Genomic DNA, 118,566 nt, shown 5'->3' on the forward strand with positions numbered 1-118,566 from the left:
AAGAAAACAGTCTAAAAGTTTGTTGGTGCCTATATAGGCTACCATTGCTGGGGGTTAAATTTGGGAGTGGCATTTTTGGAATATGATAGGCCTATGTTTGGCTTGACAATGACAATGGAGTAGGCAAAAGCACAAACAGATCTGGGACCAGGCTAGCATCTTAGGTCGATCTAATCAAAGTGATACAATTACTGAGAGCAGAACATAGGTTTTTAAGCAAAACATGCATGTGGAGTTATGTCATGTTGTGATGGATCACCATCATCAGGTGAGCCTCTGTCCAGTACCATAATGACAGCCTATTATCTCTCACATGTGAGCAATAAATCACATCTCACAGATTTTTTGTTGTTGTTCATAACAAATCTAAAACTATTTTATTTTTGTGAAAACTTAGACGTGGTATTCTTGAAATATGTCACTTAAATAGTCTATACAACAGACTAAAACAAAATCACTGTAAACCTACAAAAATCCTTTAAAATCGTTGCGGCTGCTGTTTCACTTGCATGACCATGGGCTCGAGAGGCGGGCTCTCTTAGACCGGAGTTCTCTATCCACCCATCCATACTGTTATATTTCTCATATCCAACATTGAAGTGCTGGAGCACAACAAAATGTGCATGCAGCAGACGCTTGAAGTCAATAATTTTTGCTCACTGACTGATACCCGTCAATTTCGTTGAAAGCTGGATAATAATTTTGCATCAAACAAATGGGGTCATGCAAACTTCTGGAGAATATGAACATGACATTTGGGAAGTGATTTGCAGACATAATATCAAGTTTGTACGGAATGGGTTCCTTTGCATAACCTCGTTTCAGTTTATGCATCAGACAAAATAACATACAAAAGCTCAAATGGAGACATTTACATTGCATGATATGCTCAAAAACTCCACTAATCTTTATAAGATATTATGTGACTTTGGAATCAAGAATGTGTCGGAGTGCGACGATGAAAGCCAGACGCTGCCGGAACCGAAAGGTAACCAATCCAAATGATAATCATACATGTGGGGGAAGTTAAATTGACAAAAAGTCATTGTCTAATTGTATATATATTTTAAATAAAAAATAAACATGTTTTTAGTGGAGATATTGATGCAAAGTGTTAAAAATGTAGCATGTTTTATTTTTAAAGTCATGAAACCGTTTTATTTTAAAGTCATAACACCCTGTTTACACAAACCTGCGAAAATGCATTTTGTCCCAAATCATCCATATTTCAAAATGTTGGGTAATCTTTTTATTGTTATTATTATGCGAACCTGCGCATTGAGAGCGACCCTTTGGACACCCCAAACGATGCATTTACGCGCGGTTGAAATAGGATGCGTTCTTTCGACTCCTCTGCTTGGATGGAGTGAATATCATTATTTAATTTTTTTACATTAATTAATTAACACACGATTACAATTTAGTATCAGGTCAACACGTAGTTGTCTGATAGGCTACAGTAGGTCTTAGTGTTACATTGACTGAAATGATCTCTGAATTCTCATTGAAATTAGGCGGAGCTGATAGGCTATACTATGAATCCAATATTTTGCTAATGCAAACCCCACATTTGCACACATTCTTCCCCTGAGTAATCCAGCCAACCACAACGGACTCCAACTGAATTACAGATTAATTGCCTTTAGCCTACTAACCGTAGTTCTAAAATAATCCTGGATGAGTAAGGAACAAGCATTTATATTTAAAGTTTTTCTCAATTGTGTAAAAGCTATTTTGGGATCTGTGTTGAAACGTAACCTATCTATATATTGGCCTGTAGTACAGCAATGACCAAATGCTAATAGCCTATATTTACAGAACTTCTGGTAATTTTCTTTCCTTTGTACCTGACGTGCATATCTTAGACCACATTCTGCAGAACTTTAAATACAAATGTCATCAGTGGATTTAAAAAAAAAAAAAAAAAAAAACACTTTTAAGCCTGTGTTTAGTTCACAGAATATTAACACATTGTTTTCATCACAAGATAATGTGTTCAATTGTGTTCATCAGTAAATGCTACTGCACAATATGCTAAAATCACCTCATCAGTGTCATACCATGTACAATATAGGGAAAGATCTAGGCAGTGGGGCTGTCTAATCATTTTATTTCACAATATTGCACATATGCAGAGAATGAAGTTGGGTTACTTCTAAGAAACGTTGCTATACTCCGAAGTCATCATCTCCGACATTGTGCCCTTCCATCGTAGAGCTTTGCTTTAGTGTGTATTGAGGCCTATATATTCATAGCAGTTGTGTTTTTCACCTTGCCTTATTTCTACTGTGTATTGTGTTTCTGTGTGCCAATGGAAAGTCAACAAAAACTATGAGCAAACGAGCCTACGTGTTGAATACATGCAATTGTGATTGGACCGATTAATGAATCATGCACACAATGTGCTTATTTTTCATGTAATTTCTTTTATCAGTAATATTTGATTTGATGTGTATGAAATTGTTTGGTGAAATGTGCATTAAAGGAGAGTAATTGCCCATAACTCTGTACCTTTGGATAGTTGTACTTCCAATTTTGATCATCATGATTTATTGACAGCAAAGAAAATGTATTGATCTACTGGGATTTTTGAAAGACAGACTAACTTCTTGTTTTGTCTGCTTGGATTCAAGAGATAAGTATGATTGCATTAATCTATTTGCAGGCACTTGTGTTCTTTTGATGAATGTATTTGCAATTTTGACAGTAAACTATAGTCTTGATGATTGTATTTATGTTTTGAGAAGCCATTTACTTTGTTGCAAAAGGCCACAGAGTTCTGTGTCTTGTGGACTCTGTTTTGAAAATCAGCAACATTATTCCAAAAAATGATTGTACATGATTGAGAAAAAAATGTACAGTTGAAGTCGGAAGTTTACATACACTTAGGTTGTAGTCAGTAAAACTCGTTTTTCAACCACTCCACAAATTTCTTGTTAACAAACTATAGTTTTGGCAAATCGGTTAGGACATCTACTGTGTGCATGACACAAGTCATTTTTCCAACAACTGTTTAAAGAAAATTATTTCACTTAGAATTCACTGTATCACAATTCCAGTGGGTCAGAGGTTTACATACACTAAGTTGACTGTGCCTTTAAACAGCTTGGAAAATTCCAGAAAAGTATCTAATGGCTTTAGAAGCTTCTGATAGGCTAATTGACATCATTTGAGTCAATTGGAGGTGCACCTGTGGATGTATTTCAAGGCCGACCTTCAAACTCAGTGACTCTTTGCTTGACATCATGGGAAAATCAAAATAAATCAGCTAAGACTTCAGAAATCAATTGTAGACCTCCACAAGTCTGGTTCATCCTTGGGAGCAATTTCCAAACTCCTGAAGGCACCACGTTCATCTGTACAAGCAATAGTACGCAAGTATAAACACCATGGGACCACGCAGCCATCATGCCGCTCAGGAAGGAGACGCGTTCTGTCTCCTAGAGATTAACGTACTTTGGAGCGAAAAGTGCAAATCAATCCCAGAACAACAGCAAAGGACCTTGTGAAGATGCCGGAGGAAGCAGGTACAAAAGTATCTATATCCACAGTAAAACGAGTCGTATATCGACATAGCCTGAAAGGCCGCTCAGCAAGGAAGAAGCCACTGATCCAAAATCGCAATTTAAAAAAAGCCAGTCTAGGGTTTGCAACTGCACATGGGGACAAAGATTGCACTTTTTGGAGAAATGTCCTCTGGTCGGATGAAACAAAAATAGAACTGTTTGGCCATAATGACCATCGTTATGTTTGTAGGAAAAAGGGCGAGGACTGCAAGCTGAAGAACACCATCCCAACTGTGAAGCACGGGGGTGGCAGCATCATGTTTTGGGGGTGCTTTGCTGCGGGAGGAACTGGTGCACTTCACAAAATAGATGGCTTCATAAGGAAGGAAAATGATGTGGATATATTGAAGCAACATCTCAAGACATCAGTCAGGAAGTTAAAGCTTGGTTGCAAATGGGTCTTCCAAATGGACAATGACCCCAAGCATGCTTCCAAAGTTGTGGCAAAATGGCTTAAGGACAACAAAGTCAAGGTATTGGAGTGGCCATCGCAAAGCCCTGACCTCAATCATATAGGACATTTGTGGAGAGAACTAAAAACCATGTGCAAGCAAGGAGGCCTTACAAACCTGACTCAGTCAGGAGGAATGGGTCAAAATTCACCCAACTTATTGTGGGAAGCGTGTGGAAGGCTACCCAAAATGTTTGACCCAAGTTAAACTATTTTAAAGGCAATGCTACCAAATACTAATTGAGTGTATGTGAACTTCTGACCCACTGGGAATGTGATGAAAGAAATAAAAGCTGAAATAAATCATAATCCTTACAACTATTCTGATATTTCACATTCTTAAAATAAAGTGGTGATCCTAACTGACTTGAGACATGGAATTTTTACTAGGATTAAATGTCAGGAATTGTGAAAAACTGAGTTTAAATGTATTTGGCTAAGGTGTATGTAAACTTCTGACTTCAACTGTATAATAGAATATTTTACAATCGAATTAGGATAAATTAATTTCACCCTCTTTACACAACTAGGGCCATGTCATTGAAAACAAATAGACCTAACAAATTGATTATTTGAAGGTAATGATAATATGGATAATGATGGTGATGCTGATCTTAATAATAATGATGATGATAATGTTTATGATAATAATTGTCTGATAATATTGATGATAATGATTAAGAAGATGATGTTGATAATAACGATAACATTGACGATGACAATGAAAACAATGATGAAGATGATGGTCTTGGTGATGATGACGTCTGATGATAATGGCAATTATAAGACCAATGATGCTGACTGTCTTTCTCTCCTCCCTATAGATTTGAACCAGACGGTGCGCATCTTCCTCTACTGCCTCATCTTCCTGGTCAGCGTGCTGGGTAACAGCCTGATCATCGCTGTGCTGGTGAGGAACCGCCACATGCGCACAGTCACCAACCTGTTCCTGCTCTCCCTGGCCGCCAGCGACCTGATGCTCTGCCTCTTCTGCATGCCCTTCACCCTCATCCCCAACCTCATGAGGGACTTTGTGTTCGGCTCGGGCATCTGCAAGGTGGCCATGTACTTCATGGGTGAGTCCTGACCTGGGCCCGTATTCACAAAGCGTCTCAGAGTAGGAGTACTGACCTAGGAACAGTTTTACCTTATAGATCATAAAGAATAAGATTATATGGATAGATCCTAGATCAGCACTCCTACTCTGAGATGCTTTGTGGATACGGGCCCAGGTTTCCATGACCATGTAGTGTGTTTAGGTCTCCATGACCAGGTAGTGTGTTTGTCTCTTAGGGATTTCTGTGTTATTGCAATAAGATGTGTTTACATACTCTTGTCATCTTCTGTGCTGCATAGTTAATCGTGGTCTTATCTTGTTATTGTCTACTACACTGCTGTCACTCATTTCAAAGGGTCAAGTAAGGGGAGTGAGTAGAGTAGGTTCTGTCCACATAGCCACATAGGAAGATTCCTTTCAGCTTCAGCCACTCACTCACTGACCTACCATGAACACATTGGAGTGGGCTGTAGGCTAATCATGGAGAATCAACAACGAAGCAGATGCCAGAATCCATTGAGCCAATACCACCTCCATTTAGGCTCTGACCTGGTGCCTGGTGTGAAGAGACACCCAATAAAGTAATTTGATGGCTATAGCCGTGGCTGCGTTCCCGCCGCCCGGGCTGTGAACGTACTGGCCCTGCCTCCTGATTTAAGGAGCCATTTATTCTGAGCAGAAAAGGTCCAGGCCACAAGGCAATAAGAGGAAGAAAAATAACATGGTAGAAGAGTGATGTTTGAGACACTTGTCAAAAAAACAATAACTTTAGACTCTCAGGCATAGAAATATCAATAAAGCTGTATAGTTGAGGATCCATTCTCGAGAGGCATTTGAAGTCAAGGCTGTACTGTTCTCATGGTTCATATCTAGTTGAAAACATTCCATTGAACTTTATGTCTGGATGTTGTATGGATATATAGGTTCAAGATACAGTAGCTCGATGCATAGCTGTATCTTCAAGTGCTCTTGTAGTTCCAATGTTTATCAACAATATTTCCTGCCTAGATATTGTATGGATAAATCCTAGGTATATGCATTTGTATTAGCTGGATTAATTTTTTCGTTATTGCCTTCGGGAACATTTTCTATCGTGGTATTTGTTAGTAGTTAGATAGTTCACACTGTTTGTTCGGCGATCCGTGTGCGGTGAGATCACGGCCATGTCAGTAGAGATGAATAACTCATCTGTCACAGAGTTTAACGTGAAATACAGCGGTACATCCACGGTAATGTGCATTTATTTAGATGTGCCGTTGTTACTATTACTCTGTAAGTTTGTTAACTTCCACTGGTTAATCCTGAAGAGTCTATTGATGCACTCGTGCGTCAATCTAAGTAACAATACATTTTTTTAAATCCCCATGAAAATCCATAAATGTATGATTTTTGCATGGGCTGCGTCTCAAACCATCAAATCCGCCTATGTCGGCCTTCCACGTCTGCAGTGGAAGGTGGCCGAGCTACACCGGTAATCGTTTCTCATGAAAACGTCTGAACGGTTTTGCCTAAAAAACTATTTTGACCACTCTATGGAAAGGGGACACTCACGGACATGATGGTGTTCTCGATTTTGCAAGTGCCACAGGACTCGTCTGAAGGTAACCCATACAAACTAAATGAAGTATGGAGTTATTTTTGTTGCCACAAAACTAAGGGGTTAAATATGTGCCATCAAATATTTCCTGAGCTTTCTTATATATTCTAGATATTGGACAGACACTTCAAAACCTTATTCCTTATGATACATTTTTTTAACTGTATTTGTTTTGCCATTTGTGTGTTATCCAATGCGTTTCTATGGGCTTTAGTAGTAAAGGCCAAATTCAATATTTTATCAAATATTTGTTTTGTATATATTATTTTTACCTAAAGGGGTCCTAAAATTCTAAATCAAATGACTAAATTATCCATGGCATGACCGTCTTAAAACAATTCCATATGTTAGCCTAGTGCTCTGTCTCTACACGCTCGTAAAGTCATTATTCACAATTCATTCAGGATTATCTATAGTCTAGGCAGCATCCACATTAATGTAGAAATGCTTAGAAACATATTCTAATCTTATTTACAATAAAAGTGACTCCAAAATGACACAGTACATTGCTTTTCCATTCAATTCTATTGGGCACAAAATAGTCTGAAACACAACCAAAACAAAGAGCTAATACATCGAACAAATTAGTAGTCACAAACTTGATGTAGTCATTGCGTGCTATGAATATGGGACCAAATACTTAACTTTTTACTACTTTAATACACATAAGTGAATTTGTCCCAATACCTTTCCTCCCCTAAAATAGGGGGACTATGTCCAAAAAGTGCTGTCATTTCTAAATGGTTCATCCGATATGGATGAAAATACCCTCAAATTAAAGCTGGCAGTTTGCACTTAACCTCATAGTCATTGTTTGATTTAAAATCCAAACTTTTGGAGTATAGAGACAAAATAAGAAAAACAACTTGCCCATCCCAATAATTATGGAGGGTACTGTTTCTACCCTGATACTTGAAGAATATAATTTATAAATTCCTCATTAGCTTAGTTCTGTCGGATTCCAACATAACCCAAAATATAAACTTCTTTAATTCCATTGTTTGTAAACAATGTGATTGTAAACAAACACTGTATAGCCTTAAAACACAGTTTACATTATTATGTGGCTATCATGGATGGTCATCCATAACTCTGTCTATGAATTTGAGATTGGTTACATTTCTCCAGCCCTATTCCTCAGCTGCTTACCGAAACAGTGGCAGGGTGACTGCCTTGCTGTTTGAACTACAGATTATCCCTTGAATTGTCACCTTAACCTGGTCTGGCAAGCCTCCAAATCACAATCACACGAGGCTACATTGAGATTCTACATAGCTACGACACTGTTACATATTTCTATATTAATAACTAACATTTTACATACATATTTACTACACTGTACACTGTAAAATATTTAGCCATACAAAATCATTGCAGTACAACATGCTAATGTAGGCTACATGCTTGTTTGTAATCGATCTATTAATCAGAATCTATACTCGCGTGGTATCAAGGACCGTTATTTGTTGTCATCCCTCCAGGTATCTCGGTGAGTGTCTCTACCTTCAACCTGGTGGCCATTTCTCTGGAGCGCTACAGTGCAATCTGCAACCCCTTGACCTCCCGTACCTGGCAAACCAAGTCCCACGCTGCCAAGGTCATCTCTGCCACCTGGGTGGTGAGCTTCCTGCTCATGCTGCCCTACCCCATCTCCAGCACTCTGGTGCCCTTCACCCGGGTCAACAACAGCACAGGCAACATGTGCCGCCTGGTCTGGCCCAGTGATGTCATCCAGCAGTCCTGGTGAGAGGAGAGATACTTTAGAGATGAGATACGTTTTTCGTCTGTCCACCATCACAAAGAGAGGTTTCAGCCGTTAGATGATTTTCTCTGTAAATAATGGAGAAGTCTGCTCAAAAGATTAAATTAAATTGATGTCTATTACTTTTTGGGGGTTAAAGTATCTAATTCAGTGATGTTGTTGATCTGTTAGATATATACTTAGCAATGAGGAGGTAGGTCATTGTTGGGCTCAGAAAGCTGTTCTGTCAGGTCGGAACACTTTGATATACTGAACGCACACTTACCTGCTTTTGACCAATCTGGTAACCCCATTGACCTGTTGTTCCTCCCAGGTACGTGTCCCTGCTGCTGCTCCTCTTCCTGGTCCCTGGGGTCGTGATGATGACAGCCTACGGGCTCATCTCCCTTGAGCTCTACAGGGGAATTAAGTTTGAGATGACCAACAGGAAGTCCAGCAGAGGTACGTTTACCTCAACTGGCCTCTTGAAAACGTGCAGCTCTGGCCATCATGTCATCTACATTTTGTGGCAACCTTATTGGCAATCATGTACAATTGGCTAATCTTTGGTAAATCCAATTTGTACAGGGACATTATTCATGTCTATGTTTGGTCCTTCTGTGGCTCAGTTGGTAGAGCATGGCGCTTGTAACGCCAGGGTAGTGGGTTCAATTCCCGGGACCACCCATACGTAGAATGTATGCACACATGACTGTAAGTCGCTTTGGATAAAAGCGTCAGCTAAATGGCATATATTATTATTATATTATTATTATAATGTCTCTCGCAGAGATAATTTCCTTATCATTATTATATCCAGCTTTATCATTTGTAATTGTTATTTAGGGAAATGCCATTTTCGTTCATGTTCATTTGTATTCATATCTGCTGTTATGATCCATCACAGACAGACAGTGCAGCACGGGCAGCATCAAACCCGGCGACAACGACGGCTGCTACCTCCAGCCTGCCAAGAAGGGCGAGTTTGCCCACCTCCAGAGCCCTCTGTCGACCCACAGCCCTAACGTGACCATCAAAATCAGAGGCAGCACGGGCAGCGCTAAGTCCACGCTGAGCCGTGTGTGCAGCAACAGCTCCACCTCTAACCTGATGGCTAAGAAGCGCGTGATCCGCATGCTCCTGGTCATCGTCTGTCTCTTCTTGCTTTGCTGGACACCCGTGTTTGCAGCTAATGCCTGGAGGGCCTTCGACCGCCGCTCTGCCGACAAGCTCCTCTCGGGGGCGCCGATATCCTTCATCCACCTGTTGTCGTACACCTCGGCTTGTGTCAATCCCATTATATACTGCTTCATGAATAACCGTTTCCGCCAAGGGATTCTGTCCACCTTCACCTGCTGTAGCTGCCCCAAGGGCGGTGGGGTCAGGAGGGGGGCTGGGAGTAGGATCGGGACGGGGACGAGGAGAGGGGGAGGAAGAGGAGGGATGAGGAGCGGGGAGAACGGGCACACGCCATCCAGTGGTAATAGCACGCGCTTCACATACAGTAGTATCCGTGGCTCCGTTCAGGCTTAGCTTCCTTTGCCATCATCGACCAGTCAGAAGTAGGTAGTGGTCATGAAGGCGGGGTGGCCTGTCCAAAGTGTGCCCCCCACCCCCACCCACTGTACCATGAGATTTTGGTCTCTGTTAAGGTCATGCCTTCTTTCCACTTCAAAGTCCCCGTGCCTGTAAGAGTGGACATGTACGCTGAGTATACAAACCATTAGGAACACCTGCCTTTTCCATAACCCAGGTGAAAGCTATGATCCCTTATTCAATGTCACCTGTTAAATCTACTCCAATCAGTGTAGATGAAGTGGAAAAGGCAGGTTAAAGAATCATTTTTAAGCCTTGAGACATGGATTGTGGCTGTATCACATCCGGCCGTGATTCGGAGTCCATAGGGCGGCGCATAATTGGCTGAGCGTCCTCCGGGTTTGGAAGGGTTAGGCCGTCATTGTAAATAAGAATTTGTTCTTAACTGACTTGCCTAGTTAAATAAAAGGTTACAGTCCTTTGAATGGGGCATGGTAGTATGGTAGTTTCATGCTCAACAGTTTCCCTTGTGTATCAAGACTGGTCCACGACTAAAAGGACATCCAGCCAACTTCACACAACTGTGGAAAGAATCCCTTGGGAACGCTTTCGACACCTTGTAGAGTCCATGCCCAGACGAATTGACGAACTGTCCTGTGGGTGCATGGGTGCAACCCAATATTAGGAAGGTTATCCTCATGTTTTTTTACACCCCGTGTATGTATTGAGAGGATCCCAGTGAAAGAGTCGATGATAATATTGGCGCCATTGCGAAGACAGGATAATCTAACCATAGCATGTTGACTTCATGAAACTGAGAAAATCAGCCAGAGTTTTTAACAAGGAGATGATGATCTGATTTTAAAAGAACTAACGGTAAACAAACTATAAAAGACTGAGGAATGGTGGCACCTCATTAAAACTCTGACGTATACAGTACCACCCTATATGCTGCATTCACAGGGACCGTGAGAGAACATGGCTAGGTCATGTCTACGGCAAAGAGGTTTACATTCAGTACCCCCCCCCCCCATACCTCTGTGACCTCCCTTTACAGGCAGTGCAACAAATGTGTAAACACTTCCTGACTTAAATCACTGCCATTCCAGGCAGTTGCGCATTATTTTGTGCCCTAGCCTTGTAGCACAGTGCCACGCTCTAAAACAAGTCATTAGCGTACATTGGCGTGTTTTCTCTTTCTTGACCCAGTCAGCGTGCTTTTTCATCGTTGTGCCACATGTAGTACTGTGGGTGACATGACTCGTCGCCTTATCGAGGTGTGGGACTGTGCACCTGTCTGTTCCCCTACTTCAAAGAGATGTTTCCCGGCACTACCTGTCAATCACACCCCACCTGGTCTCTGTTGACTTGGGTGTTTGTTTATGCTTCTCATGAGCTTCGTCTCCAAGAACCACTCGCCCTTGCGAGTACTATACTGCAGCGCAAATGTAACATACTGTGTCGTTTTCTTTATTACCTTGTTTTCCTGCAGCATTAAGTCAATTTTAATTGTATAGTTTTCGCATTGCTCTCTAAAGTAAATTGCTATCAGACTTGCATTGGAATACATCACCCGAAAAAGGAAATTGAATATTCAAAGTATATACTGTCTGGTCGGGGGCCCTTTCAAGTCCCTGAGTAAGAAGGTGCAGATGGATTGCACTTGCTTACACTGCAAGGGCGAGTGGTTCTTGGAGACGAAGCTCATGAGAAGCATAAACAAACACTCACCTCTGAGCTGGTTCAGAGGCACAGGTTGTACAAACAAATGCAGAGTGGTGTTACTTCACAGACGGACTATTTGCTGTGCTTAAAAGGGGACAATCTGCAGTTGCTCCATCCAGTTTTAGACATTTAAATGAATGATACACCCATTGATTCTTGAAGAATATAACTTGTAGATGCCTCACGAGCTGAGTTCGACTGTCGTACGCCATCAGAACCCAAAATATAAACTTGTTTTGCTCCTTTGTTTGTAAACAATGCAACTGTAAAAAATATAATAAAAAAAACACTATGGCCTCAAAAGCATGGTTACATTTCCCCATCCCTGAGATGTTTACCAAATCAGTGGCGGGGTGTCTGCTTTGTTACTGTTCAAACTGCCTGTTTAAGTCAGCCCTTTATGAGGATATTACCATGTTTTTTTTTTTGCATAATTGAGGTCCTCGAACATAAAAATACATATAGTTAACGACACGTTTAATTTCACACATAATTCTGTCACTTTTTATTTCTTGATTTTTGTATGCCAATATTGCAAGTAATTTTTTTTTTAATGACATGGATTTGAGCATGAACTGGAACTGCAATATGTACAAAAAACTGAAACAAACAGTCCCCTTGTTTTCACGTTATTGCTAAAATGTTACAAACTGCACAGGTTTCTACCATCGGCAACCCTTTAAGCACTGAGTATACTACCACACTGACAGACTGACACTCTGCTTAACATTACAACATTACACACAGAGAGAGAGAGTGTGTGAGAAAGGAGAGAGAGAGACAGTGTGTGAGGGGGAAACGAAATGAAAGGTAAGAAAACAGACTGCAGCAAAGCCAAGCGTACAGAGCTAAGAGTGTAAAGGGATGAGAGGGAAAGTCAAAATGTACGTACACAGACAGAGGAGAGACGGAGAGAAGCGTAAAGCACTTCTTAGTGCAGCCAGCCAATAGTCTTGGGGAGAATGTCAGGCCGAGTGCAACAGAGGAAAGGCTGCTCCAACACGCCTTTTCATTTATTTACAGCTGCCTCTCGCTCTGTCCTGTTTCGTTTAGCAGTGCATGAGAAATCTACGTTATAAAAAGACATTTGGTATATTAGAGGATACATACATACATACATTGTTCAGAGCTCGTTACAACAACAAAAAACAACAGCTGCTTTTGGAAGAACAAAACAAACAATATGGACTGACCGAAAAATGAAAACCGGTGTGTATACAGTATTTTCAAAAAGCATCACACAAGTTGGAGAATATTTTGTATTTTGCTGGGTGAGCTTTAGTTACCATGTTGCTAAAGTTTGCTCAGATAATAAAAAGCCACGTAAAAACATTCCACCCCCTGTAGGGGGGGGGGGGAGCTGCCTTCCCCTTGTTGAGTGAAACCTGAGGAAGGGGAGCACTGATGCGCTTCTTGACCATAATAGTTGGTCCTCTGGACCCACCCTCTCCTCCTGCTCCAATCCGCCATGCCTCCACTGTTCTATAGAGAACATGTAAACCGTTCAACCAGTGTCATGTTCATTAGGGCACACCGTTGCAAACATTTCATTCCATTTCCCGCCTACTGAACATGACCCAGCAAAGAGGATCAAAGAGAGATATGAGAATACGCACGACCCTTCCACTGTTTAAGAGATGCAGCGCAATGCCACTTCCTTCCAAACTCACTCGGGCATCAGTGAGAAACGTAAGGAGCAGGCAGGGTGGAGCCCAGAGAGACAACAGAAAGTATCGAAACAGAAATATAATAACACAAGCAGAATGACAGGTCGACTGACTGGAGGACGCCTTAGGCATTAGAGAGGCGTTCCCAAACTCACTTTGATATCTAAGAGATAAGCTCGCCTCTACCAGCTGAAACGGGCACAATGAAAACACTGCGCAAAACCCAAACATATTTGGTGACCACCTTATTGACATATCACAATAGAGTAAAGGGTTAAGAAAGGCCAGTAGCATTTCTCTTTGTTGTGTAAAAAAAAGTCCATATTAAGGTGATTAGTGACAAAGCTCATGTTGGTTTGATGCTACAAAATGTTCAATTTAGGTTGATACACCCATGCTTTAATTCATTAGAAAAAGTACAACTGTTGCTGGACCGACCTTTTGTAAATTGACAACCCAGGCCAAACTAGGCAGCAAGGGCAATAATGCACTTATTTCTTTGACATAAAATAAGACAAGGGGGGGGGAAACTTTATACCAATAATTTAAAATAATATCAATATTATTACACTGTTTACATTAACATCAATGGCTGGAAAAATAGAAGGGGCGGGAAGAATCTAAATAGGGAGGGGGGAAAAAAGCATCCCTTAAGTTTGCATTTTTTTCGGGGGGGGTAAATAGAGCACTTTTTTGTTCCCTATTATTAAAGGGATATGACTGTTAAATGGGTACATGAATGACATTGGCCAGAAATACTTCTTAATTAATAAGCAGACATTCAAGTTAAAGCATCATAGTTCTTCCCGGAAGTATATACAGTTCCACTGTAATACTATGATCAAAGTATTGCCTTTTTCTTTTTTTTTTAAATTTTGTTGATCCACATATTATTTCCAACAATGAGAGAGGAACAATCACTTGTTTTATATTTGGATCAAGTCGGAAGACGGCGCGGGACCCAAACAATCTTCAAAGTCCATCTTTACAAGAGCATTGATTGTTTGGAACATAAAACGGTGTACGCATCCACGCACCCACCCAACCACATTTTGAAATGGAGTGAGTCTCACTCACTGATCCATTGTTAGACTACACAGAGGAGCCAACACACTCACTCTCACACACACACACACACACACAACCCCCCCACCACCACACACACACGCGCACAGGCTGGTGAACTAGTGGTCAGGCAGACAAACCCCAAGAGACACGACCTGTACAATATTGCTGTACGTTTTTCCAAATACACATATTCAATAACAGACACACATCTAGAAGGCCTTATTCATTCTAACAGGAGACTTGATCACCATAAATACAGCCGGTGAGTGTGGCTACTTTCAGAAAGCGAGTTTTACAATGTACATGTAATTGTTGTGTAAGGTCAAAAACCATAGGACGTTAGTTAAAAGGCTTTTAGGAGGCCAAACAGAGGAGCTCAATGCCCTCACAAGACAATGTATCCATGCCAAACTGGAGAAAGCAGGGCACTGTGATAATAAAGTACATCATTTATATAAGTGTTGTACTTGTACACTGAACAGAGTTAATATTATCCTTAAAAAGGCCCACAAATCTTCCAGAAGGCTGACAATGTGGTTTTGGAGCAGTGGCAGATGGATTGCATTATGGGTAATATAGTCCAATGAAACAACTTAACAAGTGGTGATAAGACAGACAGACTGTTTTTGCAACACACAGGTTCTTGGAAGTTACGTAAATGGAAAGGGCAGGTCGTTGGAAGGGTATCGGTTCTCTTTGACATTTAAGTTAGCGGTAAGGCCACATCAAATTGGAAGTGTCTGTCTTTTCTGTTTTCTCAAAACAATGGAAGTTTTAAATACCACGAGAACTATAATATAATATAATAATAACACAGGAAGACACCAAGGCCTGGTGAGACAGTATACAGACTGACAGATTTCAAAACGTCGACAGATACTTCTGTGGCGACCAATAGATCGGCATGATCTCAACATGGGATATATGACACGATTTCTTCTGACTGTGTGCACAGTAATAATCTACAGTTCTAAGGCTACCTTTTCAATTTGATGACTAGAATCATAAAATGTATGTGGAAATGAGAAACTATTTTGTAACTGGTAGTGGAAGTCGAGTTTTTTAAAGTTTGAAATACAATGGAAGAATTCTGCGGACTTCGCTATGGCTCCTTGTGTGATGTACAGACATGTAATTTCCGAAGGAAACATAGCTAGTAGCACACAGAGAGTATTTCAGACAAGGCAGAGGCATTGCTTAAAGCTTTTCTTTTTAAAGACTTCATAAAAACTAATGAGAATCCAAAATTAGGCCTGCTGAGGTCACTTCCTAACACAAACCGAACCTTCGGTTAGGTAAACAAAACAAAAAGAAATCCCCAGACTTTAGTCTTTTTTTTTTTAAGAGCAAAGTATCAAAAATTGAATGTTCCGTCCAAAAGAGCGGAGGGGGGAGCAGGCGTTTGACGGAGATAAGGGTAGCTATAATACACAAGCCAGGTCAGGATTTGGCCCCCCCAAAAAAAAGGCCAAAGCTAGGAGGGTGAGAATAGAAACTATTTGGTAACAAAAGTGTACTATATATTTCATACAAAAAAAGGTATGGAGAAAATGTACCTTTACTAAAGCTTATATGAGATCCTTGGTCCATAAAAACTATGTTATCGTCATCACGTTTTTATATGTGTCCCTCTATACCCAATCCTCACTCTCCCTCCAACAACGATACATCTCGCCCCCTTTACAGAAACATACAAACTAACGCAACATATAAAAACAAAGGAGGGGAAAAAATTATCGGAGGGAGGGGAGGGGAGCACAAAAACTATCCTTTTATGTTAACATTTTATACATGTGGCAGATGCATCGCTGTTGTGGTATCGATCTTCTTATGGCCGTCAAAGGCGCTGGTACTCTGAGCCAATAGGAACTTATTCCACAGCTCCAACACCAGAGACAAGATGGTAGCGGTGAAGAGTTCCGCACAGTTTCTCTTATTTCCGTTGGTTGACAACTTTTGACATCGTTCTTTCCTTCGAATTCCTCCTCTTCCTCCCTTTTGTCCGACCAATTTCCTATTTCAGCTTCTTTTCTTGTATCCAAAATCAATATGCAGCACTTTTAGAGAGTCCGTTTACTTTGTAGTCTTTTCTTACCATGTGGTACGTTTTGCTCTCAAGGCATATTGTGTGTATAAGTGTGTGTGTGTGTGTTAGGACACCACGGTGGCGGCCGTGGAAGAGGACGTGACTCCTGCGTTGGAGCCGTTGGGGCCGTAGGTGTTGTTAGCGTCGCTGTTGTTAGCGATGTTGCTGCTGGCCGTGAGCAGGCGGTCGCTGCCCGCCCGCAGGATGGCTCCGGCGGCGTTGCAGTGCGGCCGCGGCCCGGGCTCCGGCGTGTAGGTGAAGGTGAGTGTGGTGGAGTAGATGATCCCGTCGTTTCGCACCAGCGTGACGGGCACCTGCACCGGCTGCCGCACCCAGCGCCAGCCCTCACGGAAGGCAGAGATGTCGGGCACCACGCACAGCATGCTCTCCGCACACCTGCGGGCAGAGGTAGAGAGAGAAAGAGTCAGAGAGGGTTTCAGCTCTCTAGATTTAATTATATTTGGGTTGACTCCCTCACTCTGTGATACCCTCAGTGTAGACCAAAGGCATTGCGTAATGACCACATGTCAGTTGACAATTAACATGTCGGTTGAGTATTATCTTTCATGGTCCTTCGGGACGGATTAGAACAAAACGACTTAAGTATACCAATGGTTAACATGCTTCCATCAAGCACTATGGGAGGCCCATATATATCCCTCATACCTTACACAGTGTCTGTGCTGTGCCTTGTACAAAAACAGCCCTGTAAAACCTCCCATGATACACACATCACACACAAATGGGTCAAATGGGGACCGTGGCGTTCTCAGTGTACATTGGGACCACTTACACACCGCCCTGCAGCCGACAGCCACCTCAACATTTCACTCACAGCATCTCCCAGTAGCGTTTTACAACCAGGATGAATGGCACACTGAGTCATACGGGACCCCTATTGTTTATCACAGGGTAACCATAGAGCTCTTTCATCTGTTCTAAAGACTCTTCCTTTATGGGAGCAGCCATAAACACTGGGTCGCCAATTCATCTATAAAATTCTACATGAAAAGGAAAAAAGTACCTTCGGGGATGTTTGGCATCGCGGGAAGGGTGTACTTTGAAACTGCCAATATCTGAGCCTAAATTAAATTCCATTTTGTTCAGATAGTACAAATTGGCTCAGAACATTGCTTTGACTTGGATCAAAGCACACCAATGTAAGATGCCATTATTGTATAAACTAGCCAATTACTATGTAAGCTGTCCCCTGGTTTGTCAAAGCGGTAGTCTTTTACAGTTTATAATGGCTAATGAGGTCAGACTGAATCAGGACATCCTCGTTCCCTTTTCAGAAACATATATCTCATGGATAAGGCTCATTAAATGTTTGTAGCAGTTTCAGTTCAAATTGTATTGGTCACATGGTTAGCAGATGTTAATGCAAGATTAGCGAAATGCTTGTGCTTCTGGTTCCGACAGTGCAGTAATATCTAACAATTCCCCAACAACTACCTAATGCACACAAATCTAAAAGGGTGAATGAGAATATGAAGATATAAATATATGGATGATCGATTGCAAAGTGGCATAGGCAAGGTGAATAAGATGGTATAAAATACAGTATATACATATGATATGAGTAATGTCAGACAAGTAAACATTATTCAAGTGGTATTATATAAAGTGGCATTGTTTAGTGACTCGTGATCCATTTGTTAAAGTTGCCAGTGATTGTATCTCCATGTAGGCAGCAGCCTCTCTGAGTTTGTGATTGCTGTTTAGCAGTCTGATGGCCTTGAGATAGAAGCTGTTCTTCAGTCTTTCGGTCCCAGCTTTGATGCACTTGTTCTGACCTCGCCTTCTGGATGGTAGCGGTGTGAACAGGCAGTGGCTCGGGTGGTTGTTGTCTTTGGTTACCTTTTTTTCCTTCCTGTGACATTTTTTTATTTTTTATTTATTTCACCTTTATTTAACCAGGTAGGCAAGTTGAGAACAAGTTTTCATTTACAATTGCGACCTGGCCAAGATAAAGCAAAGCAGTTCGACACATACAACGACACAGAGTTAGTTACACATGGAGTAAAACAAACATACAGTCAATAATACAGTATAAACAAGTCTATATACGATGTGAGCAAATGAGGTGAGATAAGGGAGGTAAAGGCAAAAAAAGGCCATGGTGGCAAAGTAAATACAATATAGCAAGTAAAACACTGGAATGGTAGATTTGCAATGGAAGAATGTGCAAAGTAGAAATAAAAATAATGGGATGCAAAGGATCAAAATAAATAAATAAATTAAATACAGTAGGGAAAGAGGTAGTTGTTTGGGCTAAATTATAGGTGGGCTATGTGCAGGTGCAGTAATCTGTGAGCTGCTCTGACAGTTGGTGCTTAAAGCTAGTGAGGGAGATAAGTGTTTCCAGTTTCAGAGATTTTTGTAGTTCGTTCCAGTCATTGGCAGCAGAGAACTGGAAGGAGAGGCGGCCAAAGAAAGAATTGGTTTTGGGGGTGACTAGAGAGATATACCTGCTGGAGCGTGTGCTACAGGTGGGAGATGCTATGGTGACCAGCGAGCTGAGATAAGGGGGGACTTTACCTAGCAGGGTCTTGTAGATGACATGGAGCCAGTGGGTTTGGCGACGAGTATGAAGCGAGGGCCAGCCAACGAGAGCGTACAGGTCGCAATGGTGGGTAGTATATGGGGCTTTGGTGACAAAACTGATGGCACTGTGATAGACTACATCCAATTTGTTGAGTAGGGTATTGGAGGCTATTTTGTAAATGACATCGCCAAAGTCGAGGATTGATAGGATGGTCAGTTTTACAAGGGTATGTTTGGCAGCATGAGTGAAGGATGCTTTGTTGCGAAATAGGAAGCCAATTCTAGATTTAACTTTGGATTGGAGATGTTTGATATGGGTCTGGAAGGAGAGTTTACAGTCTAACCAGACACCTAAGTATTTGTAGTTGTCCATGGCATTGAAACTTGCCTGGAGGGTTGTTAACACAGTGTCCAAAGAAGGGCCAGAAGTATACAGAATGGTGTCATCTGCGTAGAGGTGGATCAGAGACTCACCAGCAGCAAGAGCGACCTCATTGATGTATAGAGAAGAGAGTCGGTCCAAGAATTGAACCCTGTGGCACCCCCATAGAGACTGCCAGAGGTCCGGACAGCAGACCCTCCGATTTGACACACTGAACTCTATCAGAGAAGTAGTTGGTGAACCAGGCGAGGCAATCATTTGAGAAACCAAGGCTGTCGAGTCTGCCGATGAGGATGTGGTGATTGACAGAGTCGAAAGCCTTGGCCAGATCAATGAATACGGCTGCACAGTAATGTTTCTTATCGATGGCGGTTAAGATATCGTTAAGACATCGAGTGCTATAGCTGTCATGGAGGGCAGGTAATTTGCCCCCGGTGATGCGCTGTGCAGACCGCACCACCCTCTGGAGAGCCTTGCGGTTGAGGGCGGAGCAGTTGCCGTACCAGGTGGTGATACAGCCTATTTCCATTTTCTCCACTGCTGTCCCTTTGATGTGAACAGGGAGGTGCGATAGTCCAAGATCATCTCCTTTGTTTTGTTGACGTTGAGTGAGAGGTTGTTTTCCTGAAACCACACTCCGAGTGCCCTCACCTCCTCCTTGCAGCCTGTCTCGTCGTTGTTGGTAATCAAGCCAACGACTGTTGTCATCTGAAAACTTGATGATTGAGTTGGAGGCGTGCATGGCCACTCAGTCATGGGTGAAAAGGGAGTTCAGGAGGGGGCTGAGCACGCACCCTTGTGGGGCCCCAGTGTTGGGGGTCAGAGGTGGAGATGTTGTTTCCTACCTTCACCACCTGGGGGCAGCCCGTCAGAAAGTCCAGGACCAAATTGCACAGGCAATTTTAAGTCAGACAGTCATCAAGCTGTTCCTTTGTGGTTGACCACAGAATCTGCTGGATTCTCTGTGCTTGAATTAAGTTCCTTGATGCTGAGTCTTTTCTCTGTGACAGACTTGGTTGACTTCACAGCATCAACTAATAAGTAGTTGTAAGTGACAAACTACAGGTAGAAAGTGCCTTTTTGTCTCACCAGTGGTAAGCTCTGAGAACAGAGTTGCAAGAAAGATAGCATTGTCAATTCCATCCCCAAGAATAAGGGTTTCTCCAGCAAGTCCGCTTCGGACAACCCTTCTGATCCTTTTTGACTGCCAACAGATAGGTGAGAATCTTCCTCCTTCACCCATTAACACGATTAGATGTCCACCTTGTGTGCCTCCATCTAAGGTTCCCTAGCGAAGCATCACTGAAGACAACTAGTTTCAAAGAGTCATCTTATCCAACATGCTGAAACTTTAAAGTCACTTGTTGTCATTTCAGTTTACGAACAACTTTGTTCGCCTCATGGATGTTTTTTACAGTGGCGTGTTTTGTGTTAGATGCCAAGTTCCAACCATCAAACATTACATCAGGTCTACTCTGTCTATCAACCCATAAAATGTGTCCCATCTTTGACCTCAATTGATCAGCTTCAATTCCACAGAGAGGGGAATTCCTTTGTACGGCTCTTGAAGAATCCATGTGGATGGGTTGAAGAGTCTTGATATAGCTCTCCTGTTGCATCAGTACTGTTCCAGCAACTGTAATTAACTCTATGCCAACATAACAAAAATGATCATGCTCCTCAAGGCCAACCTAGAAAACAGTTTTGAGGTGTGGAATCACAGTTGTAGCAAATGTCTGTGAGCCACCCCAGATAGTCAGTAACATGACAGGCAAGTGCTCCAGTCACATTGCAGTCTTGATCAAGCCAATAGAAGACTGCAGGATCCACTTGTGACATTTTTCCACCTGTATTCAGCATTGTAACCTTGGCTTTGTCGTACCAGTAGAGTGATGCATCTGCCAGTCGATACAAACACTTTTTTAGTTTCCACAGTGTTCCTTCGCTCTCAGCTTCAGGCGGAGGTCGGATGTGAATGTCCCTTGACAACTCTGTTCCCTGCAAAAATGCAGATTTGATGTCTATGGAATTAAGTTTTCATTTTTTCTGGCAGATCACTGACATCAGCAATCTGAGTGACTCAAAGGCGCATGTCGGTGAGTCTTTTGGGAGTTGTTTAGCAGCCAGCTCCTCTAAACCTCTAGCCACTAGACGTGCTTTAGGCACTATTCCAGTTAAGGATTCTTTAAGGGTACACACCAACCTTGTTGAGACACATTTTTGACCAATGTCTTTGACTTCCTCAAACACTCCCTTTTTCTCCAATTACTGAGCTCATCTAGTTGACCCGAGTCAAATTTATTTGATTTATTTTACCTTTATTTAACTAGGCAAGTCAGTTAAGAACAAATTCTTATTTTCAATGACAGCCTAGGAACAGTGGGTTAACTGCCTGTTCAGGGGCAGAACGACAGATTTGTACCTTGTCAGCTCGGGGATTTGAACTTGCAACCTCCCGGTTACTAGTCCAATGCTCTAACCACTAGGCTACAAGTACATCATCATTTTGAATGGCATTCTGTTTTTCTCGATTTTCCATTAGTTCAATTCTGAGATTATCTAGTGACAGGTCAGCTGACCCGGTTGTACCAGAAAGTGTAGCTGGTTCAGAGTACTGCAAGTTGGACCAGTTCTGGTGTTTTCCTTTGGCTTTTCCTGCTCGTCACATGACTGTTGCTGTATGTGGAATACCACTTTCTCTGTCCACGTATTTAACAGTTTGTCCAGTTTTCAGATTGGAACAACCATGTTGTCTTAACATGTGGCTGTTGATGAATGTTTTCCTCATTTGAACACTCAACAGTATGATCTGTGGTATGGTTGAAGGTCTCTGCTCCATTTCCTGAGTCAGTTTCAGTGTCATATCATTATATCATTGGATGCGACATCTGGTAGGTTTGTGTCTGTTACTGTGTCCTTTTTGTCATTTTCATTAGGAGATTTCATTCTCAGCAACAGCCCCTCTATCTTGTTGATCATTTACTTTCCGCAATCTTGAGTGATGCACCCTGACAATGATGCCTCCGTGCCTCACAAATATCACCACACCATCTTGACCAATGGCTACTCCCGGTCCTTTCCACTCTTGATAGTCAACTCGTTCGTAGTACACATCGCTTCCAGTTTCGTACTTATCATCATTATTCCCTGAACTGCTGAGTAACTTCTGAAATCTGTCAACTGTAGCATGTCCAAACTGTTTGTGAAGCTTTAACAATACTTTGTGTTTTTCTTGTGTGTTCATGTTCTCTGTGACTGTCAGAATCTCCGTGCTCCCTGTCAGTCAGAATCTAATTTTTGCATGGACTCTGATGTCTTTGTCCAAAATGTTTACACAATAGTGGCCCTGAGGTAGTAAGTTCAAGAGTCACTGGTTGTTTAAACATCACTGCCTTGTCATTTTGTTATGTCTATGTCAAGCCCCTGCCTTCTTGAGGGAAGCTTTGCTTAATAGTAAGGGGATATCTGTAGGGACCACCTCTGTTTCAATGTGACAGTCTGACCAATGTTTGCTGGTATCTTAACTCTTGGTAGAATGGACAATTCTCCCATCTCCAAATTTGAAAGCTCTGTTGCTTAGTGTGTCAATCATATTTTGTACTTCTTTCATATTTAGTTCACTGACATAGCTATCAAGCCATTTTGCACCACACACTGTCCGTGTACATGCAGTATCAATCACAGCAAATCCTAAGGATTCAACTATAAAAATCTCAGTATCAGAAGCAGATTAATTTTAAAACAGTGTAATGTTACACTGCTTTATCTCTGTGTTTGCATTTTCCTCTGTTAGTTTAACTTGTTCATTTTTATGAGGACAGTCTTTAACCCAATGGTAGGTGCTTTGACAAATAGCACATTTTGATCTCCTTCCATATTTGTCCAGTGGATTTGTGTTGGGAAATGGCGCCCTCTTCTGGTTGTCTTGAGAACGTGACTTGGCGCCTTATCCCTGCTGCTCGGTGTAATATGCTGCGTCACTCACTTGCATTCCATCTGTTATTGGCGGGACAGACGTCTTTTCACCAAATATTATTTTTAGTGCCGACTTCATAGATGCAAAAGTCAGCACAGTACAAGCAGTCAAAGCCAACTGTTTCTCCCTACCATCGAGACACGCAGTATCTAGCAACTTGAAGGCTAACACTGCATCCGGGAGAACCATGTCGTACTTGCGCATCCTATTGTACCTCTGTTCGAAATCAATGATGTAGTCCGCCATTGCAAACAAAATATTTCTCGTAACACTGTCAAAGTTTGAATATGCCTCGTAGGCATGGCCTTTCTCTTCTTTAAGAAACACAGAATCCAGTGCTCTGATCAAAGTTCCCATTCCATCATCCTTGTTCAAATCCTCAACGGCTATATCCAGTGCTGTATCTCTCGCTCTTCACTTCAGCGATAATACCACCGCAAGTGCTTGCTTTTTCGCGTCCAGATTAGTAACGCGTGTCCAGATTCCAAGTTCATTTTTCCAACTTTTGTACGACCTCTTCTCATCGAAGTGAGGTGGCACATTGTAGTTATTATCCATCCTCTGCTACCAATGTTAACTCGAAATGACACAACGACAAGGTTCCAGTTGAACAAAGTTTACTATACCGTATGAACACCCACAAAGGTAGCCATTACACTCAAAGCCAGGTCCATCAACGACTAGACTTCCTGCGCATGCGCACTCTTGACTGAGTGATAGCCCCGTACTAACAGAAATATAGGGATACATAAAACAAGAACTTAACAGTGGGGACAGCAAACTGGCATAGGGAGCGATTGAATATGTCCGTATGCACACCAACCAGCTGTTATGCGCAATCTTTGAGGACGTGGCAAGGGATGCCGTCTGGGCCAGCAGCCTTGCGAGGGTTAACACGTTTAAATGTTTTACTCACGTCGGTGTCCGTGATGTGGCTGGTTTTCTTTTTGTAGTCTCTGTGATTGCCTGTAGACCCTGCCACATATGTCTCGTGTCTGAGCCGTTGAATTGCGACTCCACTTTGTCCCTGTACCGGCATTTTGCTTGTTTGATTGCATTGCGGAGGGAATAACTACACTGTTCATATTCAGCCGCGTTCCCAGACATCTTTCCATGGCGAAATGCAGTGGTTTGCGCTTTCAGTTCAGAATGCCGCCATCCAGCCATGGTTTCTGGTTAGGGTAGGTTTTAATAGTCACAGTGGGTACATCTCCAATGCACTTCCTTATAAATTCACTCGCCAAGTCAGCGTATAGGTCGATGTTATTCTCTTAGGCTGCCTGGAACATTTCCCAGTCCATGTGATCAAAACAATCTTGAAGCGTGGATTCCAATTGGTCAGACCAGCGTTGAATGGTTCTAGTCACTGGTACATCCTGTTTGAATTTCTACCTAGAAGACGGTTTGTGCAAGATGGCGTCGTGGTCGGATTTGCCGAAGGGAGGGCGGGGGAGGGCTTTGTATGCAAGTTAGAGTAGCAGTGGTCGAGTGTATTACCCCCACACATAGTGCAATCGATATGCTGATATAATTTAGGTAGCCTTGTTCTCAAATTTATATACTGCATAGTTTCCTAAGGACTCGAAGCGAGGCGACCATCTTTGTCGGCGCCATCCTTAGCATCTTCAGTTGGACTTCATTTTAAGTGTTTCTGAAATCCCGGTTGGCTGGAAAAGCTGGACATTTGGAGAAAGTTACCGGAATTTTGCAACCCTAGTATTGAGATAGCCCAAACTTGAAAGGAGCAGGGAGGTGTGTCGGTACCTGTACATGGTCTCTGCCTCGACGTCTCCAAACCAGACCCTCAGGTTTGGAGTGAAGTTCTGTCCCGTCAGCTCCAGCATGGCCACGTCCCCACCACCGTTTAGCTTCACAAACACACAAATACAACAAGTCTAAATGTTTATGTCTTGATGGCAGAGGAAGAGATGGAGATGGAATGGCGTAAAGGGTCTAAAGGATGTGTGTGTACAAATATTTTTGGAGCACTGCGAGAGGAACGAATACTTGTTTATGATAGGAATGGAGTGTGTGTGCAACTGTGTGTGTGTCTGTCTTTCCATGTGTGTATGTGTGTGTGTGTGTGTGTGTGTGTGTGTGTGTCCCTTTCTAACCTGTAAACTCTCGACCACAGGCACGGGGGTGACAGGCGAGTGGACGGGGCCCATGCCCTCGTAGAAGGTGTACTCAGCCTTGTCCGTGCTGATGATTGTCCAGGACGCTCCGTCGTTGATCATCTCTTTGTTTGGTTCCTTTGGGCATGGAGTGGCCTGGGGGGGGGAGGCAGACACACACACACACACACACACACACGTCAAAGGGAGCCAGTAGCACTTGATCGTCAGATGTAGATAAGTAGATGAATATAGATGTGTTTGTTATGACTGTCGCTGTATCCTGGGTAAGTTGTTGTCTCTATGGTGATCTCTGATGTAGAGTTAGATTGAGAGAGAACACCTAAGCGAGGGACCTATTACGTGTCACCTTAACATTATATTAACTCAGTTAGAGGATGAGGTTCACTCTAAATCGGTCATCTCCCCGAGATGGAATCACAAGGCAATAAAAATTGTAGAAAAACAAAGGCTGTGACCTATTCAAGCAACGGGGACCAGCACAGAGCACCGACAAGCTTTGTCCTCCATTTTCAGGTGGGATCTGACTAACAAATGTTCAATTTGAAGATTGCAAATCTGTCATTATCATAGAAATGAACTAAATGGTCACTATCCAGGAAGACGTTTCCTAAAAAGGTCATTCTGATTGGTTAACAGCAAGTATGTGGTCAAAATGATGGCGAATGGTAGATATGTAGTTTGAGTAGAAGGTTGCGACTAAATTGAATTGGAAGTTGTATTGGGAGGAAGTGTCTCACTCACTTGAAACTGGATGATCCTCTCTTGGGAAAGGCACAGGTACATGCGCTCTGTGTCCTTCAGGTAGAAGGCACACTTGTGGAGCTGGGAGACGGGGTCGTCTGCATCCAGCAGGGCCGTCTGCTTGTCCACTTTACGGATGATCTGACCCACACAGAGAGGATGGTGTTTAGTTGTCGAGGCAGAAGCGTACAAATCACATCAATACATTAACTGGAATCTTTAGTTCATGTGCGGGTGTTTGTGTGTGTCAGTAATAATGACATGCATAAAGACAAAATATATAAAATACAACAACAAAAAATTGTTATGTGACATGAATTGAAAGAGGTGGGGGGGTGAGAAACCAAAGTAAAAGTGGTGGGTAGTACCAGTCGTGGCAGGGCCATCCCGGTGACAGAGCAGACCAGTTTGACCGTCTGTCCGTAGTGGATATAGCCATCTCTCACAGTGAACTCCTCTCCTTCAGACTCCTCGTCATCCACTGGGAAACACAACCCATGAGATACGGTCACACAACATTTCATTCAGGCTACAGTAAATGTATGTGTGGTTAGTGTGTATATGAGAGAGCGTATAGGATTGATTAAGAATTGAGTGTGTGTGTGTGTGTGTGTGTGTGTGTGTGTGTGTGTGTGTGTGTGTGTGTGTGTGTGTGTGTGTGTGTGTGTGTGTGTGTGTGTGTGTGTGTGTGTGTGTGTGTGTGTGTGTGTGTGTGTGTGTGTGTGTGTGTGTGTGAGACTCACACAGGTGGATGTAGAAGGCACCCCATTGCTGGGAGCTGGCATGAAAGTTTCCCCCCTCCACATGTAGGTAGCGCGTGCTGACCGTCTGGGACCGCAACCGGTTGAACAGGGCCACCTTGGTCCCCGATGCAATACACACTGCAGTAGGAGAGACACACAGAGAGAGAGATAAAGAGACCACACTAAAATGGAACAACCCCAGAACATGTCCCCATCACCGCAAGATGAAATGACTGGGCGATAAGAAGTGTGATTAGAGGGCAGAAAACGGCCGCAAAACAAACACTACAGGTATTTGACAATATTGAACATTGGGTCATTTTCATGCCTCGGTTGTCATCTGTTTTTTTTCCTTCTCCTTTTACTGTTGCGCCCTCTGAAGAGCAAAAACGGCATTGTGAAGGGTAGAGATCAGCATTGGTTAGAGTACTTCAAAAGATGCCTCCTTCCTTCCTCCCTTGATGTAATCACTAATGTACAATGATAAGATAGTAAACGATGTATATTGGAACCCTCAATTTCGCCTAACAGAGTCATGTTAGATTAATGGTAACCTCAATGAGGGGAGGAGCGAAGGATGCCTTTTCAAAGCATTTGAGCAGGGCATTATGAGTGATATTGACATGAAGATTGTGTTTGTATAGCAGACCTGCGTATTTGATTATTTGTTATTTAAATAAGTATTACCGGCATATGTGTATTTTCAAATAATGTTTCCCGAATTTTATATGAAATTATTTTCTAATAATTTCCTATATATAGCCTGCTATTTAAAACTACAGTCGTGGCCAAAAGTTTTAACAATGACAAATATTAATTTCCACAAAGTTTGCTGCTTCAGTGTCTTTAGATATTTTTGTCAAATGTTACTATGGAATACTGAAGTATAATTACAAGCATGTCATAAGTATCAAAGGCTTCAATTGACAATTACATGAAGTTGATGCAAAGAGTCAATATTTGCAGTGCTGACCCTTCTTTTTCAAGACCTCTGCAATCCGCCATGGCATACTGTCAATTAACTTCTGGCCCACATCCTGACTGATGGCAGCCCATTCTTGCATAATCTATGCTTGGAGTTTGTCAGAATTTGTGGGGTTTTGTTTGTCCACCCACCTCTTGAGGATTGACCACAAGTTCTCAATGAGATTAAGGTCTGGGGAGTTTCCTGGCCATGGACCAAAAATATCAATGTTTTGTTCCCCAAGCCACTTAGTTGTCACTTTTGCCTTATGACTTTTGCCTTATGACAAGGTGTTCCATCACGCTGGAAAAGGCATGATCATGATCATCACCAAACTGTTCCTGGATGGTTGGGAGAAGTTGCTCTCGGAGGATGTGTTGGTACCATTCTTTATTCATGGCTGTGTTCTTAGGTAAAATTGTGAGTGAGCCCACTCCCTTGGCTGAGAAGCAACCCCACACATGAATGGTCTCAGGATGCGTTACTGTTGGCATGACACAGGACTGATGGTAGTGCTCACCTTCTCTTCTCCGGACAAGCTTTTTTCCGGATGCCCCAAACAATCGGAAAGGGGATTCATCAGAGAAAATGACTTTACCCTTGTCCTCAGCAGTCCAATCGCTGTACCTTTTGCAGAATATCAGTCTGTCCCTGATGTTTTTCCTGGAGAGAAGTGGCTTCTTTGATGCCCTTCATGACACCAGGCCATCCTACAAAAGTCTTTGCCTCACTGTGCATGCAGATGCACTCACACCTGCCTGCTGCCATTCTTGAGCAAGCTCTGTACTGGTGGTGCCCCGATCCCGCAGCTGAATCAACTTTAGGAGACGGTCCTGGCGCTTGCTGGACTTTCTTGGGCGCCCTGAAGCCTTCTTCACAACAATTAAACTGCTCTCCTTGAAGTTCTTGATGATCCAATAAATGGTTGATTTAGGTGCAATCTTACTGGCAGCAATATCCTTGCCTGTGAAGCCCTTTTTTTGCAAAGCAATGATGACGGCACGTGTTTCCTTGCAGGTAACCATGGTTGACAGAGGAAGAACAATGATTCCAAGCACCACCCTCCTTTTGAAGCTTCCAGTCTGTTATTCAAACTCAATCAGCATAACAGAGTGATCTGTGTTAACGAGAGAATCACTGACATGATGTCAGCTGGTCCTTTTGTGGCAGGCCTGAAATGCAGTGGAAATGTTTTTGGGGATTCAGTTCATTTGCATGGCAAAGAGGGACTTAATTGCAATTCATCTGATCCCTCTTCATAACATTCTGGAGTATATGCAAATTGCCATCATACAAACTGAGGCAGCAGACTTAGTGAAAATGTATATTTGTGTCATTTTCAAAAGTTTTGGCCACGACTGTACAGTGAACAGACATATAAATGCTAAATGTAAAGTGTTGGTCCCATGTTTCATGAGCTAAATTTGACAAAAATCCAAGAAATGTTTCACACGCTTAAGAAGATTTCAAATTTGTTTATGTCCCTGTTCGTGAACATTTATCCTTTGCAAAGATAATCCATCCATCTGACAGGTATGGCATATCAATTAGCTGATTAAACAGCATGATCATTACACAACACAATGCCACAGATGTCTCAAGTTTTGAGGGAGTGTTGCAATTGGCAAGCTAACTGCAGGAATGTCCACCAGAGCTGATGCCAGAGAATTTAATGTTAATTTCTCTAACATAGGCTGTCTCCAACATCGTTTTAGAGAATTTGGCAGTACATCCAACCGGACTCACAACTGCAGACCACGTGTAACCACGCCAGCCCAGGACCTCCACATCCGGCTTCTTCACCTTTGGGATCATCTGAGTGGGGTGGGGGGTGCTGAGGAGCATTTCTGTCTGTAATAAAGCACTTTTGTGGGGAGAAAATAATTCTGATTGGCTGGGCCTGCCTCCCCAGTGGGTGGTTCTGGCTGCCAAGTGGGTGGGCCTATTCCCTCCCAGGCCCACCCATGGCTGTACCCCTGCCCAGTCATGTGAAATCCATAGATTAGGGCCTAATTTATTTATCTCAGTTGACTAAATTCCTTATATGAACTGTAACTCAGTAAAATCTTTGAAATTGTTGCATTTATATTTTTGTTCAGTATATTTTCAAATACTTATTTCTAAAACGCACTATTTCAAATTCCAAACCTGGGTTCAAATGCATGGGAGTATTTCAATATGTGTATTTGATAATACACTTGTCTGTGTTTTTGATTATTTTCAAATAAATGCCAATACTTTCCAAGTGTATTTCCAAATACGTTCTAATATACATGTTTCCAAAGAAATGTCTCTGAAAGTCATTTAAATACACTAAATAGTATTTGAACCCTGCCCTGGTTCGTAAAGTGTAGTGTGTGTGTGCGTCCGCCTGTGTGTTGTGTGTGACTCACGATCTGCATTCTTCAGGGACTGCTTCTTTTTGGAGGGCTTGGAGATTACTTTGATTCTCTTGCTGAGGAAGACGCCAATGTCTGTGCTGTTGCCGTAAAACATCTTGACGGACAGCATGAAGTGCTTTCTCTTGTCGGAGTCTGATATGTACAAGGTTTTGGCTGTGCAATAGTTCTGAGGGGGAGGGATGGAGAGGGAGTAGAAAGATGGGCTTATTTAGGAATGGCAGGCAACGGTTAGTATCTGCTTTGGTGTGTGTGTGTGTGTGTGTGTGTGTGTGTGTGTGTGTGTGTGTGTGTGTGTGTGTGTGTGTGTGTGTGTGTGTGTGACATAGATTACGGTTGTCAGATAGTGCGAGGCACTGTTTTTTGTTATTATTCTGAAATAATGAAATAATTATAGACAGAAGGTGAGAAACAGAGTAATAGTGTCGTGTGTGTGAGCATGTGAGCGAGAGGGGGGGGTTGGAAGGTTGAGAGGAAGGAAGTGAGAGTAAAAGTGAAGGAAAGAAGTGTGTGTGCTACACCCTACCTTTCCCTCTAGGTTGAGTTGCTGCATCTCTTGGTCAGAGTTGCCTATCCCTATGAAGGCACAGGGCTGAGACTCCTGCTCCGAGCAGCCGTCTCTCTCCATTTGCTCCTTCTTTTTCTTCCAGCCAGAGCCCATCAGGTACACACACGGGGGAGGACAGAAGAACCTGCACACACACACACGCGAACACAAAACCATCAGTATAATTGAACTACACACCACTGCCCAGGCTTCACACACACACACCAAATTATTAATATGATGACTTTACACAGACATAACGGAATATAACAGCCTAGACATTTTTTTCATGTTTCACTTTCTGCCACGAGATGGCGCTGTGGTATAAAAATACGGTGGCAGTCATTGCACTGGGAATAAAGTGTCAGTCGATTTCTTTGCGTGACAGACAACTTGGCAAAACATATACTTAAATCCTGTAAAACATTGTGTAATTGAAGGGGGGTGAAATGTTATTACAACAACCCATTTGGCGAGCTGTAATCTGACAAGAACTTGCATTTTAGCCAGTACCTCAGCCTATCAGCAAGACAGGTCAGGAGAAAAATAGAGATGCCAGAAACAACACTTTTACTAGTTTGCTATTGAATTAAATGTATTTTGGGTAACAGACATATACAACAAAATGTACAAGGTGGACCCAGAGGATATCACTTGAAAGTATTAATTACAACGCTCGTTTTCAAAGTGGTCCTCGACAGCATCTTATAAAGTCATGTCACTTCAGAAAAAAATTATAATAAATTCCCCTATTTTATTTTAAAGAAATCTCCCACACTTAGTTTAGATGACTCTTCAACCAAACCAAAGTGCTTTATTTGTAGGAGCTTGTGAGGAAAAGAGGAAAGTCGGCAGTCTATGTTGCTTTCGATATGACTTTGTCAAATGAGACTGTGTGTCTCGTCTGATGAGGTGAGTGACACATAACACGAGTCTGTGTGAGAGTGATGTCTACTTTCACCTCCTACAACAGAAGAGAAAAAAGGAGATGGAGCTTTCAGAGGAAAACCCCTGTGAATACAAGCACGCACGCAAATACACACACGCAACTCCTTCATGCTCAGAGCTCCTTTGTGTATCAACACACACACTGTGAACACACACAGCTATGCCATGTATTAGACAGGTCTTCCTTATACAGAAGGGGACACACACCCAGCGAGCTGACCCCAAAAATCGGTTTGGTCTGTTGGGAATCAAACCCTAACTCACAAGTGTGTGTGTGTGTGTGACTATATGATTGTGCAACAGTGATCATCCACGCAACACCAGCATACACTTCTCATGTTGGAAGTTGGACCTGTTCCAGTGAGTGAACCACAGGGACTAAACACAGACTAAACAGATGCATTACAGTCGAGTCAAACTGTAGACTCCAATAGTTCACGAATAAGTGGTAGATGAGGGGAATGGGGCCTGTATAAAATGTCCTGTATATTAGGCTTTGTGACCGATTATGAAAACTGTAATGACTGGAGGTCTGATGTATCCCTGGGTGCATTGCTACAACGGGTCAGACCCCAAAATGGGCCTCACTCACTTCTCGACCCCACGGCCCCAGTCAGTGCAACTTTAACCAGAGAGGAGCATGGAGAGTGGAGGAATTCCTCTATTTAATACACACACACACCTGCTCCTCCTCTCTCGTGCTCCAAACCTCAGAGGTGTCACAGTGTTGGCTGAGAGCTCCTGATTTACTAAGAGATAGTCCTGGTGTAATGGCAGCCAGAGCTCAAACCCTTTCAGTCTGTCTAACTCCCTATATCTATTTATTTACTTCACCCAGGATGACCATATTAGCTGAATTACTCTCTACACACACATTCCACCATTCTAACCCAACCTACAACGACTAGGCAACATCTTACCCACTTCTCTCAATTCATTACCCTTTACTTACCTCAGTGTGCTCCCCAACCCTTTAGCCCTACATGTCTGGGGGGCAAGAATGTGCCCTACCTGCCTAACCTTACCATCCCCTTGCCATCTACACTTTAACCTCTTATTCCCTATGCCCTACACCCCTAACCCCTGTGTCTCTATGGCCTTCACCTGAATGTGCCCTGCAGAGAACTTAAATGCTCACTTCCCCGTCTGACCCGCGGTGGGAAATGGAAAGCCGGAGAGGCCAAAACACCAACGTCACACACAGACACATTGGAATGTGGCTTTGCTTTTTTTCTCTACTACCTTTTAGTCCATACTATTAACCCACAAATTTAATTGAAACCGGGAACTCTTCAACATGCCTTTCTAGGTATGGAATGTGTGAGGTATGTGGGAGAGTATGGAAAGTGGTGTGTAGGCTAAGTGCTGGTTGGTTACCTTTTTTCATTGCCATAAGATTTCTGTGCAACTTTTGCATGCAGGATCAGGACAGTTTGGTCGCCTCGCTCCTTCAGGTAATTCCGCATCGCTTCCCTGAGAGGAGAAGCGAGAGAAAGAGAGGGGAGGAGAGAGAAAGAGAGGGACGGAAAGAAGGAGAGAGGAGCGAGAGAAAGAGGTTTGTTATTCATCCATTCAAATAAAAAGTTAGATGACAGACGCGACAAAGATTAAATAGATGAGACTAAAAAACTGGAACATATGAAAACTTGGGGTCACTAAAACTAACACCTGAAACATAGAGAGGTAGGAACATGAGATGAGGAAGAAAAGCGTACAAGTTCCACTTTGACTAGCCAATTCTCTGGTGTGCTGAAGGATATGTTGCTTACACACACACACACACACACACACACACACACACACACACACACACACACACACACACACACACACACACACACACACACACACACACACACTTTGGGCAACAAGCTATGTTCTCTCCAGCTGGGCTGAGTTGGGGGCGGGAGGGGGGAGGCACAGAGGGATAGTGCTTAATGAGGGGGAAGGAGAGGAGAGAGAGAGGAAAGAAAGAGAGGAGAGGGAAAAAACACTAAAGCCCTGAGCTCACCACCAAAGAATCCACATCTTGTGTCAAAATGTTGCAAGGTCCGTGCTCCAATTACTTTTGTCAACTAAGCAAAAACATTCTCATGCCAGCCCCCCACACACACACAAAAAAAAAAGTTCAATATTTTTGGAATGTTAAATCCTTACGTGAACCCCGCAATCGCAATAATCCACCCCCTGTGTGTGAGAGCTTGCTCAACATAGTGGCAACATTTTGTGACAAGAGTGGGTGTGTGTGTACTAGCTGAGAAGCACACAGCTAAAAAACGGCCCCATTTGCACAGATGTCAGTGACACCTGACATGCCCGGGTGCTTCGTGGGCCCAGAGAGGGACACACACACACACACACACACACACACACACACACACACACACACACACACACACACACACACACACACACACACACACACACACTTCTACATTCTGCTCCACACGCATGGGTTGGACAGGCCTTCACATTTACATTTTTTGGACATTTAGAAGACTCTTATCCAGAGCAACTTACAGTTAGTGCATTCATCTAAAGATAGCTAGTTGGAACAACCACATATCACAGTAAGTACATTCTTTCCCAATAAAGTCAGTGCTAGTAAGGAGGGAAGAAAGTCCATAGCAAGTATTAAATTGCCCTGCCCCTTAATCCCAGTTGATGTGTCAACAATCATCTGCAAGTTATGAGCAGTCAGCAGTTCACACACCAAGTAGGCTACTGGGAAAACAGGCAGCACTTAAAGTAGATGACCCTCGCAAACAAAAAGACAGTACTAGACCACAACAGATTAGGACAAAAAATATACTTATCACTACTGGAGATATCAGGAGTCCTCTAGCTACAGAATGAAGCCTTTGTTATGGAAAGCAAAGGGCCCCATTGAGAATTTGTCGAGGGAGGGAGGGAGCGAAGGAGGGAGGGAGGGAGAGCAAGGGGGTGGAACCACAGGTTACTGCACTTCACGAACCCATAGTGGAAAGGGCTAGGCCAGAGAGAGAGAGGGATAGAAAGGAGAGAAAGAGGTTCAGAGAGAGAACATAGTCCAAACCAAAGCCAAGTCTAAATCCAGCAGCATTTGATTTAAATTATTTTCCTTTCTTTTAATGAGTTCAAAATGGATACTACTCAGCAGCGCCTATAATCATCTGATGCTATGGTGATCCCCTTCACTGATATTTCTAGACTGGGCATTGGGCGTGCCCTCACATACACGCACATACACACACTTCCTGACCCCTGGCCCACCCTGGAGCCCACAGCCCTGACTGATTACAGAGGAACACGCTCGCTCAGTGCCCCACATGATGATGTCATGCTTACAGTAGGGATGGAACGATTCACCAATACACATCGGTCCCTGTTTAGGACGCGAATGCGTTGGTCCGTGGGACCCCAAACCAATCCAAACGTAGCATGCATGATCGGTTATTAAAAACGACTAAAACATTACGAATCACCGGTTCACTCAAATGTTTTGCACATATTACTTTCAATCTACTTTCCCGAAAATACTTATATATTTAGTGACAACTGCTGCGTCCTCTCCTTCAGTGTCGAACTAAGCATGTCACCATTTCACTAATCAACAAGTCATTTTGCATGCTTAACAACCCAGTCGATATCAGCAGCCTAGTCAAACACTGTGTGTTGCTTCGCACGCTGACCACCGAGACGCAGGCCGTGTTCAGCTTCAGCATTCAAATGTTTGTAAAATGGCTGGCCAATATTAGATTTGATTTGTTTATTACCGGAATAAAGTCGCCTAAGCAACTGCCTGAGACAGGACTCATCTGGCTATACCTACCAGCTGATCAGGGCTTAGGCTACATTAGATTTTATTTTGATTGTTCAGGTTCACAGTCAGCACTAGTTTTGCTCTAAACAATTAGTGTGTATGGCCATTGTAAGATATACAGGGAAAAGTTGATCATTTCATAATGAGAACAACAATCACTTTTTCTACCCACACTGCACTTCGAAGCAGAGGAAAATAAAACTTCCAAACGGTCTAAATTAGGGATGCACCGATATGATATTTTTCCTTGCCAAAAAAAACCCAGATACGAAACATTTTAGCAGCCTTTTAACCATTCTAGTAAAGTTTAAAAAAATGTATTTGTCACATTCACATGTTTAGCAGATGTTAGTGCGAGTATAGCGAAATGCTTGTGCTTCTAGTTCCGACAATGCAGTAATAACCAACAAGTAATCTAGCTAACAATTCCAAAACTATTACCTTATAGACACAAGTGTAAGGGGATAAAGAATATGTACATAAAGATATATAAATGAGTGATGGTACAGAGCGGAATAGGCAAGATACAGTAGATGGTAATGAGTGCAGTATATACATATGAGATGAGTATGTAAACCAAGTGGCATAGTTAAAGTGGCTAGTGATACATGTATTACATAAGGATGCAGTAGATGATATAGAGTACAGTATATACGTATACATATGAGATGAATAATGTAGGGTATGTAAACATTATATTAGGTAGCATTGTTTAAAGTGGCTAGTGATATATTTTACATAATATCCCATCAATTCCCATTATTAAAGTGGCTGGAGTTGAGTCAGTGTGTTGGCAGCAGCCACTCAAAGTTTGTGGTGGCTGTTTAGCAGTCTGATGGCCTTGAGATAGAAGCTGTTTTTCAGTCTCTCAGTCCCAGCTTTGATGCACCTGTACTGACCTCGCCTTCTGGATGATAGCGAGGTGAACAGGCAGTGGCTCGGGTGGTTGTTGTCCTTGATGATCTTTATGGCCTTCCTGTGACATCGGGTGGTGTAGGTGTCCTGGAGGGCAGGTAGTTTGCCCCCGGTGATGCGTTGTGCAGACCTCACTACCCTCTGGAGAGCCTTACGGTTGTGGGCGGAGTAGTTGCCGTACCAGGCGGTGATACAGCCGACAGGATGCTCTCGATTGTGCATCTGTAGAAGTTTGTGAGTGCTTTTGGTGACAAGCCAAATTTCTTCAGCCTCCTGAAGTTGAAGAGGCGCTGCTGCGCCTTCTTCACGATGCTGTCTGTGTGAGTGGACCAATTCAGTTTGTCTGTGATGTGTATGCCGAGGAACTTAAAACTTACTACCCTCTCCACTACTGTTCCATCGATGTGGATAGGGGGGGTGTTCCCTCTGCTGTTTCCTGAAGTCCACAATCATCTCCTTAGTTTTGTTGACGTTGAGTGTGAGGTTATTTTCCTGACACCACACTCCGAGGGCCCTCACCTCCTCCCTGTAGGCCGTATCGTTGTTGTTGGTAATCAAGCCTACCACTGTAGTGTCGTCCGCAAACTTGACGATTGAGTTGGAGACGTGCGTGGCCACGCAGTCGTGGGTGAACAGGGAGTACAGGAGAGGGCTCAGAACGCACCCTTGTGGGGCCCCAGTGTTGAGGATCAGCGGGGTGGAGATGTTGTTGCCTACCCTCACCACCTGGGGGCGGCCCGTCAGGAAGTCCAGTACCCAGTTGCACAGGGCGGGGTCGAGACCCAGGTTCTCGAGCTTGATGACGAGCTTGGAGGGCACTATGGTGTTAAATGCCGAGCTGTAGTCGATGAACAGCATTCTCACATAGGTATTCCTCTTGTCCAGATGGGTTAGGGCAGTGTGCAGTGTGGTTGAGATTGCATCGTCTATGGACCTATTTGGGCGGTAAGCAAATTGGAGTGGGTCTAGGGTGTCAGGTAGGGTGGAGGTGATATGGTCCTTGACTAGTCTCTCAAAGCACTTCATGATGACGGAAGTGAGTGCTACGGGGCGGTAGTCGTTTAGCTCAGTTACCTTAGCTTTCTTGGGAACAGGAACAATGGTGGCCCTCTTGAAGCATGTGGGAACAACAGACTGGGATAGGGATTGATTGAATATGTCCGTAAACACACCAGCCAGCTGGTCTGAGCATGCTCTGAGGGCGCGGCTGGGGATGCCGTCTGGGCCTGCAGCCCTGCGAGGGTTGACACGTTTAAATGTTTTCCTCACGTCGGCTGCAGTGAAGGAGAGTCCGCATGTTTTAGTTGCGGGCAGTGTCAGTGGCACTGTATTGTCCTCAAAGCGGGCAAAAAAGTTATTTAGTCTGCCTGGGAGCAAGACATCCTGGTCCATGACGGGGCTGGTTTTCCTTTTGTAATCCGTGATTGACTGTAGACCCTGCCACATACCTCTTGTGTCTGAGCCGTTGAATTGAGATTCTACTTTGTCTCTATACTGACGCTTAGCTTGTTTGATTGCCTTGCGGAGGGAATAGTTACACTGTTTGTATTCGGTCATGTTTCCAGTCACCTTGCCCTGATTAAAAGCAGTGGTTCGCGCTTTCAGTTTCACACAAATGCTGCCATCAATCCACGGTTTCTGGTTTGGGAATGTTTTAATCGTTGCTATGGGAACGACATCTTCAACGCACGTTCTAATGAACTCGCACACCGAATCAGCGTATTCGTCAATGTTGTTGTCTGACGCAATACGGAACATATCCCAGTCCACGTGATGGAAGCAGTCTTGGAGTGTGGAATCAGATTGGTCGGACCAGCGATGAACAGACCTTAGCGAGGGAGCTTCTTGTTTCAGTTTCTGTCTGTAGGCAGGGATCAACAAAATGGAGTCGTGGTCAGCTTTTCCGAAAGGAGGGCGGGGCAGGGCCTTATATGCGTCGCGGAAGTTGGAATAGCAATGATCCAAGGTTTTTCCAGCCCTGGTTGCGCAATCGATATGCTGATAAAATTTAGGGAGTCTTGTTTTCAGATTAGCCTTGTTAAAATCCCCAGCTACAATGAATGCAGCCTCAGGATATATGGATTCCAGTTTGCAAAGAGTCAAATAAAGTTTGTTCAGAGCAATCGATGTGTCTGCTTGGGGGGGAATATATACGGCTGTGATTATAATCAAAGAGAATTCCCTTGGTAGATAATGCGGTCTACATTTGATTGTGAGGAATTCTAAATCAGGTGAACAGAAGGACTTGAGTTCCTGTATGTTGTTGTGGCCACACCACGTCACGTTAACCATAAAGCATATGCCCCCACCCCTCTTCTTACCAGAAATATGTTTGTTTCTGTCGGCGCGATGCGTGGAGAAACCAGCTGGCTGCACCGTCTCCGATAGAGTCTCTCCAGTGAGCCATGTTTCTGTGAAGCAAAGAACGTTAGTCTCTGATGTCCCTCTGGAATGCTACCCTTGCTCGGATTTCATCAACCTTGTTGTCAAGAGACTGGACATTGGCGAGGAGAATGCTAGGGAGTGGTGCACGATGTGCCCGTCTCCGGAGTCTGACCAGAAGACAGCTTCATTTTCCCCTTTTTCAAAGTCGTTTTTTGGGGTCGCCGGCTGAGATCCATTCCGTTGTCCTGGGTGAAAGGCAGAACACAGGATCCGCTTCGCGAAAGTCATATTCTTGGTCGTACTGATGGTGAGTTGACGCTGCTCTTATGTTCAGTAGTTCTTCTCGACTGTATGTAATGAAACCTAAGATGACCTGGGGTACCAATGTAAGAAATAACACGTAAAAAAACAGCGGCCATATCGGTGAAGCCAGTTTTGCTTGTTGGTCGGATGTGTTTGTACCTAGTACCTTGACTTGCCGGGGCAAGGAGGAAATTAATGTTTCAGATTTCACTTTTGAGGAAGTGTGTGGGTTCAATTGGAATTTTCATGAGGTGTGTGGGTCATGGAGTATGTTGTTGCCACCTCACCAATATGGCTGCTGCCCTGTGAAACTCATGTGACATAGAGACAGAGACAGAGAGACAGCGAGAGAGAGACAGAGAGACAGAGAGACAGAGAGAAAGAGAGAGAGATAGAGGGAAGAAAAAGGAAAAGATAGAGAGATTGCTGCAGCATGTATGCTGACAGAAAACCACTAACACATCCCTGCATCAAAACGTTAAAAAACAGGCTATTTTCTAACACACACAGAGACAGAGAGACAGAGAGAGAGTTAAACTTAAAGCAAGAAAAGGCCCTGGGTCATTCCAAAAACAGATCTTCACAGAGAGATCCTTATTCATTTTGAAGACTCTTTGCTTGGGAGTAGCATTGGTCAAAAACCAATGAAGTGTTTGAATGCATTTCAATCCTGGTTACAAATGGCTGGCCCTATAGATAGAAAGCTGTCCCATGTTTAAAAATGTTCTTGGTTCAGAAGTGGTCCAAGTTCGCAGCAGCCGTCGTGGATGAGGGGTGATGGTTGAGATGTGGTTGCCGTCGTAGGGCGTTCAGTACTCTGTGTGTGGGGTAGGCACCATTCATCTCTCACACTCCTGAAGGGGGCCAGACGGCACAGGGCCAAGTTCACCCAGCATTTACACACACACACACACACACACAATCTTCACCCTCTCTCTCTCTTTCTCTCACACACACACTTTCAGTATATTTCCCTGCTCCCCTTTATTGGAGAACTGTTGAGTAGTTAATTACACATCAGCCTCTGTCTGTCTGGGCCATGTTTCCTGAAAAGAGCAGCTAACAGTTGTAAGGAGAAATGAGAGTATCCCGAATACAGAGCGGCCACACTGGCCAGGGTACAGCTCCAACTAAACTTCCTATACACACGCACAAGGTCACACACACAAACAAGCTATTTTAAAAAACTGTGTGATGGACACACACACACACACACAGAGGAAGAACGAGAGGGGTGGGGGGACTACATGACCTGAGTCATCTGATTTGAGAGAGGAAGTGACAGATATGTGCCCCAGTGAGACACAGTACACACAGGCTACTCACACAGGCTACAGGCTACTCTATAAAACAAACGCAAAAACACACACGCAACGAGAGATGACCAAGACACGCAGCACAACAACACACAAACAAAAGAGGCATGCAACAAGACATGAGGCACGCAACCACACTAGATAGCACGTCAAAAGGAGAACTGAATAGGAGAATACTGGACAGCAAAACTAGGCACGCAATGAAAACAGGGCATGGTGTTTAAACAATCCAACAGTCAGACTCATCGAGCAACAGTGAGGAGCTATATGACAGGAAAACCAACAAGCAATAGGGATATTACTTTGTGTACCACTGATGGAGAGAGAAAGGGAGCTATACAGATAACACAAAGGGCAAAGTGGGGGTCAGTAATTGTGTGTGTGTGTGTGTGTGTGTTAGGTTAAGCCGGGCTACAGCTGCAGCAGGGCAAAGTAGAGCAGACAGGCATCTGTCCAGTACATCTGTCACAGCGTCTCACCCAGACCCCCTGTGGACCTGCAGCTAGGGGAGAGGCACGCTTACACACACACACACACACACACACACGCACGCACGCACGCACGCACGCACGCACGCACAGCTCAATTTAGAGTATTAGACCCCCATTAGTGCGCACACTTTGGATCACAAAGGGGACATTACGCGCGTTCTCAACCCAGGAGCTTGGGTTAAATGAAAACATTGACAGTTTCTCACTTCAGTCTGCATATCCCCTTCTATTGATTTTAAGACACTGTGTGCTGAGAATAGGCTGTTACAGAATTTTAATCCCCCCCGATGTGAACTTCATTTGTGATGATGTCAATTAAAATCACAACAACAAATAAATGTTTAGAAATCCCCCGAGCAGGCTAGGTGAAAAATCTATTGATTTGCCCTTGATCAAGGCACTAAACCCTATTTGCCCCTGGATAAGAGTGTCTGCTAAATGACTAAAATGTCAAATATAATAAATTATCCCTACATTCATATAGCCTACTTGTAGTCTAAGATGGATTCATATCTTACAGCATTTATATCACAGCTTCTGATTTTCACAATGAGCACAACTGTCGAAGGCATTTCCCCCGAAACATAAGAGACAGAGTCTCTTCTCCAAAGCAACTAAACCAGGCAGCTTTTCCAGCTGTGTACTGCCTTGTATTTTCCATCTGAACAGCTGGACAGCCTGGCTGACAGTGGGGCCCTAAAGGACCCAAAACGTAGCTGTCCTTAGCAGCTCGTGGAGGACCCGGGCTTTTAGCTGTCCCCATCACTGCCAAACTAAAAATCAACAGGGCCACACTCGGGGTTAACTGCAACACAACCTCGGCTACACAAACACACACACACACTCTGAAATAACCAGCGTCTTTCTGCGTGTTCCCGATCGTCAGTAACATGTGTTTTGTGCATGTCATTTTTATCTGGGCACTCATAAAGCCTGGACAAATGGAGAGGCCAATGAAATCCAGGGGACTGGCAGCACATGAATGGAGAGGGAAAGAGATCAAAAAGGTAGAGTCCGGGGCCCTCTCCAATACGACACTTGTGTGTTCCAGTGAATGCACAACCCCTCATTTCCCCATTGGAGCGGCACGCGTAAACAAATAATTTAAAAAAAACACTCACGTGCTCTTCAGGGAGCTCCGAAGGCTCAGCAATAGAGACAGTGAGGAATGGGAAGGTGCACACACACACACACACACACACACACACACACACACACACACACACACACACACACACACACACACACACACACACACACACACACACACACACACACACACACACCTCCCTAAAACCATGAGCTGGAGAGGGCGGTCATGGTCAGGCAATCCTCCACTCTCTCTGCAGGCTGGCTGACCAACAGAGCAAAAGGACCATTGAACTGAACCCCTGCTGTGACCTCAGTATCCTGTCCTCAACCCTTTATTTTATTTTCATACACACTAACTAGCCTGACCGCTACAGACATCCAAGAGAGGGATGGAAAACAGCTCACTTTAACAACATCCCATCCCTAATCATTACCATGCATGACAACCCCTGTTGAACTGTGAGCAGTCTATGCAGTCAATAAAAACAATTACACTGAAATGTGTCTGATATCTTCCTTTAAACATCGAATCTTCGATTTCATTCAAGACTTGTTACTTTTATCTCAGTGAAGAAATGATAAGCTTAGATGGTTCTCATTACTATTATGATAGTTAGTATTATAGTGGCAATTCCACAGCAACGGCATTACGCTGAGACTCAGATTGCTTACTTTAAAATGTATGCCAAACAAATACCATTTGTTTTTCAAAGTTTAACAAGTCAACTTTAGACTGAAAATTTCACAAAAACACATCTACTGGAAGAACTGTGGAGATACAAAGTTTTGGAAACAGAATTAGAGTCAAATATATTTTTCAAAAATTATGCGACCACGTTTTCCAAAAAACGTTGGGTGTCAAATTCGGTGTCAGCTATCACGACACCTTGAGTTTGAAAAGAAAAATCTATTTTGGTTATTGTATTGAACCAACAAAATTACATAATGGGTACCTGATATGTCATTTTCTTCATGGTGATGCCACCTCAGAGCAAGTAGGACCGAAAGCTCAAGTCACTTGTCCCGTCCCCCCATAGAGAATCAGACCAACATGGCTATACTCTGCCTATTAGCTTCATTGCATATTCAAGCCTGTCTTGAAACACAAGTTCTCCTGGGGGATGGTTGGCCACCCTTCGTAGACTTTAAAATAGTGCAACACTACAATTACAACCAAAACCTTTTGTCTTTATAAAATAATTCCTTAATTCAATGAATCGGGGATCAAACGGATAAAGTCGGCTACTTCAAAGGAAGGTAACTAACAACATGTTTATCTATAACCTTGTAAGGCTAAAATATTCAAGTTTCAGGGGAGATTTATTGACGGCATGTGTGTTATTTATCAATTAGACTAAGAATATTTGTTTTACGTCGCAGTGCCTTACCCCACTGTGCCACCTGGGAGACCAAATAACACTATTTGAAGAGTCAAATAAGCTTGTTGAACAATCATGACTGGAATATGACTGCACGCCACATAATAATTTAACACGTTCATACATTTTTTACATAGTTATTACACAATCACTCGTATTTCATACGTCACAAAGATTCATCGATACGTAATGCTATAATGCCAGTAAAGTTGCCTCGCGCACCTACAGTGCTGGTCATTAAAAAAAGCTAGCTAGCTCATGGATGCAAACAATGTTCTTCCCCAAAAACATAGCAAAACGACAATCGGTTTCAGTAACTGTAGTTAGCTAGCAAACTATATAGCTAGGTGTCATCATATAAAATAACCCTAATTTATAAGACAGTTCTTATTTGATTAATGGTGGTCGGACCCATCTATGTGAAGCTTGCCAAAATAAGGATTAGCCACAATAGTGGACTTGGCGGTTAGCCTTCAAAATAAAAGTATGCCAGTGACAGTGATGCAAACCTATGCAAATAGTAGAATTATGCCATAATCATGCTAAACGAGATTGGAATGTTATATAAAAATCAACAAAAGACTATATGTTAATTTGACAAATCTTTTGAAATCACACTGGCTGTATTATACTTTAGAATTGCATTAGGGGCATACTTATTTCACTGTACAGCCTTACCTATGGATTGTGGATCAATGACGGAGTATCAGTCCACTCAGTGACACCCAGAGAACATTAGCATTGTAGCTCTTATTGCGGGACTCTGAAACAACTGTGAATTGAGCCACATTTAATGTCAACCGATGTGTATTGAACACTATTCCAGAGGAAAAACAATACTGCGTGGATGTTTGAGTCTGATAACACTGAGGAGGACGTTGCAAAAAAATATCAAGGGGGATTGAGTAGACTGTTACCCCATTTCATTGATCCCCAATCCTGGTAAAGCTGTACACTGCAATGTGAATGTCAATACACAACAGTCCCGCGATAAAGAGCTAGACAAATGTGTTCTGTGGGTGTCACAGAGTAGACTGATACCCCATTTCATTGCTTCAGATTCCTACCTTGTTTAACATTATCTTGTCTAAATATGGCATGATTTCATCAATTGTAACCTTCTGCATAACTGTCAAATAGGTCCTTTATTTTGAAGGAACACTGCAAATTCCACTATTGTGCCAAATCCTTTTTGTGGTTAGCTTCACAACACATAACCCGGTCCATAACCCAGCCTTACTAGCCAGCTGGCGGTTTATAACGTTAACTTTGGGCAACAGGGTTAACTTCGTAAGGTATAGGGGGCAGCATTTTCATTTTTGGATAAATAGCGTGCCCAATTTCAACTTCCTGCTACTCATGCCAAGAATATAAGATATGCATTTTATTAGTACATTTGGATAGAAAACACTCTGAAGTTTCTAAAACTGATTGAATCGTGTTTGTGAGTATAACAGAACTTATGTAGCAGGCAAAACCCTGAGGACGTACCGTTCAGATTTTTCTTTTTTGGGGGGGTCTCTGTTCTGTTCAGTGAGTGTCATTGGGAAAGGATATTTCTTAGGAACTTGTTTTCAGTTCCTACCGCTTCCACTGGATGTCACCAGTCGTTGGAATTTGTGCAATGAAGAAGTAAGGCCATCTAGGACCTGCGTAACACTGTTGAGAATTGCGCAAGACTTGAAAAGTAGCTTGGTTTGTTGTCTCCCTGTATTGAACACAGATAGACCAGTCTTCAATTTGATCGATTTTTAACGTTTAAAAATACCTAAAGTTGTATTACAAAGGTAGTTTGAAATGTTTTGGCAAAGTTACAGGCAACTTTTTAAATATTTTGTAGTGACGTTGCGCAATTTGGAAGCTGTTTTTTTTCTGGATCAAACGCGCCAAATAAATTGATATTTTGGATATAAATATATAGGGACGGAATTAATCGAACAAAAGGACCAATTGTGATGTTTATGGGACATATTGGACTGCCAACAAAAGGACCTTGTCAAAGGTAAGGCATGTTTTATATTTTATTTCTGCGTTTGTGTAGCGCCTGCAGGGTTGAAATATGCTACCCTCTTTGTTTACTGTTGTGCTATCATCAAATAATAGCTTCTTATGCTTTCGCCATAAAGCCTTTTTAAAATCTGACATGTTGGCTGGATTCACAACTAGTCTAGCTTTAATATAGTATATTACATGTGTGATTTAATGAAAGTTAGATTTTTATATCATTTTATTTGAATTTGCCGCGCTGCATTTTCCGTGGCTTTTGGCCAAGTGGGACGCAAGCGTCCCCTATACTATAAGAAGTTAAGTAACTGGCTAGCAATTTATTTTCATGAACTGAAGTTCAATTTCAATAGGTGGCTACCTAGCTAATACTTACTCACACCCCATAATGTCAAAGTGGAATGACATTTTTTCTCAATCTTTACAAATTAATTAAAAATCAAAAGCTGAAATGTATTGAGTCAATAAGTATTCAACTCCTTGGTTATGTATGGCAAGCTTAAATATGTTCAGGAGTAAACATTTGCACATAATAAGGTGCATGGAATCACTGTATGCGATAATAGTGTTCAACCTGATTTTTGAATGACAACCTCATCTCTGCACTGTACACATGCAACCTTCTGTAAGGTCATTCAGTCGAGAAGTGAATTTCAAACAGATTCAACCACAAAGACCACAGATGTTTTCTAATGCCTCGCAAAGGGCACCTATTCGTCAAATATCTCTTTGAGCATGGTGAAGTTATTAAGTACACTTTGGATGGTGTATCAATACACCCAGTTACTACAAAGATACATGCGTACTTCCTAACGCAGTTGCCAGAGTGGAAGGAAACCACTCAGGGATTTAACCATGTTGTCGATGGTTACCTTAAAACGGTTATAAAGTTGTTTGGCTGTGATAGGAGAAAACTGATGTTGGATCAACAACATTGTAGTTAATCCACAATACTAACCTAATTGACAGAGTGAAAAGAAGGCAGCCTATACGGAATAAAACAAAAATCTAAAACATGCATCCTGTTTGCAACAAGGCACTAAAGTAATACTGCAAAACATGTGGCAAAGCAGTTACATTTTTGTCCTGAATACATAGTGTTATGTTTGTGGCAAATTACTCTCTATATTTTTAAGCATAGTGGTGGCTGCATCATGTTATGGTTATGCTTGTAATTGTTAAGGACTGTTTTCAGGATAAAAAAAATAAACAGAATGGAGCTAAGCATAGGCAAAAACATCCCACTAGACACTGGGACATGAACGCGCCTTTCAGTAGGACAATAACCCAAAACACAAGGCAAATTGTTGGGCAATTGTTGTATAATCCAGGTGTGAAAGTTTTTAGAGACTTACCCAGAAAAACTCACAGGTGTAAAACGTGCTTCTACAAAGTACTGACTCAGGGGTGTGAATACCTATGTAAATTTGATATTTCTGTATTTTATTTTCAATGAATGTGCAAAAATGTCCAAAAACACATTTTGTCATTGTGTGTAGATGGGCTTTTTAAAATATTTTTTTTAATCCATTTTGAATTCAGGCTGTAGCAACAAAATGTGGAATACTGTAAGTCAAAGGGTATGAATACTTTCTGTACTGTACCAACCTCAATTACCTCGTACCCCTGCACATCGACTCAGTACTGGTCGCTCTTTGTATATAGCCAAGTTGTTCCTCAATGTGCATCTGTTATTAATTTTATGCATTTTACTTTCTTTCTCTCTGCATTGTTGGGAAGAGCCCGTAAGAAAACTTTCCACTGTTAGTCACACATGTTGTTTCTGAAGCACGTGACGAATAAAATGTGATTCTACAGCATTTGACACACATTTTAACTGACTTCACGGAGAGGCAGAACACCCCTTCCAGAACACCCCTTGCCTGGTTCCACTCTTACATATCTGACAGACTACAGTTTGTCTTCCTTGGCAAATGCAGGTCTGCCCCTGCATCACAAGCTGTCCCACAAGGCGCAGTGTTAGGACCATTATTAAGTATTTACATGCTACCTCTTGTTCAGATCACCCATTCATTTGGACTCAGATTTCACACAAATCTACATCCACACAAAACACAACTCCACCTCTGTTGACTATCTCCGTGAAGTGGAAACGTGGATGAGCAATAACTTTGTAAAACTAAACGACGACAAAACAGAGATAATGCTTATGGGTCCCAAATCCCTCATCAACTGGGTCAACTCAACATGACAATCGACTGCTGCACCATCCACTCCAACTGTGTTTTCCACTAGTGCCGGCTGTCAGCTATACAGCCGGTTACACACTCATGTTTAGGTAATTTTTTCACTTAAAATAACTACGCTACTTTTTTAATAATTCGCAAGTCAGAAAAAAGTCAGCCGAGCCCTGTCCCGTTAAAATGAACGATATGCATCTTCTAGTGATCTATTTATAGGACAGGCACGTCAGTCAAAGTGAAAACTGACAGGGAAACACTGCTGGTTTGACCTACTGCTGTCTGTCCCGCCTCCCGGTACCTGGGTGTGTGTGTTGTTTACATGGAGGGAGAAAGCATGATGCTACTTCATCGTTTATGTGAGTCAATTTGTACATCCCATATATATTTTATTTTGCATGTTTCATATGAAGCCACAAAGTGCTGGCGCATTGGATTACTGTGATTTGATTGATCAACAGCAAGCTGGACTAGTTTATAAATGGTGTCAAACTGACTGAATAAAGTCGATCTCATACATCCTTGCCATTCAAAAATCATAAAACATAGTTATATGTGGTATCGCATCGGGACAAGTAAACTAGAGATCTTGTTTGTATTTCCGATAAAAAAGTACTTCAGGTCTTGGCAGACAGCGACGTTAAAGCGACGTTAAAGTGAGTGTCTCATCAGTAGCCTACTGAATCAGATCAATATATTATATATTATATGTTATATTATATATTATATTATATAGTAAGAGACCTGTTCATTTGGCTAACTAATGTGGTAGGCTTATTGGCAATTACTGCAGAGAAAATATGAAAACATTCAACGAAGATGGTGAATCCTCCTCACTGCAGGAACAATATGTTGGCTAGTAGAGCGAGCCTCTCTCTGGTCCAAAATATGACAAAAGAAAACAGATTGAAAAGTTATAGAAGCTAATGATATTTACACTACATGAACACAAGTATGTGGACACATGCTCGTGGTACATCTCATTCCAAAATCATGGGCATTAAAAAGGAGTTGGTCCATCATTTGCTGCAACAACAAGCTCCATTCTTCTGGGAAGGCTTTCCACTAGATGATGGAACATTGCTGCCGGGACTTGTTTCCATTCAGCCACAAGAGAATTAGTGAGATCGGGCTCTGATGTTGGGCGAGTAGGCCTGGCTCGCAGTCGGTGTTCCAATTCATCCCAAAATGGTTCGATGGGGTTGAGGTCAGGCCTCTGTGCAGGACAGACAAGTTCTTCCACACTGATCTCGACAAACCGTTTCTGTATGGATCTTGCTTTGTAAAAGGCCTTCCCCAAACTGTAGCCACAATGTTGGATGCACAGAATCGTCGAGAATTTCATTGATGCTGTAGCGTTACGATCTACCTTCACTTCATCTAAGAGGCCTAGCCCGAACCATGAAAAACAGCCCCACACCATTATCCCTCCTCCACCAAACTTCACAGTTGGCACAATGCACTTGGGCAGGTAGCTTTCTCCTGGAATCCGCCAAACCCAACTTTGTCCGTCGGACTGCCAGATGGTGAAGCATGATTCATCACTCCAGAGAACGCATATCCACGGCTCCAGAGTCCAATGGCTGCGAACTTTACACCACTTCAGTCGACGCTTGGCATTGCGCATCTTAGACTTGTGTGTGGCTGCTCAGCCATGAAAACCCATTTCACAAAGCTCCAGACGAACAGTTAATGTGCTGACGTTGCTTCCAGAGGCAATTTGGAACTCGGTAGTGAGTTTTACAACGAAGGACAGATGATTTTTACGCGCTACGTGCTTCAGTCCTCAGCTATTTGCAGCTGAGCCGTTGTTGTTCCTAGGCGTTTCCACTTCACAATAACAGCACTTACAGTTGACCAGGGCAGTTCTAGCAGGACAGAAATTTGATGAACTGACTTGTTGGAAAAGTGGCATGCTATGACGATGTCATGTTGAAAGTCAATGATCTCTTTCAGTAAGGCCATTCTACTGCCAATGTGTCTACGGAGATTGCATGGCTGTGTGCTCAACTTTATACACCTGTCAGCAATGGCTGTAGCTGAAATAGCCAAATTCACTAACTTGAATAGGTGTCCACTACTTTTGCATATATAGTGTATGAGGTATTTTCAAAGATAAGGATACAGGTCTACTGATTTAATTCAAAACAATGGAGTAGTCAACTGCTGCTTTCTGTGTAGCAAAGCCCATGATTAACACCAGATTCACTCTTCAATCATACCTGTATTGCAGATAGTTGAGAAAACAACTATTAAAAAGGAATCTTGAAGCCTGTGCAAGTCAGCAGACTTACAAGATTATTTAAGAAGAAATCTGTGGGTCAGTTGATAAACATGTTTTTTATGTTTTTATTTTTTATGACATACTGCAATTCACAAAGCGAGTTGCCAACTGATGTAGTTTTCGCTCTTCTCTTAACATGTATGGACACAGAACTTAATTGAGCATCTGTTCTGTTCATTAAAAAAAATGTATATCCCAATTATCATAGAGTTTGGTACAAGAGTACAGTATAATACAGTAAAGTCTACTTTACAATGCAATTATTATTTTTTACTTTATTGTACTTTACTGTGTTTTAGGGAAGGGGGTTTGAAATACTTTCACTATTTGAATAGTATCATACATCTATCAAGATAATTTAAATACATGTTTATTTATTTTTGTACTTCTGTTTTTAACCTGAGCACTGCTGCGTGAGGGAGGGTCTGGCGCTCTATTGCTGCCGCTGCATAGGAGGCAGTGTTGGGAGCAAGCAGACCGAGTGAGAGACAGAGATGCCAAGGCAACTAGGCTACAGCCAAAAGTAGCTAACTTGTAGTAGCCCACAATGATTATGTTTATATGCACACTAATAATTAGATTTGATATATAACATTATGGCAGAAGGCTGAGTATAGCATTAGTCATGTAAACATCTTACTCTGCTTATCTTAATTGGGTTAAGGCCATTATTGAATTATGCATATGCCAATTAAAACACCTGCTTTTCGGAATAATCTTTCAAATTATTAGAACATGTAAACAGCTTAATCGGTTAGCATAAGCTTCCCTCATGTGCAAGTGAAGTGAGTTCCGAAAAACTAAAAGTATCCATCTTATAGTTTTCACATACAAACTTAATATACATCTCAACTCGGAATCAAATAGTCTTCGCAAAAATAATTTCGGATGTGTCCATGTCAACAGGATTATTAGGGATATTGTTCTTCTTGCATAGAGTGTAAACGTTTGAAACAAACTATTATATTAACTTCACTATCCAGAATAAATGGTGGTCCTTCTGTAGCTCAGTTGGTAGAGCATGGCGCTTGTAACGCCAAGGTAGTGGGTTCGATTCCCGGGACCACCCATACGTAGAATGTATGCACACATGATTGTAAGTCGCTTTGGATAAAAGCGTCCGCTAAATGGCATATATTATTATTATTATATTAAATCGCATTATTGTGTGCATGCAACATGTTCCTGTTTCTCACCCAACCCCAGTCAGATAAAACAACCGCCTACCTCTGTTGGTTGCTCGTTGTATCCTACTCATTCTCATTTTGCTAACTTTTAATTTTGTACATTTTATTCCATCTTGCGTTGCATTAGTGAACTCTCACTCGACTTACTACACATTGAGCCTCATTGGCTCTTTTATTGGCTAACATAAAGAACAAGCTACACACGTGATGGCTACTTTTTTATTTTGCTGATTACAGTAAATGGAAAGAGAGGGGGCTAAATGGGTAGCTGTCAGTAAGAGCCGGGAGAGGTCATAAGAGAGAGAGCGAGAGAGCGAGAGAGCGAGAGAGCGAGAGAGAGAGAGAGAGGATGTCCAGACTGTTTACACACTCTCACTTTGACCACTAGACATGAGAAATGAAATAATAAAACAGTATGCCAGTAGAAGGGAGGACAGTAGCAGGTGACCTAACTGTGGTGTGTGACTACTATGATTTCCCATTGTAACCAATTCAATTACAGTAATTCTGTTACTGATGTTTTGGTAATTCCACTACCGATTTGGTAACAGAATGACGAGATTGAATCACTTAATAATTCATAAACATAAATGTATATCAGTAGAAACACTATAACTAATTGGTAGGTCTACCTTTAGTTGTTACTTCTGTGAACTTTCATTATTCTGTCTCTTCATGAGGGAGAGAAATGAGAAAATATCTTACAAGACATGTTGGTTTTTGGTAACAGAATTACAAGGCAATGGGGTTTTTTAACTCACAGAAGCCAAATCCTTTCTCGAAAACGAAATATAAGTGTTGATATTGGCACGGGTCTTTACTTCAAAATGATTGTGTTTTGATGCATTTCTAATACCTTAAGACTTTTCTGGTAGATGTTTTCTAAGATCCCTTTCCCATCTGTTTGAACGGAAATCATGTCTAATTTCTAAGATGGGAAAATGGTTGAAAAATGTATATATGCCTTCATATAGACTTCATATTACCTTTCATTTGACACCCAATTCGATATGCTCCTATGAACTTCATGTTTGTGCTCAAGGGTCCTTTTACATGGAAATGATCCATAGCTCATAGGCCAAGCTCATAGTAATGAATTATCTGAAGACGGGAAATGGAGGTGGGGAGTGTGTGTGAAGTGTGTGTATGAGTAGGTGCACTCACTCACCTTGTTAAGCGCTGTGGTTGAGGGCGCTCCTCAAACTTCCTGCAAGCAGAGAAAAGAGAGAACTAAGTAAGCCACTTATCAACCGCTAAACACACACAGCATAAAACACACACAGTTTTAGTGTTGTCACAATACCAAAATGTTACTAACGATACAATACCAGGACAAGTACTGTCTCATGATATCGAGTAGTTTCACGATGCCACGGCGGGGAGGGGGGAAAAAAAATCAGTGGCCTGGTGTCCTGTTCGTCTGGTTCCCCTGGCGCTTGTTCCTGTTTTCTGTGCTACGCAAAACGCTCTCACTGAAATACACACTTCTACTCAATACAACACATTGAATTTTACTTCACACTGTTCAGTGTATACTGTCATAGAACACCAGAGAGGAGTATTTTGGTTGTCATTTTTGTTTATGTCTGATTGGGTTCCAGGGCCCACCCCTGGAAAGACGTTGTCTGTTATCAAACTAATAATTATCCAGGATTACTTTATAATGGCCCTCAACAATTGTTTGTGAAATTATATAAAAAGGCATCTCTGGTAATATGGGGTCATATTTTCTTAACTGTTTAGGCTAGAGACGAGATGCTTCCTTTGCTGTAAAGCATGCATGTCTATTTTCTCTTTCTGACACTCAGAGGCTGTATGACAGTGAACTTGAAAAAAAGTATTCTCAAACTGGCCTGTGCTCTTGGTTATAACAGGCTCCAATGGAACAAATGTATAAATCTAACAGAAGACTCATCAGGGTCTGCACCCCCCCCCTCGCCATCATTGCTAAATTCTATATATTTTTTTAACTGATGGAGGAATAGTTGCGCATGAAGAGCGGACGGAAAGAAGCAGGTGAGTGAGGCCTGGTAAGGGATGCGGCTGGCTGATTACAGCTGCCACACGTGATATGCATATGCGCATGAACATGAAGTGGATTTTAAAGGACCTGCACATACAGGATTGCTGTTGCTTAAATTCAACTGAAATTGTGAACCAAACTGGCCTTTATTTGGTATGAGCCAGCAGGATCTTTACATCAGTAGGACTGAAAATGTTGGTAGCATCATATGAAACGGTACTACGGTTTTCTAAAATGTTGGTATCATAAGTATCAAGTTTTGCTACCGGGATATTACAGGGGAAACCGGTATACCGTGCAACAATACAGTCTACACATAAACAAAGAGACACATGTCTCAGGTAGGAGACGAGAAAGAACACCTGGTTATACACACACACACACACACACACACACACACACACACACACACACACACACACACACACACACACAGAGAGAGAGAGAGAGGCTGAGTGTTTGAGGCAGCTGCTGTCCTAGTGGCCTTGGCAGTGTGAGACCATGTGATGTGTGAGACCATGTGACACAGTGTTCAAACACAGGCAGGTGGCGAGGAGGGACGCCTTATCACCAGAGAGAGAAAGACAGCGTCGCTAAATCAGGCGTTTCAACTCATTCACAGCTCACACCAAGGCCTATTCATTCAACTCCCCATCCGCCACGTAGCCTAGCTACAAACAAAACCTGTTATTTGTCATGAAAACAGTATCCTCGTGCCAGCACATGGGCCTAGTCATATCTGAAAACATGAGACGCAAAACATTTGACATGAGTCATCTCTGAAAACCACCTTTTATGAGTGACGGCACAGCTATAGTCATACCGGCAAAAGAGCCCTATTTCCTTCACAACAAATGACATCACGGAAAACACAACATCAAATTCCCACCAAGACCTCTTTTTTCTTGTCAGGCAACTGGGCGTCACAGGGGGGAAACTTGCAGTAAAAAGAAGTGTTAGTGGTGTGATGCCCTAACATGCACTCCAAGGACAACTTGTTCCCCAGAGCTAAACACACCCCACAGACAGACAGACAGACAGGCAACCTTGAAGCATGGAGAAGAGCGTGCACACACACACACAAACACACACACACACACACACACAGAGGCAGGCCCAGGGGGAGTTGGGATGGGAGCAGCGAGGAGGCTAAAATAGAAAAATCAATGCTTACAGAGCTCCCCCTTCCATCTCTCTCTCCTCCGCATACTGTAAGACCCTGCTCTGGGGCTGGTCTTAACACACTGGCTGCTTGAGAAACACACTCACGCTGTGTGAGTGTGTGTGTTGGGCTTCCTGAGGTGTGAGAGGATGTCACAGTCATGCTTTGGGTGGAGTATTTGATTTGACATATACACAGCTTTCACCTCAAACACAATATTTGGTCACTTGCTCTCTCAGACACACACAGTGAGAGGTGTCAATTTTGGTACTTGGTTGTTTGATATCATAGGCTCTGTGTTATGCAAGGCACAACCTTAGCACATCAGTGCACCAACGCCAGTTTCTGACTGCTACATGCATACAGAAAGAGTAAAACAACTTTTTCATTTTAAGAGAGGAGAGAAATAGGGAGTGAAGAGTGGAAACGAGACAAAAAGTAAAGAAAGCTGGAGGGAGGGAGGAAGGTAGAGGGGAAAGGGATCCAGTGAAAGTAGCTAAAGGAGGAGGCGGATAAAGGGAGGGAGTGACACGAGAAAGAGAGATGGAGCGAGAGAGGGGGGATTGTGTAAGTGGAATAATTATAGAGGAGGCAGATCAATAAGGTTCCCACAGTGAAACGCTGAGGCCTCACTGGGTAATGGATTCCAGGCAGGCAGCTCTCTCTTCCCCTCCTCAATCCTCTCCTTCTTTCCTTTCTCCTCCCCTCAGTCCTGGGATCACACTGTCTTACCATCCGAAAGAGAAGGGAGGTAAAAGAGGGAGGGGGTTGGGCAGTCTATACAGACTATATACACTGAGTGTACAAAACATGCTTTTTTCCATGACAGACTGACCAGGTGAAAACTATGATCCCTTATTGATGTCACCTGTTAAATCCACTTCATTCACTGTAGAAGGAAGGAGACAGGCGAAAGAAGGATTTTAAAACCTTGAGACAATGGAGACATTGATTGTGCATGTGTGTCATTCAGAGAGTGAATGGACAAGAGAAAAGAATGAAGTGCCTTTGAACGGTGTATGGTAGTAGGTGCCAGGCGCACCGGTTTGAGTGTGTCAAGAACTGCAACGCTGCTGGGTTTTTCACACGCAACAGTTTCCCTTGTGCATCAAGAATGGCCCACCACACAAAGAATATCCAGCCAACTTGACACAACTGTGGGAAGCATTGAAGTCAACATGTGCCAGCATCACTGTGGAACACTTTCAACACCTTGTAGAGTCCATGCCCCTACGAATTAAGGCTGTTCCGAGGGCAAAAGGTGGTGCAACTCAATATTTGAAAGTTGTTCCCAATGTTTTGTACACTCAGTGTATAAAAGGGAGGAGATATTTGCAAGAGAGTTATTTGAAAGAAGAGAGAATAAAGGAGTTAGAGAGACAGAAAACAAGCAGGAGAGGGATAGAAAAGGAGAAAGAACCTGGCAAAGACCCGCTGCTGGCTTGGTTAATAACATGGTCAAAACACTAAGGCCAGACTGTGCTACAATCATCAACACAAAAACACTACATATCACCATATACAATCATGCTCAGGCCAGCTACTGGTGTTAGCACTGTAGATATCACACACACACACTTTCCAACAAGGGTAAGTCAATATCAGGCAATGAGATTATATAACTTCATAATAAAGTGGTAGGATATTTTTGAGAGTATGAATCTATTATCAACTTCTGGAGTACAAAATTGATTTGAAAAACACAAGGGAAACACTTAATCAAAAAGGCACAGAAAAAGTGAATATCAAACGTGGAAGAGATTTCAGATTTGTTTTAGAGGCATCATTATAGACCCTGGTTCGATTCCGGGCTGTTTCACAACCGGCCATGATCGGGAGTCCCAAAGGGTGGCACACAATTGGCCCAGCATTGTCCAGGTTAGGGGAGGGTTTGGCCGGGGTTGGTCATCATTGTAAAATAAGAATTTGTTCTTAACTGACTTGCCTAGTTAAATAAAGGTTCAATAAAACATGAAAAGGTGTGTAAGGAGTGGAGTGGCAAAAGAGATATCTACTTTTCAATTCACATTTACATCCCTGCCCGTTGTAGCTGGCCACACAACATTATTGGTCTGCAGCTAAAATTGACTGTAAATATCACAGTAGCCACAAAGCAGTAAGTACAAACGATTTAACAATCCAAGCAACCTTTCTTCTAAAAACATGTTACACTCTTGAATAATGCAACAATCCACCAGCATTGCAGACAATTAAAGGATTAATTTTCTCTTCTGTACACATTAAATTAGCTGACAATACACAGCTAACACCTACTTGCTAACTAGCTAAGAACATGCTTCATGATCAAGTATTGTTAATAAACAGATCAATAATGAATGTTTACACCTCCCATAAAAGTACAGTAACATTACCATACAGTGTCATTCATATTATAAAATAGGCTACAGAGCTAACTAAACGTGCTGGCTGTAGCTGAATGCTGACGCTTAGCTGAACCACAGCAAGATAGGAGCTCATACGCTTACACTAGCTACCATATTAAAGTGACCTTCTAATAAACGTGGAAGTCATAATACGAGGTAAAAGCAAATTGTGACTGAAAACTTTGATAATTCCCTGGAAAGTTGCTTCTTGCCTGGACCTCGATGGTTCAGTGCTGTCAAGCAAAATATATATATATTTACTCTTGATTTTAAAGCTACGGTGACAATTTCATAATGTAACAGGCTGTTACTACAATTTTAGGCAACAATTTTAAAAAACAAGTGGGAAAAAAATAAGGAAAATATCTGTACATTACAAAAACATTGCTATGCTATTAAAACATTTACTGTAAGAGTGTTGGCTCAACGAGACAATTCTGTTTACACTGCCCTGCTTAGATGGGGACAACTGTCGGGCGAGTGTCATGTACGACCTAGCGGTCGAGACGTGACAAAGGTCCCCTTTTGGCGCCGGCAAAGACGGTCGTCTCGCTTAGAGTCCTTTGGAAATATGCAGTAATTAGTTTTTTTTATGTATTATTTCTCACAATGTTAGCCCATAAAATCTGAAGTGAAGAACTATTGGATATAAGAGCGACGTCAACTTGCCAACATAATGATGAGGAATATGACTTTCCCGAAGCGGATCATTTGTTCGGACCACCACCCAGGACATTGAATCTAATCCCAAAGGCAGACCCAGGAGAGTTAGACTGAGCGGTCTCCTGGTCAGACTTCGTAGGCGTGCACACCACCCACCTCTTCCGAGAACACTACTCGCCAATGTCCAGTCTCCAGACAACAAGGTGGGCAAAATTAGGCCACGAGTTGCCTTCCAGAGAGACATCAGAGATTGTAACATTCTCTGTTTCACGGAAACATGACTCTCTTGGGATATGTTGTCAGAGTTGGTACATCTCTCTTGTAAGAAGATGGGTGGGGGTGTATGCTTCATAATTAACGACTCATGGTGTAATCATACCAACATACAGGAACTCAAGTCCTTCTACTCACCCGACCTAGAACTCCTCACTATCAAATGCCGACTTCAAGATTGTTTCGTTCACACAGACTGGGATATGTTCCGGGAAGCCTCAAAGAATAACACGGGTGAGTGAGTTTATAAGGAAGTGCATTGGAGATGTTGTACCCACTGTGCCTATTAAAACCTACCTAACCAGAAACCGTGGATAGTTGGCGGCATTCGCGCAAAACTGAAAGTGCGAAGCACTGCATTCAACTACGGAAAGAAATACGGCCGAATATAAACAGTGTAGTTATTCCCTCCGCAAGGCAATCAAACAAGTGAAATGTCGGAATAGGGAGAAAGTGGAGTCGTAATTCAATGGCTCAGACACGAGGCGTATGTGGCAAGGTCTACAGGCAATTACGGACTACAAAAAAAAACAGCCATGTCACGGACACCGACGTCTTGCTTCCAGAGAAACTAAGCACCTTCTTTGCACCCTTTGAGGATAATACAGTGCCACTGACGTGGCCCGCTATCAAGGACTGCGCCCCCCTCTCCCTCTCCGTGGGCGACGTGAGTAGTCACTTTAAATAATGGCACTTTAATCATGTTTACATATCATACAGTATATGAGATGAGTAATGTATTTTATTCCATCTTGCCTATGCCGCTCGGCCATCGCTCATCCATATATTTATATGTACATATTCCTATTCTATCCCTTTACATTTGGGTATACAAGGTAGTTGTTGTGGAACTGTTAGATATTGCTGCACTGTCGGAACAAGAACCACAAGCATTTCGCTACACTGGCATTAACATCTGCTAACCATGTGTCCAATACAATTTGATTTGAAGATAACATTGCAGAATAAGTGTAGCAGAAGGTACTATTAGAGATGGTGTCTTTGGACGTCACACTTGAGTGCTAAGTGTGAAAACCGACTTCCACTGGCGTCGTGTCACACATCTATGTGCTGACTTCAAAGTGCAAACACACACAAGAATGCAGGTGCACACATTCACACACCAGAACTGGGCAGAAATAGCTGCATTTGGTTAAAAAGAAAATATTTTTAAAAAAGACCAACTTATTAATTCCTTGAGGTAATCAGATATAGTTTATATCGAGTTAACTAGAAGGCAACTATTTTCTTTTATATCTAAATACAGGTCTCAGAAATTATTTTGAATACCTCTCAGAAAACCAAAGACTATTTGAAGGCATTTGAATATATGCACGCAAAAATAACAAATAAATATTTATTTGATAGCTGCGAAATATTTGATGAACAACCAAAGACTACAAAAAAGTTAGTTGAAAAGATAGTTTATATAAGCTATATAAACACAAAAGTATGTGGACAACCCTGCTGCTGACAGGTGTATAAAATCAAGCACAGCAGCCATGCAATCTGCAAAGACAAACAATGGCAGAAGAATGGCCTTACTGAAGAGCTGTGACTTTCAATGTGGCTCTGTCATAGGATGCCACCTTTCCAACAAGTCAGTTTATCAAAATGTCTGCCCTGTTTGAGCTGCCCTGGACAACTGTAAGGGCTGTTATTGTGAAGTGGAAATGTTTAGGAGTAACAACGTCTCAGCTGCGAAGTGGTAGGCTACACAAGCTCACAGAACAGGACCATTGAGTGTTGAAAGACAGACGATCTCACAGAACGGGGTCGTTTGTCCTTGATTAGAATACTCACTATTAACTAGGGTTGTATATTTTGGGGAATACTCAGAGGTGGAAACTTTCCGTGGGAATTAATGGGAATATATGCAAATTAATATTAATAGCATTTAAATGTATTTGGATATATTTACCATATCACATGGAGACAGAAACATAAACCTTTTACCTTATCATAAGTAGACATAATTGTAAATTATTAAATCCTTCCAATTGAAACATAAAACATGAACATAATTTAGTTACGAATTGAAATTTAATTAAATTAGTTTACTCTTCACATGGGATGGATTCACTGAACAACAAAAGAAAGGGTATATTGAATGATACCCAATGATTCATCACATCTCCCAAAAACATTTTCAACATACAGTACATCTGTAAAATGATACGACTAGAAACTAAAACTGTGATTGTCTTCCTCTCATACTTCCATGTAATCTCCCTGGACCTCCTCAATGTACACCTCTTGAACATCAAACTCTGAGGCCTCATCTTCAATGTCACTTTCCAGCCTTGTTGAGAGGCTCAAAAAGCCCAACATTTTCCCAGATGGCATCAATTTTTCAACCCTTGTATTGGTCAGCCTGTTGTGTGTGTTCCCAAACAAGGACTAGTTGCGCTCTGAGGCGGCTGATATTGGTGGGATTTGGAGGATGATGGAGGCAACAGGGGAAAGAGCCTCAGATCCATAAAGTCCTTTCCAGCAGGTGGCTGATGAGATATGTTGGCATGACTGCCATATTGCATCTTCACCCCAAAGCCCTTGCTTGGAAGTGTACTTCTCTTACATCTGCAAGCAGAGTCTGAACATCAGACAGGATGGCATTGTCTCCCTCAATCCGTGCAATGGCTACTGCGATAGGTTTCAGCAGTTTCAGGCTGCTTACCACTCTCTCCCAAAATATATAATCCAGGAGGATCGTCTTGATTGGCTGTCCATATCGGCATACTGTGATATGGCCATTCCTTGGAGAGACTCGATGATGACAACACCACCCCAATGTGTGTTGCTGTGCAGCTTCAATGTGGTGCTCTTATTCTTCTCACTTAGATTGCTGCTATAACTTCATGATCCTTTGCATACCTAACACTTTCTTTGGCTATCTTGTAGAGTGTATCCATTGTTTTCAGTGCCATGATGTCGTTGATGAGCAGATTTAATGCATGAGCAGCACAGCCAAGGGGTGTGATGTGAGGGTAGGACTCCTCCACTTTAGACCAAGCAGCCTTCATGTTCGCAGCATTGTCTGTCGCCAGTGCAAATAACTTCTGTGGTCCAAGGTCATTGATGACAGCCTTCAGCTCATCTGCAATGTAGAGACCGGTGTGTCTGTTGTCCCTTGTGTCTGTAGAAAACTGGTTGGGGGTAGAGGTGTTGTTAATTATTCCTTGCCCACGAACATTCGACCACCCATCAGAGATGATAGCAATACAGTCTGCTTTCTTTATGATTTGTTTGACCACATTTTAACTCTGTTTCCAGCAAATGAGTAGATATAGCATGTCTGGTTGGAGGGGTGTATGCTGGGCAAAGAACATTCAGAAATCTCTTCCAATACACATTGCCTGTGAGCATCAGAGGTGAACCAGTTGCAAACACAGCTCGAGCAAGACATTCATCAGCATTGAGTCAACAAAACTTCTGATTCCAGTAGGACCATGAGCTGTTGCTTCGATAAGGCGTCTGATTCATAATTTTCACCTCGAATAGAAGTAGAGGGACTTTTGTGAGAGGTTGCTTGTTGTCAGCGCTGAGGGAACTTTTTGCACTTGGCCAGATGATTCTGTATCTTTGTTGCTTTCTTTACATATGATTTGGCACAGTAATTTGAAAATGTACACAGCTTTTCCTTCTACATTAGCTAAAGGGAAATGTCTCCACACATCAGATAGTGCCCGTGGCAATTTCCTGTAAAGATTAGAAGAAAAAAACATTAAAAAAGCAAATACAATTCCATATAAAGATAAATAGTTAAGCAGTTAGCTTAAACAACTCCTTTGTAAGATAAATGTTTTAAAATTAAACATGTATGGAAACAGGTGAATTAACACTCAGTTAGCAGGCTAAAGCCCACATGATAGCAAAACTAACTAGCAGAAATTGTTAACAAGTTAGAAATGATTTAAACACACTTTGCTGTAGGCTACTATTTATTACTTGACAAAAAAGCATGTGTCATAAAATATATTAACCCCACCCAGTGTTGTAAACAAAACTTACCAGAAACATGTAGTCCTTTGCTCAGACAGTGTAGTAGTGAGAACTCAATAGGATCTCATTAGTGGGCAAAATCTTGAGAATCAGCTGTACATGTGATGGAAGAGTGCACTGTACATACAGAGGGTTGCAATTCCATTGAATTGGGGACAGTTTAACAAAAATATGCCACAAGACCTAGAATTGCCTTGTGTATCCCACAAAACAGGTTCACTGTCTTCAGATAACTTTTTTGATTAATTTAAGCAAAATTCCCCAAATTCCGGGGCTTAACTTCCATGGAAAATTTCCAGAAAAATTATTGAAGTTTACTGGAAAGTTTTACAACCCTTTGCAATCCTAATCACTACAGAGTTCCAAACTGCCACTGTAAGCAACGTCAGCAAGAGAACTGTTGGTCGTGAGCTCTATGAAATGGGTTTTCATGGCCGAGCAGCCGCACGCACACAAGCCTAAAATCACCATGCACAATGTCAAGTGTCGGCTGGAGTGGTGTAAAGCTCGCCGCCACTGGACTCTGGAGCAGTGGAAATGCGTTCTCTGGAGTGATGAATCACGCCTCACCATATGGCAGTCCGATGGACAAAGCTGAGTTTGGCGGATGGAAGGAGAACGCTACCTGTACGAATGCATAGTGGCAACTGTAAAGTTTTGTGGAGTAGGAATAATGGTCTGTGGCTGTTTTTCATGGTTCGGGGGAGGCCCCTTAGTTCCACTGAAGGGAAATCGTAACGCGACAGCAAACAATGACATTCTGGACGACTCTGTGCTTCCAACTTTGTGGCAACAGTTTGGGGAAGGCCCTTTCCTGTTTCAGCATGACAATGCCCCCGTGCACAAAGTGAGGTCCATACAGATACGGTTTGTCGAGATTGGTGTGGAAGAACTTGACTGACCTGCACACAGCCCTGACTTCAACCCCATCAAACACCTTTGGGATCAATTGGAACGCCGACTGCAAGCCAGGCCTAATTGCCAAACATCAGTGCCAGACCTCACTAATGCTTGTGGCTAAATGGAAGCAAGTCCCTGCTGCAATGTTCCAACATCTAGTGGAAATCCTTTGCAAAAGAGTGGGGACCAACTCCATATTAACGGTCATGATTTTGGAATGAGATGTTTGACGAGCAGGTGTCCACAAACTTTTGGTCATGCAGTGTATATGATCACAAGCATATGGTCTGAGAGGTCTCTTAGATATTAATCTTAATATAGCCTACAGCAGGGTTATTCGACATTTACCCTACGAGGTCCAGAGTCTGCTGGTTTCCTGTTCTAGATGATCCTTAATTGCACCCACCTGGTGTCTCAGGTCAAAATCAGTCGGTGATTAGAGGGAACAATGAAGAAGAAAAAGCAGTGGAACTGGCTTCGAGGTCTTGAGTTGAGTTTGAGGGGCCTATAGCCTATAATGAAATACATGAGGGAAATAGAATCACCTCAACATTGGAGTAGAGCACTTTTATAGCTTCAAAATTACTAACAAATATATTTTCATAATGAGACAAGGTAATACAGTAACTGTAATTAAACAAATTACCTTTAGAGCAACATTTTATTATCACGTTGTTATATAATACTGAGCTGAGTTTATGTAACTACTGTACACGAGGAACAGTAACTGTTCCTTATTCCACGGATCTAATAACTCCATTGTTATGCAATTATAAAGCAATTTCCAAAGTCCTATGTTGCTACACAAGTATAAGAACTTGTTACCAAGTGTTAACGTGTTCAAAAAAGGCACTAGCACATCTGAGTTCTTTGTTGCAGGGGCATGGTAACAATGAAATAACATGAAAGAAAAAGCGAAACCTGCACACTGCTCTTGCTAGTATCACTATTCTTTACATATCTTCCTCAAGGCCTTCATCAGAGGTAGCTACGTAAAGCTTAATAAAGAACAGTGAATTAGCAAATGCAGCATGTGAGTTTCTATTTTCATTCATGTTATTTCATTGTTACCATGCACCTGTAACACAGATAGATCAGATGTGCATTCCTAATGAAGCTGGTTGAGGGAATGCCAAGAGCATGCAAAGATGCCAGCAAGGCAAAGGGTGGCTACTTTGAAGAATCTCAAATATAAAATATATTTTGATTTGTTTAACACTTTTTTGGTTACTACATGATTCCATATGTGTTATTTCATAGTTTTGATATCTTCACTATTATTCTACAAATTAGAAAATTGTCAAAATAAAGAAAACCCCTCAAATTAGTAGGTGTGTCCAAACTTTTGACTGGTTCTGTATATTTCTTATTCTTACAAGTGAATACAATAAAGTAGGATTTTTTTAAACATTTAAATTGAATTTGTTTATCTGGAAGCGTTCAGAAAATTTGGCCATACCCGAGTTGGCTTCATTAATTAGTGACTCAAAAAGTTTCTGTGATAAAATCAAATTGCTATCATCAGCAAAGACAATGGGAAGTACGGTAGCATACACAGCCGCAAGGTCATTGATAAAGTTTACGAATAACAAAGGTCCAATTATCAAACCCTGTGGCACACCACAAGATATCTTGGCCCTGGTAGATGCACAGCCGTTTGCATAAAGAAATTATTCTCTGTCATAAACATAACTATATATGAATGCACCAATGAATGCACCAATTTGTAAGTCGCTCTGGATAAGAGCGTCTGCTAAATGACTTAAATGTTAAATGTATATAACCAACTATATGTATGATTATGAAAACTGTGATGATGCAATTTAGAAAGTAATATTTAATGATAAACTGTGTCAAACGTTTTGGGTAAATCTAAAAAGACGCCAAGAGCGTATTCATTGTTGTTATGGGCTGTAAAGATTTTATCTACAAGATGCAAAAGAGCCATCTGAGAAGTAGGTTTTACAAAAACCATATTGGTCATCATATAGAATACTGTGTTGATTTAAAATGTTCCAACATTCTTTTATATACTTTTTTTCCTTCTAGGATTTTAGAAAAACATAGTAGTAGAGACATTGGGCAATAATTTGTGAAATATATTGGATCCACAGATTTACCAGTTGGCATAGATTTGGTTGGGATATACATCAGAGGCTCAGTAATCAAGGAAGACACAGATTTCACCAAAGAGGCAACTGAAGCAAAGAAGGGAAATGTCCCTTCATGTAATCCAAGGGATTTCCATCAGTTTTCTACATTTTCTTTGACAGAGGGGAACCCACATTCACAAAAAAGTTATTAAATTCACATGAAATAACATCAGGATCACTACATCAAATCAAATTTTATTTGTCACATACACATGGTTAGCAGATGTTAATGCGAGTGTAGCGAAATGCTTGTGCTTCTAGTTCTGACAATGCAGTAATAACCAACAAGTAATCTAACTAACAATTCCTAAACTACTGTCTTATACACAGTCTAAGGGGATAAAGAATATGTACATAAGGATATATGGATGAGTGATGGTACAGAGCAGCATAGGCAAGATACAGTAGATGGTATCGAGTACAGTATATACATATAAGATGAGTATGTAAACAAAGTGGCATAGTTAAAGTGGCTAGTGATACATGTATTACATAAGGATGCAGTCGATGATATAGAGTACAGTATATACGTATGCATATGAGATGAATAATGTAGGGTAAGTAACATTATATAAGGTAGCATTGTTTAAAGTGGCTAGTGATATATTTACATCATTCCCATCAATTCCCATTATTAAAGTGGCTGGAGTTGAGTCAGTGTCAGTGTGTTGGCAGCGGCCACTCAATGTTAGTGGTGGCTGTTTAACAGTCTGATGGCCTTGAGATAGAAGCTGTTTTTCAGTCTCTCGGTCCCAGCTTTGATGCACCTGTACTGACCTCGCCTTCTGGATGATAGCGGGGTGAACAGGCAGTGGCTCGGGTGGTTGATGTCCTTGATGATCTTTATGGCCTTCCTGTAACATCGGGTGGTGTAGGTGTCCTGGAGGGCAGGTAGTTTGCCCCCGGTGATGCGTTGTGCAGACCTCACTACCCTCTGGAGAGCCTTACGGTTGAAGGCGGAGCAGTTGCCGTACCAGGCGGTGATACAGCCCGCCAGGATGCTCTCGATTGTGCATCTGTAGAAGTTTGTGAGTGCTTTTGGTGACAAGCCAAATTTCTTCAGCCTCCTGAGGTTGAAGAGGCGCTGCTGCGCCTTCTTCACGATGCTGTCTGTGTGAGTGGACCAATTCAGTTTGTCTGTGATGTGTATGCCGAGGAACTTAAAACTTGCTACCCTCTCCACTACTGTTCCATCGATGTGGATAGGGGGGTGTTCCCTCTGCTGTTTCCTGAAGTCCACAATCATCTCCTTAGTTTTGTTGACGTTGAGTGTGAGGTTATTTTCCTGACACCACACTCCGAGGGCCCTCACCTCCTCCCTGTAGGCCGTCTCGTTGTTGTTGGTAATCAAGCCTACCACTGTTGTGTCGTCCGCAAACTTGATGATTGAGTTGGAGGCGTGCGTGGCCACGCAGTCGTGGGTGAACAGGGAGTACAGGAGAGGGCTCAGAACGCACCCTTCTGGGGCCCCAGTGTTGAGGATCAGAGGGGAGGAGATGTTGTTACCTACCCTCACCACCTGGGGGCGGCCCGTCAGGAAGTCCAGTACCCAGTTGCACAGGGCGGGGTCGAGACCCAGGGTCTCGAGCTTGATGACGAGCTTGGAGGGTACTATGGTGTTGAATGCCGAGCTGTAGTCGATGAACAGCATTCTCACATAGGTATTCCTCTTGTCCAGATGGGTTAGGGCAGTGTGCAGTGTGGTTGAGATTGCATCGTCTGTGGACCTATTTGGGCGGTAAGCAAATTGGAGTGGGTCTAGGGTGTCAGGTAGGGTGGAGGTGATATGGTCCTTGACTGGTCTCTCAAAGCACTTCATGATGACGGAAGTGAGTGCTACGGGGCGGTAGTCGTTTAGCTCAGTTACCTTAGCTTTCTTGGGAACAGGAACAATGGTGGCCCTCTTGAAGCATGTGGGAACAGCAGACTGGTATAGGGATTGATTGAATATGTCCGTAAACACACCGGCCAGCTGGTCTGCGCATGCTCTGAAGGCGCGGCTGGGGATGCCGTCTGGGCCTGCAGCCTTGCGAGGGTTAACACGTTTAAATGTCTTACTCAACTCGGCTGCAGTGAAGGAGAGACCGCATGTTTTCGTTGCAGGCCGTGTCAGTGGCACTGTATTGTCCTCAAAGCGGGCAAAAAAGTAATTTAGTCTGCCTGGGAGCAAGACATCCTGGTCCGTGACTGGGCTGGATTTCTTCCTGTAGTCCGTGATTGACTGTAGACCCTGCCACATGCCTCTTGTGTCTGAGCCGTTGAATTGAGATTCTACTTTGTCTCTGTACTGACGCTTAGCTTGTTTGATAGCCTTGCGGTGGGAATAGCTGCACTGTTTGTATTCGGTCATGTTACCAGACACCTTGCCCTGATTAAAAGCAGTGGTTCGCGCTTTCAGTTTCACGCGAATGCTGCCATCAATCCACGGTTTCTGGTTAGGGAATGTTTTAATCGTTGCTATGGGAACGACATATTCAACGCACATTCTAATGAACTCGCACACCGAATCAGCATATTCGTCAATGTTGTTATGTGACGCAATACGAAACATATCCCAGTCCACGTGATGGAAGCAGTCTTGGAGTGTGTAGTCAGCTTGGTCGGACCAGCGTTGGACAGACCTCAGCATGGGAGCCTCTAGTTTTAGTTTCTGTCTGTAGGCAGGGATCAGCAAAATGGAGTAGTGGTCAGCTTTTCCGAAAGGGGGGCGGGGCAGGGCCTTATATGCGTCGCGGAAGTTAGAGTAACAATGATCCAAGGTTTTTCCACCCCTGGTTGCGCAATCGATATGCTGATAAAACTTGTTGTTTTCAGATTAGCCTTGTTAAAATCCCCAGCTACAATGAATGCAGCCTCCGGATAAATTGTTTCCAGTTTGCAAAGAGTTAAATAAAGTTCGTTCAGAGCCATCGATGTGTCTGCTTGGGGGGGGATATATACGGCTGTGATTATAATCGAAGAGAATTCTCTTGGTAGATAATGCGGTCTACATTTCATTGTGAGGAATTCCAAATCAGGTGAGCAGAAGGATTTGATTTCCTGTATGTTTCTTTCATCACACCATGTCTCGTTAGCCATAAGGCATACGCCCCCGCCCCTCTTCTTACCAGAAAGGTGTTTGTTTCTGTCGGCGCGATGCGTGGAGAAACCCGTTGGCTGCACCGCTTTGGATAGCGTCTCTCCAGTGAGCCATGTTTCCGTGAAGCACAGAACGTTACAGTCTCTGATGTCCCTCTGGAATGCTACCCTTGCTCGGATTTCATCAACCTACATGTCTTATTTCCAACAAATTGCAATGGAATAGTTGTAGATATTTTTCTTATTCAACAGTTGATTGATCATTTTCCAAGTTGACTTTATATTATTTAAGGATTCTTGGAATTTGTTGGTAAAATATATTTGGTTGGATATGTGCTCTATTCATATCTATCTTCCACATCTAGTTCCAGATACAGCCATGCCATTAGTTGACGGTAGCCAATCCAATAGTTTTGGAAAAGTAGTCACTTCCAGAGATCTGTATGCAAATAGATTTGAAAAGTAGCCATTTTTGGGGATCTGTATTCAAATAGTTGAAGTCACCTCCAAAGTAACTATTTGTTCCCCTGGGGAAAAAAAGAGTTGCTTTCCACAAAACATAGTTAAAACTATAGTTATCCCAGGTCTGGCACACACATAGTCCGACAACATTTGTTGTTGTATTTTTTGTCTTAATCTTCACATATGCCGAGTGAATCTCAGCAAACACAAGCCAAGGAAGCAATAGAACAAGGAAGGGGACCACACCATCTGCAAATGAGGGGTCCAAACCCAATTTAGGCCAGTGGAGCAGAGGTATCATTCCCTCTCTCTTCTGACAGTCGTTTGGACCAGTGGTATTAATTCTCTTTCAGCGGGTACCCCATTTTTCCCACTATAATTTCTGGGAATTTCTAGTGAACCCCCACCCAAAATCTAATGGCACAACCTTTATTTTTTTTACATCAACAAATAACATTGAATTCATTGCATCATCATTTTGAAGAAAGATGAAAAGAAACCAAACTACATTTAATCAAGAAAATTTCATCAAGAAAATCTCTCAAAAAATGTTTGTATATTGTATAATACAATAACCCCACTGCAGTTCCCCGTGACCCTATTGGGGGTCCTGAACTAGACGTTGAATACCACTGCGTTAAGGGGACCACATGCTTCCCAGCCGAAACAGTTCGGAAGAGTTTGTGCATATATTATGACGACATTCTGTTGTTAGTTTGAGGGGTTTTTCAGCCATTCGGGCACATAACTTTTTTTCCGGAGGCAAGCCAAAGTCGGTAGCCGAAGTCAGTAGCGCCTTTGTTGGTGAAGGGTCAACAGTAGAGGATGCTGCTCTATGTATGTAGACATGCTATCACTGGTCACTTTCATAATGTTTACATACCATTTTACTCATTTCATATGTTCAGACTGTAGTCTAGGCAATGCCACTCTGACATTGCTCATCCTAATATGTCTATATTTCTTAATTCCATTCTTTTAGATGTATGTATTGTTGCGAATTGTTAGATACTACTGTTGGATCTAGGAACACAAGCATTCCGCTACACCCGCAATAACATCTGATAAATATGTATACGCACCAATAAAATTGTATTTTATTTGAGTAGGGATTCTTCAATAAAGTCTGTCATTCAACTCGTTATCATGGACATTTTTCCATTGAGAAATACTAAACCAAACATCTTACTTTAGATGTAAAATTGAGCGACTAAGACGTCCTCGTCAAAATTAATGCCAGATTTTTTGAGTTACTTAAATTAATTGTGACTATTTTGAGGAAGTTTATACTGGCTACAGTCTCAAAATGGACAAACAATACTACTGCCGCTTTTTTCTTGCTTTTCAAGCGAAGGTCTTTTAAGGTAGTAGGTAGTATGCGAGCATACTCGTTCAGTTCGCCAAGCTAGGCGCCAGCCAAACTGAAGCATGCTGATGCCTTTAGGCCTAATTCATATCTCATTCACAAAGAGAGCAATGTCTGTCTGTCTGTCTGTCCTTCCTTCAGTCAGCTGTTACCACAGCTACAAAGTCATAAACTCCACCTATTTCTACAATTTATTTTCATAAAATCTGATTTTAACCCTAACCACACTGATAACCTTATGCCCAACCCTAAACTTAAAATAAGACTCAAATAAAAGTTCTTATTCATTTTTACGATAGCCAATTTTGACTTTGTGGCTTTGATAACTAGTGGAAACCATTCACTAGCTACTACATGTCCAGACAGACATAAAATGTAATTAATTTTTTCTGTCTGGATGAGGTTATCAAAATGGGCTAATCCCAGATGCTGAATGGAGGGAGGAAGAGAGAGGGAAGACAGGAAGCGAGGGAGAATATATGTTTGGTCTGTTGGTGACATTTCCCCCTCTTCCTCTATTGGCCTCCTCTCTGAAGAGGAAGCTCTGTCAGAACTGGGGTTTAATCTGTTTCTCGCTCCAACTCTCACTTCCTTCCTCCCTCCTACTCTTCCTCCTCCTCTGCAGTATCACTACAACTGGTTCAGTCTGCAGTACATTCTGCTTTTGGGAGTTCATTTACACCGATAATGCACAGCTAGACAGTGTTGATGTTCTTTAGTCTAGACAACAACTAGAGTTAATTAAGACAGAGAAATACAACACTGAAGTGTTACAATATATACAGTTCCAGACAATGCATATATCCAGCCGTATAAAGTATATGGTCGTCGCTGGGGATGCAGCAATCAATGTAACTTCTCATAGAAGAACCAAAAGATTCTGACTGTGTGCGTGTATGTGTCAGCAAGGAGGAGAAATAAAAATAAAATATATATTTTTAAAGACAGTTACATATGGCAATATTATATCAATACTTTGACTCCAAGTATTGATAAAAAAATATTACAAAATAATATATTGTTCTGTCATCTTTTTAAATAGTGAGCCAACATGTTTTAATGACTGATAAAAACTAATTTTTTCATGCTCTTGCATTTTCTCGTGCATCTCTCTTACAGCAGACATAGTGAGCAATATGTTTGGAACATCAAATCGCAATAAATTTGCAGTATCGAATCGCAATATATATAGAATTGTGATAGCGTATCAGCACTTAAGTATCACGATACTATTGTATTGTGGGGTCCCTGGCAATTCAAAGCCCTAGTGAGTGTGTTAAAGCTCGGACACACTGGCATATAGGACTGGGCAGTATACCATATTTTACTATATACACCGGTATTGATGTACGGACCGGTTTGAGTTTTTACTTAACCGCTGTAACGGTATTTCAATGTTTGGTTTATTAAATGTGATACTCAACTCCGGCGTGTATAATGCCAGTTTTTAAAGTTTGCTCCTTGAGTCATCTTTGTCCCTTTCCTAAATGCTGCTAACCACTCCAAGCAATCTCCGTGTCACTCAAGGAGAGAGCAGTTACTCGTCCAGAGTCACAAGCACTTTCTTGACCTTCACTCCGCATGGTCAGATGGATGCAACAATGCTGGTAACATGCATTTTTCCACAAGTGTTATATAATTACTTATTTATTATTTACTTATTTATGTATCTCACGGTCTGCTAGTTTGTCTTTTCTTAGCAAGTTATTACTAAAACAATTTGTGTTTGCCGCTAATGCTAATGGTTAGTTAGCTTGCTAAATGTACTAAGAGGCTGAGCAAATGTAGCTAGTTAGCTAATTCCGCCTGTACCAGTGCTGGTGTAGGCCTAGGTAAACATGTTTGTGCAATGGTGTCTTATTAAAGAGGAATTGGCAAAGCATGAATATGTTGGATAGCTAGCTAGCTACATGAAATATGAAAAAATAATGCAATATCTAATTAGGGTCACCTGGAAACACTGAGTAAAACTGTGGTTCCTACACTGTCAATAACTCTTCACCGGCTTATGAATTTGTTGACAAGACAAACAATGTACTCAAGGTGCTATACACCATATTCTGACTATAAAATCATTTTTATTTCCATGATTCCAGCAGTTTAATTAACTAGGCCTAGATTTTTTTTGTCCAAATCATGTGGAAATTAGGGATGCACCGATATGACATTTATGGACGACACCGATATTTTCCTTGCCAAAAAACCCGATGCCGATAACTATATGAAACATTTTTGGGGGCCTTTTAAGCATTCTAGTACAGGTAAATAGTTGAAACACACAGTCACAGAACAAAAGTGTATTTTGTTGGCATTTACATATATCCCCATTACCAGTAAACCATAATCAAAACATATTTCTTTCACTTACTTACTATCCTGTTTCGCTGTTAATTTGTTCAATCATTTCATTCTCAACCAGGATTTCATCATACATAGCAAGCAGTGACGTTTCAGCTGTCTGTCCGTGGCCTCTTCTGTCGTGGGTCGTCTTCATCAGTGTGCACTGTCACAGTGTCCGTTTCCATCTTATCCACTTGTGTCAACATTTCACGTAAACCCTGTTTCTTGTCTGCATCGAAGTTGCGGTCCTTGTACCTAGCATCGAGCATGGTGGCAGCACAGTAAAAGAGGCTCAGAGAGAATGCCATCGAATCACTTGTTCACAGACTCGAGTAGAGTACTTTTGCAAGTTTTAACCCCATGCAATACGGCTTTCCTCAGTACGAAATCCTCGTCAACCCACTGTGCTGTCAGACTAAGTATGCTCATTCGGCTGACATCACTGATCCAAATGTCAGTCGTGAAGCCAATAGCAGTGATGCCCATAGCAAGTAGCTCATGGATGTGCGTTTCAACAATACTGTGCAACTCCGGTAGGGCCAGATCTGAAAAATAGCGCTTACTTGGTGTGTACCGGGTCTCGAGGTGCTCGACGAAAGCAAACATCATCCAAGATAGAGAATGGTTGATTGTCAAAGGCAATGAATTATATTATGTTGGAATTAATGGATTTCACCTTTGAGTTGTCTCGCTGAAATGTTCTTACTCTTTCAAATGACTGCTCGACTTGAACTTGTTGGAAGTGTGAGCTTAGTTTTTTTCTCTGCTTTTGTTCTAAGTAGTCGCTGAATGTCTAGAGGTGATGCACTTTCAAATGAGTCGTTAGTTTTGTGGTATTGAAAGATTTCACTTTCTCCCCTCCTCGGGAAATAATAGCAGCACAAACATTGCATATGGCCTTTCTGTTATCTTCCTATGAAACTCCACACAGCAGACAATGTGGGCTAGGTGAGGAATGCTGTGTTGCACGTGTAGCGTCATTATGTCATCTACCTACGTTATATAGGTATGCACATCAGCTTTGACATCAGTTTTGCACATCGACGTTAAACTAGACATCTGGCCGATGACGGAATTTTAGCCAATAATGTCCGATTCCCATGTGCTTACTGATATATTGTGCATTCCTAGTGGAAATTAAAATAAAAGTGCAGGAATAGATGAACACAATGAGTTTGGAGTTGGATTGAACCGTATTAATGGAAAAGGCCCATTGAAATCGCTTGTGATTTACAGTTGAAGTCTGAAGTTTACATACACCTTAGCCAAATACATTTAAACTCAGTTTTTCACAATTCCTGAAATGTAATCCTAGTAAAAAGATAGTGTCTTAGGTCAGTTTGGATCACCACTTTATTTTAACAATGTGAACTATCAGAATAATAGTAGAGAGAATGATTTATTTCAGCTTTTATTTAATTCATCACATTCCCAGGGGGTCAGAAGTTCACATACACTCAATTAGTATTTGGAAGCATTGCCTTAAATTGTTTAACTTGGGTCAAACATTCCGGGTAGCCTTCCACAAGCTTCACACAATAAGTTGGGTGAATTTTGGCCCATTTCTCCTGACAGAGCTGGTGTAACTGAGTCAGGTTTGTAAGGCCTCCTTGCTCGCGCGCGCTTTTTCAGTTCTACCCACACATTTCCTATAGGATTGAGGGCAGGGATTTGTGATGGCCACTCCAATACCTTGACTTCGTTGTCCTTAAGCCATTTTGCCATAACTTTGGAAGCACGCTTGGGGTCATTGTCAATTTGGAAGAACCATTTGCGACCAAGCATTAACTTCCTGACTGATGTCTTGAGATGTTTCTTCAGTATATCCACATAATTTTTCTCCCTCATGATACCATTTATTTTGTGAAGTGCACCAGTCCCTCCTGCAGCAAAGCACCTCCACATCATGATGCTGCCACCCCCGTGCTTCACGGTTGGGGTGGTGTTCTTCGGCTTGCAAGCCTCCCCCTTTTTCCTCCAAACATAACGATGGTCATTATGGCCAAACAGTTCTATTTTTGTTTCATCAGACCAGAGTACATTTCTCCAAAAAGTACAATCTTTGTCCCCATGTGCAGTTGCATACCGTAGTCTGGCTTTTTTTATGGAGTTTTTGGTGCAGTGGCTTCTTCCTTGCTGAGCGGCCTTTCAGGTTATGTCGATATAGGACACGTTTTACTAAGGATATAAATACTTTATACCTGTTTCCTCGAGCATCTTCACAAGGTCCTTTGCTGTTGTTCTGGGATTGATTTGCACTTTTCGCACCAAAGTACGTTCATTTTTAGGAGACAGAACGCATCTCCTTCCTGAGCGGTATGATGGCTGCGTGGTCCCATGGTGTTTATACTTGCGTATTATTGTTTGTACAGATGAACACGTTACCTTCAGGCATTTGGAAATTGCTCCCAAGGATGAACCAGACTTGCATAGGTCTACAATTTATTTTCTGAGGTCTTGGCTGATTTCTTTTGATTTTCCCATGATTTCAAGCAAACAGGCACCGAGTTTGAAGGTAGGCCTTGAAATGCATCCACAGGTACACCTCCAATAGGCTTATTGACATCATGTGAGTCAATCAGAAGCTTCTAAAGCCATGACATAATTTTCTGGAATTTTCCAAGCTGTTTAAAAAGGCACAGTCAACTTAGTGTATGTAAACATCTGATCCACTGGAATTGTGATACAGTGAAATAATATGTCGGTAAACAATTGTTGGAAATATTACTTGTCATGCACAAAGTAGATGTCCTAACCGATTAGCCAAAATTGTAGTTTGTTAACAAGAAATGTGTGGAGTGGTTGAAAAACGGGATTTAATGACACGAACCTAAGTGTATGTAAACTTCCAACTTCCACTGTACGTGTTGACACCCGAGGGTCATGAATACTCAGAAAGCATATTTAGAACCTTTATTATTCAAAAACATAAAATACTGTCAAATACCATCATTCCGCCAAAAATGTGAAACATTTATTTTGTCCATGCCGCCCAGCCCTACAAGTATGATTGTCAAGCATTTGCTTGGTCGACAGTACTTAGCGTAGCACCCTGTATTAAATCAGCATGTTCAACAGCGTTTAAGAAATATATTACCTTCAACAGTGTTATCTTGTGATCAAGCCATCAATGTTTTATGATTATTGGTGTTGTAAAAATGTTAGCTAAAGGGTTACCAATTAGTAGTATTTCCACTGAAATGTCAAACATGCTATCAGCTTTTTGATAAGCGGTTTAGCAAAAAAAATACGGCCAATATTATTGGCATACGGTCCCCAGTTATTGGCAACCTTTCTATTTTGTTCAAAAAAGAGACACCAACCTTATATCCTATGGGTCCTTCTGTAGCTCAGTTGGTAGAGCATGGCGCTTGTAACGCCAGGGTAGTGGGTTCGATTCCCGGGACCACCCATACGTAGAATGTATGCACACATGACTGTAAGTCGCTTTGGATAAAAGCGTCTGCTAAATAGCATATATTATTATTATTATTATATCCAAAGTATTTACTAGAAAGTTGGCTAGCCTTCCAGTAAAAAAACAAATTAATTGCCTGTTAACTTTTCATTGCGTAGCCCGGTGCACCCTCCTGTAGACTCTAAGAAATGATTCTTCTTCTTCAGTCTCGTAACCAAATAATGTCTCATTATTTAATTTAAAGATGATCTACTTTCTCAAAAACAAAAGAATAATGGTTTAATAATAACATATAAATTAGTATGAATAATTTAGGTAAAAATGTGATATTACATGACGTGGTTTGTCGCTCAGTCGAATTTTACAATATACAGCGTGTCCCACAAAATGTGTATATGTATAACTTTTTTGAAAACTCTCAAAACCTAACTTAGCTTAAATAAACCGCAATGAAAATCAGTGGTCAGCTAGCTAGAAGGGTGTCTTTAGTTGCAAAACGTACTGTTATTTTCCAGGTCATTTAAATGTTGAGCTCGAGGTGATTTAATCCTCCAAACGCTAGAGTGTCTGATCAAGACATCAATGCTTTATGATTATTGGTGTCGTAAAAATGTTAGCTAACGAGGGGGTGTCCAATGTTGGGGGGAAATTAGCTAGCACCTCTGAACAGGTTGTTGGCAGTCAATGTCTTTTGTTTTCACACAGCAAAGACCTTAAAGTCATCAGCCACTCAGCCTTGTTAAAATACTCCAAACTGGAAGGTGGCAGTAGCGTTGCTTGGCAATGCATGTCCATGTGTGTTGCTTAGCGTTAGTTTATGGTCTAGATTCCAATGTTAGCTAGCTAGCTGTGCTAATTTTGCTATTTTGTAGAAAGACATTGTTTACACTAGCCAGATGGCCACAGCTAGATAACTACCTAGCCAGATGGAAAAAAACTAGTGAATCCACTCTCCATAATCCCATACTGCCAGTGCCAGCCAATAGTCAAATGTTTGCTAGCTAATTTTAGCATATCCGCTAGCTAGCTAGCTCAAATCCCAGAGCTGACAAGGTAAAAAATCTGTCATTCTGCCCCTGAGCAAGGCAGTTAGCCTAGTTAGACAGAGTCCTTGAGATACCAGTTTACAGTTGCTCTGTAAACTGGTATCTGATGTGTTATACAATACAATACCACCAGCAGTATGTAATACATTTGGCTTGTACATGTGCTGAGGCTGTCATTGAAAATAAGAATTTGTGCTTTACTGATTAGCCTAGTTAAATAAAGGTAAAAGGTTCAAACAAAATTTTAAAAGAAGGAACAAGATTCCCAGTACCGGCACTGGCCACACAGCATGATGGAATCCCCACCAAATTCTACTGCGGGTAGCAAGTGTTTTTCTTGGAAAGCTGTGCTCTTTTGCCGCCATGCATAACATCCCTTGCTATGACCAAATAACTCAATCTTTGATTCATCAGTACACAGCACCTTATTCCAAAATGAAGCTGGTTTGTCCAAATGTGCGTTTGCATGCCTCACGCACGCGACTCTGTTTGTGGCGTGTGTGCAGAAAAGGCTTCTTCCGCATCACTCTCCCATACAGCTTCTCCTTGTGCAAAGTGCGCTGAATTGTTGAAGGATGCACAGTGACACCATCTGCAGCAAGATGATGTTGTAAGTCTTTGGAGGTGGTCTGTGGGCTGTTTATGACCGTTCTCACCATCCTTTGCCTCTCCGATATTTTACTTGGCCTGCCACTTCTGGCCTCAACAAGAACTGTGCCTGTGGTCTTCCATTTCCTCACTATGTTCCTCACAGTGGACACTGACAGCTTAAATCTCTGCGATAGGTTTTTGTAGCCTTCTTATAAACCATAACGTTGAACAATCTTTGCTTTCAGGTCCTTTGAGAGTTGTTTTGAGGCCCCCATGTTGCCAATCTTCAGAGAAGAGTCAAAGAGAACAACAACTTGCAATTGGCCTTAAATACCTTTTCTCATGATTGGATGCACTTGTCTATGAAGTTCAAGTCTTAATGAGCTCACCAAACCAATTGTGTTCCAATTAATAAGTGCTAAGTAGTTACAGGTATTCAAATCAACAGAATGACAAGGGTGCCCACATTTTTGCATAGCCTATTTTTCACATCTGATTTAATTTCATACAACTTAATATTGCTACACTAAAAATCTTTGTCTGGACAATATCCCAGTACTCAGCTTTTATTAGAAAATGAATGGCATGCCACTGTGATCATTTTCTGTTGACGACAGATTAAATTATTATGCAGCCTCAGAGGGGTGCCCAAACTTTTTCATACGACTGTATGCATACTGTATGACTGTATGCATAAACACTGGCAGCCAGGCATGCACCTGATAAACCATACATGCACACAAAATATGCTCACACACAAGGTCAACACTGGGTTTAGTATGAGAACTTCCTCATGCTTTTAGGGGTTGAATAGGGAGCAGACAGACACTGAAAAGAAGCTAAGGTCCTCATTAAAAACAGACACCACACACACACACACAGTAGGAGAAAGTTGAGAAAAACAGACACCACACACACACACACACACACACACACACACACACACACACACACACACACACACACACACACACACACACACACACACACACACACACACACACACACACACACAGTAGGAGAAAGTTGAGAGAAGTGTACACACACTGTATGGAATCCTGCTTAAGGCCTCTTCAGAGCAACACTTTGTCCAGATGATTGAACTTGATGTTCTCATTTGGGACTTGATGTCCCATCTCCAGCAGGTATCCAGCTGAGACAGGAATCGGCTATTTTCTGTGACCAGTAGAATGGTGGGGTGCCCATAAGAGTAAAAATATCATTCGACAACATTGCTTTATATATGTGACAATGAAGCCTCTACTCTATCCAAGTCCTAACCAGCTCTGATGACAGTACCCGCCAATCTCTTAGGAAAATAATCAGATGTTGGGGGGGAAAAAAATAAAAATAAAACACTCCCTCAGTCATTTCCAGCACATGTACGCGCCAATTGTATTACTATTGTATTGTATAACACATCAGATGAAATAGCAGTTTACAGAGCAACTGCGTTGGCCTAGTCTACATCCCAAGGACTCAGTCTAAAACTCCCAATCAAAGGTTGTCCTAATTGTGTAGCCGTCTCATTGTTAAAAACAGCCCGAGCCCTGGTCTCTCACCTCTGACCTCGTCAGCGACCCTGACGTCCTCTCATCCGCACCCCCTTCTCCTCAACCCTCACACACCCCCAGACATACCCCCAAACCGCCAGGGTGCGTGAGGTTGTGGTAGACTCTGTACCTCTGGTGATAGACAAGGGCTTCATATAGACCAGCCAGGCCCCCCAGGGTCAGAGGTGAAGTCTGTCAGCCAGCCAAGGGTCGTGACGGCTGGGGAGGGTCGCTGTCTACCAAGTGAATTACCAATTTCATTTGTTGCACAGAAAAGCCTCCCAAAGCAACTGTTTGCTACATTTGGTAGGTAGGATCACATAAGTGTTCAATTGAAACCCACTGAAGCCAAATGCCTCAACTAGGAGGCCTGCCTTGTCACACTAATAACTAGGGGAAACTTTAAGCACGGTGTTTGAAAGGTGATATGACATATAATGTATTGGTGGTTGATGAGAGAGGTGACAGTGGCAGAGTCCAAAATGGCACCCTATATTCACTCAAAGGGCCCTGCTCAAAAGTAGCGCATAAGGGTGCCTTTTTCGACACAGCCAGCGTTTATGTATAGAGCAGCAGTAACTGAAAACCACACAGGCTGGCAAGGCAGACAGACAGATGGAGATGAGTTAGTGTGAACCCAGCCTGCCATTCATACCAGGGCGTGTTTGACAGCTCTGACAGACGGCTCTAACAGCCAAACTGAAAAAAAACACAACAGTTAGGGGTTCAAGAGAGATCAGAATACACACCAAGATGCTAATTAAGATACATTTTGGTGCTGACTAACCTACCCTCATTAACCGGTCAACAAACGGTTACATTTTTCCCAAACAGTAAAATGACAAGACCAAAAGAAAAATACTATGCGTGCATACAAGGGACAAACATTTTCCATTAAGAGCTTAATGAAAACATGCAACAATAGCAAGCCTATTGTACAGTCAAAAAGCTATAGTCTAATATTGAACATGTAACTGCTGTCATGAAGCAGCTAATAAAACGTAAGTGTAAAAACATTTGCCAAAATGCAATTCGCGGGAAAACACAGTTCATTGCACCTAACGGGTGAGCGGGTCCACATGTGACAGAGATGAAAATAAGAGGGGGAATCTAATAGCAACAACTGGGATGGGCTTCTAATATGACTAGGATTGTGCCTTTGGCTTCTGGACAATGAAAGAAAGTTGATATAAAAACAAATAGAACAGGAGAGAAATGCTGGTTAATGGCATGAGGAAATGGTTATAAAAAAAATACAATTCCTCCGCAGTTCTATGGTTGGATTTTGGCTAGGCTACTTTGAAGACATTCCTCCTTATCTGAAGTAAAGTAAAATTGTCAGGTTTCAAACAATTATACTGCCTCAAGCTCACATTGGAAAGTGGTGGGTGACCCACTATTAACCTGCCTAACACAAACTAGAGCCTATGCTACCGAATGGGAGGCGTGCTTTAATTATGAGTTGAGATTGATTTTTGAGAAGCTGCTCTCACGCTGCCTGACAGGTGATTGGCCATTCCGCTCCTCAAACTAGGCTCTGTAAATTGTGCGCGTGTGATAAAGAAGTTACATGACAACTAACATGTGAATTTAATTCCAATAAACTATAAAAATGTACCTATAGACCAATGAGTATGACAGGTTAAAAGTATATTTGCCGGCTAACCGATTAACATCCCTAGGGCTATCCCCGACAAAAAAAAAAAAACTTGGACCAATCAATTGATTGTATTTTCCCATACATAGTCACACACTATGTGCTTTAATCAAATCTAATATATGTACTGCTCGGCCGATGCTTTAAGCACGCTGTTTGATTAAATAATTAACACATACAAATGACTCAAGAGGGAGCCAGAGATCAAGATAGTCTAATCAGAAGGGGGGAAAAACTGTTTCCGACCCTCCTCCTCCCGCTGCGGCTGGCCTTTGCTCCTGAAGTTGCCGGTTTAATTTCATTTATAGTTGCCAGTTTAATTTAATTTATAATAGTCTTTGTATCTCAAAAACGCTGTCATCTGGTTAATCTAATTCTAAATTAAAATTATACAAATATTAAAGTAACTTATATTGCCATGTAAGTAAAGAATTGCCTACATAAAGCCAACACATTGCAGCCTGCAGGCAAAAAATATCCTGATAAAAATAAGTATCCTACAAATCACATTGGCTATGCATGGCCTGTCCACAACAAACTTGAAACATTGCATCAACCAACTATCACCTATGTCAGGCTCGAAGCTCACGCTAGCAAACTTGCAACCTGGTAAAATACTCTGGGCCCTCAGAGTAGGAGTGTGCCGAGTAGTCGGACAAAACAAGTATGGTAACAGGTATGAGCAATTTTATTTTTTTGTAATTATCCACGATCGGGGAAAAAATGACATTTCCAGGTGCCAGCACGCATCTTTCTCATGTCAGTCAGTCATATGAGAGCTTCTACATGGTCTAAATAACTCAACTGGTTGTCCGTAAAGAGAATGGCAGGCTGTAAGTTGATCCTGCTGCTCTGATTGGATAGAGTGAAGCTGCATTTCCCCGCCCAATCGCTTCATAATTTCACCACATCAGTTTTTCGTCGCATGTTTTCAGTCTAAACATTTAGATTGCTGCTGCCTGATACTGTGATAAATCATACGGAGAGGACGTTTGCTATCAAGCGATCAACGTGGATAATACATGTATCTAACAAAAGGGAGTAGAGTAGAAAAATTAAAATGTAAACGCTGATGCCATTCTGACTGAGTGAAAGTAAACTTGGCTGCCTGCTGCAAGTTGACACAGAGTCACACACCCCTCCGTGCACTGCTCCAAATGTGCACGGAAGTATTTTGTCATCTACTTAAGCATATTAAAACAACTTTTTTCCTGATCGTGAGTATCATCCGATCTGACTATCAACTGTCAATTTACAGATACGACTACGAGCTTGGGACAGAGAAAGCTGTAGGCTATTTGTACAAGAGACCAACCGGCTATCGACCAGTCGACTAAATGGGGTCAGTCCTGTCCCTAATACACAACCCAAGATGACGCCCCCCCCAACCACCCCTTCATACACACGCCATCCGCACATTAAATACACACACACACACACACACACACACACACACACACACACACACACACACACACGTCTGCTTACACGCTCTGTTCTCTGTTCCCCAAAGGACCTCTCCCGCTTAGACGAACAATACCAAATCCACAGAGGACTGAGTCTGACATGGTAATTCATATGCTCAGGGTCAAGAGTCAAAGTGTGACCTCTGAGGTCAACTTAAGTGTGCGTGATAGAGGCGAACAGCTTGTGTATAGCTGAAATTGAAGCTAGAAGATGACTGATCATCATACAATGATATGCATGACTTTGACAGCTGGCTGAAAGACACATCTTGCTCTACTGAATATGCACACACACAATGACGTTTGACAAAGCAGAGAGATGAATGTAGTGTAGGGCAGAGGGGTTAACCTGGGCCCCAGTGCAGAGCAGAGATGGCCAATTCTTATTTTTCCATGAACTCACTGTGGCACTGTGTTACACAACAGGGTGGGACACCTTGCTCTCTCCGGGGCCCCTCTGTGTGTTTGTGTGGGTGTGGGTGGGTGAGGCCTGGAGGGGTGGTACAGGGGAGAACCACAGAGGGGGATTAGAGAAGGTGTCTGATTTCAATGCCTGAGGGCTGATAGGAGATATCACAGATCTTTCTTGCTCTGTCCCTCTCTCTCGACATACAACCCTGTAATTACCCTAAAGCTCACTCATAGCTCTCACTCAAACCTTTGTGTAGGCCAGGGTGGTAGGGGAAATCTACAGCTAGACCTATTATGGACTTCTAGGAAACTAGGTTTTCCTAAAGGATGGTTGTAACGTGGTTATTTTATCATTTTAAGATGTATAATGCACTTAATTGTAAAGTCGCTCTGGATAACAATGCTTCTTGTGTGAGTGGTTCGTCATGTCATGCATAAGAGAGGGAGAGATGGAAAATCTTTGTGTGCTAGTAATTTGTCTAATTGAGCAAGTGTATGAGTAAGCATGAGTAACCACAAGTATGTGTGTGCAGCTTGTGTGTGTGTGTTGCCCACAAAGGCAGCGGGAGGGAGAGAGCAGAGATTTAGAAGAAGCTGACCGCAATGGCTACATATACCCCTGCAGCCTATTGAGAAACACCAGCATCCTGATTTCACACCGAACTCAAACATGAGTGTGCGTGCATACACACACACACACCCCTATCCCAAAATCAACAACTTGATGCAAGTGTGTCATCTGGGCTCGGGGTAATATATGAACTCATCTTTCTAACACACATGTAATAATTGAGAAAACTGTGTGTGAAGTTAAACTGAAACCCATTTCCTCGGGCTGCCATGGGCACACAGCTCTAGGGCAGCCCTTCTCTCAGTGCTTGGCATCAGCATGGGCATCCCACAGCCCGAGGAGCAAGCTCAGGGCAGACTCAACACAAACATTCCCAAAACCTTTCCTGTTAGCCACAATCCATAAGGAAATCTGGATTAAACACTACCACAGGGGAGAGAGAGAGACTGAGGAAAGGAGGATAAAGAGAGATAAAAGGAGGCAAATAAAAATAAATGTTGGTGTGCTTTGTGAGGAATCCCCTAAAGCACTATACAAAATACAAATTGTATTTCTTGTTAAATACAAATATGTTACTTGGTTGATTGATTGGTAGAAAGAGAGAGAAAGGGAGATTACTATTGTGCAGACAAGCCTGAAAATCAATCTTGTGCCCAAATGCACATTTACATTTACATTTACATTTAAGTCATTTAGCAGACGCTCTTATCCAGAGCGACTTACAAATAAATTCGCATTAACCTGGGGGTGAAGTTAGAACAAAAGAGGGGGGAACTTTTGCCTTTTGCTTAAAAGAGGCAGGGTAGGAGAGTTGAACTTGGTCCTCACTGTCTGACTGTCCCAGATGGCTGGTGGCTGCCCCTCTAGGTATAACAGGCAGGGTTAGGCAGAGAGGTGTGTGTGGTTCTGGTTGGGCTCAGTTGGGTACCATGAGAAGAGGCACTGCGAGCACACACACACACACATACGGCCGGCTCTGGCTGGGTCCAGACAGCACCAGATCAGTCTTTGACATGGGAGAGTTTAATGACAGAGAGAGGAAACATGAGGAGAAAAAAAAAGGCTCCATCACTCGCTCTCCCCCTCGCTCTTTACTTCTCTCTCTTTATTTCGTTCCCTCTCTTCCACTCTGACCGCTTCAAACATCAAGCAGGGCCGTCACTGCTCCATGTGGAGCTCTCGAGAGACCTTTAACTGTTGGCCTCATGCCAGAATAATCAGCCAAAACACACACAGACATGCACACACACGGTCACTGAAAGCACACTGACGTACACACAAGCACACAGAGACACACACTCAGGCAAGCGCGCACACACACACACTGCCTAAAACCAAGAAGCCAGTTAAAATCCATGCGGTAAAAAAAGCATCAGTTCAAAGCAGCACAGTCTACAGAGCAGCTTTGAAAAGAACCATCTCCCCAAACAGAAAGTACAGAAGAGCATTCCTCCACCACCAGTGAAGTGGTGTGTAAACTGCCTTCAGAAAGTATTTATACCGCTCGACTTATTCCACACTTTGTTGTGTCACATCCTGAATTCAAAATTGATTAAAATAGGAGGTTTCTACATAATTTTGGGGACTTAAAAATTAATGATATGTACCCGTTGATTCTTTAAGAATATAACTTAGAAATGCCTCATGAGCTTAGATTAACTGTTCAAACACATCAGAAACCAAAATATAACTTTGTTTTACTCCAACACTTGTAAACAAAGAAAATGTAAACAAACACCATATACTATAACCTCAAAACATGGTTAAAACGATCATGTTTATATCATGGATGGTCAGTCCTTGCATCCATAGCTCGGTCTATGAATTTGAGAGTGGTTGCATTTCTCCGGCCCATCTCTCAGCCTTTTATCAAACCAGAGATGCTTTGTTATGGGGGCGGCATTTTCACGTCCGGATAAAAAGCGTGCCCAGAGTAAACTGCCTGCTACTCAGGCCCAGATGCTAGGATATGCATATTATTGGTATATTTGGGTAGAAAACACTCTGAAGTTTCTAAAACTGTTTGAATGATGTCTGTGAGTATAACAGAACTCATATGGCAGGCAAAGACCTGAGAAAAAAATCCAACCAGGAAGTGGGAAATCTGAGGTTTTTAGGTTTTCAAGTCTTAGCCTATCCAATATACAGTGTCTGTGGGGTCATATTGCACTTCCTACGGCTTCCACTAGATGTCAACAGTCTTTAGAACCTTGTTTCAGGCTTCTACTGTGAAGTGGGAGAGAATGAGAGCTGATTGAGTCATGGGTCTGCCAGAAGGCCATGTGCTCAGTCAGGCGCACGCCCGTGAGAGTTAGCTCCATTCCCTTTCATTTCTAAAGACAAAATGAATTCTCCGGTTGAAACATTATTGAAGATTTATGACAAAAACATCCTAAAGATTGATTATATACATTGTTTGACATGTTTCTACGAACTGCAATATAACTTTGACTGTCTGGACCTAGTGCCTGCGAATTTGGATTACTGTACTAAATGCGAACAAAAAGGAGGTATTTGGACATAAATGATGGACTTTATCGAACAAAACTAACATTTATTGTGGAACTGGGATTCCTGGGAGTGCATTCTGATGAAGATCATCAAAGGTAAGTGAATATTTATAATGCTATTTCTGACTATTGTTGACAACATAACATGGAGGGTATCTGTATTCCTTGTTTTGGTCTCTGAATGCTGTACTCAGATTATTCCATGGTGTGCTTTTTCAGTAAAGCTTTTTTGAAATCTGACAAAAGCGTTTGCATTAACCTCTCTCGGGTATGTGGGACGCTAGCTGGCCAACATCCAGTGAGATTGCAGAGCGCCAAATTCAAATACAGAAATACTCATTATAAGAAATACTAATTATAAAAATTCTGAAAACAAAACGTCATTTATATAGGCTTAAAGATTACCTTCTTGTGAATCCAACCACGGTGTCAGATTTTTTAACGCTTTACAGCGAAAGAATACCTTACGAATATTTTAGAACATAGCCCAGCAGACAAATCATTACAAACAGTAACCAGCCAAGCAGAAGAGTTACAAAACTCAGAAATAGAGATCAAATTAATCCCTTACCTTTGATGATCTTCATATGGGTGCACTCAGAAGACATTCATTTACTCAATAAATGTTCCTTTTGTTCGATAAAGTCTCTTTATATCCAAAAACCTCAGTTTTGTTCACGCGTTTTCTTCAGGAATCCACAGGCTCAAACGCAGTCAAACCAGGCAGACAAAAAAATCCTACTTGTATCCGTAAAGTTCATAGAAACATGTCAAACGATGTTTATAATCAATCCTCAGGTTGTTTTTAGACTAAATTATCTATAATATTTAAACCGGACAATAACATCGTCAATATAAAAGGTAAACAAGAAATGCACTCTCCTGGGATTGCACATGAAAAAGCTCTGTGACACGTCAGGGTCCACTCATTCAGACTGCTCTTACTCCCTCATTTATCAGAATACAAGCCTGAAACAATTTCTAGAATGTTGACATCTAGTGGAAGGCATAGGAACTGCAAATTGAGTCCTAAGTCAATGGATACTGTAATGGCATTGAATGGATAATTACAAAACAAAACAACTACTTCCTGAATGGAATTTTCACAGGTTTTCGCCTCTGTGATACTTGCAGACACTATTTTAACAGTTTTGGAAACTTTAGAGTGTTTTCTATCAAAATCTACCAGTTCTATTGTTACGAATACAGGTATCCTGTGTCTGTGTGTGTGTGTATCCTGTGTTCTTTTCTCTCCTTTTCCCCTCACAGGTGAAAATCATCACTCCCCAATCAGTCAACAATCAATCATCAATCAGAAGGCACAGCTCCTCCTGTTTCCTACCCAATCACAGTTCCTTTCCAAGTCGCCCATGGGCATACACTACCCGTAGGTAGACTTTGTTAAATACACTAGTTAGAACTGGGCGGACCACCCACTGTATTTTTGGTTAGTTAGTTAGCTATTGTTAAAGTAGGCTAGTCTAGCTTAGGGGTGTTTTTGAATACTTATTGTTTCTTTCCTTGGGTCCAGCTCAGCCCCTTTTCCTGCTCCCCCCATTACTGTGTGTTTATTAATAAACCTTGAGTTTGACGGCAGATTTCAGTTGTCCTGGTTATTTCGTTCTCACTTTTACTTTGTCACAATTATAATTTGCATGAGTTATGTTACGGGTCTCACTACCATCCCCCCTAGACTGTCGGGCCAAAAGGGATTCGTAACATAAGTGGGGGCTCATCCGGAATCTGTCATAACTGACACCCATGCCGCTCATGTAGATTGTGATGGTGGTATAGTTCAGTGTTGAGCTTTATAGCTGAAGTAGCATTAGTGTTTGCTATTTTCGTTGGCTCTTGTGAAGTAGTTAAGATGGCTACTTTTGATTTGAAATCCTTTTTGGATAACCCTTCGTGGGAGGTTTTTGACAAATGTCGTAGAGTTGACTTAATGACCGTGGCTGACCATTATTCAATATTGATTCCGCAGAGTTTAGTTAAGGCGGAGGTTAAACAGCTAGTGTTAAATGTATTGTTGGAAGAGCAGGTGCTTGTTTTACCGCTGCCTGAGCCTACTACCCCTGTAGGGGATGTTGCTGCTCCTGTAAGCCCATTGGTGTCTGAGAATGAGGGCGAGGCTAAAGCTCCAGCCACATTGTCCCGTTATGATCCACTCTCCCCACTGTCAAACGGTGATGCCAGGAGGGATGTCCGTTTAGCACAGTTCCAACTGGAGGCGGAAGAGAGAGCCCAAATTAGGCGAGAGACTCTCCAGTTGGAGATGTGTAAAATTGAGGCAGAAAAAGAACGAGAACAGCGGCAGATGACATTTAAAATGCGCCAGATGGAACTGGAAGCAGAGACTCTCTGGAGGACAGTTTGAATTATGAAGTGGTCAAAGCTACTGTTCTACGTGCCTATGAGCTTGTGCCTGAGGCATACCGACAGAGATTTAGGTCTCATAGAAAGTCTTCTAGTAAGTCTTATGTGGAATTTGCTAGAGACAAGGGAAATCTGTTTGATAAATGGCATGCTGCTAGTAAGGTAACCGGGAGTTAATCTTGTTGGAAGAGTTAAAAAATTGCTTACCCGAACGCATTGTAGTTTAGCAAAACCAACAGAAAGTATCCTCCCTGGCAGAAACGTCTGTGTTGGCAGACGAGTTTGTGTTGACGCACAAGAGTGTGTTTTCGGCTCATACTGAGAGTAGAGCCACTGAGTGACCAGCAGTAGTATATCAAGCACGCCAGAAGAATGAGCGTTCCTGTTTCTATCGTCATAAAGTGGGACATATGATTAATGATTGCTTCCTGCTGAAAAGCAAACAAGGGATGCCTCTTCGTGCCAAGCCACCAACAGGTGTTGCTCTAATTCGTACGGTTGTGACGTCTGCAACAAAACAGGTGCCTCAGGGTAACTGCAGTTTGAAAATCTCAGTCCCCGACCTCAGTTATGAACCATTCATTTCCGAGGGGTTTGTGTCCCTAACGAATGACGAAGCGTCTCAGCGTCCTTAGAGATACTGGTGCGGCGCAGTTGTTTATATTGTCTGATGTGTTGCCCTTATCTGACGATACATACTGTGGTTCCAGTGTGTTAGTGCAGGGTATTGAAATGGGTTTTGTCCCAGTGCCATTGCACTTGGTGAAAGTACACTGAGTTAATCAGTGGAATATTCAGAGTGGGGTATGTCCTAAGTTGCCAGTGAAAGGTGTGACCTTTATAATGGGTAATGATATTGCCGGAGGAAAGGTAGTACCCGTATTGGAAGTATTGGATAAAAGTGACCACTCTTTCTCGAATGAGCCGGCACAGAGTTATCCACATGTGTTCCCCGCTTGTGCTGTCACTCGTGCTCAGGCACTACAAGAGGGTGACGTGATAGATTTGTCGAACACTGTTCTGTTCAAAGAGGATGATCAAGAGGATGGATTGTGTGATACCTCTGAGAAGTTGATCACCTCTGACAAACAGCCCAGGAGAGAATTAAAGAACGTTGAACTTATTGCTGATGCAATACAGTTACCAGTCACTCGTGAGCAGCTGATTGCTAACCAAAAGGTTGACAACAAGCTTGCTAAATGTTTTTCTAGTGTTGTCTCCTTGGAAGATGTAAAGAAGAAGAATGTGGCTTACTTCATTGATGGTTATCTCCTCATGCGTAAATGGAAATCCCATGTTGACGCGTGTGGAGATTGGAATGCTGTTTACCAAATAGTGATTCCTACAGCCTTTCGACAAAATGTATTATCCCTTGCTCATGATCACCAGTGGTCTGGTCATTTAGGAATCACAAAGACTTATGATCAGATCCTTCGACATTTCTTTTGGCTGGGTTTAAAACAAGATGTGGCTCAGTTCTGTCGGACATGCCACACATGTCAGATAACAGGAAAACCAAATCAGGTTATTCCTCCCGCTCCTCTTTGTCCCATACCTGTCATAGGTGAACCATTCGAGCATGTGGTGGTTGATTGTGTCGGACCGTTACCGAAAACAAAAATCGGGTAACCAGTTTTTGTTAACGATAATGTATATGGCTACAAGATACCCGAGGCCATTCCTCTGCGAAGGATTACAGCCCCGGTAGTGAGTAAAGCCTTAATAAAATTCTTCACGACATTCTGGTTACCTAAGGTGGTACAAAGCGATCAAGGTACCAATTTCATATCCAAGCTCTTCAAGCAGGTGTTAAAATCATTATCAATTACGCACCGTGTGTCAAGCGCCTATCACCCAGAGTCTCAGGGTGCGCTTGAAAGATGGCATCAGACACTGAAGTCTATGCTACGTAAATATTGTTTGGAATCTGAGAAAGATTGGGATGAGGGAGTTCCTCTAGTTTTGTTTGCAGCTCGTGAAACTGTGCAGTTCAACTCGGCTGAACTAGTGTTTGGTCACACAGTGAGAGGACCAATTAAAGTCCTTAAAGAACAGTTATTGTCCCAAGAGTTGTGTACCAGAGATGAGAATGTGTTGGACTACGTTAGTCGCTTTTGTGAGCGCCTACACCAAGCTTGTGCTCTCGCAAAGGAAGCTCTGTCTTCCTCACAGAGGAGCATGAAAAGACACTATGATAAAGAGGCTGTTTCTCGTCCACTACAGCCAGGTGACGAAGTCCTGTTCCAGGATCTTCACTGTCAGCTCGTTTCTCTGGTCCTTATTTAATTGAAAAGAAAATAAGTGAAACTGACTATGTGCTTCAAACTCCTGATAGACAACGCCAATCTTGTGTGTGTCAGATTAACATGTTGAAAGCATACCACACCCGACCAATCACACAGTTATAGTTTTGTGAGGCTACTACGCATATCATATCTTCTGGGCCCGAGTAGCAGGCCGTTTAATTTGGGCATGCTTTTCATCCAAAATTCTGAATGCTGCCCCCTACCCTAGGGGGCAGCAGGTAAGGAGAAGTATATCTTTAATCCCATGCATAACAGTTGTCTTTTCATCAACATTTATGATGAGTATTTCTGTAAATTGACATAGCTCTCTGTACTTTCACCAGATGTTTTGGAGGCAAAACATAATCTTTGTTTACATTGGCGTGCTTTTGAACTTTATCGAACAAAACATACATGTATTGTGTAACATGAAGTCCTATGAGTGCCATCTGAAGAAGATCATCAAAAGGTTAGTGATTCATTTTCTCTCTATTTCTGCAACTCCTCTCTTTGGCTGGAAAATGGCTGTTTTTTTGTGACTTTGTACTGACCTAACATAATCGCATGGTAAGCTTTTTGTATATATGGATACATTCTGGTATCTTTTATTTCAGCTCATGAAACATGGGACCAACACTTTACATGTTGCGTTTATATTTTAGTTCAGTATATTTTTATTTCTCAACTGGTAATTGAAGCGGGCTTTCCATTCGCCATTCATGTGCCACGGTAACGGTAAGCAGGCTTCAGTGCATCACACACCATTTTGCAATGTGAGCTGGAGGCAGTATGCACTTTGAAAACATACACTTAATTGTGTGAAACAAACATCCATTTCTATCAACATGGAGGCAAATATTTTATAAAGACTTCCATATGCCATTGACACATGTAGCCCATTTCTTTCATGTTCAAAAAGTTTATTTGAAAACCTGTTGTTGTCCAGTAGCGAAAGGAACAAACCTCATCATATTAGTAACCCATGCATGTTTAGATCTCAGATCTTTCAAAATATCCAATGGATATTTTCATTTCTGTCACATGAAACCACTCCCATGCACTGTGCACTTTTGACAACAGTTTTTCCCCGCTAACTGCATTATGGATGGAACATTTGCGCATAGTATTGCCGTGTCTGCATTTTTGCGCTTATAAATGAAGAAATAATCGTTTGACATTTTAAGCTAAACATTCTTATCTCAATGCTTTTTAAAGGATATTTTGATGTAGCCCTACTGGTTATATGAATTTGAGATCCATCTTCCCACAACTGTCACAGAGTCTGTTTGGAATAGGCTATTTATTTCTCGCACAGAACGACAAGCTGACCAATAGAACTTTTCTACTATGGGGGAAAGTTGACTGACACGGTCGAGTGATTTTGCTGTTGGTTACTCGTTTTGTCGGCTGAGGAAAAGTATATGTGGACGGTTATTTTAACATCTTAAAAGTGCACATAAGAATTCGGTAAGAAGGACTCACGCCACTGCATTGTTCTGTTAACATGAATTACCATAATCTAAAATGTGATTTCTGTCATTCTGAGCACCCTGGGTGGAAGCCCTAATCAGGTTACGCACCCAATGCACATGGGTCCGGAAATTTGTTATTAAAACTCTGCCGCCCGACGCCACATTTTCTTAAAGGAAACCCTGTTGTGTACATGTCTGAATCTCTGCATGTGTGTTTCTCTGGAAGTGGAGACACACTCAGTCACGCTTGAGCTGCAAGCACAGCCTCACCACGCTGTGATGCTCCCTACTCTACTGGGGTCCCATCTCTGAATCACATCGCTTTGATTCTCCCCTTTTTATATTCTTTCTTTTTATAAAATGCATCATCCTTGCAGACAACCTCCCAGACAGAGTGGGCTGGAGACTGATGTCTGAGAGTATAAAGTAGGAAAGTTTAGACAATCTATTCAGAGTGAAGTGGCAAGGTCTCTGAGGAGGATTCACTGATAATATTTTATCCTGCACTGCAGTTTTTTCTGCCGCCAAGTCAGTGTGCATGGGTGGACTATGGGGGCTCTTGGTTAGGAAAATGGGGTGAGGATTTTTCCCATATGTTTTCTGTCCCATATGTCAGCCACTGGTCTGAATCAGTGCTGCGGCCTGTGTATTTGTGTTAAGGCCATGTGTGACTCATCCTCACGAGTGGACTCCTCACAGGGTTTATATTCTACCACTTCAACTAGCTCTAGTAGCTGTGCACTACCCTAAACAATAATAGGTCCAACTAGCTAGTATGATGAGAACCACAGAATACTAGGGCCTACCAGCTAGTAGGATGAGAACCACAGAATACTTGGAAGTTGTCCTTGTGAAATGTATACAAATGTAGGTTACTGGGCTACAATAAACAGAGTACGCATGTAATTTCTCAAAGAGAGACTATTTCTCTCTCTCACCATCTCACTCACCCTGTCCATCATTGTCTACCATCATTGTCCACCGCCTTCACTTGAGTCACTTCCCTTTCTGGGACGTACGTGCAATGACAAACTCAACCCGCGCACACACATACACACAACTAAAATGGGCCTCTAACAGTTTGGGTTGTGTGACAGAAGTGCTCTGCTCAGTGGTAGCTGTCAGGAAGAGAGAAAGAGAGTGGGGCCATCCATAGAACAAATAGTTGATGTTCTGCTTTTCCCTGCAATCTCAATGACCTTCTCTTTCTATTGCCATTCCCCTCTCTTTTGCTCTCCATCTCTCCCCTTCTCTGATGACTTAATGACAAAAGGAGAGAAAAGGGGGGATAAAGGGAAACAGGGGTCAGAGTGTATAGAACAACACTCCAATCCCAACCAACCACTTTAGGACCCTGGCTGTGACTGTTTTAGATTGTGGGACTGATGTGAATCATCATAATTAAATCAGCTAAGTTCCTATGTAAAAGATAGTCAAGTATTCAGTGAACCAATTGAAAGCTACGGTCTGAACCAGACCAGCAAAGAGCAACCCTCTGGTCATTAATAACCTCAACTAACCACTGCTGATCGTGGACTTCAGGAGACAGCAGAGGGAGCACGCCCCAATCCACATCACTGCCAATCTGAAATAGTCCACCCACTCAGACATTGTGGTGAAGAATGCGCAACAGCGTCTCTTCAACTTCAGGAGACCCTCACAAATTTGTACAGATGCACCATTGAACTTAGTCACTAGCCGGCTACCATCCGGTTACACAACCCTGCACCTTAGAGGCTGCTGCCCTATGTACATAGACATGGAATCACAAGTCACTTTAATAATGGAACACTGGTCACTTTAATAATGTTTACAGTGGGCGGCAGGTGCCTAGTGGTTAGAGCGTTGGGCAGTAACCGGAAGGTTACCGGGCGCCATAGACGTGGATGTTGATTAAGGCAGCCCCCAAGCACCTCTCTGATTCAGGGGGGTTGGGTTAAATGCGGAAGAGACATTTCAGTTGAAAACATTTAGTTTTCCATACGGTTTTACTGATTTCATATGTATATACTGTATTCTACAATACCACTCCGACATTGCTCATCCTAATGTTTATATTTTTCTTAATTCCATTATTTTACTGTGAGAGGTATGTGTCTTGTTAAATATTACTGCACTGTTGGAGAAGGAACAAACATTTCGCTACACCCGCAATAACATCTGTGAAATGTGTACAGTACAAGTCAAAGGTTTTTACACACCTACTCATTCAAAGGTCTTTATTCTTACTATTTTCTACATTGTAAACTATGAAATAACACATATGGAGTCATGTTTAACATTTTCTTTGGTTACTACAAGTCGAAACAGATTGTAGATTCCTCAAAGTAGCCACCCTTTGCCTTGATTGACAGCTTTGCACACTCTTGGCATTCTCTCAACCAGCGTCACCTGGAATGCTTTTCCAACAGTCTTGGAGTTCCCATTCTGAATAAATCACAGACCGTGTCACCAGCAAAACAACCCCACACCGTCACACCTCCTCCTCCATGCTTCACGGTGGGAACCACATATGCGGTGATCATCTGTTCACCTACTCAGCGACTCACAAAGACACGCCGGATGGAACCAGACATCTCAAATTGACTCATCAGACCAGAGTTCAACCGGTCTAATGCCGATTGCTCGTGTTTCTTGGCCCAAGCAAGTCTCTTCTTATTATTGTTGTCCTTTGGTAGTGGTTTCTTTGCAGCAATTTGACCATGAAGGCCTGATTTACGCAGTCTCCTCTGAACAGTTGATGTTGAGATGTGTCTGTCACTTGAACTCTGAAGCCTTTATTTGGGCTGCAATTTCTGAGGATGGTAACTCATATAAATCAAAATAGATTCATTTTTTTACCCCTTTTTCTCCCCAATTTCATGGTATCCAATTGGTAGTTACAGTCTCGCCCAGTCACTGCAACTCCCGTAAGGACTCGGGAGAGGAGAAGGTCGAGAGCCGTGCGTCCCCACGAAACACGACCCAGCCAAGCCACACTGCCCGCTTAACCCAGAAGCCAAAGTCTCTTTGCTTATTTGAGCTGTTCTTGCCATAATATGGACTTGGTATTCTACCAAATAGGGCCATCTTCTGTGTAGCACCACTACCTTGTCACAACACAACTGATTGGCTAAAACACAATAAGAAGGAAAGAAATTCCACAAATTAACTTTTAAAACAACACATGTTAATTTAAATGAATTCCAGGGCACTACATCATGAAGCTGTTTGAGAGAATGCCAAGAGTGTACAAAGCTATCATCAAAACCCCTAGAATGAGTACGACCAGAAGTCCCCACAAGAATATTAAACAAACATTTTACCAACTGGGGACATTTTATTAGTCCCCACGAGGTCAAATGCTATTTCTAGGGGGTTTATGGTTAAGGTTAGAATTACATTAAGGGTAAGGGTTAGGTTCTTGGGTTAAGGTTAGGGTTAAAGTATAGGTTAGGGGATAGGAAAAATAGGATTTTGAATGGCACTGAATTCTGTTCCCCCACGAGGTTAGCTGTACAAGTCTGTGTGTGTATCTGTGTGACAGAAACGGAAGTACAAGAGAGAGAAGTCAGAAATTATGAGAAACCTTAGCAACCTTTAGCCCACATGTGTGTTTATCTGCAGGCTGCTGTGTGTATGTTAGCGATGCGGCGCTTGGCACTGAGTTTGTCACCTCCGGCCCACTGTCTGGTTTCATTGTTGTTATTGTCATGGTAGGTGGAAAAATAATAAGGTTTCATACTTGCTACCCAGTTCCCCTTTATCAAGTCTCTGTCTTTCCTCTTTAGTCTGGACTGATGCGGTGTTGTTAACTGGAAAATAAGGTGAGGGACCCTGCTTTCTAAAGATCAACTCTGTATGTTGCTGGTGCCATCTCTGACTCCAAAGGGCTTCAACTACTCCACCTCTCTCTCACACACGTACTCCACCTCTCTCTCACACACGCTCTCTCTCTCTCTCACACGCTCTCTCTCTCTCACACGCTCTCTCTCTCTCTCACACGCCCCTCTCTCTCTCTCTCACACGCTCTCCACCTCTCTCTCTCACACGCTCTCCACCTCTCTCTCTCTCACGCTCTCCACCTCTCTCTCCACCTCTCTCTCTCACACGCTCTCCACCTCTCTCTCTCTCACACGCTCTCCACCTCTCTCTCTCTCACACACGCTCTCTCTCTCTCTCTCTCTCTCCACCTCTCTCTCTCTCTCACACACGCTCTCCACCTCTCTCTCTCTCTCTCTCACACACGCTCTCCACCTCTCTCTCTCTCTCACACACGCTCTCCACCTCTCTCGCTCTCACACGCTCTCCACCCCTCTCTCTCACACGCTCTCCACCTCTCTCTCTCTCACACGCTCTCCACCTCTCTCTCTCTCACACGCTCTCCACCTCTCTCTCTCTCACACGCTCTCCACCTCTCTCTCTCACACGCTCTCCACCTCTCTCTCTCTCACACGCTCTCCACCTCTCTCTCTCTCACACGCTCTCCACCCTCTCTCTCTCTCCCCCTCTCTCTCTCTCTCACACGCTCTCCCCCTCTCTCTCTCTCACACACGCTCTCCACCTCTCTCTCTCTCTCTCTCACACACGCTCTCCACCTCTCTCTCTCACACACGCTCTCCACCTCTCTCTCTCTCACACACACACGCTCTCCACCTCTCTCTCTCTCTCACACACACGCTCTCCACCTCTCTCTCTCTCTCACACACTCTCTCCACCTCTCTCTCTCTCACACGCTCTCTCTCTCTCTCTCTCTCTCTCTCACACGCTCTCTCTCTCTCACACGCCTCTCTCTCTCTCACACGCTCTCCACCTCTCTCTCTCACACGCTCTCCACCTCTCTCTCTCTCTCACACGCTCTCCACCTCTCTCTCCACCCCTCTCTCTCACACGCTCTCCACCTCTCTCTCTCTCACACACGCTCTCCACCTCTCTCTCTCTCACACACGCTCTACACCTCTCTCTCTCTCTCTCTCTCACCTCTCTCTCTCTCTCCACCTCTCTCTCTCTCTCACACGCTCTCCACCTCTCTCTCTCTCACACACGCTCTCCACCTCTCTCGCTCTCACACGCTCTCCACCCTCTCTCTCACACGCTCTCCACCTCTCTCTCACACGCTCTCCACCTCTCTCTCTCACACGCTCTCCACTCTCTCTCTCTCACACGCTCCACCTCTCTCTCTCTCACACGCTCTCCACCTCTCTCTCTCACACGCTCTCCACCTCTCTCTCTCACACGCTCTCCACCTCTCTCTCTCACACACGCTCTCCACTCTCTCTCTCTCACACGCTCTCCACCTCTCTCTCTCTCTCACACACGCTCTCCACCTCTCTCTCTCTCTCACACACGCTCTCCACCTCTCTCTCTCTCTCACACACGCGCTCCCCCTCTCTCTCTCTCTCACACACGCTCTCCCCCTCTCTCTCTCTCTCTCTCACACTCTCTCCACCTCTCTCTCTCTCACACACGCTCTCCACCTCTCTCTCTCTCTCTCACACGCTCTCCCCCTCTCTCTCTCTCACACGCTCTCCACCTCTCTCTCTCTCTCTCACACACGCTCTCCACCTCTCTCTCTCTCACACACGCTCTCCACCTCTCTCTCTCTCACACACGCTCTCCACCTCTCACACACGCTCTCCACCTCTCTCTCTCACACACGCTCTCCACCTCTCTCTCACACGCTCTCCACTCTCTCTCTCTCACACGCTCTCCACCTCTCTCTCTCTCTCACACGCTCTCCTCTCTCTCTCTCTCACACGCTCTCCACCTCTCTCTCACACGCTCTCCAACTCTCTCTCTCTCACACGCTCTCCACCTCTCTCTCTCTCTCACACGCTCTCTCACACGCTCTCCACGCTCTCCACCTCTCTCACACGCTCTCCACCTCTCTCTCACACGCTCTCCACCTCTCTCTCACACGCTCTCCACCTCTCTCTCTCTCTCACACGCTCTCCACCTCTCTCTCTCTCTCACACGCTCTCCACCTCTCTCTCTCTCACACACTCTCTCTCTCTCTCTCACACGCTCTCCACCTCTCTCTCTCTCACACGCTCTCCACTCTCTCTCTCTCACACACGCTCTCCACTCTCTCTCTCACACGCTCTCTCCACCTCTCTCTCTCTCTCACACGCTCCTCCTCTCTCTCTCTCACACCTCTCTCTCTCTCTCTCCACTCTCTCCACCTCTCTCTCACACCTCTCTCTCTCTCTCTCTCTCTCACACACCTCTCTCTCTCTCACACGCTCTCCACTCTCTCTCTCTCACACACGCTCTCTCCACTCTCTCTCTCTCACACACGCTCTCCACCTCTCTCTCTCACACACGCTCTCCACCTCTCTCTCTCACACACGCTCTCCACTCTCTCTCTCTCACACGCTCTCCACCTCTCTCTCTCTCACACACTCTCCACCTCTCTCTCTCACACTCTCTCTCTCTCTCTCACACACGCTCCACCTCTCTCTCTCACACACGCTCTCCACCTCTCTCTCTCACACACGCTCTCCACCTCTCTCTCTCTCACACACCTCTCCACTCTCTCTCTCTCTCTCACACACGCTCTCCACTCTCTCTCTCTCTCACACACTCTCTCCACCTCTCCTCTCTCTCACACACGCTCTCCACCTCTCTCTCTCTCACACGCTCTCCACCTCTCTCTCTCTCACACACGCTCTCCACCTCTCTCTCTCTCTCACACGCTCTCCACCTCTCTCTCTCTCTCTCACACACGCTCCCCCTCTCTCTCTCTCTCACACACGCTCTCCACCTCTCTCTCTCTCACACACGCTCTCCACCTCTCTCTCTCTCACACACGCTCTCCACCTCTCTCTCTCTCACACACGCTCTCCACCTCTCTCTCTCACACACGCTCTCCACCTCTCTCTCTCACACACGCTCTCCACCTCTCTCTCTCTCTCACACACGCTCTCCACCTCTCTCTCTCTCTCACACACGCTCTCCACCTCTCTCTCTCTCACACACGCTCTCCACTCTCTCTCTCTCTCACACACTCTCTCACACGCTCTCTCTCTCTCTCTCTCACACACCTCTCTCTCTCTCTCTCACACCTCTCTCTCTCTCTCTCACACACGCTCTCCACCTCTCTCTCTCTCACACACGCTCTCCACCTCTCTCTCTCTCTCACACACCCTCTCCCTCTCTCTCTCTCTCTCACACACGCTCTCCCCCTCTCTCTCTCTCTCTCACACGCTCTCCACCCCTCTCTCTCTCTCTCTCTCACACACGCTCTCCACCTCTCTCTCTCTCTCTCACACGCTCTCCACCTCTCTCTCTCTCTCTCACACGCTCCACCTCTCTCTCTCTCTCACACGCTCTCCACCTCTCTCACACGCTCCACCTCTCTCTCTCACACGCTCTCCACCTCTCTCTCTCTCTCTCTCACACGCTCTCCACCTCTCTCTCTCTCTCTCACACACTCTCCACTCTCTCTCTCTCACACACTCTCCACCTCTCTCTCACGCTCTCCACCTCTCTCTCTCTCTCACACGCTCCACCTCTCTCACACGCTCTCCACCTCTCTCTCTCTCACACGCTCTCCACCTCTCTCTCTCTCTCACACGCTCTCCACCTCTCTCTCACGCTCTCCACCTCTCTCTCTCACACGCTCTCCACCTCTCTCTCTCACACGCTCACACACAGTAGCCCTTGGGGTAACACAATGTGTGTGTGAGTCTGTCTGTGCGTGCGTCTGGCCCTTGCCACTCGCCATGATGCCACAGTCTAATATTAGCTTCTCAGACAGAAAAGGGTGACAGAGGGAGCAGTGAATGTAAAAAGCAGGACTAGTGAAAGAGAATAGTTAACTAGATGGCTGTAGTAGCAGGTTCTCAATCTCCTCCTAGCCACGGTTGTGTTGCAGACATCAAAATTGTCTTGCTAATTTTGTGGCAGTACTAGCATCATATCATGGTTTGTATAATGATGGCATGGTGTAGGCTATACCAATGTGTCTCTGATATGCTTCATCTGTCACTAGGAGGTAGTTTCTTGCCAATTGCCACTCCTTGTTCTTCAGATGGGCGAGCATGGCAGTTGGGGATGATGACGGTGATGGGGCTTTCCCCCTTTTTAGTGACCACAGAGTCAGGAAACCCGTTTTAACTTCCCATCCGAAAGACGTCACCCTACACAGGGAAATTGTCCCATTCACTGCCCTGGGGCATTCAAAAAAAATTATAATTAGACCTGAGGAAAGAGTGCCTCCTACAGGCGATCCAAAACCAATTCTAGGAGCATCTGGTCTCCCATCGAGGGACCGACCATGACTAACCCTGCTTAGCTTCAGAGGCAAGCCAGCAGTGGGATGCAGGCTGGTATGCTGCTGGCATACAACACTCCTATCCCAACCAACCCTAATGTAAACTAACACCTAGGAAAGGAAACCAACTCCCAAAGGCTAAAAGATGCCTTCTCTTCAGATTCAAAAACACCAGTCCGAGAAGACGCAGACTTTTGACAAACTGGTGGTGAGTAAACCATCAATCACAATCTAAAATCCATTGAGGTCCAAAAAGAACACATACAAACAAAAAACAAGAAGCCTTTTATCCGGGGCCAAAAGCATCAGAGAACGAAGCATTTCTTTCTAAACAGACACTCTCCTGCTAGGGTCTCTTGGTAGCTTCAAGCAATTATGTCTCATAAACCAACACATGGCAGAACTATTTTCCTCCTATTAAAATAATATTTGTCCAAAAAACAAATCCACTTTTCTCATCCTGGGGATTCCTGCCCCCACTCTTTTCACAAGAAACACACTGGAGCAAAGAGCAAAAAAAAAAAAAAAGTCAATATCATTCACGTTGAATTCAACCCGGTTTTTCTCTCAGTATGTGCTGTAAAAGATTGCAAAACATGGCATGATTCTGGGATGGTTGGAGAGGAGGTTAAATTAAACCGAGCATGCAGACAGACAGGGGATCACTACGTGTTTTCTGAATGAAACATCCTGAAACGTGACGGTGGGTCGGAAAACGCTGACGCCGGTAGAAACACGTCTGGTTCCCTTGGCAATGCTGTAATTGCTACCAACAGCAACAGGACCAGGAGGGGAGGGTGGAGGAAACTCGCTACGCTAAGAGGAGAGAGAGAGGGCACTGCAAAACAGTACGTTCTGTGCTCTCCCTATCCCTCACTCTTGGAGAGTAGATTATCAATGGAAGGGATTTGTCTGCCATTGAAATCCTTGGTAGGCCATTTTTGGGGTTGTAAAAATGCGTTCAGTGTAAACTTAAAAACGACTAAAACCAGACAAACGTATGAAGAAAAGATAATTGACCTACAGTTGAAGTCTGAAGTTTACATAAACCTTAGCCAAGTACATTTAAACTCAGTTTTTCACAATTCCGGACATTTAATCCTAGTAAAAATTCCCTGTCTTAGGTCAGTTAGGATCACCACTATTTTAAAAACGGGAAATGTCAGAATAATAGTAGACTGATTTCTTTCAGTTTTTATTTCTTTCATCACATTCCCAGTGGCAGAAGTTTACATACACTCAATTAGTATTTAGTAGCTTTGCCTTTAAATTGGTTAACTTGGGTTCCCCCACGAGGTTAGCTGTACAAGTCTGTGTGTGTGTCTGTGTGACAGAAACGGAAGTACAAGAGAGAGAAGTCAGAAATTATGAGAAACCTTAGCAACCTTTAGCCCACATGTGTGTTTATCTGCAGGCTGCTGTGTGTATGTTAGCGATGCGGCGCTTGGCACTGAGTTTGGCACCTCCGGCCCACTGTCTGGTTTCATTGTTGTTATTGTCATGGTAGGAGGAAAAATAATAAGGTTTCATTCTTGCTACCCAGTTCCCCTTTATCAAGTCTCTGTCTTTCCTCTTTAGTCTGGACTGACTAAAGATTCCCACAATAAGTTAGAGGAATTTTGGCCCATTCCTCCTGACCGAGCTGGTGTAACTGAGTCAGGTTTGTAGGCCTCCTTGCTCACACACGCTTGAGGTCAGGGCTTTGTGATAGCCACCCCAATACCTTGACTTTGTTGTCCTCAAGCCATTTTGCCACAACTTTGGAAGCATGCTTGGGGGTCATTGTCCATTTGGAAGACCCATTCGCGTCCAAGCTTTAACTTCGTGACTGATGTCTTGAGATGTTGCTTCAATATATCCACATAAATTTCCCTCCTCATGACACCATCTATTTTGTGAAGTGCACTAGTCCCTCCTTCACCAAAGCACCCCCACAACATGATGCTTCCACCCTTGTGCTTCACGGTTGAGATGGTGTTCTTCGGCTTGCAAGCCTCCCCCTTTTTCCTCCAAAACATAGCGATGGTCATTATGGCCAAACAGTTCTATTTTCGTTTCATCAGACCAAAGGACATTTCTCAAAGTACGATCTTTGTCCCCATGTGCAGTTGCAAACCGTAGTCTGGCTTTTTTTATGGCGGTTTTCTTCCTTGCTGAGCGGCCTTTTAGGTTATGTCGATATACGACTTGTTTTACTGTGGATATAGATACGTTTGTACCTGTTTCCTCCAGCATCTTCACAAGGTCCTTTGCTGTTATTCTGGGATTGTTTTGCACTTTTTGCACCAAAGTACGTTAATCTCTAGGAGACAGAAACGTCTCCTTCCTGAGCATTATGATGGCTGCGTGGTCTCATGGTGTTTATACTTGCGTACAGATGAACTTGGTACCTTCAGGCGTTTGGAAATTGCTCCCAAGGATGAACCAGACTTGGAGGTCTATAATTTTTTTCTGAGGTCTTGGCTGATTTCTTTTGATTTTCCCATGATGTCAAGCAAAGAGGTACTGAGTTTGAAGGGAGGCCTTTAAATAAATCCACAGGTGCACCTCCAATTGACTCAAATGATCAGAATCAGAAGCTTCTAAAGCCATGACATACTTTTCTGCAAATTTCCAAGCTGTTTAAAGCCAGTCAACTTAATGTATGTAAACTTTTGACCCACTGGAATTGTTATACAGTGAATAATAAGATAAATAATCTGTCTGTAAACAATTGTTGGAAAATTACTTGTGTCATGCACGAAGTATATGTAGTAATCGACTTGCAAAAATTATAGTTTGTTAACAAGAAATTTGTGGAGTGGTTGAAAAACGAGTTATGACTCCAACCTAAGTGTATGTAAACTTCCGACTTCAACTGTACTTATCTTTTTATAATATCATCTTTGAGAACTAACATATCACCAAAATAAAAGCTAGACAGTTGGTCCATACTTGCGAACATAAGCAACCATTTAAATTTAAAAACAGGTTCTCCTACACAAAATGCATATCAGCCAATTACATGTATTTCACTGACTGGTCAAATTGCGCTCTGTGCAAATGCCTAGTGGCACATAATTGTCGCAGATTGTGGCAAGGGTTCGAATCTCAAGAGTCCCCCCTTTGAAAAGTGAAATTACATGTATTGTGTTAGTGTGTTGAAAAGGGACGCCTTCAGCCAACATCTTGAACATGAAGATTATGAATGAAATGAATGAGTTACCACTTTCTTCAGCCTTGCAAACTAAACTCACTGCTATTGCCTATTAATCATATTGCATAGGCTACATTACATAGACGTGTACACATAAACATAGGCCTACAAGAGTTAGATTTTTTTTATAACCATCTAGTCATGCGTGTTATTTCCACTATTCACCGATGACTTGGATGTCGATTAAGGCAGCCCCCACACCTCTGATTCAGAGGGATTGGGTTAAATGCGGAAGACACATTTCAGTTGAAGGCATTTAGTTGTACAACTGACAGGTATCCCCTTTTCCCTTTATTTTACTTGAGGAGGACGAGCATTAAAGTGTAGAGTAGGATTATAGTTTGCACTCTCGTTATCACCCTACAGATGACAGTATTGCAGTTATTTTAAAGAAGTTTAATTGCAAGTATGGAGGACTGGAATTGACAGTCTTATTATAGGAAGACACTTGGCTGTCACAGAGCTCCACGGTGGGTGTCATTATACCCATAAAACCTAGCGGTCAATAAGGGAAATGGTTCCAATCGTTTTTCCACCATTCATTTCTCCCATAGGGGATTTTAAGATAAGGGCTGTGTTTCATGTAGGCTTACCCTGGAATGAGGTTTGGATTAACATTAAAAATGAATTTCCCTTTTTGACCGCTAGGTTTTATGGATATTAATGACTCATACTGTGGTACTCTATTAGTATGTTCTTATGTAGGCCTACACTTACATGCAGGCTTAAAACGTTTAATAGGCTATGCATTATTATAATCATCCACTTCGTGACATGCGTTTTGAATCAAGTATCAAGGACAGGCAATGAACAGTTTTTTTTCTCAACAAAAAAGCTTGATGCGAGGGGGGCTCGAACCCACTGTTAAAGTGCACCATCAATTTCGAGTCAACCGCTTCAGCAGTGTGTGCCACCTTGTGTGCCACCTTGAAGCGATGATAGCCTACCTGACTGCTGTTTGACAAATCCATTTATTTTCTTTTTTTTATGACGTACGATAAACTAGAAGTTTTTTTTTCTATAAAAGCATATGGATGTGTGTAAAACAGATCAACAAAAAAATAGATTGTCATATATGCAAAAACAAATGTTATCTAACATTAGAAATGCCAATGGTTGGTGGATATATAGTCTAAGATATTTGATAGGCTGTGGAAGAATGTGCGGGAATATAATCAGTGCCACCTGTTGAGGTTAGCATGGGGCTAACGTATGCCATGTTATCTGATGGGACAAACTACAATTTAGAGTTCTGGCATGTGGAAGTTGGCTGACATGCATTTTGTGCCGGAGAACCTGTTTAAATATAAATGGTTGCTTATGTTCGCAAGATGGACCCAATGAATTTAGCAGTATTGACTTTGTTATTATGTTTGAGCAAAAGAGCACAGCATTAGTGATGTCAAAAAAAAAGCATAGAATTGCAGGAAATGTACTTTAAAACGGCAAAATGTTCTCTCAACTCCATGGCAGAATATGTAATATCGCAGGAAATGGCAAAATGTGTAGAATTGCAGGAATTTTGATTTAAAACTTTGCTTAAAAATTGTTTTTAAATGTCTCTACACCACCCAGATGGGGGGCCTCTTAAAATGTCTCTAAAATTCAGCCGTGGTGACGGGCCGCCATGCCCATTACCACGTCCCCTGCCACGCTCACCACCTAAGCCCTTTTTCTGATCCAGAAGAAAAGTTGAATGCCAAGGCCAACAACAACACAGGGAACTTGGGCTTCGATGTGATGGTGTTTTCAAAACCACACTGGCTTATTTGCATCGAGAATGCTTCTGTCTCATCCTTCTTGAAACAATAATAACACGTTTTAGCCCGAGAGATAAAGTGAAAGGTTATTTGGAATACATTCCAAGCTCATGAAGCAAATAATGCGTTCTCACTTGGGTTTAGAGACGGGGCTCTTTCGTATAAAGAATCCAATCATTGCCTGGTGACGGTGAGGGAATAACATTGTAACTCTGGCCCCCTCAGGCTTTTGGGAATTAGGAAATGCACCGCCAACTAGAAAAATTTATTAAAATACATGACCAATAAAGAAAACCCATTATGTAAAATTGTGATATTCCGTGGCTTTCCTCTTCCACTAGCATGTGGCAGAGGACCAAGTCTGGGGAGTGCCAAGCCAAATTACAAAAAAAAATGGCCTTTTCATCTGCTGTTGTTCAGAGAGCGAGGTTGAGAGCGGGAGAGAGGTTGAGACAGTCAGATAAAGAATTGTAAAAAATAGGTAGTGTAGTAGGGAAGCATGTCACAACGCCATCCAACAAGTTGAGTACAACCTGACTGGTCCATGGTGGCAAATAGGCTTCAGGGAACATCGCACTGAAATTAAGTCACAGCCCCTTTTCAAATCAACCTATCAACTTTGACAGCGTGAACCCTACAAGTGAAGCAAACTGCACGTTCTACATTGGCTTCCATATTCAATAATCTTACCCCGACTTTGAAGATGTTTTACTGTGTCTGAATGTGGGGCACGTCTCTTCAGTAACACAATAGCTCGCAGGTCCTGAGGTGACACACAGATCTGGGTTTTACGAGCTTGTATCTCCTCCCTCATTAACCTATCTGTCAATGCCCTGGCTCAGGTACAAGGAGGAGGTGAGGCTGGGAGTGTGCGTGTGTGTCGGGGGGAATGAAATCGGCAGACCCTTTTAACTCTACCCCAGCCCTCTGCCACCAAAAAGGTCACTGCTTCCACATCTGCTCCTCTCTCTCTCATAATGGGGGAAGGGAGAAGAGGACCCTGGGGACCGCTTCCCCTCTACACACAGAAAACACACAAACTCTAGGGCTGTGATGGAAAAACTATTGTGGTATCGGTATCATGGCAAAAATGAAAATTCGAAGCAGACCAAACTATTTGGTCCTTTAAAAACCTGCTGTATGTAAAATATTGTGTGCTATAGCTTGGAAAATAAATGCATGTGACTCTGGGTTGAATGATAACATAATAGTGCTGAGCAAAACTGCACTGTCGGTTAGGGGCTCGTAAAAAAGCATTTCACTGTAAGGTCTACTACACCTGTTGTATTCAGCGCATGTGACTAATACAATTTTGAGGTCGGTTGGTTTCAGTTAGATAAAAAAAAAAAAAATCTTAGATACGTTTTTATACATTAAATGCACTACGCAGGTTGAAAGCTGTAACACAGAATAAAATCAAGTCTAATGATGGTAGTGTGTGCCCATTACAGCTTATCATTTATTCACATTACTTAAAAAAATATGTTTTATTTGATGACTATTATTTCATTCTAAGCCATCAGCTCATCTCTATAGAGCTGCTGCCTATGTTGTCTGACAAATCACAATTTTAGTAGTTCTTCAAAAGTAAAAAAAGGCATTCTTTTACAACTGCTGAATATCAACCATCAATCACTTAGCTTATGTATTTTCAGGCTCGCGAAGCAACTGCTTTCTATCCCTCTCGATCATGCATTCTCTCATCTCTCAGTCTCTGTGTTTGCTCCACACAAGTTTAAACAGGTGCAAAATGGATTATGGTCATTGTAGTGAATTAAACACATTTTCTGCACCTGTTGGAAACTACAACTCCCTACGACATCACACAGTTCAGGTTTGATCTGATTTATCTCTACCGAAACTGCATTCACAGAAGAAAAACAAACAAAATGCACTTCAAATAATTGAACCGATGTCAGTTAAAAAATAACCAACATTTTGGTTAATCATGCAGCACTAAAAACATGTTTGTTTCCAACATTAAGGCTGTTTTCCTAAAGAAGTTAAATCCGCTTCATGTTTTGTTTCCTTGCCACGATACTAATGAGTATCGCCAAACTGGTATCGTCCTGGCCATGACACACTCCTGTTTCCAGGGAACTCACACACACCAAATGACTAAAATGTAAATGTACGTGCATTTGGAAGATACTCTTTTCCAGAGCAACTTACAGGCACAATTATGGTTAAGTGCTCAAGGATACACACACACACACAGTGGCTCACACGCCTCTGTCCCTCACAAGCAGGCTTAATGGTGTAATTACACGGACGAAAAGAGGCCCGGCTCTGTCTCGACTGAGTCGTCCCGCTGTACACCTTTGGGTAAAAGTGGGAGGGCATAACATTTCGTTTTCTTTTTTTTGTTATATCCAATAGCTTTACCCAGGGGCCATGTAGAGGCAAGCATTGTGTTGAAATAAGTGATTCATGCTTTTATCATCCCAGGTGATGCCCAGATTGTCTACCCATGAACAGTAGTTTTCTTTCAGCTAGGGCTGCTAGGCTCACTGGTATCAGGCACACTTTCTGAGGGGGAAAGAAAGATTATACAGCAACACTATCTCATTCCTGTTTTTCTAACATTCAGAGAGCTGTGTTGAGGAGATATGGTAGGCTGCAGGTTGGATAGTCTTATCACTGCTCTGTGACACAGCTCACATATGAATTCCTGCTGTTTTTTATATTTATTATGTTAGACAAAACTATGGTCCTTTTCCTTGGGATTTATTTTTGCACTGAAGAGCCATCCATTGACTAAATGCTCCACTATTTCTCTTACAAAAACAAGAGATCACGTAAAATGCCACGACACTATTTAGGCTAAACTAAGCTGAAAGGGCAAGAAAGAGCTCAGACATACAAACCATCTTAACATACTTAAGCCAGAGACAGACGGTCAATCTTATCAAGCATTTTCAGCAAACCTCTAGAATGTGCGCTTGTTTTACATTTATAATTGCTCACTAACTCAAACAGACACTGCTTGAATTTGTCCTATAGGAACACAGATTTTTCTTTCCCATTGCAAAACGTGATGCTACGGTGTGCCCTACTACCGAGTTCAGAGTACTACCCTCTCAGCTCTGCACCAGTGCGCCCTGCCTCAACCACAACTCCCAGCCAACTCTCAGAGGGGGCCATGGCTGTCAGACCTGACCCTGAGTGGGGTTGTGGGGGCACTGGGCTTTATCTCTCTCCCTCCCTAGCCTCCAGCCATTGACGCGGTCGTGCCCGGCCACATGCTAATAAAGATCCCTTATGGCACTCTAATTCTGTTTAAACCGCTAGTCTCACTCCCCCTCCTCCCTCTATCCTGGCAGAAGAAAAAGCACACAGCTCGGGTAGATATCATCTGGACAGGTGGCCAGCCACCCAGACCCGACCCACCTGCCCTCTCTCTCTAAACAGAAATCAGCTCAGGTCTGCTGGAAAGCCCCAAATGAGCACACACATTACCTACCCTCGACACCCACCCTCCCTCCACACGCAACTCTCCTCCAAAAAGCCCAGCTAATGTCTATCCCCCACTGAGCTATCTGTGGGGACTACTGACTCCAGATTACCCCCCCAAAAAACGTGTGTTTGGCTAATGTGCACGCACACCATCGAAATTATGACTGTTTTGGGAATTGGAGAAATATCCATAGACCGGATAGATAATGCAAATGCTATGCTGCTACTAGTTTACAATACATACAAGTAACAATACTACTTACTGCATCATAAGAGCATTGAAAACTTGGAAAATGTGGCTCTAGAATAGTAGACATTAGGCAAGCTTTGATGACTTTACTACTTCCCAGGCAATTCTAAAGTCTAGTGACAGATAAATGAAATGGGCTTCATTTAGCCTATATTTCTCTTCTTCAAATAATTACCACGTCTCTTATCTCCCAATTGCACAATTAGCTACAATCAAAGAAATTGGGCTAAGCCCATGGAACTGACGAATATTTAGGAAGATAGAAAGTCTGAGGGATAATTTAGCTCGTTGCCTCCAGCAGCAAAATAAAGGGTATTTAAACAGATTAGTTGGCTGCCTTTTTTAGGATTGCCTTTCATCAATGTGAGTAGCTTCAACGTAGTGAATTATCAACAGTAACTTGCTAAACCATCTCTATTTCATCAAGTAGCTTATCAACCTTGGACAGAGGCATCTCATTTCACGTATATTTTTGTAGCGTTTTGGATTTCAGTGGCTCGCGCTGGCTATCTGACGTTTATCTGACGCTTAGACATAAAAGAGAGCAAAAATGACATGTATACAAATCCTCACAACGTCATGCTTTTTTTATAACTTTGAGTTCGTTTTTAGAGGGTTATAGCAGGTAGAATTAGATCAATTACATGTCCTTAGTATAATGTGTCTGCAACACGGACGGAGAAGCTCGGGGCTGTTTCGTAAACACCACTTTATATGAGTACATTTACGCATGGCAAAACATATGCTTACAGTTCTCAGACGTCTGCAAGTGTATTAACCAACAATCGTGCGAGAAATATCCAGTCAGTTAACGTTAGCCAGCTAACACCACAGAGACGAGTCGAACATAACCGAACGATGCCTTGCTTGACAAAGGCGAAGCCACAACGTGTTTCAGACTGTGGAACTGTAGATTACATTGTAACATGGTTATAAGGCGAACACATACATATCGTAGGATATATAGTTGAATAATATGACCTAAACATAGACAAAACGAGAGTTGAATTTTTTCCCAGCCCATACTGATTGTACTCGTATCGTTGTCCTTTTTCAACACCAGACCTCTGAAAGCTAGCAGTAGCGAGCTAGCTCGACCCCCAGAACACTGCACGGCAGTGCAGCAACAGTCAGTACAGTGAAGTAGTCAAAGGAAAACACACAATACATTCAGACAAAGAAAATGCTTTCCCAGACTGAAAACAAATGTCCACAAACATCCACATTTGCTCGGCTATATATGCTCGAACAGAAGCGACCAATTATCTTTCAAAAAAACTTAAATTCACTTTAACTCCAATAGCTACAACCACCAGCCCTGAATCTCAGACTTACCCTGTCACAACAGGCGCCATCTTCCACAAACTCTCACCAAAACTCCAACACTCGCGATATCCTTTCTCCCCAGACCAACAATCCGCCGAGACAACAGAAGCAGACTGGCGATGTAGGGACAAGGAAGACGGAGAGAAACGGGGCGGGAGAGGAGTACAGAAAAGAGGGAGGCGGCAGGTTGCTAGAGAGAGTGAGAGAAAAGGGCAGACGCCACAACAACAGGCGTGGGAAACTTTAGACATCACGCGATACCAGGAAAACTCTCACCATAGACAAGCATGGATGGAGCATCGTCCTATCGCGAGATGTGCGCGGAGTAGAGTTGCTTATTTTATGGGCTGAAATAGTATTCCCATGTGTTTACCGGGTGATAAATAACAGCACTGATCTGAACATAGTTTGGCACGGAATTCTGCACAATGTTGTGAGGAAGCCTGCATTTTCCCAGGCCCACACAAGATTATTTCGAATGTATTGAGTCTCTGTGTCCCTTGGATGTCTGAAACATTCATTTCAACCAGCTGAAAGATTTCAGACAAAACTGGCTGTGCATAGTCTGGCTGTGCAGAGATTCCTTTCTCTAAAGCAAGGTTAGGTAAGGTACTATATGCCACTAAAATAGGTCCTAAAGATCAGATGTCATGGTCAAATGACAGTGTAATCAGTGGCGATTTTAGCATGTAAATCTTGGTGGGCCAACAACAAAAATATGGGATGCATGCCAGCAAAGCCACTACACAACACTAAACAATACATTAATTATACTATAACGGTGACAAACGGTGCCCACAAACTGTTAGGACCTACATAAATCTGTTCCAACAGTCGTCCCAACCACTGCTAAACCTGGCTTTCAGCAGAGCCTTGTCTGGCATTGAAACAGTACATTCAGCCTCATTTACTGCCTTTAAAAAAAAAACACAGCTGATATTGCTGACTTGCTTAAACAAATGTGGTTTCTACTGACAATTGAGATTTACAAAACTATGTCATAAGGGGACAAAAAGCAGGTAAGAGGCAATCCGTAATTTTGATTGAGACATTAGTGAGCAAGCCACGATACAGTTGAAGTCGGAAGTTTACATAAACCATAGCCAAATGCATTTAAACTCAGTTTCACAATTACTGATATTTAATCCTTGTAAAAAATGCCCTGTCTTAGGTCAGTTACATCACCACTTTATTTTAAGAATGTGATATGTCAGAATAGTAGAGAATTATTTCAGCTTTTATTTATTTGATCACATTCCCAGTGGGTCAGAAGTTTACATGCACTCAATTTATATTTGATAGCATTGCCTTTAAATTGTTTAACTTGGGTCGAACGTTTCAGGTAGCCCATTCCTCCTGACAGAACTGGTGTAACTGAGTCAGGTTTGTAGGCCTCCTTGCTCGCACACACTTTTTCATTTCTGCCCACAAATGTTCAATAGGATTGAGGTCAGGGCTTTGTGATGGCCACTCCAATACCTTGACTTTGTGGCCCTTAAGGCATTTTGCCACAACTTTGGAAGTATGCTTGGGGTCATTGTCCATTTGGAAGACCCATTTGCAACCACACTTTAACTTCCTAACTGATGTCTTGAGATGTTGCTTCAATATATCCACATAATTTTTCTTCCTCATGCAGCCATCTATTTTGTGAAGTGCACCAGTCCCTCCTGCAGCAAAGCACCCCCACAACATGATGCTGCCAGCCCGTGCTTCATGGTTGGGATGGTGTTATTCGGCTTGCAAGCCTCCCCCTTTAACCAACAATAAATAATGATGGTCATTATGGCCAAACAGTTCGATTTTTGTTTAATCAGACCAGAAAAAAGTATGATCTTTGTCCCCATGTGCAGTGTAGTGGAAATTTCCTGTATTTACCAAATCATGAGAGCAAACCACACAAGTCAGAGTTATCATAAAGTCCATCTTTAATTATATGAGCTCCATCATCACAACCCTGTGACTCTCAGATCAATTCAGTGTATATAAATGAATTCTTTGAGAGTACTTACAAAACAGTTCTTAGTATCATTTATAGCCAAGACACATCCATCTCAACTCACATGACAAATAACAGAGCTTAGGAACATTACAAAGGAAGACTTTACTTGAGAGAGGAGTATTCCATAGCCAGACAGCATTAGCTATAAATTATCTTTCAGTTTGCTCTCCTAAAACGAGGTTCTCCTTCTCGTTCTTGGTACAACATAGTACCAAGACATTAGGATATATATCAATTGTCATTTTAGACACTCCCATTCTGGACAAGCTCACGGAGACACAGTGACTGGCACACAGACATTGTGGAGCCAATAGATAATTGGTTCCACCTCAATCGATCCATTCACATGGTTTAAAAGATATGTTTACATATGAAGACAAGCTTGACCTCTCCCCTCTCTGCGGCCCAAGTAACTGAAACCTGACAGAGAATAGATAACTGCAACCGGCCAACAGTATTATCCAAAAATAGACATTCTAATGACATCTCACATAAGCATGAAATAAAATAAATAAAACATTTTATTTATAAATGTTACCTAAATAATTCTGATTCTGCCACGACAGCAGTTGCAATAAATAGTCTGGCATTTTTTAAATGGCGGTTTTGGAGCAGTGGCTTCTTCCTTGCTGAGCGGCCTTTCAGGTTGTCGATATCGGACTTGTTTTACTGTGGATATAGATACGTTTGTACCGGTTTCCTCCAGCATCTTCACAAGGTCCTTTGCTGTTGTTCTGGGATTGATTTGCACTTTTTGCACCAAACTACATCCATCTCGAAGAGACAGAACACATCTCCTACCTGAGCGGTATGACGGCTGCCATGGTGTTTATACTTGCGTACAATTGTTTGTACAGATGAATGTGGCACCTTCAGGCGTTTGTAAATTTCTCCCAAGGATGAATCAGACTTTTGATTTATTTTGATTTATTCCCATGATGTCAAGCAAAGAGGCACTGAGTTTGAAAGTTGGCCTTGAAACATTCACAGGTACACCTTCAATTGACTCAAATTATGTCAATTAGCCTATCAGAAGCTTCTAAAGCCATGACATAATTTTCTGGACTTTTCCAAGCTGTTTAAAGGCACAGTCAACTTAGTGTATGTAAACTTCTGACCCACAGGAATTGTGATACAGTGAATTATAAGTTAAATAATCTGTCTGTAAACAATTGTTGGAAAAATTACTTTCATGCACAAAGTAGATGTCCTAACCGACTTGCCAAAATAATAGTTTGTTAACAAGACATTTGTGGAGTGGTTGAAAAACAAGTTTTAATGACTCCAACCTAAGTGTATGTAAACTTCCGACTTCAACTGAAAATAACTATTTGTTCAGCACTTTTGAAATGTACAGCGACAGAATTCAGAACATGGGCCGTTCTTAGTGTTCTCCCTGTACACCACGTCAGAACCATAGGATAAATAAAGGGGGAATATAAACAGACAATGAAAGCTCTTACAATCTTCAATAATTTAATTTCTCTAAAACAGGTTATAGGCTACATGTGCACCACCAAGTTAGTAGGCAAAATTATGAGGTGAAAGGGTGAGGCACATTGAATGCTGTTAGGGTCTTTGTGTTATGCAGGTGAGTGAGGACCCAAAAGCGACTTAACAGAAACTGAGTTTATTAAAGTCCAAACAGGGAAAACATAATCCTCAATCTTTACAGGAGATGTCCAAAACAGGGAAAACATAAATCCTCTAGTTGTTGAGGAGAATTGCAGGACAAGCGGCAACAGACTGCAGGTCCCTTCGGGTAGGCGCGGGCCGTAGCGGACAGAGACACCTGCTCACACGCAGCATCTGATGAAAAGGCAAAACACGACAGGACGGAACAAGGGCACAGCAAACAAGAATCCGACAAGGACAGAGGCAGAAACCGAGAGAGAAATAGAGACCTAATCAGAGGGCAAAATAGGGGACAGGTGTGAGAGAGTAAACAAGGTCTTTAGGAGAATGAAGAACAGCTGGGAGCAGGAATGGAAAGATAGAGAGAGAGAGGGATAGAGAGAGAGAAAGAAACCTAATACGACCAGCAGGGGGAAACGAAGAGAAGAGAAAGCACAGGGACAAGACATGACAATACAATACATGACAGTACCCCCCCACTCACCGAGCGCCTCCTGGCGCACTCGAGGAGGAAACCTGGTGGCAACGGAGGAAATCATCGATCAGCGAACGGTCCAGCACGTCCCGAGATGGAACCAACTCCTTTCCTCAGGACCGTACCCCTCCCAATCGACTAGGTACTGATGACCACGGCCCCGAGAACGCATGTCCATAATCTTCCGGACCCTGTAGATAGGTGCGCCCTCGACCAGGACGGGGGGGGACGAACGGGAGCGCGAAGAAAAGGCTTGACACAGGAGACATGGAAGACCGGGTGGACGCGACGAAGATGTCGCGGAAGAAGAAGTCGCACTGCGACAGGATTAACGACCTGAGAAATACGGAACGGACCAATGAACCGCGGGGTCAATTTGCGAGAAGCTGTCGTAAGGGCAAGGTAACGAGTGGAGAGCCATACTCTCTGACCGCGACAATACCTAGGACTCTTAGTCCTACGCTTATTAGCGGCTCTCACAGTCTGCGCCCTATAACGGCAAAGTGCAGACCTGACCCTCTTCCAGGTGCGCTCACAACGTTGGACAAAAGCCTGAGCGGAGGGGACGCTGGACTCGGCGAGCTGGGACGAGAACAGAGGAGGCTGGTACCCGAGGCTACTCTGAAAAGGAGATAGCCCGGTCGCAGACGAAGGAAGCGAGTTGTGAGCGTATTCTGCCCAGGGGAGCTGTTCTGCCCAAGACGCAGGGTTTCGAAAGGAAAGGCTGCGTAAGATGCGACCAATAGTCTGATTGGCCCGTTCTGCTTGACCGTTAGACTGGGGGTGAAAACCGGAAGAGAGACTGACGGAAGCCCCAATCAAACGGCAAAACTCCCTCCAAAATTGAGACGTGAATTGCGGACCCCTGTCCGAAACGGCGTCAGACGGAAGGCCATGAATTCTGAAAAAATTCTCAACGATGATTTGTGCAGTCTCTTTAGCAGAAGGAAGCTTAGCGAGGGGAATAAAATGAGCCGCCTTAGAGAACCTATCGACAACCGTTAGAATAACAGTCTTCCCCGCTGACGAAGGCAGACCGGTAATAAAGTCTAAGGCGATGTGAGACCACGGTCGAGAGGGAATGGAAAGCGGTCTGAGACGGCCGGCAGGAGGAGAGTTACCGGACTGCGCGCACAAGCAGCCACGAAACGACGCGTGTCACGCTCCTGAGTGGGCCACCAAAAACGCTGGCGAATAGAAGCAAGCGTACCCCGAACGCCGAGGTGGCCGGCTAACTTGGCAGAGTGAGCCCACTGAAGAACGGCCAGACGAGTAGAAACGGGAACGAAAAGAAGGTTCCTAGGACAAGCGCGCGGCGACGGAGTGTGAGTGAGTGCTTGCTTTACCTGCCTCTCAATTCCCCAGACAGTCAACCCGACAACACGCCCTTCAGGGAGAATCCCCTCGGGGTCGGTGGAGGCTACTGAAGAACTGAAGAGACGGGATAAAGCATCAGGCTTGGTGTTCTTAGAACCCGGACGATAAGAAATAACGAACTCGAAACGAGCGAAAAACAGCGCCCAACGAGCCTGACGCGCATTGAGTCGTTTGGCAGAACGGATGTACTCAAGGTTCTTATGGTCAGTCCAAACCACTGTCGCCATTCGCCTAGGGCTAAGCGGATGGCGAGCAGTTCGCGGTTTCCCACATCATAGTTGCGTTCCGACGGCGACAGGCATCGGGAAACGAAGAGAAGAGAAAGCACAGGGACAAGACATGACAATACAATACATGACACTTTGTGTGTCAAAAAAGATACACTTCATATAACACTATTTGATGCATTAAAAAAGCTTTTCATTTAACAAGTCAAATAAAACAATTCTATTATAGGATGTTGTGTGTGCTGAATTTGCACGTGCAAGACAAGCGCCACCACTACTATCAGTAGCACTGTCAAAGCTGTACAAATACCGCGTTGGTGAAAATAGACCAAATTATTAGGGTGAGGCACATGGGCTACTAACAGTTTACTACACAACATACACTTAGTATTACTTTCTTAGCTAGGGTATTCTTGAACTCTCTTTGTGAAAGTGGCGCGGCGGTCCTTTGTGGGCAAATTTTGTCATCAAAGTCTGGCATTCTCTGGATTTATGGTGGGAACTCAGAGGAAAAAAAGACTCATCCACTCCATTGAATAGCAGGCTAATGTTAGTGGTTACTTTGCAATGCTTGCAGTTGCCACTGATTCCTTCCAAACGACTCATTGTTGAATTTCCGATTTCCAACTTGTTGTAATCTTTATGTCCAATGGCCGATGAGCACCGATACGTTTTATCTATACTTTCTCTTCCTTATTTAACTTCATTACAATCAATCAAATGTATTTATAAAGCCCTTCTTACATCAGCTGATGTCACAAAGTGCTGTACAGAAACCCAGCCTAAAACCCCAAACAGCAAGCAATGCAGGTGTAGAAGCACAGTGGCTAGGAAAAACTCCCTAGAAAGGCCAGAACCTAGGAAGAAACCTAGAGAGGAACAAGGCTATGAGGGGTGGCCAGTCCTTTTCTGGCTGTGCCGGGTGGAGATAAAAACAGAACATGGCCAAGATGTTCAATTGTTCATAGATGACCAGCAGGGTCAAATAATAATAATCACAGTGGTTGTCGAGGGTCCGGGTCAGCATCTCAGGAGTAAATGTCAGTTGGCTTTTTATAGCCGATCATTGAGTATCTCTACCTCTCCTGCTGTCTCTAGAGAGTTGAAAACAGCAGGTCTGGGACAGGTAGCACGTCCGGTGAACAGGTCAGAGTTCCATAGCCGCAGGCAGAACATTTGAAACTGGAGCAGCAGCACGGCCAGGTGGACTGGGGACAGCAAGGAGTCATCAGGCCAGGTGGTCCTGAGGCATGGTCCTAGGGCTCAGGTCCTCAGAGAGAAAGAAAGAAAGAAAGAAAGAGAGAATTAGAGAGAGCATACTTAAATTCACACAGAACACCGGATAAGACAGGAGAAGTACTCCAGATATAACAGACTGACCCTAGCCCCCCGACACATAAACTACTGCAGCATAAATACTGGAGGCTGAGACAGGAGGGGTCAGGAGACACTGTGGCCCCGTCCGACGATATCCCCGGACAGGGCCAAACTTTGCCTTAAGCACAGCCCCAACACCACTAGAGGGATTTTTTTCAACCACCTACTTACCATCCTGAGAAACGGCCGAGTATAGCCCACGAAGATCACCGCGACACCATGGCACAAGGTTGCCGCTTGCTATAGACCACCTTCTGCCCCCATCTGTGCCCTGGACAACATATGTGAATTGATTGCCCCCCATCTATCTTCAAAGCTCGTGCTGTTAGGTGACCTAAACTGGGACTTGCTTAACACCCCGGCCATCCTACAATCTAAGCTTGATGCCCTCAATCTCACACAAATTTATCAATGAACCTACCAGGTACAACCCCAAATCCGTCAACACGGGCACCCTCAAAGGTATCATCCTAACCAACTTGCCCTCCAAATACACCTCTGCTGTCTTTAACCAGGATCTCAGCAATCACTGCCTCATTGCCTGTGTCCGTAATGGGTCTGCGGTCAAACGACTACCCCTCATCACTGTCAAACGCTTCCTGAAACACTATAGCGAGCAAGCCTTTCGAATCGACCTGGCACGGGTATCCTGGAAGGATATTGATCTCATTCCGTCAGTAGAGGATGCTTGGTTCTTCTTTGAAAGTGCTTTCCTCGCCATCTTAAATAAGCAGGTCCCATTCAAAAAATGTAGAGCCAGGAACAGATACAGCCCTTGGTTCACTCCAGACCTGACTGCCCTTGACCAGCACAAAAACATCCTGTGGCATACTGCATTAGGATTGAATAGCCCACGCAATATGCAACTTTTCAGGGAAGTTAGGAACTGACATACACAGGCAGTTAGGAAAGCAAAGACTAACTTTTTCAAAAATAAATTTGCATCCTGTAGCACAAACTCCTAAATGTCTTGGGACACTGTTAAGTCCATGGAGAAAAATAGCACTTCCTCCCAGCTGCCCACTGCAATGAGGCTAGGAAACACTGTCACCACCGATAAATCCACGATAATGAGAATTTGAAAAAGCATTTTTCTACTGCTGGCCATGCTTTCCACCTGGCTACCCCTACCCCGGTCAACAGCCCTGCACCCCCCACAGCAACTTGCACAAGCCTCCCCCATTTCTCCTTCACCCAAATCCAGATAGCTGATGTTCTGAAAGAGCTGCAAAATCTGGACCCCTTACAAATCAACCGGGCTCAACAATCTGGACCCTCTCTTCCTAAAATTATCCGCCAAAATTGTTGCAACCCCTATTCCTAGCCTGTTCAACCTCTCTTTCGAGTCGTATGAGATCCCCAAGGATTGGAAAGCTGCTGCGGTCATCGCCCTCTTCAAAGGGGGAGACACTCTAGACCCAAACTGCTACAGACCTATATCTATCCTACCCTGCCTTTCTAAGGATCTTCAAAAGCCAAGTTAACAAACAGATCACCGACCATTTCGAATACCACCGTACCTTCTCCGCTATGCAATCTGGTTTCCGAGCTGGTCATTGGTGCACCTCAGCCACGCTCAATGCCCTAAATTATATCATAACCGCCATCGATAAGAGACAATACGGTGTAGCAGTATTCATCGACCTGTCCAAGGCTCTCGACTCTGTCAATCACCACATTCTTATCGGCAGACTCAACAGCCTTGGTTTCTCGAATGACTGCCTCGCCTGGTTCACCAACTACTTCTCAGATAGAGATCAGTGTGTCAAATCAGAGGGCCTGTTGTCCGGACCTCTGGCAGTCTATGGGGGTGTCACAGGGTTCAATTCTC

The 118,566-nt window shown here is 42.9% G+C and overlaps 2 protein-coding genes across 3 annotated transcripts; one reads left to right on the forward strand and one right to left on the reverse strand.

Moving 5' to 3' along the window:
* Nucleotides 1-587: 587 nt before the first annotated feature.
* On the forward strand, nt 588-12,382 carry LOC118368625 (cholecystokinin receptor type A). The gene is made up of 5 exons (XM_035752890.1): nt 588-988; nt 4,842-5,093; nt 8,153-8,414; nt 8,747-8,874; nt 9,320-12,382. The coding sequence occupies exons 1-5, from the start codon at nt 862-864 to the stop codon at nt 9,943-9,945; spliced, it is 1,395 nt and encodes a 464-aa protein (XP_035608783.1). The 5' UTR covers nt 588-861; the 3' UTR covers nt 9,946-12,382.
* Nucleotides 12,150-109,803, reverse strand: LOC118368624 (recombining binding protein suppressor of hairless). 2 transcript variants are annotated; one of them, XM_052495782.1, is made up of 12 exons: nt 109,652-109,789; nt 54,436-54,557; nt 52,407-52,445; nt 33,257-33,352; nt 30,911-31,076; nt 30,379-30,553; nt 27,022-27,159; nt 26,647-26,759; nt 26,279-26,419; nt 25,514-25,669; nt 25,164-25,267; nt 12,150-16,890 (listed from the first exon to the last, which is right to left on the reverse strand). In XM_052495782.1, the coding sequence occupies exons 2-12, from the start codon at nt 54,450-54,452 to the stop codon at nt 16,560-16,562; spliced, it is 1,476 nt and encodes a 491-aa protein (XP_052351742.1). In that variant the 5' UTR covers nt 54,453-54,557; nt 109,652-109,789; the 3' UTR covers nt 12,150-16,559. The 2 variants fall into 2 exon arrangements, with proteins under 2 accessions (XP_052351742.1, XP_035608782.2); XM_035752889.2 differs by lacking the exon at nt 54,436-54,557 and having other exon boundaries at nt 109,652-109,803.
* Between the last annotated feature and the right edge of the window lie 8,763 nt (nt 109,804-118,566).

This window comes from Oncorhynchus keta, chromosome 35, assembly GCF_023373465.1.
Source record: "Oncorhynchus keta strain PuntledgeMale-10-30-2019 chromosome 35, Oket_V2, whole genome shotgun sequence".
In the NCBI taxonomy this organism is placed as follows: Eukaryota; Metazoa; Chordata; class Actinopteri; order Salmoniformes; family Salmonidae; genus Oncorhynchus; species Oncorhynchus keta.

Bases quoted from the DNA above. Each gene is read 5' to 3' on its own strand.
- LOC118368625 (XM_035752890.1), top strand. From the start codon at position 862: ATGGAGACATTTACATTGCATGATATGCTCAAAAACTCCACTAATCTT. The intron at 8,415-8,746 runs GTGAGAGGAGAG...TGTTCCTCCCAG, and splicing joins GATGTCATCCAGCAGTCCTG to GTACGTGTCCCTGCTGCTGC. The intron at 8,875-9,319 runs GTACGTTTACCT...GATCCATCACAG, and splicing joins CAACAGGAAGTCCAGCAGAG to ACAGACAGTGCAGCACGGGC.
- LOC118368624 (XM_035752889.2), bottom strand. From the start codon at position 109,671: ATGGCGCCTGTTGTGACAGG. The intron at 33,353-52,406 runs GTGAGTGAGTGC...TTCTCCTCTCAG, and splicing joins CAACCACAGCGCTTAACAAG to GGAAGCGATGCGGAATTACC. The intron at 26,420-26,646 runs GTACTACCCACC...TGTGTGGGTCAG, and splicing joins GGATGGCCCTGCCACGACTG to ATCATCCGTAAAGTGGACAA.